The following is a 144,179-nucleotide window of genomic DNA, read 5'->3' on the forward strand; positions in this document are numbered from 1 at the left end:
TATTGAATGACCTCTGAGTCTAGAACTCAATGTCTCTGTGTTTCTGTTCCCTCATCTGTAGAATGGGGATGAGAAAGAAAAGTTCTGCTCTAAGTCCTTTGAAATTAAACCTTTACTAGTTTTATGTCCATAAACAAATCACTTGGAGAGATTGACTTATTTTCTTCCTTTATATAAAAAGGTATAAGAATAATGTCACTCACAGTTGTGAATATCAGATGAGATAAGGCATGGCAGTACTTCACAACCCTTAAGATGCTATCTAAATATCAACTGTTATTTTTATATAGTGAGGATCATGGTGAACTAGAGAAGGCAGATCTTGGGGTCAGGGATCCAGTTCTGGGAGTCATGTCCTAGCTTCTCTCTCTCTCTCTCTCTCTCTCTCTCTCTCTCTCTCTCTCTCTCTCTCTCTCTCTCTGTCTGTCTCACACACACACACACACACACACACACACACTCTCAGAATTCCTGGTTTCCTCTCTGGGCTCCTTTGAAGACTAAATTAAAATCCCATCTTTTGCTGGAGACCTTTGTATGTCTACCCTTCTCCCCCTGACCCCATCCCCTCCATCCACCAATCCATCCATGCATCCATCTATAGCTTATGTATTGTCTTTCCCATTAGAATATGACCTCCATGAAGTCAGGGACAGCCTTCTTTCTCTGCAAAATTAGTAGTCTACATGGTGACTGGAGCCATGAAAGTATTTTCATAACTGCTTGACTAATATAAGCCTTTCCTGATACAAATCCCATCCAGCTTTTCCCCCTCTCTGCCCCCCTCTCCCCAAATCAGCTTGCATTTGCTTTGGATATTGCAAGTTCCTCCAGGCAGAGACTTATCTCATTTTTTGTCTCTGCGCCCCCCGCCCCGGTGGTTAGCACAGTCTCTGGTACTTGGCAGTTGTTTAATAATGCATGGAGACTATTGGGCTGTGTGAACATACACAAGTCACTTAACCTCTTGGAATACACCACGCAATTTGAAGACTATAAATTACAGACAAGTTGCGGATCAACACAGGCGGAGAAAGTTTCCACTGGGAGTTTCCCCAAAGGTCTGGATTCGACTGCCCTCCCGCCGCCGCCTCCCCCCCCCCCCATGTTAGGTTCAATGAGCAATGGGAGCAGGGAATGGGGGAAGGGTTAGAGGGCACTGGACAGCTCAGGGAGTTTCACAAAAGTGCTACCTGAGAGTAATCTGAGACTAAGGCTTGAAACTAAGCCGGAGTGGTGCTCTCTTCACACCCCGGAAGCTCCAGACTCCCCCACCCCGACTATTTTGCAAGGAAATCTGGAGAGGTTCTGGAGAGGATTCGTTTTGGTCCCTGGAGATCTGCCATTTCTCGAGACCCAGACAGCCCAGTCTTCCCTTCCTGGACCCTGGCTCAATGCAATACCGGAGATACACACATCTGGGAGCAGAGACTAGGGGGTGGTGAAGCCTGAATGGAAAGGAGGGTCAGGGGAAGAGGGACTCTGGGGCGCCCAGTTCAGACCCTAATAGGATTGGGGTCCTGGAGGAGAGGGTCGGTGTGGAGAAAATCTGTCGATTATCCAAAAACTGGCCACACACACACACACACACACACACACACACACATTTCCAGACACACCGTTTAGTGGGAGAGGGATCAGCACCTCTGGGATCTTAGTCGAGGTACAACTCGTCCTGCTGGACCACTACAGCCTGTCGCCAAGCGCCTCGCCACTGCTCGGAAATCGTGCCCAGACACCCAAAGCGCCGGTGTCCAAAGAAGCCTGCAGCCTTGCGATGGGTGATGAGTTGGAGGCTGAATTGGGTCCCTTCAGGGACTAATGGTGAGGGCCACCGATCAGCCTCCACCTCCACCCCCCACTCCCCTCTGCGCTCTTTTGTCAGAGACGCTGGACATTCATGCAGACAGAAACCCAGCTCGGGACACTTGCCGCTCCCGGGGAGCGAGATGCAGGTGTGATGGATGTGAGGATGATGGACGTGAGGACGGCCCCCGAGGGCCAGGGGAAAGCAAGCTCCCCTGAGCCACCAATTCCGGTAACCCGTCTCTAGGGATCCTCGTCCTTCACCACCCAGTCCCTCTGGGCAGGGGAAAAACTGGGATCTACTGGTCTCTATCGCTCCAGATCTCCCCGATCTCCGATCCGGTTCTAGGCTTACGGGCATCACTTAAGAGCCTACTATGAGTCAGAGAGCTAGGGCTACCAACAAAGGCAAAAATACTGTGATCTTTGCCTCCATGGAGCTCACATTCTGCTGCATGTTCTAACATGCAAATAACTATGTGCATACTAGATACTCACACACATCTATACCCACAATCTATAGTGCGTGTAGATAATAAAATAAATACAGTGTAAATGAAAGGTCACTTTAGAGAGAAGGCACTAACATTGCGTATAATGGAGGTTAGGGACCAGGAAAGGAATTCCAAGGAAGATGAAGGGAGCCAGGGAAGCTAGAACTGAGCAAATGCCGGGCATTGGCCGGCATTCAGGCTAGTACCAGGGCCAGGTGCCCGAGACCAAGAAGTCACTTTCTCCTCCAGAAGCCACTCTATCGTCTCAGGTACCCAGAGGCTGCCTCTTTTCTCTTCCTCTGGGAGAAGCCCTCAAGTTAATCCACATCTACTCCCTCACCTTCTTCCCCACCCTGTGGGGGTCTGGGGGGGGGGCAGGAAGAAATGTGGTCTTCCCTTTCAAACAAATGCTTCTTGCCTGCCTTCCCTCCTCTCCCGCCTTTCCCCCACCCAGTTTAAAATCCCGTGGAGAAAGGATGGAGGAGGGGCCAGGGCCAGGGCGGGGTGGGGTTGGGGGGGTAGAGGAGGGAGTGGAGGAGGGCTTCTCTCCTCTTGGCCCTCCATTGGCTCCGGCCCCTCCATGTGCCGCATTAGAATGAACAGACGCAAGCAGACCCGGGCACCACTCGGGGCCGGAACTCGCCGCGTCACAGCCCCAAGTGGGAGCCAAAAAAAAAAAAAGAGAGAGAGAGAGACGGAGACGGAGACGGAGACGGAGATGGAGATGGAGATGGGGGAGGGAAGAGACAAGAGGAAAGGGGAGGGGGCAGAGGGGAGGGGGGCCGCTAAGTGAGAGTTGAGAAACAAGAAGCATGCACCTGGGTCTGTGTCTGGGGCAACAGAAGCCGGCTCGGCGCTGCCTGGCGGAGGGCAGAGCGCACGGGTCTCGGGCCCCGCCGGAGATGCGCCCTCGGCGCTAGGGCGCGCAGCTCCCCCGGGCCCCGTGCGCCGCAGGGCTGCGGGGCAGGAGAGGGCCGCCCGGTCGGACCCGAGCATCCCTGCTCCGGGCGGCGCACGAGGAGGCTGCGGCCCGCGCGCTCTCTCCGGACCATCTGGACATCGCCCGCCTAGGCGCCCCGGGCGCCGGCTGAGCCCCGGAGGCTCCCGCTGACCCCCGGACGCCCGCGCCTTTGCTCCCGCCCATGCCCCGCGGGTCTCGGGCTCCTCCTCGGAGCTGAAGCATCCGCCGGGGAGGGGGGGGTGCCCTCGGAGCCGCGAGGGGAGGATGGCGGCGCCCGTGGGGCTGGCCAGAGCGGCCGCGGGGAAGCTGTCGGAGGCGGTGGGCGAGCGCACCCGGCGCCTGGGCTCGGCGCTGCGGGAGAGCCCCCGGCAGCGGCGGCTGGTCCTGGTCATCGTCTGCGTGGCGCTCTTCCTGGACAACATGCTCTACATGGTCATCGTGCCCATCGTGCCCGTCTACATCGCGGGCCTGCACGGGGGCGGCGGGGAGCGCCCGCCCGACCGCCCCCAGCCCGGGCCCACGCCGCCCGCGGCCGCCAACGGCAGCGGCGCCTCGCCGGCCCCGCCCGGGCCCCCCTCCGCCTCGGAGAGCGAGGACGTGAAGATCGGGGTGCTGTTCGCCTCCAAGGCCATCCTGCAGCTGCTGGTGAACCCCCTGAGCGGGCCCTTCATCGACCGCGTGGGCTACGACGCGCCGCTGCTCATCGGGCTGGCCGTCATGTTCGCCTCCACCGTGCTCTTCGCCTTCGCCGAGGACTACGCCGCGCTCTTCGCCGCCCGCAGCCTGCAGGGGCTGGGCTCGGCCTTCGCCGACACGTCGGGCATCGCCATGATCGCCGACAAGTACCCGGAGGAGCCGGAGCGCAGCCGCGCCCTGGGCGTGGCCTTGGCCTTCATCAGCTTCGGCAGCCTGGCCGCGCCCCCCTTCGGCGGCGTCCTCTACCAGTTCGCCGGGAAGCGCTACCCCTTCCTGGTGCTGGCCGCCGTCTCCCTGCTGGACGGCCTGCTGCTGCTGCTGGTGGCCAAGCCCTTCTCCGTGCGGGCGCGCGAGAACCTGCCCGTGGGCACCCCCATCCACCGGCTGATGCTGGACCCGTACGTGGCCGTGGTGGCCGGCGCCCTGACCACCTGCAACATCCCCCTGGCCTTTCTGGAGCCCACCATCGCCAACTGGATGCGGGAGCGCATGGGGGCGTCCGAGTGGGAGATGGGGCTCACCTGGCTGCCGGCCTTCTTCCCGCACGTGCTGGGGGTCTACCTCACGGTCAAGCTGGCCGCGCGCTACCCGCACCTGCAGTGGTTCTACGGCGCCCTGGGGCTGGTGGTCATCGGGGCCAGCTCCTGCACCGTGCCGGCCTGCCGCACCTTCGGCCAGCTGGTGGTGCCCCTGTGCGGCATCTGCTTCGGCATCGCGCTGGTGGACACGGCGCTGCTGCCCACGCTGGCCTTCCTGGTGGACGTGCGCCACGTCTCCGTCTACGGCAGCGTCTACGCCATCGCGGACATCTCCTACTCGGTGGCCTACGCCCTGGGGCCCATCGTGGCGGGCCAGATCGTGCACACCCTCGGCTTTCCGCAGCTCAACCTGGGCATGGGCCTGGCCAACCTGCTCTACGCGCCGGTGCTTCTGCTCCTCCGCAACGTCTGCTCCCTGACGCCGTCCCGCTCCGAGCAGGACGTCCTTCTGGACGAGCCGCCCAAGGGCCTCTACGACACCATCCGCCTGGAGGAGCGCTCCGGCGGAGCCCAGCCTCGCCACGGCCTGCCCCCCGCAGGGGAGGGCTCCCCGGGATGGGAGGGGGGAGGCTCCGGCCGGAGCCGGCCCGGGGCGCTGTCCGGGGAAGAGTCCTCCGACTACGAGGACAGTTAAAAAGATTCAGGAGCAGCGTCCCAGGGAAAGACCTGGAACCCCCCCCCCCCCTTGTCCCTCCGCCTCCTCCTTTGCTTCGAAACTTGATACGTGAAGGGTTAAGCTAAAGAAAACCAACTCCCGCGACCCTGCCTAGGCTGGGTGGGTGGTGCTCGGAGGGTCTCACAGCCCGGTCAGTGCGATGTGTCTCCCTCTCTCCTCCCAGGACGCCTCCCCAGCGTATGCAGTTTGTGATCCTCGATGTCTCCCTTCCCTTTAGCTCCGCTGCCTCACAGATGTGACCCAGGCCCACTTCTCCCCCCCCCCCCCCCGCCCCAACCCGGTCCCTTTACCGGCCAGGCCAAGAGTTCGGGACTGGCGCGGGGAACGATCTCCTCTGTAGTTTGGAGACGTGGTTCCTATTCGGTCTTCTGGATCCACGCTCCCGGACAAGACAACTCACCCTTTCCTCCTCAGCCCTGAAGCTTCCCGGCGGGAGTGGGTGGGGTGCTTCTCTGACCTCTGCCAATCCCACTTAGCTGGAGTCTATGTGTGCAAAAGTTTGTTCGAATTTGAAAAAAAAAACCCAACAACCCATAAACCGCGTGTGACATATTGTGTATCTCCGTGCAGGGGGGACCAAAACCCGTGTAATATCATTCGAGTTATATGTGCAGGGAGAGGAACTCAATAAATAGTGTATATACCGAGGCCGCCTTCATTGCTAGGTTTCTAATTCACAATGCAGCTTGTTAGGGTTGTCGTTTTTTCCAAACGGTTCGTGAAAGAGGACCAGGACCTCAGGCAGGTGATGCTCTATGAGGTGCAAGTCAATTGGAGCGACGTGAGGGAGGATTGCGCAAAGCGCACCAGCCTCGCTTCCTCCTCGGGAGCCCTCCGGGTTCCGAAGCAAGATAAAGCCTCAGGATGCCTGGGGGTGGCCGCGGATTCAGTGGAAGAGCTTGGCTTTTTAAACCAAGGTCTTTAACTGGTCTCAGCTGGCCCAACTCTGAGAGGCTTTCCTTCCCAGGTTCATTTTTTTTTTTTGACTACACAAAAGGGGTCGTTCCTTGCTTCATTTCCTTCTTTCTTACTGGCCTTAATCCTTGAATGGGCGTTGCCACCGTCCAGCAGACCAGCTAAAGACCTTAGCTTTAAAAGACTAAGGTCTCCCGCTGCATCCGCGGTCATCTCCAGCCGTCCTGCTCCGTTTCTGGACACGGGCCCCAGACGGTGCCGGGGGAGAAAGTGAAGCTGGTGACTTCGCACAGTCCCCCTGCGCTGCCATCACTTAAACTCAAAAGTTGGGAGGGAGGCCACGTTCTGGCTGCCTCTTGGAAGGGAACGGGTGGGAATGATTTCTACACACACACACACACACACACACACGCCGAACCCTATAAGATCGCAGGCAAAGAAGAATAAGGAGGTTTCGGTTAGTACTTAGAGACTCACAAGCCCAAAGTCTCTCCTGCGATCATTTCTGTCTACCCGAGACTGACTCCGGGAACAGTTTTTCTTTGGTTCCTCTACTGATCAGCCTCACTAGCGCCGCCCCCCATCCTACCCCCCAACACATACATCCTAGTGCCCACGTGCTGGCTTCTCGCATACTTGTCTTCACACCGACACCCCTTCTTTTTGCGTTCGCGCGGGGCGCGCGCGCACACCACACACACACATACACACACGCATACACACGCACACACACACACACACACACACACACACACACACACACACCACGGTCACATATATGCCCCGTACTCACTCCTCCTGCCCTGCCACGTATAACAAGCTACATTCAAGCCCAAGTCACCAAGGGCTTCCTCCTCGCCTGCAGCCTGTCCACATCTGTATCCCCCTTCCCTACCCTGCACCCCCGCTTCTCACAGCCACAACCTGCTCTCCACCTCGTGCCCACAAACCAGGCCCCGGAACCCATGCCCCTAAACTCCTCCATCCTCACCGGTTCCTAAGCTTTGCTTCCTGCAGTCCTTTCTGAAGCACCCACCGTAGCTCAGTGGCGTCTCCTGTTACGGGAGAAGACAGTTAGCATTGTGCAGAAGCGCCCCCCACCCCCGCCAGCCCAGCCCCTGCACACACACACACACACACACACACACACACACACACACACACACCCTTAAAACGCAAGTGTATTTAACACTTCTGAACTATCTCAGAGACATTAATGACCACACAATGTACACGGTCTAGTTTTCCTCCTAGGAAAAACTCTCTCACACCGGGATTTTCAGTCTCGATAGAGTATGTGGCATCTGAGCCCCTCGCTCCGAGTCGGTTGATGGTCTAAGACCTGGGATAAGCGGGGCAGGGTCCAGGGGGAGGCGCCACCCGCTCGGGCCGGGGCTCTGTTTCAGACTCAGACTCACAGCCTCTCCCCTAGATGACAGACGTCCAAATAAAGGAAAAGGCAGAAGGTAAAACCTCGTTACGGTCCAGCGAGGAGGCAAAGAAACCGACCCAAGACCTTTCAAAAGCAAATTTGTATGTGTGTTTCCAGGAGAGGTCTGTCTCTGCACATTTCTAGAGCCCCCTCGATAAGAGGGAGTAATATGTTATGTCCACGTATCAGGATGGGAGAGTATCTTAGTTGCTGTCTGTGTGTCGCGTGTCTTCCTGCGTCTTTGGGAACACCCTCAGGTAGGTGGGAATAGGGCTGAGATGCTTCTCTCTCTAGAGTGTGTGTGCGTGGTTGTGTAACAAGATATCTTTATAACTGCGGGTCTGTGTGCAAACTGAGAGTTGTGTAGTGAACGTGTCTCGGAGGGCTAAGAAATGGGAGGATAATGCTAATTGTCAGAAAAGAGACTCGCCTCTTGCCTGTGCAATGGCCTAAGAAGGTGAGCCGGGGACAGCTGACTAGGACTTTGGGCAGGTACGCAAGTACTGAGACAGCCAGAGAGCTCCCGCATCCAACATATCTCCCCCAGGACCTGTTGGGCTCATCCTGTTGGCCCAGGCTCTGATCACTGAGCCCCTAGTCCTCTGTCCTCAATCCCTCTTGGGAAAGAAAGGGCTCAGTAAATCTTAGGAATTTGGGAGGAAGGAGTATAAAAATCAATCCTTGGGTCCCAAGATTTAGAAGAACAGTGTGTGTGATTGTGCACAGGAAGAGCACCAACACTACATCATCGATGTGTACTAGGGTATCTTTGTGTGTGTCTATTTGTGCTCAGCTGTGTCTATGTATGAATCGATGTGTTTATATGAATGTATATCTATGTATCCATATGGTGTGAATCCCTGATTGGGTATATGCAGGAATTATATCTCTGCCTATGTTCCTGAGTGGTTGTCTATGCTAAGTGGCGTGTTTATGTTTGTGGTGTGGTGTGTGTGTGTGTGTGTGTATGAGAGAGAGATAGAGAAACAAAGACAGAAATAGAGGCAGAAATATAGAGAGACTGAGAAAGCTATTAATCATAAATAGGGGTAGGCATGGCTGTTTCAATCCAACATCCAGTCCTGGGACCAGGATTGGGTTCTCAGGATTTCTCCAAGATCAAGATTCCACCTCCCACCCTTGGCTTAGAACTCCCAACTTCCTTCCACTTTTCCCCTCTTGCAAATGTCCCTAAGAGAGCAAACACAGACTAAAATCCAAATTCAGGAAATACTATTTTTCTCCTTTGTCCTTCAACCCTCTTCCAATCCTGACCAAGTCTATGAAACTCGAGTTTATCTGTGTTAATGTGCAAATGTTACGTTTCCATATATCTGCATGTGATGCTTCCCCTTCGTACAACATGCTCAGCTACCCAATTAAGTTTTAAAAAGTTGATTATGGGGACCCTAAAAGATATCCTGGGAAGGTGCAGAGGCAGAGATTGTAAGAGACAATGGATTGAGCATAGGGTACCAGTCAGTGATCTCCCCTGAATGCCAATCTACCCATGCTCTGAGAGCCTTCTCCAGAACTGAAAGAGAAGATAGCAACAAGGGAGAGGAGATGAAGAGAGGGGATAAAAATATAGAGGGAAAGGGGAAAGAGAAGGAGAAAGAGAAAGAGAAGAAACTCGAGAATGTGGAAAGGTGGACACGGAAAAAGTGGAAAGAGGGAAGAGAGAAAGAATAGATGGAAGGAAAGAGAAAATAAATAGAAAAGGAAGGGAGAGGAGGAAAGAGTGAGGAGAAATGAAGGGACAGGAAAAAGGGGGAAAGTAGGTAGGGAGCAGGGAAGCAGGGTAGAGAAAAGAACGAGAAGAGGGGAAAGAAAGGGGAAGGTCCAAGAGGTATGTCTGGGAAGAAGGAGGGGAAAAGAAAAGGAGAGAAAGGAGGGGGAGGAGAAAGGAGGGTTTCTCTGAGGAGGGGAGGGAATAAGTGAGGAGAGACGCGCCCGGCTCGCTCCCAGCCAGTCCAGTGGCCGCGGGGAACTGGGCGGCGCGTCGGGCCAAGCTACCATGGACAGAGCCTGCCGCTCTTGGGAGCAAAGCTGATTCCTCTGGTTGCGGCGATTGACCAGACATCGGCATGCCAGTAACCCTGCACCCTGGCACCCTGGCACCCGCCTTCTGACACCCACGGTTGCAGTTGCTCCAGTTTACACCAGGTAAGGCGAGAATGTAGCAGATTGGAGTTGGGTGGGGTGGAAAGAAAGGACTATTAGTCCAATCTGAGAGCTTTCCTAGTAAAGGAGGAACTAAAGACAAGAGGAGAAAGTTTTAGGACTCTCCCTAGGTCCCCGTTGGTCCCACGTGGGGGTTTATTTAGGGGTGATCTCCAGTTCTGTACATGTTATGGAGGAAGTGCTTGCGGGACATTCACAGATTGCCCCAGGAGGATCTGGGTGTCAGCTCTTTGGGAAGTTCCAGCAGTCAGACACCTATCTTAAGATATTCTTGTGTCCATCCCCCTTCCTTTACCTATCCATTCCCTTCCTTCACCTGGACTCTACTGAACACGTAGGGATTTGACTTCTCTTCTAGCCACCAAGGAAAGCATTCGGCACCCAATCTGTGCCCTCGATATGGGTAGACTTGTAGAATGACTAGGGCAGCTCTCACTTGTATGTAGGGACAGGGAACGAGACTCAAGATGTCTGTGATACTGGGTGTTAGCTTATCAGGTATTAGGAGATGAATAGTCCAGGCAAAGAGGGGAAGTTGGTGTTAAAAAAAAAAACCCAACTATGTGATTCATGCCTGCCCCAGCCCCAGGATCTTTCCTGATTCCAGAAGATCTCGTTCCCTTCTTCTCTCTGGATAGATATTCTCTTCCTGAGTAGAGTGAGGACTGGGAAAAGACTACTTCAATAGCTAGAATCTGTTACAGTACTTTCTCTATTATTTCTTTGATCTTCACATAACCCTGTATGGTAGATTCTATTATTATGCTAATTTTACAGATGAGGAAATAAGGCTGAAAGAAGATGGGTTAAGAAGATGGAGGAGTCTTAAGTAGACTCCCCAGAAGGGAACGACAAAGTCAGAAGGGAGGAAGATAGGACCATTGGTCAGGATCAGTGTTGCAGACAAAAGGGAAAAGATTATGAGTATCAGAAGAGGGTTGGGGGGGGAACCCAAGAAGTGGGTGGGGAGAGTGGAACCCTGATTACAAATAAGGCATTGACTATATAATTGTGTTGGATAGCGATGTTTTCTTTTAGTATAATGGGGAAAGGGAAATGTCATAACAAAGGGAGGTCTAGCTTGGAGGTGGGAGAGAATCTTAAAGCCATGGGGATGCCAAAACTTGACTTTTAGGGACTTGGAAGATAAAACTTTCAGACCAAATTGCCTCTCCTTCTCCTTTCCTGATATATTCATCTCTCTACTCCTGATTTACCAGTGTTTAAAAGCATGAATCCAGTTTTCATGATTCATCCAGAATCCATGTTTTTAGATTGCCTCAGGAAAGTAATGTAGTAGTAGTAATAATAATATAGTATCAGCAATTATTCTTATATTATGAAAAGAAACCTAATGTCATGGATAGAGAACAAGTTTTGGAGTGAGGAAGGTCTAGTTTCAAGACTATCTCTCATACATAATAACTATATGGCTATGATCAAGTCACAATTTCTCAGAACCACAAACAACTCCCCATGGCAATAATAGAGATTAAAAATGATGGTCTGTATTGATGAAAAAGGTTTCCACCCAATAAAGTTTTCCTATCCTCATAAAATCACAAATCTAGATTATGTGTGTGTTATTGCCATAAATAGAAAGGGAGTAAAATCACTGATGGTGGTCCCATGGACCATAGGTATTGGAAAGGAAAACTGCTTGAGAGAAGTTATAGAATTGCAAAAAATCTTGGAGGTGATCTATGCCAATCCTTTCATTTTATGGATGAGGAAGCAAAGGATCAAAGAGATGAAATAATTGGCCTGAGGTCACAGAGGTAGTAAGCTGCAGTAAGCAGGTAGCAACTTGTGGCCCTTTGCCTCCAGGTTCAGCACTCCAAATTCATTATTCTTTCCATAACCATAGATAGTCAGTGTCCCTAAGGGCTCCATGCATTGAAAGGTGAAGAGAATCCAAGAGAAGTCTAGATGGTAGGAACAAATAACCCAAAGTCAGATTTTACCTAAAGGGAGAATCAGCCTTAACAAAGTTCCAAGAGATGTTCTCTAGGTTATTGAATAGATTTAAATAGGAGCTAGAGAAAGAAGATAACAACCAGGGTTGGAGTCATAGAGAATGGAAGAAGCTAACAGAGGAGTTTGTAAGGTCCTCTAAGTTCAGTCCATCTGAATCCAAGAAGAAAATCTTTTCCATTTTGAGAGTACCTATTCTGACTATAATTCTCCAGATAGGTTATTCACATGGGATCAGAAAGGGAGAGGGGCCATTCAGCTCTTAGAAACAGTACCAGTCAATCAGTCTGTCGCTAGATTACAGCAATTGCAGGAATCTTTTCTGGGGATATTGACCCTCCCACTGCACAAGATGCAGAATTATTTAACTCATACATTGCATTATTCCTCTTTATATTTCCCTTACATTCACCTAGTAAAGCACCTTAAAAACCAACTTTACTTTAGTTGTAATAAAAAAATTTTCCACAGTTTGACTAAGAGTTTGAGGAATATCTGAAGACTTGAGAAGGCAAAATAATATCAATGGCTATGAAAACACAGAGGCTGCATCATCCACAGATAGATATGGAATGCTGGGAGCAAACTCAGTATAATGAGGTAGATCATCTGATTTGGAGTCAGAAGATCTAGACTGAATCCTGGATGTTCTATTCAGATCTTGTATCACATTTGGACAGGACTTTTCTGGGCCTCTGTTACCTCATCATTAAAATGAGGGGTTTGGATTAGATGTCCTCAAAAGTCCCCTCCAGTTGAAAAATTATGTGCTTTGCAATGGAAAGTGAGGAAAACCTATGGGAAAATATACAGCCTATCCCTTTTCTGTCAGGGATACTTTCTTACAAGGGATCTTCAAAAAGACTTCTGTTGTCAAAGCACTAAAAAATTCTGAGTTGTCCAGCTTATCTAAAGGCAGTGCTCATGTGGTGTGATTTGGGTGACATCAGAAAATACTCAACCTGCTCAAAAAGTATCTCCTCCACCAGTCTACTATGGCAGCTTAAATCCCACCATTAGAATTTCCTTTCTTTGAGAGTTGGACTTTTTTTTGGTCATTTAACAAGCATTTGTTAAGTGTCCACTCTACACCAATACATTTCTTTCAAGGAAGCTTCCACTGACTTCTATTTTACAGGGAAAGAATTTATCAGGTTTTCTTCTATGATGGGAGAGATCCAGCATGAGGGTAATAAGGAGAGTGGAATGGGGAGGAAGATAACAAGATCAATCAGCAACTCTTTACTGAACTCCTCTGTGCAAGGCAAAAGGGAGGAAAAAGAACTGAAGGGGAAAGGGCAGCCCCAAGAAAAATATCCCTGCCTTCACAATCCTGCCTGATGCCACCTGCTTCCTCACCCTTGGACTAATGCTTAAGGGTGGTGCAGGGTAAGGGAGGAAAAGAGGGAGGGAATAGCTGGGCCTTCCTTGTCCAAGCTTTTCACAATTCAGGGGGAACAAAATGTAAACTCACAAGCATTGATGGACCTTATTTCAGAGTAACTTGAAATTTTTGAACAAGAAGAAAATTATTTTTTCCAAAGCTACCTTTGTCTCTGAATGTTATTTTGCATTCATTTCTAAGGCTTCTGGCCAAGACTTTCCTCCTCCTTTAGACACACTTGAACATATATCACTTTATCTATCAAGAATAATGCATTCTCCACTTAATCTCATGAAGCTCCTGATTTAGGTTTGACTGCCACAGGCTCTGTCCCCTCCCCATCTCCTTTCTGCCCCCTTTCTGTCCCTCTCCCTGGCTGCTGTCCAAGATCAGAGTCCGGTCTGTCTTTAGACAGAGTTTACCAGTCAGTTGTAGCTACTTGGGAGATTGAATTCACCAATGAGGCCTCTTTTAAGAAATATTTATCCCAAGTCAAAAGAGTAAGAAACTTAAAGGGGATAGAGAGGGCCAGGATTCAATAAGACAATGAACATTAGTGGCAGTCTGGAGAGAAGGAAAAAAAACTAAGGTAGAGAGAATAAAGCACTGGATCTGGGTCCAAATCCAACCTAAAACACTTACTAAAACTATGACCTAGGACAAGTCATCTAACCTCTATGTGCCTCAGTTTCTTCATCTGTAAAATATAGATGTTTGGCTTGTTTGACTTCTAAGGGCTCTCCTAGCTCCAAATCTAAGATTCTATGACCTATGCCCATTCACAGATATCCATAACTCCCCCTACAGAGCCCCAGGATAAAGAGCAAGGATAATAGAGATTCATTTGATTTGGTAATTCAAAGATAAATAGGATAGTCATCATATAATTCCATACATATATACTAATATACATCCATGGAATATACTAATATCCATATATGGAAAGTACCTTTAAGACAATCTGGTCTTCCTCTCCCATAAAAATCTAACTCAAGAGAGGCAAAATAATCTCCCCAAAGATATATAACAATTAGTGAAAAGATAAGAACTGAAATTTAAGTTTCTTGGATCCCAAGCTATAGAGTTAGGGATTATTAGAATTTAAAGCAAGCTTAGATATTTTGGTTCAACTTTCTCATTGGAAAGTTATCTTAAAACTGTAAAATAAAGAACCTCAACAAAAAAACAACCTTCATATAAACAAACAAAATTTTTAAATGAAATCATATGTGAAAATACAAGCACAAAACACATACATTTATGTTAATGAATATACCAAGATTATGTTCAAAGCAATGGCGTTTTGTTTGTTTCTATGTACCTTTTATCTTTTGCGCATTTTAATTTCATTATTATTTTGTCTATACTTTTAGTTCATCTGTTTTCTTTAGATGCCACCTCTTTTATGCAAATAAGGAGTTCCAGAAAGACATAGTGATTTATCCCAAATCATACAGCTAATTAGTGACAAAGCTGGGTGGTTCCCAAGTTATTGCTCTGGACTCATAGAATTTCAGAGCTAAATGGTCCATAAGAGCTCATCTAATCCAACCTCCAAATTCCCATCAAGATTGAGTCTCAGCAAAATCAAGACAAAATTAGAGGCAACCCTAGACCAGAAACCAGGTCTCCTCCCCTACATTATATTAGGTAAACTCAGGGCACACAAATATTTCTATCTAAGATACAGTCCCCCACATCATTTTAGAAGGGCAATGAGGTCCTTGGAATAGCAACCCAGTATGGGTTCTATGTTCATCCATATCTTCTGTAAGTACCCAAGGAAACCACAACATATCTTAGCTTTACTTTCTCCCTTTCTAATGCAGAAAAAAATTCCTGTTCCCACTTTCCTCATAGTGTTTATGGAGGAACAGTTAGGTTAGACTTAAGATTGAAGAGAAGGGAGTAAGGGGACTCAAGACTTTGAGGGTATTGTCAGGTCTGATTTGCAAATGAATACTGACTTCTCCCAATCTCTTTTGTTCCCTAGCATTGGGTGAGTATCCCCAACAAGCACTGACTGCTGAACTCAAGCCAGAAGGGGAGCAGCTAAAGCTCAAAGATGCCTGTTCTGGAGAAAAAATTCCACAAAATAACTGAAAAGGATGCCAGCAGCAAAGAGGAGGCTGTAAGTGATTATATACCTAACTCACTTGATCAAAGTAGAAGAGTACCAAGCTCTGAATGACTTGTGGGCTGTCTTGAAATAAGGACTCCAGATTTCCCAGAAATCATTTCCCATGGAGTTCTTCATCTCTTATTCAAAACAGTATTCATTTCTTGGGGGTGTAGAGAAGTAAGAAGCTTCCAATTTGATTGTATCCTCCTCTCATAAAAAGGGTTCAGCTATTATGGAGTTAGAAATGGAAAGATATGGGAGTATTTCACAGAAGCCATAATCCTGATTCCAAAGAGGTATCATGGTCTGTTCACTCAACTATAATTATGAAATTATGCATAAAGCTAAGGGGAAGTATCTAGAGGGCAGAGTCATGAAGCTATATGGAAGCCCTAGATTTTCCTTGCTGGTCTCTATCTTCTTGCTTGAAGGATATCTCTTTCTCTGAGAGTCAAGAAAGCTCAGACTATTTAACCCGCTCTATTGCCCCAAACTATCTCCAAATCCAGCACAGCAGAAGAAGAAGAGTCTTGAATCTGAGACCTGATGATGCAATTTCATTTCCTACACTTTCAGCCAGGCCTTCATAAGGGGGACTGTCTTAAGTATGTGGGCAGTACCAATCTCATTCTATGAATTCTTTTTTCTTTTTTAAAAAAGTATATATATTTATATATTTTATATGCATTTAAAATTTGTTCTTCCTTCTTCATCCCACCATTGAACAATAGCAACAAAAAGAAAACCCTCAATATACAAATGCATAGTCTAAAAAAGCCATTTCCCACATTGGCAATGTCCCAAATTGTAGGACTCTCACATATTTTTATCTTTAGTCTTGACTCTGGTTAGTTTTGATTCTGTTTCATCTTTAGACTTCTTGTCTTATGGTTTGCTATTCTATTCTAATTCTAAAATCTTTCAAAGTTGCTTTTCCTCTATAATTTTGTTATTTTTGTATAAATTGTTCTTTTAATTCTACTCTGTATTTAAAACTACTCTGTAGTTTTGTATTAGAGCATAAAGAACTTCCTAGCTTTCTCCAAAATTGCCCATTTCATCATTTCTAATGGCACAGTGATATTACAAATTTACATAGCATTGTTTTGCCATTCCTCAAAAGAATGACAGCTCCCCATTAAAATTTTTTTGTCCTTTCTTTGGTCTCTTTAGCTTGGGTCAAATGTGTATGTATACTTTTTGTGTACTTTGTGTAACATTTTGGTACTTTGTAAATTTTTGTTAAATTGTTTTCCTCTCTCCCTCTCCACTTGTCACTAGACAATGCCTCTATTTGGAACAGATAGATATGTATCTATGTAAATAGATATAAGTAGATTTATATACATATATATCTATATAAATATTTGTAAAACCACACAATACATAGTTCCACACATCAATTTTCTGTCCTCTCCAATCCACCCTTCCCCACAGTCAAAAGGTTTTGTAAAAAGAAATATATTTATCTTTCCTTCTTCCTGTCCCTATGAAATATTTTTTAAAACAAGAAATATAAAATTCTCATGGCAAATATGCATAATCCAGCAAAACAAAACTTCACATTTACCAAGTTCAAAAATATGTGTCTCATTCTGTATTTTAAGTCCATCAACAAGAGATGTGTAGACTGATAGTTTACCATTCACAAGATAAATCTTCCATAAACATGGCTTCCTACATATCACTCCTACCCCACACTCCCTCTCCCAATACTACCTTCAAAGCATTTTTCAAAATTCCTGAGAATAGCAGACCATATTTCCAGTCTCTGCTTTGACATTGTCTTGGATAAGTCACTATGTGACTCAGTTACCTTATCTATATTGAACTTAAAATTATCTAAGTCCCCTTCCAGTAAGTTCATTCTAACCATCTAGGATCCTGCTTCCCTTGCTTTTGAATACCTATCCAGAGTACAAAATAATGTCCCCTCATTATTCAGGGACTCTATATAGGGTACTCAAAGGACAAAAAAAATTACAGAACCTTAGATTGTTTGCACTGTAGGACCAGAAAGATGAGCTCATTTTCCTCTTGTTCTGTAATTAACCTCTCTTCTCCTTGATGACAAAGGGAGTCATTTCATAGAAGTGTGGATATCAGTATATCAAGATACTGGTTTTTACGTGTCTTACCATACCCCACTGCAGACATAAGTGCCAGATTTCAACTCTGAGAATTCTTCCAGGAACATGCTTATATACCGGCTAACAGTTTACATAAGATAATGTCACCATATTCTAAGTATTTAGCAATTGACTCCCCAGAATGGACAAGATTCCCAGAAGGTACCAGAATATCCAAATGTTTGATCAACCAACCAGTGGATTGCAAGGTTTCCCTAGACTCTTGCAAATTGGAAATAGTAGGGGCAGCTGGGTGGCACAGTGGGCCCTGGAGTCACGAGTACCTGGGTTCAAATCCGGTCTCAGACACTTAATAATTACCTAGCTGTGTGGCCTTGGGCAAGCCACTTAACCCCGTTTGCCTTGCAAAAACCTAAAAACAACAACAACAACAACAACAACAAACCAAAAAACAACCAACCCAACATTCCACTGGATGATAATCGGCATCTGACTTTAGGGAATTCACTGCCTTATGAAGTAGTCTATTCCATGAGGCAGCAGTAGAATAGAGCAAAGCACTGAATCTAGGACCAGAGAGATGCATTTAGATATGATCCCTGTCACTTTTTGTATGATGAAGAGCCCATTATTTCATGTCTCTGGGCCTCAGTTTACTCACTTATAAAATGAGGTTGAATTAGATGATCTCTCAGATTTCTTCCAGCTCTAAATCTATGATCACATAGGATAGCTAAAGTGCCTTCTAGTTTTAAATCCTCTTTTGGGGATGGCTCTATTTGTTAAGGTTTTTTTTTTTATATAATGGACCCAGAATCTATATCTTTCTAAATATAGACACTAGGACTCTCCTCTAAAACCTAGCAGAATAACCCCTTTAAATTATCAAATTCTATGATTATATGCCCAATCATAAATTTCTTTGGAGCCAATAAACTTTGAACCTGTCCTAATTTATTTGCTCACAAAAAGATTCTTTGCAGTTCACATCTCTTTCCTCCTAAATGAAGGGGCTCTGCTCCCAGGTCAGAGAAAATTCATTTCTATAGGCTCCCCATTTTTCCCCCCACTCACTGGGTAAACTGTACTCTGCTTCCATGGGGAAGAGGAGACAGGCTTTTTTATGCTTCATATACTAGCATATACCTACTGGTAGGATATACTCTAGGATTTGAACATTACAATTTGAAGGAACCTTGGAAATCATCAACATACCATTTCACAGGTGAAGAAACTGGGGTCCTTAGTGGTGAAGTAACTTGCCCCCAGGTTACATGGGATTGAAACCTAGATCTTCTGACTCTAAATTTGATGCTCTTTTTACTAAACCATACTTCTGATCTATACATCATCACAATATTCCTCCTCTAGGTATTCAAGAGAATAAGCAGACCAGAGTACATCCAACCTTGTTACTTCATTCCTGTCTCATTTATGAGTCTCATTTAATTTTTCTCATTGGGAAGATTCAGCCCAAAGATTCAGAATTGGAGTCCACTTGGTAGGGTGCCACCCAAAGTCACTGTTGCTGTTCCTAAGTCACTATCCCCCAAGAACTCCTTGCTTCCTCTCCCTTGCTTTCAAGGACATTTATTGCCCTTTAGTTGGGCAAAGGTGGGTGAATTTAAGGTTGGTTTGGTATTGGTTGGTAGAGACAGGATTAGGTAAATGAGGTTGAAATATAAATGGGAATGTTAAGGTATCTTGTTGCTACAAGTTCAAAGGTTGCAACTTATGCTTCCTTATGCTAGAGAATAACTGGAGATTTTTTTTTATCTCCAGTTTCCAGTTTTCAAAAGTAGATGAAAGATTTGATTCCAGTTAGTTTTTCCACTGACTGACAAAAGGACATACTACTAAGGGTAAATGCTTAGTCACTATCTGGAAATCCGTCTCCTTCATATCAGTGAGATCACAAATTCCTTTTGCTGCAGAACACAGTATGTTTTTTGTAAAACAGCTCATTTGGTTCCATGGCAATGGTGAGGAATCTTTGCTTTTTAAGAGTCAATAATTCTAAGAAATGGGGAATCTACTGAGGGACACATACAAATAAAAAAGCTTACTTTAGGGTTGAGAGGTTTTTTTTTCAGTGATCTATGCAATCTTCATTTCACATGTTTTAAAATTTTTAACAAAATAAAATTAAGTTCAAGGATTTTTTCCAATTTTCAATTTCATGTTATATCCTTTTAAGGGAAAGACAAGGGGAAAGGGAGCAAAAGACAAGGAAGGAAAAGAAAAAGAACTTATAGGAAGAGGAGGGAGAAATAAAGGCAGTTAAATAGAGGGACATATATAGCAATTATGTTGCAAGCAATTAAGCTTACAGAGAATGCAATTAAGACATATACAGAGCAAAAATAAAAGAAAAAAGTTAGGAAATAGACTCCTAACTGGCTACAACATGAAACTAAAAATTAAAAAAATATATCCAGTCCTAGTCTTTCCTGAGCTCCAGCCCCAAATCAACTACCTATTATACAATCAAGTTGAATGTCTTATAGGCTTCTCAAAATCAACATGCTTAAAACAGAACTCATTATCTTTTCCCAAAAAAACCACTCCTCTTTTGAACTCTCTGTTGCTATCAAATCATAAGTATTCTGACATTCATCTAGGCTTATAATCTCAATATCATCCTAAACTCCTAATTCTCTCTCATTCCACAAATCCCATCAGTTGTCAAATCTAAACATTTCCTTTTTTAATAGTATTTTATTTTTCTCTATTGTATGTTACAACAATTAACATTTTTTTAAAAGTTTGAATTCCAAATTCTCTCCCTCTCTCACCCTCCCCTCCCTGACACAGCAGACAATTTTAAATAAGTTATACATTTGGAATCATGCAAAACATATTTCATATTAGTCATTTTTTAAAGAAAACACAGACCAAAGGCGGGGCGGGGGGGAACCTTGAAAAACTCATCCTGAAATAGTAATTGGTAGTGGTATTGCTAGATCAAAACTATGCACAGCTTTATAGCTCTTTGAATACCGATTCAAATTGATCTCAAGAATGTTTGGATCAGTTCACAATTCTACCAACAATGCATTAGTGTCTCCCAAATTTTATTATTTCTATTCTCTCAACATTTCTCATAGCTGTCCCCTTCTTCAGACTCACATACTCTAGTTCAGGTCTTTATCATTTCTTGCCTGAACTAATTCAACAGCCTTCATTGGTCCCCTTAACTAGTTTCTTCCTTCTCTAATCCATTGTATCTTTCAAAGTGATTTTCATAAAGCAGTGGTTCTCAGACTGTTTTAACAGAACATTCCTTTGAACTCATAAAAATGATTGAGGATCTCCCAAAAGAACTTTCATTTATGCTAGATTGACATTTATTGTACTGAAAATAAAACATCTTAGTTTAATTATGAAAATATCAGGAGAGTCATGAGGATTTCAGGTATCCCCAGATACCTGTGTGCCCATGTCACAACCCCCCTAATGAACAAACTCTAGTAACTTACGTCTGGGACAAAAAACAAACTCTTCAATTCCTCTTAACCTGTCCCCCAACTTACTTTTCTGACTTTATATCTTCTTCCCTTTCTTGTACTATATTATCTTGTCAAATTGACTTTTTTGGTTTTCTTATACACAACAATCCATTTCCTAGCTCTGTCCCTTTGCTTTGACTATCTTTCAAGTTGGGGATTCTGACCCTCCTTACCTCCATCTCTTAGAATCCCTTATGCCTTTAAAGTTCTGCTCCAATTATCACCTTTTACACAAAGTCCTTCCAGTTCCCAGATTGTGCCATCCCCAACAACTATTTATCTGCTTTGCATGAATCTAATAAATATATATACATATAAATATACACATATGTATATTTGCAAATGTATATGTGTATATTATCTCCCCCATTGAACTATAAGCTCCTTGAGATCATAGACTGTTTTACCTTTTGTCTTTCTATCTCCAGCACTTAGAACAGTTTCTGGCATATAACAAGCACTTAATAAATGCTTGTTTATTAATTAATTGATGAAGAACCTGAGTTCCAAGAAGGTTTTGTCTTGCCTAATCACCTCTTGCTGGGAAGATCATGAAAAAAAGTAATGTTGGTGGCATAGATCTTGAAAGAAGAAAAGGATTTCCATGGAATATTGAGGAAAGAGTCTCTTCAAGGCATGTTTTAGAACAATTGAAAGTACACAGAATGAGATAAGACACATCAAGGAGCATAATAACCCAACGTGGCTAGAATGTATAGATTATAAAGAAAGAATAAAATGAAATTAAAATAATGTTTTTTTCAAGCTAAATTGTGAAGAATCTTAAGTGTTCAGCAAAGGATGTATTTTATATATGAGATAATGGTGTACCATTGGAGGTTTTTGAGTAGGGAAATGACATGATTAGGAAATTTATTTTGACATCACTCTATGAAGGATAGTATGGAGGAATGAAAGATTAGAGGAAGAAGACTAGTTATAAGGCTATTACAATAGACCAGATAGGAAGTATTGATGGTCTTAAATAAATTGATACAGTAGAAGCAGAAAGGAGAAGATAGATTTGGGAAATATTTCTTTGGTAGGAAAAAGAAGACTTGACAACTAGATAGATGTAAGAGATGAAAGAAAGGCAAGATGTACACATGAATCCATCTAGCCTGGATTAATAGGAAACTGGTAGAGCCAAGAGAAAAAAAAGGAAGTTAGGAAAAGGGGTAAAATTTCAAGGAAAATGGATGAGTTTTTGTTTTAGACAAGTGTGGAACTTGAGGTAATAATAGTCTATAAAGGTGGAAATGTTCAGCATATAATTAGAAACATGGGACTAAAGTTCAAAAGAGAGCATATATAATCGTTCATAGATATAGTCAGTCAAGAAACCATTCACATAGTGGAAATAAATGAAGTCACAGTAGTAGACAAAATTGCCAAAGAAAACAGTAAAGAGGAAGTAAAGAGGAATGTCAAGAACATTCATTCAGCCTTTGGGGTTGTTCATGCTTAATGGATGGGAGAAGGAAAGAGAACTAACCACAGAATCCAACATAGAACAGACAATAAGGTTGGATAAGAATCAGAAAAATGGCATGTCAAAGAAACCAGATGAGGATCTAGAAATTTCTGTGGTTGACAATAGCAACTTCTGCAGAAAGGTGATGGAAAATGGGGGCTAAGGAAGAATCATCAGATGTGGCAAAAAGGAATCATGAGTGATCTTGAAGAAAGATTAAATTTTGTGAGGGCAGAAGCTAGTTTTTGTGGGATTAAAGAGTAAATAGAAAATAAAGAAAAGATGTATATCCTACTCTTTCTGGAAATTTAGCTTTATATAGTAGAGTAAAGGGAAAGTGTTCTTTTTTCAAGATGCGGGGAAGAAAGAAATAGAGTAAAATGTGTTTAAGATAAGAGGCAAAAGAGATGGTGGATGAAATGAGGTATTAGAGAAGACAGAAGGTGATCATAGTTGTGGATAGAAAGTTTAGTTTTTCTCAAAGAGAACAATTTCATTCTCTGAGACTAGAGGAAGAGAGGATTTGAAAACACACCTTTTGAGTTAGTGAGAAGATCTAATGTAGCTCATGTTAGAGCAACTCAGTTTTTAATTTTCAGTTCTTTTGATGTCATCTAGAAAGAAAGAAGGATGGAATTGGAGGATTGAGAAAAGTGTAGAATTTTGGCAGTTGTTACCATGGGAAATATCATAGATAATAAAGGTTGTCATATATTGGTGAAAGTTCATTTGGAATTAGTGAGCAATTTTTTTTTGGCAAACTACATCAGCACAACTTTGTGGCTTATGTGAGCTCTTTCCATCAGGGGTCAAAGTGGATAAGACGGATCCACCAATCAGTAAATATTTATTACATACCTAATTTGTGCCAGACATTGTGCCAGGTGGTGAGAATACAAAAACAAAGTTGAAATAATTCCTGTCTTCAAGGAGCTTACATTCTAACAGAAGAAAACATATGTATGCAAATGAATATATATGTATATAAAATAAGTATTCACAAAAGAAATACAAAGTATTCTTGGGATGGCTAGAGTTAAAGTAAGGGACTTAGTAAGTCAGAGAGAGAGGAAAGCAAGAGTCACAGAAAGTATAGCTTTGAAATAGCTAATCATTGTGTCAGGATTATGAAGGGAGTTGAAGCCAAAACAGGGATTATAGACTGAGAAAACAGGAAGTGGTGGAGTCACTGGGGATTCCAGTGAAGGTGAATAACAGGCTCTGTAAAAATGAGGGAAGAAGTTTCTGGTATTTGTGAATGTTGAGGTGATACCTACATGGAGAACAAAAATGGGACCTGAAGAGGAGTATGAAGGAATGCTTAAGCCAAACTTTGAAGAGGTCACAGTCTCCAGTGTGTGTAGGGATAGGAAGTAGCAGAAGAAACAAGATACAGGTAGAGAGAGAAAGTAGTCTCTTATCCTCAAAAGATGAAGCCCTATGTTCTCCTAGTCCATACCTCAGAGGTTGGGCTCCCAGCCCAAACCTTCTTGATCTGTGCCATTGCTAACATTGCTCTCTGCCCATGCTCAGGTGCTGCCCAAACTCCCAGTGCCACCACTCCAGAAGACCCTGGCCATGTACCTCCGGTGTATGAAACATCTGGTTCCTGAGGGGCAGTACAAGAAGACTAAGGTGATTGTGGAGCAGTTCGGTGCCCCTGGGGGCCTTGGGGAAGTCTTACAGCAAAAACTCCTGGAGAGAAGGGAGAAGATGACAAACTGGGTAAGAAATAAACCCACAACAAAAGGCCATCTAGAACAAGTAGAAGGAATGGAAGAAAAGGACATGGGAAGTTCATTATTTCCCATAATTTGACTTACTTTTAAGTCTCTTTCTCTAGGAAAGTCACCTTCCACCCATAGAATTTTGTGGCACTGAACTTTACCCATACAAAAAAACCCCAGAATAATATAGTTTCCTTGCACATGTGGGGATTTCATATACTCCTCAAGGTTTTTCTAAACATATTCTTTTATATTTTTAAACTTGTGTTTAAAGTATCCTAGTGCAAGACATGTTGATGAATGTAGACAATCATAGAATTCTTAAGACAAGCGTAGAGAGCTGACTAGAAAAGTGACTCTGAAGTCAGGAAGACCTGGATCCAAGCTTTGTCTCTTACACAGACTGACTATGTGACCCTGGGCAAGTCACTTAAACTCTTAGTGTTCTACACAACTTTCCAAGACTATAAATGACAGAATTGTTGCTCTTTTGATAGTGGCCCTCTCATTCAAGGAAACTACTATGTCAGCTTCTGAGGAGAAAAGAGAACTGCAACAGACCCCACCCTTAGGAAATTTGCCACAGTAAGGTCATCAGAGATGTTATTAGTTTTCCATGAAAGTTAACTTTACAATGTAAAAAGTGAAGGGTAGAGAGGTTTAGTTAGAGAGCATTCAGTGAGTTAATAAAATAGTTGGGGCTAGCACCATACCTAGTCATCTGAGTGGAAATATTCATCAATTCAACCAACACTTTTTTCAGATTCTAATATGTTCAGAACATTTTTTCTAAACTCTGGGAAAGCTATTAAGTTTAGTCTCTCCTTATGGGACTTATAACCTAGTAGAAAATAAACACACACATACACACACACACAGATATACAAAAGAATATCTGATAAATTCATTATTAAAGTGAAAAAAACAAAATTCTATGCGAGGTAAAAGGGGTAAAGGTTATTGAGCATAGGGAGATCAAGAAAAGCTTCATGGCTTTTGATGGAAATACCCTTCCCTATACCTACCCATTCAGTAAATCCTAACTCAATTGGTTTGATTGAAATTTAAAATTTAAAAGAGGCATTTTTAGCACAAAGAACAAGGCAAAAAAATGCATCATAGTAGGAAAGCAAAAGCATGAACAAGGGGTAGAAATTGCAAAGAAGGGGCAGCTAGGTGGCTCAATGGATAGAGAGAGCACTGGCCCTGGAGTCAGGAGGACCTGAGTTCAAATTCAGCCTCAGACACTTAATAATTACCTAGATGTGTGATCTTGGGCAAGCCACTTAACCCCATTGCCTAGCAAAAAAAAAAAAGTTGCAAAGAAATAAATTTAAGCTTGATGTTGGAAAACTGTCCTAACAACTAGAATCTGTTCAGAAGTTGACTGCGTTGTCTCAGAGTTGAAGGAGTTTTCAAGCAGAGGTTGAACAGATCACTGGGCCAACTATTCAACCTGTCTTAGACTCAGTTTTCTCATTTGTCAAATGGAGTTGAGGGACAGCTAGGTGGCTCAGTGGATAGCACACTGACCCCTGATTTAGGAGGACCTCAGTTCAAATCCAACCTCAGACACTTAATAATTACCTAGCTGTGTGACCTTGAGTAAGTCACTTAACCCTATTGCCCTGTAAAAACAAAAAAACAAAAGCAATTTTAAAAAATGGAGTTGGACATGTTAGTCTTTAAGATGTCTTCTAGTTCTAAATCTACAATTTCATGATCCTTTGTTTTAGGGGGGATGGGAATGGATTCTATTCAGATGTACATAGATAGATAAGTCTCTCCTTAATTCAAAGTCTATTTTGAAAACTTTGAATCATAAATTGGGGAGAGAAGCAGCACAAATCAATGGAAGCTTAGAGTATCTAGAGGAAAATAATAAAAGATAGAGAATGGTAATAGATTTTGAAAGATTTAAATGTCAGACTTTTTTGAACTTCACACTTCTTCTGGGATAGGCTTTTTGTTTGTTTGTTTTAGGTTTTTTCAAGGCAAATGGGCTTAAGTGGCTTGCCCAAGGCCACAAAGCTAGGTAATTATTAAGTGTCTGAGGTCACATTTGAATTCAGCTACTTCTGACTCCAGGGCCAGTGTTCTATCCAAAGCGCCACCTAGCCACCCCCTGGGATATGTTTAAATCTGGCTTAGTCCACCCTGTCTGTCAGTCAATGAGCAATTATTAAACCCTTGTTATATAGGATGAACTAGTCAAGGTTTCTTCATCAAAAAAAAAAAAGCAACCAGAATTCATGAACTATAAAATCCACCCATGTAAGTGGAGTGTCTCATCTTAGTTCTCAAGTCTTAGGAAAGAACCTTGTACTCCAGAGGGGTCAAGTTTGAACAACTTCTTCCATGTAAAAGATAGATTGTTTGAGTCATATTCAGTTTCTAGAGACTTACAGATATTGCCAGTTCTTTGGGTTTCTTCTTTCTGAGACAATAATCAAATGGATAAACCATGTTATAGTAAGGATACTTCCTAATTCCCTTCAGCTTTGCACTTGTGCATTGTGGGAAAAAAGAGTCTCTTTAAAATGAGAGAACAATGACTAGAGTCTTTTTTTCTTTTTTCCTTTTTTTTCCTTCTTTCTCTTTTCCTTCCTTGCCCCTGAGGATGCCATTTATATTAGAATAGCCATTAGAATGTTAAACTCCTTGAGTGGAGTCAGTGATTGTTTTAATTTTTCAACAACTCACACACTGTAAGTATCTAATAAATGTGTATTTAATTAAACACTGGCATCAGCCGACCTTGTGTACCAATAGCAAAAACTCTTCTCATGATGATGATGAAATGATGCTGAAGATAACTACAATTTTGTATCACACTTTTCTATTTTTCAAACTACCCTCTCAAACATCATTTTATTCAACCTTCATAACCATCCTGTGAGTTAATCAGGACATGGATGATTCTCACCAAGTTAAAAATGAGGAAACAGACTTTGAGAGGTTCCATGATTCATCCTAGGTCAGATAGCTTATGGCAGGGGCAAGATGAGGAATCCTTGTCTGGTGCTCAAAAATGAAGTGAATTTGGGAGATGTGTCAAGACTAGGCAGACAAACAATAAATTGTCCCAATTTATCACCTGCTGAATGATTGAGGATCTAGGTCCAGACAAAGAAAGATAATCCATCTGTGTTCATTAAAACCAAGAATAGTGTGTCAGTTCATGCTTCTTCACCTGACTGAGTTACAGTGTTCCCCCACCACCACCTTTTTCCTATAGGTCTTTGAGTACTGGCTGGAAGACATGTATCTCAACAACCGTTTGGCTCTTCCAGTCAACTCCAGTCCAGCTCTGATCTTTGCTCGACAGAATTTCCAGGATGTGAATGATCAGTTACGGTAAGATTTCTTTTAAATTCTGTGTTAAATCTTTCACAAGGTCATTTCCCTCCCCACACCCATATACCCTTTTACTGTCATCTACCTATCATAGTGCACAGAGATGGGGAAAGGAGAAAGCGTCCCTCTCTGACTCCATAAGGCAGAAGTTGTCGAATATTTTGCTCTCTGGTGGCCTTCTGGCGTGGGGCCTAAATCACATTAAATTGTAATTGGGAGATATTAAACTAACTAACTAAATAAATAAAGACACAGCAAAAGATACTAAGAAAATGACTAAAATAAAATGACTAAAAATCTGTCAATATATAGCTCACAGGTTCCTTGGGCAGGGATTTGTTGTTGTCACTGGTGTCATCATCGCCATTGTTGTTCTTGAGTCATTTCAGTTGTGTCTGACTTGTAGTGATCTCATTTGGGCTTTTGTTGGAAAGAGACACATACTGAAGTGGTTTGTCATTTAGTGGCTGGCATTTCTGAATTTGACAGTACTGCTATAAGAGATATTTGAGAAGTGCTTCCTCTGTGAGTAAAACATAAGGAGACAGTCATCCAGGGTTGTCATGACCAGAATGAACTGAGAGTCTCACTCAAAAAAACCATTCCTTTGGGGAGTTTCATGTCTAGATCGGAATTCAGAGCTGGGGAAAAGCATTTGTGTGCTTAGACAAGATTGGAAAAATAACACTACTCCCCTCCTCCTAAAATCCCTCCATCATGCTTTAAAATTTGCTCCCATTGTGTTTTACTGTTCACTAAGGATTTTCAGATTTGACTTTAACACATGAAACTTGATTAATCACAAAATAAATACCCATATGCCACAAAGAGTAGAATTTTTTGGCATCAGGAACATGCTTTTATGAAAATTTCCCTCATTATACCCACATTTTGTGTTGATTCTTTAATTACCTACCTTGCCTAAGCCTAGTCTTGGCCCTGGGACCTTGACGATTCCTAGGTCATATTCTTTCCATGAAGGAAAATTGCCAAGCTTTAGACAAAACACCATTAAGATATACTCAAAACCATCCATCACAGACTGTCCCCAAACTAAAGCATTTTATAGGAGGGATAAAAACCATTCCTTCTTTTTTCACAGAATGTCTTCCATATGCTACAATTTCAGAGCTCACTGAGCTGTAATACAAACCTCTGTGCTAATTGCCCCTGTCTGAGGTATGATTTACAGGTAGGAGAAGTGAGGAAGAGGAGAAGGAGAGGGAAGAGAGAAAGAGAAGAAGAGGGAGGGGTAAAGGAAGAGAGGAAAAGGATAAGGACAAGGAAGAGATAGAGGAGAAAGGGGAAGAAGGGGAAGAGGAAGAGGGAGGGTGGGAGAGAGAGAATCCTTCAGGTACTTCAGAGAATGGGAAGCTTCCATTCATTCCCGGGTTGAGCCTCCATTGCTGTTAATATTCCTATGCATTGCTTTCCTGGGTGCGCGATTCTGAAGCTTCTCTTGTCTACTGTTACTTCGTCAGCAAGCTCTTTTGGTAGCACTTCACCTTCAATTCAATTCAACTAGAAGAGTAGGTTAGGATATGGGGTATTGCTAGTGATACAGGGACAAAACAAGCAACGAAAAGCAAATTGTCCAGGGTTCTGGTAATATATTGTTGCTGTTGTTGTTACTTGTTCTGAGTTCAAGAAGAAGACCTTGACTTCAAGGAGCTGATGCATCCGTACAAGTGAATTGAATTGAGAGTGGGGCTGTGCAAAGTCACCAGTCTCACTTTCACCTTCAGAGTCATCTGGGTCCAGTTGCCACATAGGGACCAGGATGACTGAAGTCTGGGTCCCACTAGGCAGATAAGACCAAGCCCTGGATGCAGTGGGAGACCTTGACCTTTTTTGAGGCAGATTTCAGTTTGACTGAGGACACCCATTCAGTGATAAAGACAGGTAAGAAAGAAATGAGGCAAAGAGGGCAAGAAGGACCACTAGCACCTAGTCCAAAAAAATAAAAATCAAACTGGGAGGACAAGACCCTCAGGGTTTTGTACTGATTTAGTCAAGTAAGAAAGAAATGAAGCAAAGAATAGCCTCTCTTGCACAGTCAAAAGAAAATCCACCTGGAACTTACATTCTGTCTTGGATAGTAATTATATTGAAAGGAATTGGGGATTTAAAACCTAAGGTTAGGAACTACTATGGGAAAATAAACTTTTATAAAATGATGCATGTGAATGTTATCTCCCCCTTTAAAATGTATACTCCTTGAGTTCAGGGACTATTTAATTTTTGTTTTTGCATCCTCCTTGCTTGGCACAGCATTCTTACTTAAGTGCTAAATATTTTGTCAGTCAAATAGGAATAAGGGATGAGATAAGTATAATTGTACAGGGAAAAGATGGTTTTTTTTTTGATCTGTGCAAAAGTCTCCTTAAAAAATTTTACAGAAGAAGGGGCAGCTAAATAACTCAGTAGATAGAATACCAGCCCTGGAGTCAGGAGGCCTGAACTCAAGTCCAGCCTCAGACACTTAATACTTACCTAGCAGTGTGACCTTGGGCAAGCCACTTAACTCCATTGCCTTGCAAAGTCAAAAAAATTTACAGGAGGCATCCCTTAGATCTGTGGCAGAAATTGTTCACAATACATTGATAGGTGCTTCTGCCAATCATAACTATCAACAATGCAGAGATGTGATAAAAATCAGTTTATTATGCTCAGAGCATAGACTCACTGTACATAAAAATCAGTGCACCCTGAGAAGCAGTTTTGGCTGCCTTATATGGGTTATAGTTATATAGGCAGGAGGAGCTACAATGGAATTTCACAGAAAAAAAACAGAAGGGTGAAATCTGATTGAGGCAAAACAGTATACTCGTATTTAAACACTGTCAGAAATCTCAAACTTAAAAATTAATTAGATAGATTAAGAAATAGAGGGGCAGCTAGGTGACATAGTGGATAAAGCACTGGCCTTGGAGTCAGGAGTACCTGGGTTCAAATCCGGTCTCAGATACTTAATAATTACCTAGCTGTGTGGCCTTGGGCAAGCCACTTAACCCCGTTTGCCTTACAAAAACTAAAAAAAAAAAAAAAAGAAATAGTAGCAGGACTATATTTGAGTGTCTCCCCTTGATTGTGCAGACTCTCCCTGGAGATCTGTTCTACTCATCTTAAACAAATGACAGTAAGAAGGTTAAACCAGAAATGCCTTTACCCCAGAATCAGCTAGAAGACTTAACTAGGCAAAGAATCAGGATGCATTCAGGAAGCTTCTTACTCCTTTTTCAAGGGAAAAAATAATAATTCACGTATCTAGAAAACTTTTAAAGTTATGGGGTTTCCAATAAAACAGGTTTTAATAAATTAATCAATCAAGTATTCATTAAGTATCTAGCACTTTGAAAGGTACTTAAGGGAATGTCACTCTGGCTCCCCACCTTCCACTGGAGTTCAGAAAAGCTTCTCTAAGTTCAATACAATGTGTGTCCAGAACTATTTAAAAAAACAACAACAGATCATGAGCTTCCATGGAAGTCATCCAGAGATCACATAGTTCAAATCAACTGTAATAGAACTTTTCTCCACCTAACCCTGAGTCACATTCTCCCTCTAAACATCATCAGTGGGAAGAATGCATGTCTCTAGGGAACACACAAGAATGACTGTGTACTTGGGGAGCACTTGAGGCCAAAGAACACACATAGGAAGCATGGATGTAGGGGAATATGTTGCCAGTCCACATGTGTAGAAGGAGGACTCACAGGTAGAGAACACATATGGACACTCATTTTTTTCTGGCTGAAGAATTTCTGATGTCACCACCACACTGCTCTCCTGGGCCTACTCCCCTGCTTCCATTAAATATGTTCTATGTAGTATCTGCTAGACATGACTTCACTGTGAAGCTTCTACTGGATAACTCTGCTAATATGCTAGCTTTTCCTTTTTTGTCTGCTATCTCCTTTTTTGCTTAGATCCCAGAGGCTTAAAAGTCTCCCTTGATTTCTGTCCATTCCTAATTTCTAGTCAGCACTCTTTCAAAAATCATATTTAAGGGATTCCTTTCAATAAATTGTGAAATGCTATCTAAATCTTAAGCCCTAAAAATTTTTCTCAACTCCCAAAGATTTTTCAGGTCTCCCATGCAGAAAGGGAGGAGAAGAAGGACAGACTAAAGAAGGCCAGGTGGGGGTAGGCACAGTCACCTCAGTGCTTTGTGCTTTAAATTTCAGCCACATGCATATTTTACCAAGAGCAAAATTCCCATGTTTTGCATTGCTTTCTTTCTATACATATAAGCAAGAACTCACTAGAGACAGAGGTTTGGATTGTTAATTAATAAGACCAGGGAGTCTTTGCTAAGAGTCAAATGACAGTAGAGAATGGAAATATTTTGGGAATTCAGAGGGAGAGAGATCACCAAAGCATGGAATAGCCAAGGAGAGGTTCATAAAGGAGCATCTTAGCCTGAGTCTCCTAGAGGTTGAGGAGAGGTGGGGGTGGAAGAAGTCTAAGAGGAGTTTTGGGACACTATATTGATTGGAGATTTGCAAAGCACTTTATATATATAATCTTCCTTGAGCATCACACTAACCCTGTTATATAGATAGTACAGGTATCATATTTTTCTTTTTACAAATAAGGAAACTAAGGTTCAGACAAATTAATAATAGTTTATTGAACTGAATATTATGCACAGGCAGCTAGGTGGAGAAGGATAGAGAACTGGGCTTGGAGTAAGAAAGATTCATCTTTTTGAATTCAAATCCAGACTCAGACACTTACTAGCTGCGTGACCCTGGACAACTCACTTTATTCTGTTTGCCTCAGTTTCCTCATCTGTAAAATGAGCTGTAGAAGAAAATGGTAAATCACTCCAGTATCTTTGCAAAGAAAGTCAAACAAACAAACTAATCCAAACGAGAGTTGGTCACAACTAAAATGACTGAACAGCAATACTATGTACAGAGCCTTGTAGGCCATAGGCAAAATTAATCCGAAACTGGTCCTTAAAAATAGAAGATGCTCTTCTTCTCCACTCCATTCTTTGTTTTTAATTTTCCTAGCCTCTGTGTTGTGGTAAGAGAAAACACTACATTTACTACAGCAGATGAGTGTCAGGTGATTGAATGAATAAATGAAAAGATTATTTATTAAGCATCATATGCTAAGTAGAATTTAAGTATAAAGCTTGATGGGAATGCAAATATAAAAGTAAAGACAATCCCTGCCCTCAATGGCCATACATTCCTATAGGGAAAGACCATATACATAGGGGAGTGACCAGAGGTACACTTTGGATAGGAAAGCTACATGAAGGGTGAGTAAAGTCATAAGGGAGAAGCAGATTGACAGCTCCCTTCCAGAAATGATGGCAGAGCTGATTTGAATGGTTCCAGGTTCCAGACCTGAAGGGAGTCTAAAGGAAAAGGTTCATATGCAATAATGGCAAGGTGACTGGCTATCATAGTGCCCAAAATGGGCAGTTCATAGATATGTGTCGTATGAGTAAAGGGAGCAGGGAGAGGCAGCAGTTACTTGGATGTTGGCAGAAGAAGAAAAACCAAGGAAAAAATTGACAAATAATAAAAAATATTTGGCAGAATGATTTTTAAACTAGTCTCACAATTGCATCTGATAAGATATTTTTCTCAATATACCATCAAGTCACTGTTTCATACACTAAAGAAAATAAAGACAACAAAAAAATTTCTTGACATATGTTCTCTGGCTCTATTTTTCATATTCCCTCTTTAAAAAATGTGGGTCAATTAGCAGATTTTTTTGTGTTTTCTTTCTGTTGTTGACTTCCCAGATTCATAAAGACAGGGTAATGCAAAAACCACATCATCATCACTTTTTTGAAAGGATTCAAAACAAAAACCTTTTTTAAAAAAATGTAAAATGTAAATGTTTTGCATGTGTTTTGCAAGCTAAGGTTCTGTTAGCCTTCTCTGGTTTCCCATTATTATGCCCCTGGTCCTATCAGAAAGACTGTTTTGCATTCACATTGAAGGCTCTTCCAGAATCTAAGTAGCAGTCTCCCTTGAGCACTGGCCTAACATTTGCCTAGTCCCTAGTGGTAATGAGGGGTTGGGCAGACATTAACAGACTTGTTATGACCCCAACCCTGATCTCTCCAATCCCTTTTAGTTTCCAACCATATAGCCTACTTTAATATATCCCTAGGAATTAAATAAACATTGAAGTTTACAGATAAAAAGGACTTTAGAAGTTACCTAGTTCAACATTCCACACTATGACAATAGTCCAACATCTTTTTTTGGAAGTCATCTCCATGCTGACAGAATACCAAGATTAATGGTCTGAAATGCTATTACATTTCATATCTATATTTCTATTGCTATGCCCACATATATATACACAGACATAGATATATAATACACACATGCATACATATAAGCATATTCACATTGGTGGTTCTTAATCTTTTTTGCTTGTATTCTAGAGCCTTTTAGAAGACTGAAAAAGCCTATGGATCCTGTAGAATAATTTTTCTTTTTGAAAATTCATAATTGAAGGAAATGCTTAGTTTCATTTAGATGCTAGTGAAACTAAAGGTAAATATTTATTATGAGGTTTTGTTTTTCTTCTATAACAAAGGAGGAATTGGGAGAGAGAAAATAGATTTTTGTTAATTGAAATAATTAAACTTTTAAAGATCCAGAAAATAAAAATGTAATTTTTTTTCCTGTCCAAGTTCACAGAAGCCTGAAATCTATTCACAGAGCCCTTATGAGTCTGCAGACCCCAGTTCAAGAAGCTCCGGCATAGATAATGAACATAAAATTGGAAATGTCAGGGAAGAAAAACTATTAAATTCCTATAGTAGATTTTTTATTTGCATGAAGAGGGGAATTCCAAGAAATAATGACACCTCCTTAGTAATATATCTTTCAGACAGAAAGTCTTTTGCCACCTCATAAGGGAGGAAAGTTGGCTGGGAAGTCTGAGTTTAATTCATTCCTCTATAGTTTTTTTTAAAGTTTTACAATTCATATATCCCAGGCAGAGTGTTCCTTTTCATTTCAGATTGCTTTTATAAATTATAAATTATTTAAAGAAAGAATTTCTTTGTCCCTGAATTGCAGTCTGAGAGAAATTCCCCACCAGGAGCAATGGTAGATTTGCTATTTGATTTACCCTGCCAGGCATCCATGTATCATAATGGAAAGAACACCAAGAATTAACCAACACATTTCATTAGATCATATCCTTAGTTTCATATTGGATTAATTATTTAAACTTTATTACCTGTTTTCTAACTGTAGAATGGGGCAGCACTTATAATAACTATTGTTTGTCTTCACTGTCCTTAGCCTTCCCTTTCTTTGTCATTTCCCACTTTATTCAACATGTGCTAAGGGAGTTCCTGAACATTTTTGAGTAGAGATGTGTTATTACCAAACCTATATGGAAGAAAGACTGTTCTGACAGTAGCATAAGGAATAGATTGGCAAAAAGAGAGAGTGGAGGCTGGGGAAAATGTCTCATTAGAAGGTATATGGCAAAATTTCAAGCAGCTAGTACTGAAAGCATATACTAAGGTGGTGGTATGGGAGCAAACAGTAAAGGACAGTTTTAAGAGCTGTGAAGCTAGTATCAATAAGATTTGATGATCGATTGAATATTATCAGTGAAGGAGAAATCAGAGTTTGAGACAATCCTAAGATTAAGAATACGAGAGAATGGAGAATGGTGGTTTCTAGACAGATATGGAGAAGTCAGAGAAAGAGGTTTAGAGAGAAAGACAATGAGTTCAATTTTTTAAATTTGTTAAGTTTGAGGTGTTGGTAAGAATTTCAGGTAGAGATTCCTGAAGGAAGTTGAAGATGCATGGCTGGAGTTTAGAAGACAAATAAGGTCTAAAGATATAAATTTGGAAGTCTTTTGCATAGGTGGCCATTGAAGCCACAAGTATGCATGAAATTGCCAAAGGAGAAATGTAAGGTAAAAATAGAAATCCAAGAAAGTCTCGAGGGATCATCTAAATGAAGAGGATGCAGAACCAGTGAAGAAGGAAGAGAAGCAGTAGAAGAAGGGTAGGACCAGGAGAGAGTAGGTGTTTCAGAATTAGAAGGAAGTTTATCGAGAAGAAAGAAGTGGTTAGAAGTACGAAATTCTTATGCCCAAAAGGCAATAAAACTGGACTTACCCTTAGCTCCACCAGTACCACTATTAGGTCTGTATCCTGAAGAGATCATGAAAAAGTAAAAAATTCCATATGTACAAAAATATTCATGACAGCTCTTTTTATAGTGGCAAAGAATTAGAAATTGAAGGGATGTCCATAATTGGGGATTAGCTGAACAAATTGTGGTATATGTATGTGATAGAACACTACGGTTCTATAAGAAATCATGAGGGACTGGAAAGCCTGGAAAGATTTGCATAAATTAATGCTGGGTGAAATGATCAGAACTAGAAGAACATCATACACATTAATGACAACATTGGGTGACGATCGACCCTGATGAATTCATTCATTTCAGTGGTACAATAATCAAAGACAATTTTAAAAAACTTGTGATGAAAAAATACCATTTATATCCAGAAAAGGAACTGTGAAGTTTCAATGAAGACCGAGGTTTATTATTTTCAATTTTTAAAAGTTGCCTTTTTGTATTATGTCATGTTTTCTCTAATGTTTTCTTTCTTTCATTTGTATCTGACTGTTCCCTCACAACCTGATCAATATGGACATATGGTTAGTATGGTTATAAATGTAGAGCCTATACTAGATTGCTTTCTATGCAGGGGAAAGGGGGAGGGAAGGCAGGGAGGGAGAAAAATTGCAAACCAAAAACTTTGCATGAAAAAGATTAGTTAAAAACTACCATATTATGTAGTTGGAAAAACAAATAAATAAAATATTTTTTAAAAAATTTTAAAGAAGTATTGGGGTGGCTAGGTGATGCAATGGATAGAGCACCAGCCCTGGAGTCAGGAGGACCTGAGTTCAAATCAGGTCTCAGACACTTAATAATTACCTAGCTGTGTCACCTTGGGCAAGCCACTTAACCCCATTGCCTTGCAAAAAAAAAAAAAAAAAACCTATAAGAATACCAAATTCTACAGAGAGGTCCAGAAAGATGGAAACTGAAAAAAAGATTAGTAGCTCTTTAAAGATCCTAAATAGAGGAGCAGTTAGGTGGTGCAGCGAATAGAGCACCAGCCCTGGAGTCAGGAGGACCTGAGTTCAAATTTGACCCCAGACATTTAATAATTACCTAACTGTGTGACCTTCAGCAAGTCACTTAACCCCACTGCCTTGCAAAAACTAAAAAAAAAAAAAAAGACACCAGAAAGAACACTTTGGTTAGAACAGGGGTGTGACAGAATTTTAATATTTTAAGAGGTTGATGAAGGAGTGGGTAGTAAGAATATGGCAGTATTATTAGGATTATTAGGTATAAAAGCCAGTTGAACACCTCAGGTTCAAAATTGGAACAAAATGAGGCAACTGTCCAACTACAGTTAACAAAAAGAGGTTTGCTTGGCTATAGCCGAGGAAGGAGAGAATTGAATATAGCTTCCCTGTGCCAGTGTTGGTATACTACTGGTCTGCTACTCAGAAATCTCAGGGAGAAATCACAGCTAGGAACTCCTGATGCTCTGATCCTTTTGTTCCTGAGCAACCTTTTTATTTTCATTTTTTTCTTTTCTTTCTTTTATTTTTTTCTGGTGAAATGTAAAGATTGTTTTAAGCATTCATTTTTTGTATGTCAAAAAAAACCCAAATATTTTGAGTTTCATATTTATCTCCCTCCTTCCCTTCCTTCTCCCCTCCCCTTGGCAGTGAGTATAAAGGTTACACATGCACAACTATGTTAAACATATTTCCAAATTAGTCATGTTGTGAAAGAAGAACCACAACAAAAGGGGGGAAAAAACATGAGATTTAAAAAGTGAAAATAGTATGCTTTGGTCTGCATTCAGACTCCATAGATCTTTCCTCATATACCAAGAGTGGATGGTATTTTCTATCATACCTTTTGAATTGTCTTTGATCAGTGTACTGCTAAAAAGATCTAAGTCTACCACAGTTGATTATTATACAATGTTGCTGTTAATGTGAACAATCTTCTCCTGGTTCTGCTCACTTCACTCAGCATCAGTTCATGTAAGTCTTTCCATGTTTTACTGAATTCCACCTTTGAGCAATTTAAAAGAGCTTTTCCATCCTACATGGTGAAGACTCTGATAGAGCCAGCTCTTACACTGACATAGACAACTTTTTCAATAAGTTCATCGGTGAAGAGAGGGGAGAAAAGAAACAATACAGTAGTTGGGATGGGCTAAGATTGAAAGAGAGTTGAGGATGTTTATAAACAGGAAGAGGCCAGTGGTGAGGAAGTCACTGAAGATACATTAGAAAGAAGGGGTAGTTACTGAAGTACAGTCATGAAGTGGGAATGAAAGAATACAATCAAGAACACAGGTAGAATAACTAGACCTAGTGATTAGTAAAGATTATCTCTTGATTGATTTAAAAAAAACTGGGATGATATTGCACGGGTCACAAAAGAAAGGTGTGAATATGGGAGCAGTTCTGTAAATTGTGAGGAGCAAAAGGAGCAGTCTTTAGTGGAGAGAGATGTCAGAATAGTATGTGTATGAGACTGCCAAGTGCATCATAATATTTCTTTCTCCTGCCCCCCCCACCAAAAAAGGACTTATGTTATAATTTAATTGCATGTTGTTCTTACTAGTTTATTTTATTTCTCTGAACTTAACAAATATAAAATTAAATAAATATTTCCATATAAATTGTTGAACAGAAAGAGAAAATTATACATTTAACTCCAAATATCTAACATGTAGAACTTATTTTATTTTAGAATATATAACAAATTCAACATGTAATTTTCAAAGCTGTTCTGATTGTGATTCTTTTTGTTCTTTCTTCTGTTCTCACTTGGGGGATAGAAAGGGGAACCCTATCCCTAACTTTTCTCTCTCTCTCTCTCTCTCTCTCTCTCTCTCTCTCTCTCTCTCTCTCTCATTCACCTCTATCTGTAAAAAGAAAAAAGAAAATCTTGGTGATAAATATACATAGTCCAGTAAAACAAATTCCCAGTTGTCAAAAAAAATGTACATATTACTCTGCATCTTGAGTCCATCATCCTCTGTCTGAAAATATATAGTATGCTTAATCAGTTCTCTGGAATCATGGTTTGCAATTGAATTAATAAGGTTCTTTTTTTCCCTTTTCTGAGGCAGCTTTATGGTGTGGTCATAGTATAAGATTTTATTTTCCCCAATTGCATTTAACATACATTAAAAAAATTTTTTGAGTTCTAAATTTTCTTGCTTTCTCCCTCACTTCTTCCTCTCCTTGACACAGTAAGCAATTTGATATAGGTCATACATATGTAATCATACAAAACATATTTCCAAATTGGTCATATTGTGAAAGAAGACACAGACCAAAGGAAAAGAAACATGAAAAAAATAAAGAAAATGAAAAGTAATATGTTTCTATCTACATTCAGATTCCATTTGTTCTTTCTCTGGATGTAGGTACTTTTTTATCATGAGTCATTTAGAATTGCCTTGAATATTGCTGAAATAGCTGTCATTCACACTTGATCATCCTATCATATTTCTTTTGCTGAGTACAATATTCTTCTGGTTCTGCTCACTTCACTCTGTGTTGTGTTAGTGAGTTTTTTCAAGATTTTCTGAAATCAGCCTGTTTGTCATTTTTTAATAGCACAGTAGTATTCCATTACAGTCAGAAACCACAATTTGTTCAGTCATTTGCCAATTGATGAACATTTCCTCTATTTCCAATTCTTTGTCACTTCAAAAAAGTTGCTATAAATATTTTTGCAAAAGTAGATCCTTTTCTCCATTTCCCCTTTTTTCTGAAATCTCTTTGGCATACAGATTAAGTAGTGAGTGGTATTGCTACATCAAAGAGTATGTCATATAGCTCTTTTTGGACATGGTCCAAAATTGCTCTCTAGAATTATTGTGATCAGAGTTCTTAAGTTTCAAAGTTACTCTTCTTTATAATGTTGTTATTGTATAAATTTTAGTGTACATTAATTCATACATCTTTCCAGTTTTCTCTGCAAGTATCATTTTCATCATTTCTTATGATAAAATAATATTCCATTATATGTGTAACCACTGAATTTGAGCATTTCCCAATTGATGGGTATACTTTAGATTCTAGTTCTTTATCATCACAAAAAGAGTTATTATAAATATTTTTGTAAATACAAGACCTTTTTCCCTTGAATATGTGCCTAGGAATAATATTACTGAGTCAAATTGCATATTTCAGTGATTCTGGGATCATAGGGCCAAACTGTTTTCCAGAATACTTGGATCAGTTTCACCCTCAGCAATGATGTATTAGCTGTTAATGTTTCCTTTTGTCACCTTTGTCAATTTGATTGATTTGAAGTAAAACATAAGAGTTGTTTTAATTTGAAAATCTCTAATTATCAGTGGTTTGGAGCATTTCTCATATGGTACTTAATAGCCTGAATTTCTTCCTTTGAAAATTGCTTGCTCATGACTTTTAACCATGTATCTATTGGGGAATGGCATGATATATACTCTTTTAATTTTAAAAAGTGAGTTATTGCATTATGCATAAATATTTTGATTGGACTCAATAAATGCTTGCCTTAAAGAAATAAAACAAGATTCTTTCTGTGAGAAGGTTGCCAAGGATGCAATGACTTTGGAACAGGGTCTCACTTATATTAAAGCAGAAAGGTAAAGGAATGAAGACTAAAAAGTTCAATAGCATAAAGTTGTGGACAATAGAATCAGAATTCCAATGTGTAAAATGGAGACTAGAGTCAGAATGGGAGCAGCAAGGAGCACAAATGATTAATAAGGGGTGGTTTCATCTGAGCATGTGGTAAAACTGGAGCTGGATTGTTGTGGCATGCTCCCTTAGAAGAACTAAAGAAAGTGAGACTCTGCAAAGTATCAATTGTTCTCATATTTGAGATGAAAGTTGAACTTTAGTATTTAGTGATGGTGTTCTCTTCCAGTTATACTTGTATTATTTGATTGAGGAAGCAAATCTTAAGAAATTTGTACACTAGGCTTCTGAAACCCCGGGGAAGGCAGTGTCAAAAGACTTCAAGACTTCTTCTAGGAGAACTATGAGTTGTCTATTCTAGGTGTAAGCAAGTAGGATGATGCAAGCAGGCAGAGGGCAAGAGCCCTTGAATATCAGTCCAAGGCATTTATATTGCAGGTATTAAGGTATGATTTCAGGATTTTTGAGCAAGAAAATGACATGGCAAAAATCTGGGAAGACTGACCTGGTGGTACTATGTAGAATGGATTGTAGACAAAGGTAAAGAAGCTAGCAAGAAGTTACGGTCATAGATCGTCCAAATGTGCATCCAAGCTGACTGGATATAAATCTTGGTTCCTCAAAATATTTGGTAATCTACTGGTCTTACTGCAGATGTCTGGAATTTATCTGTGATTTAAATATCATAAGATAAAAAATCCCTGACAGCAATTCCTAGAAGAATTCTCCTGATTTAGTACAAATTACCAGGATGTGATTTTTGAGTAATATGTGAGACAATTTGTAAATTATGTTTCTTTGATTTCTTGCTTCCTGTCACTTGAAAGGTCAGATGGTGAGGTTAGAAAGTCTATTGTTTAAAGAGGATGGCAATGGAGGCAAATGAATATAAAGCTGTTTGTTGAAGAAAAGAACAATGGGCCAGATCTGAGAAGATTCCAACAGTGGGTAGTGGAGAAAGCAAGTCTTTTTATAGGATATGAAATAAAGGAGGCAGGGTGGTATGGTTTCTGTAGGGACTGAGAGTCATTTGGGGTCTCTATGGAGGTTGTTTTGTTTGGGGCTCACCAAGGTGTGATTGGGAGTTGTTTGAAAGTTCTATGGAGGTTAGGATTTGAGACCTCAGGAAAGAATAATCAATGGGACTCTACTGGGGAATAATGAGACTCAGGCCTCCATCCAACATTCTAGCCTTTTTGTTTTAATTTTACTGAGGATCAGGGTTGGAGATCTGTTCTTCTGGAGCTGCTTCTAGCTGAATGGAGGCCATGATGTCAGCAAAGGGTAAAGGGTGGACCTAAAGGGTGGACCTAAAGTAGCATCATGGATTTGGCCACCTGAGATGTTGTAGTGTTCACTGTCTTTTATATGAAGGATGGAAGCATCCAGAGCAAAGGAGGACCTAAGAAGAGTACCAAAAAAACCCATGACAAATGGGGTTAATATGGGAAGGAGCCAAGGGAGTATATGGAAAGACTGAAACCAACTAGACCAGGTATCATTTGATTTTTTCCTATTACATGAGGCTATATCAATCAATTTTTAAGCAACATCCCAGATTTATTAATATAGAGACAGTATTCTTTGACCAGGAACAAACAGATCTCCCATCTTGGCAGTCAATAGGTCCAGGCCCCATCTGTTTTGCAAGGTTACAGAATCTTTGGAATCCATTTGATCTTGAATCTGTAGAAGGCTATAGCATCAAACCTTTCTTGAAGATATTGCTTTAGCTGCTAAAAGTAAGAAATTTTGATGCCTCCTACCCCTTTGGCCACTCCAGAAAGGATGCCAATAACCACTAAGAGAAGAATGAGAGTGGGGGGCCTTTAGTCCCTTGCATGTGTCTTGAGGATGACAGGAAAACATGGTTGTCAGAGGTTACCTCAATTTGGGGTGATAGGTAGACTAGGGAACAAATACTTTTCCACTTGGTTGGAAGACATAGATATGCAGCATTCCCAAAGAGGAAGAAGATCCTATCTCCTTCCAAGCATATACCAAAGTGGAGAGAGATGAGATGAGCAAACTCATTCCTCTCCCTATTTCAAAGCGAGAGAGAGCCTGTGAGGACTAGACCTGTCATGGGTTGTAGAGGGGAATGTTCTATCTCAGGTTCAGCCAAAAGGAGTTTGGTTCCAGTGTCCACTGGTATGCTGTGATTGTTGGGTGATCATGTTCCCTCAGAAAAAGCCTTGTGAACATGAGTGGAATATAGTCCCCAAAAGAAGGACCAGGTTCAGCTGGGAAGTTACCAAGGACGAAAGGACATCCATACATGAGTTCAAAGGGGTTCAAACCAAAGCGGTGAACTAATGGTGGTTCAAATCCTAGCCACTGCAAGAAAGAGAAGGGAAACTCAGTCTGATCATATTTCCAAGATAATTTAGTTAAATGTGTTATTAAGATGGAATTTGCATTCTTCCTTTGCCTGAGGACTATTTGTTATTTAAAGATGCCTGATGATGCCATGGAGAGGAGTTGAAGGCAGGGCCATTGTCTCATTGTAATGATGCTGGAAGGTCAAAATGAGGAATCAGATGGTGTAAAAATATTTTAGAGACTTCCTGACTAGGCATCCCCCTTGAGGTGATACAGATACAACAGTGTTTGATAAGTTTCAGGAGAGTATCAGAGACAGAAGGAGTACTAAATTGAGGGGGGTCTTATGTCCTACATAGAGAGAATCATGAAAGTGAGATAGAAAAGTACCTGCTTGCTTTTGGGGAAGGAGAATATGGCCATTCTATATTAGCCAGGGTTCTGCCATACGATCTCTTTAGAAAGATGTGCTTGTTTTTCATTAAGTGTATATTTTGGATTCAGAGAAGACAAGATAACTAACTGAAGATGTGTATAGGGTTGGCATGCATCCTGTTCGACTTCCTGGTCAAACTTCTCATTCCCAGTTGCCTCAGAGGTAGACATGCCCTGATGACCCTTACAAAGGCTCACCACCAAAGTACTATACTGACTAGGTCAGGGAGGGTGTCAGAGGGACATTAACTTTTTAAGTAGCCAGTATAGAGGAACATTAGTAGCTAGTTAAGATTGAGTGATGCTCTGAGCCTCTCCCTGTTCCTTCTTCCTGCATTGCCTGCCATTCTCTACCACCCTATTCCCATTCCTAGAGTCTGTCTCTGTACCCCATTTCACTATTTATCTCTATATTTTCCATGTTATTTTCCCCTCCATCCTTTGTTCCTTATTAAAGTATGATTGCAGCCTCACTTCCCTGCTGCTGTCAATCTTTCCGGCAAGTATCTAAAAAAAATTGGATGTACCTGTCCCATTTCATAATTTCATAAATTAATCTGACTAGAAGAGGTTGGTGATCAGAGGGACCAGAACAGTTCAAATACAGTTTCACACTTTATTATTATTTGGAGAAATATTCCCCCTCTTCACCAACAACCCCACCTTCCAAGTCCTCACTATAATATCTTTCCTTCATTGTCACAAAATGAATGCTGTAGCTTGTACGGAAACAATTAAGTAAACCAGCTTTGATGACCAAGCAGATTAATAGAGGTTCTAAGATGTTGCTATTATGAGAATTATTCATCAAGGTTGCATCTATTCTTATTGAATTAGCCAGATAACTGTGAAACTGAAATTTCATTTTGAGTCAAAATAGACATAACTTCTATCTTTCAGATATGATCAATAATAAATCACCTTTCAGAGTACAATTTTGAAGTCATCCTAGATGTTTCCTCTTCCCTCCTTTATTCAATCAGCTGCAAAGTCTCATCAATTCTACCTTCATAGCATCCCTTAGATCCATCCCTTCTCTCCATTCACACTATAATTACTCTCCAGGTCATCACCTCTTTCTTGAGTTGACTTCCTAATTGATTTCCCTAACTCATATCTCTCTCTCCAATCCACCTTCCTCATAGAATTGAAATCTATGCAAATCATTCACATAAGTAAATGGAAGACCTGCTCATATGAATTTGTCTTCCTAATATGTGGAAGGGAGAGAGGAAGGCCAAAAGGAGTCTAAGATACATGGAGAAAAGGGACAAACAATCATAATTCAATGGCATGTAGGGTTCAAGGACAGAGACATGAAAGCAGAAGGAGGAAAACAGCTGGGGCTAGCATTTGGGAGTCTGGTCAAAACTGAGAGAAAGAACATTTCAAGGACAGAAACATGGGGTTGGACACAGACACAGACTGGAGATGACAGAAGACAGACTGATGGAAGACTGATATGGATATGCAGGTGGGTGGGTGGAGTGTGGCAAAGGTCTCCTCTCTCAGTGCTAAAGAGCTGGTGCTAGGGGCAGTGGTGAAAGTCTCTTCATGGTCAGCTCTTCTGCTTTCACTTGGATGGTTTGTTTTTGGTTTGGTTTTTGGTTGGGTGGTAGGAGAGGAGGTCATTGAGCACCAAGCCAAGGGGCAGGAAGTGAGAGAGCACAGTAATGTACAATAATATAGGTGGCATCCAAGCTGACTGGATATAAATCTTGGTTCCACCAGACATTTAGTCTAACTAGATTTTGGAGCGTAATCTCATAAAAAAGCATCCTGTTTCCCCACCTGTGACTTTGCACAGATTGCCCCCCACCCCATGCCTGGAATATACTCATTCCTCATCTCTACCTTTTAGAATCACTAGTTTATTTTTTCTTAATTTTTTTCCCAATTATATGTGTAGATAACTTGGAACATTCATTTCTGTAAAATTTTGAGTTCCAAATTTTTCTGCTTTACTTCCCTACTCCCTCCCCAAGACAGCTACCACTTTGATACAGGTTACACATGCACAATCATGTTAAACATATTTCCATAGTAGTCATGTTGTGAAAGAAGAATCACAACAAAAGTAAAATCCACAAGAAAGAAAAAACAAAGGGGCAGCCAAGTGTCACAGTGGATAGAGTATTGGCCCTGGAGTCAGGAGGACCTGAGTTCACATCTGACCTCAGACATTTAATAATTAACTAACTGTGTGACCTTGGGCAAGTCATTTAATCTCATTGCCTTACAAAAAAGAAAAAGACAAAACAAAAGTTTTTCCTATGGGTATGGATGGCTCCTGACTCCAGGGCCAGTGCTCTATCCACTGTGCCACCTAGTTGCCCCACAGAATTTGTTTTTTAAACTACTCATTCTTTAGGACCAAATTATTTAGTTTCCAATTAATTTTTAGTCTATCTTTCCATGGCCTTTTATTACATATAATTTTTATTGCATCATGATGTGAAGAGAGTGCATTGATTATTTGTGCCTTTCTGCAATTGACTCTGAGATTTTTATTGTTGCGGTCCACTCTGGGCAGCCGGGTCTCAGTTTAATTCACACAACTCTTCGGGGAGCTCCGCTGGACATGTCCCACATGTTCAATAATGAAAGTCAGCCAGTGAGAGATAAGCAAGGAGTTTATTGCAGGTATATGCTACATCTCTGACTTACATAGTTGAAATAAGGGTATATATAAGCCTAGTCCCCTTGTATCAGCATCCCTCATCTCCAGGCTTGTGGAAGTATAAAGGGTATGCCACAAAAGGTCTGTATCCTGGAAAAATGTGGAATCTTCAACAAGATAAAGATGAAAGGTAGAGAGATAAGGACCAGAACTCCTTCCTGGGACACTTGAACAATATGAGGATGAAAGGCAGAGGGATAAGGACAAAAGGGCCTTCCTGAGAATATTCAACAAGATAAGGATGAAAGGCAGGAGAACAAAGAGAGAGAAGGGCCAGAGCTCCTTCCTGAGTTCAGAGCACTCTGGTATGGACATTCCTGTTGTCCCAGGTCTCAATGACTCTCAGGATGAACTCCTCATGGCCACACACTCTGTCTATTATCCCCTTACATTTTATGCCCTAATACATGATTAATTTTTCTATAGGTGCATCAATAACTTATTTCAAAGAACAATCTCAAGTGACATCTCTTACATGAGAGACCATAATACAGCTCCCTGGTATGAAAGGCTCTTATGACTTTTGGTGTCCTTCTCTTTTAGGTTTACAGCTAACCTTATCTCTGGAGTGCTTGACTATAAAACCTTACTGGACAGGTAAGTAGTCTGGGGATATCTGAAAAGGCTAAACCCAGCTATGTAGTGGTTGAGGTTTTCCCTACAGAGAAATGAGTTACAAGTCAGTAAAAGAACAGGAAAGAGTCAGATTTCACTGAAGTCTCCTTGTTTCCCCAAAATGGCAGGTTTAATAATAATAATAATAATAATAATAATAATAATAATAATAATAATAATAATAATGACTTATTTATCTATAACACTTGTAACTTTATGAAGGATATTCCTCCCAAAAATATGCACTGTTGGTAGTGTCAGGGTTTTAGTTAATATTTTTATTAAATTTCTCAGTCTTATAGCGGTTAAATGATATTCTCATGGCCACATAATTAAAGAATCTTAGAGAGGAAATTCAAATGCAGATGCAACACTTTCTCCACTGTACCACAGTCTTGCATCCTTTTACTTTGCTGGAAGACCATGAACAGATACTTGAGGAAAGAAAGTTCCCAGTCCAAAGAAAATTTTCTCCAGTTGTAATGACTTGTCATTATGTCTGAAATCTAACTTGATATGTTAAGCACTTGCTCCTATAATTTAAAATATAAATCTATTCCAAAAAAGGGAGACTGAAAATATTGCAAACTTCGAACACTTTAGCAACATTTCTTTAAGCAAGATTAGTGAGTTAATTATATGGCAAGCTGATAAGGTAATAGTACAATATGTGGAAAAAGAAAAGTTCAGGTGTAAACATATGGAGATGCAGATATGGAAATGGAAGGGCCAATAAGCACAAAAAGAGAATCATGAAGAGTCCAGACACCTTGGAGTTAGCAGCAAGTGGGTCCAGAAAGGGAAGATGAAAAGTCATAATTTCCCAGAAATTTCCCCTTCTTCACAATTTGGGGCTACCTTCCATATGATATACTCCTCCTTTCATTCTACAAGCATGGTATCTGGGGAAAATGCCAATAGACAGTCATAAGACTTGTAGAATTAAATGTCAAAAAGAGATGAGAAACCCTAGAGCTGGGTCCACAGTGGAAGAGGGCAAGAGAATGTAAGTTCTATCTGCAACAACATTTTATTCTCAATTAGAAATGAATATGAAAACTTATTTCAGTGGGGCTGTAATTTTTTTCTGAGGCACCAGGGCAAAAACTGGCTATATGGAGACCATAGACAGCAAATTGGTGACTATTGGGATAGGAGGTGCCAGGACAATATTCATTAACTCCTTCAGATCTGCTGTCTCACTCCTTCCAACCTACTAGAGTAAAAGAAAGGAAAGAGAAAGTAACTCTAAGGTCAATCTTGAATACAAAGACAGATTCCACCTAGACCATTATAGCATTCTAAGTGTGACCCCACTCTACTTATTAGACTGACACGCCTACATATACCCTCATTCCCCCAGCACTTCTAAAATCTGTATCAGGGCCTTTTTATCCTATCTACTCTATTATCAGATACATGGGTGTATACACATGCACACACACACACTCACACACACACACACACACACACACACACACACACACACATATTCATCTATTTATATGAAGATTTCCATGTCATTCATTTGTGTAGATGACTGTTGTAGCCTCCTCCAGAGATCATTTCTACTGTTTGATAAACTCAGGAATGAACCAAAACTTGGGGTAAGGGAATTAAGCTATCCATCTGACACTCTAAAGAAGCTATGATTCTTAATTTACTTTGTCTCATTAGTGCAATGATACATACTCAAGATTGATTCTTTTTCTCCTTGATTTACTCTTCTTCTTTCCTTTCCCCCTGTCTAGCCATTCTATCCCTGTTGACTGTGCCAGAGGACAGCTATCTGGTCAGCCTCTCTGTATGAAGCAATACCATGGGCTCTTTTCTTCCTACCGTCTTCCAGGACATACCAAAGATACTCTTGTGGCCCAGACAAGCAGTATCATGCCTGAACCAGAGCATATCATTGTGGCTTGTAACAATCAGGTAGGTTGGTTTCATTTTACAGTTTCTTTAGCCAGCCCAAAGAGGTTATAATTTGAGAATTACTTAGACTAAAAGAGTATCTACTATTAATACTCTGAATTTATAGCATTTTTTCCAAAGCATTTTCACATATATGATCTCGTCTGATCTTCACAACATCCCAATGATATAGGCACATCCAAGATCACTTAGTGATGATTCAAATCCAGATCTCCTCTGACTTTAAATCCTATGGTTCTCTTGCCATTAAGCTATGTTGCTTCCCATAATTTAAAAACTATTTTCATGTTTCTAGAGAGTGAGGAGGTAGAGAATGTCTGCCCATTTGTTCTTCTGCAGCTTCACTAAGGACAGAATAAGAGGATATGGGACAGTTTGAGAACGAGAGTGTTGGGTAATGTCCTGTTAGTGAGGATTGTTAATTTTGGAATCTCCATGGCTCAAAAAGATACATCCCATTTCTAATCAGAAACTGGCAACAAAGCCTTATGTGTTGCCCCATTGAGTAACTTTATAATATGGCTAAGTGTTCTTTAGAGCATGTTTCACAAATTCATTTTGATTCATCTGTGTAGGGAAAGAATGCCCCAGTGCTTATCTGATTATGAGAAATGGGAGTAACAAGTAAAGAAGAAAAGTTGATAAAGAAATTTGGAACCACACTATGAACTAAGAATTCCTCAATGTATAGAGGAAGTTAGTAGCTCATGAGTGTTCTCTGGAATGAGGTCTTACACAATTCAAAGAACTTCCAGTGTTCATTTCTGCATAAGAATAACACTAAAAGTTTTATAAGATCTGGATTAAAGAAAACAAGTTTACACATAAGCCAAACTCAGTCCGCCTGCCCTTTTCTGACTTGTTAGTAATTTGGAAACCAGCACACCCAACTACAGATTTTAGTGCTAGACTTAAACCGCATTCTATTGGGAATTACCAAAAGCCATAGCTAGAAGGCTTACAGAAAACTGAGTCCCAGAGATTTCTTCTCCTCTGGCTCCCTCCCACAGAATTAAGTGAGAGCCTGGTACCTTGGATTTCAGTCTAAGCTCAGTTTCCATGAGTTGAAATGTTTGACCTGTTTCCCCCCACAGTTCTTTGTCTTGGATGTGGTCATTAATTTCCGTCGCCTCAGTGAGGGGGATCTGTTCACTCAATTACGAAAGATAGTCAAAATGGCTGACAATGAGGAAGAAAGGTTACCACCGATTGGTCTGCTGACGTCAGATGGGAGAGCAGAATGGGCTAAGGCCAGGACCATCCTTGTCAAAGGTTAGCAGCAGCATCCCCAACTATCTCTTCATCCTCATCTTCATTGCCTTCCTTTCTTTGGTGATTGTGGTGCCTTCTCTTCTTCAGGGTTCCAGGGTAGAGAATCAGGATAGTGTCACTAAAAACATCTCCATCATTCATATCTCAAGCCTCCATTCTGCTCATGATGAACCTAAAAACAATACTCTCAATATTAGTGCAATCTCTGAATATGAAGAACAATGGCAAATCCATTTGGAGATATAGTGTTCAACCTATAATGTTCGGGGTGGGGGGGTTAATAGCATTTGGAGATGTAGAGGTATATAAGTCATATTTTTGTTCAACCTGAACTTTCTAGCCTTTTTTTTTGAGGACTGACAGGAATCGTTGAATACTTTAGCAGTGGGCAAAAAAATAACCCAACTATGGTGATTTAAAAAAAAAAACCAAACCTTCAAACTGAAATCCTACAAGTGCCCAAGGCCAATTTTTAGACATCTCAGTCTCTTCAATTTTTTCTTTAATGAGAGAGCAATTTTCCAGCTCCTTCAGGCTGTGCTCTGATCCTAGTACTTCAGATGGATAGTACCTAAGGTTTTTCTTGAACATTAGCCATTGTTCTTTGTCGATTAAATCCTTGAGACTTAAAAAGAAGAGAAAGTTGTTGTTCTTTTCAATAAACTTGAACCCTTCTAGAAACTACCTTTCTTATTCAAATCCCTGTCTAGTTGAATGGGAATGATTTGTAGTGATCTCTGGTTTTTGATTCCTGGATAAAAGAAGACTGATTCCTATGAAGACAGGGCAACAAAACTATAAAAGTACTATCTCCATCATATGCTATATTCAAAACAGTTTGACAAATGTCAAGTGTCTTTGTTTGTTTAACAAGGCAATGGGCTTAAGTGACTTGCCCAAAGTCACACAGCTAAGTAAGAATTAAGTGTCTGAGGCCACATTTGAACTCAGGTCCTCCTGACTCTAGGGCGGGTGCTCTATCCATTGCACTCCCTAGCTGCCCCCCAAATGACAAGTGTCTAAGGTAAGCAGGATGGTGGAGTGGAAAGATGGAAAGACCCAGGACACCTGGATTCTTACTCCAATTTGACCATCTATTACAATCCATTAGACTGTAAGCATCTAGGGGGCTTTTTGTATCTCTTTGTATCCCTAGCATTTAACAGAGTGTCTGAACATAAGAGATTTTATTAAATATTGATTGATTGACTAGTCGCTGACTAGTCATGTGATATCCAGCAAATCCCTTAATGATTCCCTGGTTCTCTATTTCCTTATCTGTAAAATGTTGAACTAAGTTGTGTCATAAGGTCTCTCTCAGCTTCAGAGTCTTAAATAACAAGTACTAGCCTAAGTGCTAGTCATTGTATAGGTCACAAGTATAAGTTATAGTTCCTTTCTGAAAGGAGTATACAAGCTTAAATCGGTACTCTATACAGGACATGTTAACTGATAGTACAATATTTGATTAAATAGCAAATAAGACTTCAAGTGTTATAGATATTCAGAAATAGAAAATATTGCTTCAGCCAAATTAGGAAAGTTTTGTTGGAAAACATGAGGAATTGATCCTTAAGTAATTTAGGATTTAGAGAAGAACAGAATCATGGTGAAAGTTGAGAATAGTAAGAACAAAGAGAGACAGCAATGTTTAAGCTTGTCCAGCTAAAGTGAAGAATTGTGGAAAACTGGATGAAAAGCCTGGGAAGTAATATTCAATCTTATTTCTTTATTTACAGGTCAGTATCATTGTTTTCAATTGATTCAATCTTATTTCTCTGGTATTATCAATTAGTAAATATGTATGAATTGAGTCCCAGTTCTGTCTTGGGAATACAAAGAAATATGACACACAGTCCCTGCCCTCAGTGAATTTAATGAATTACTAAGATCTTGAAAGTTAATTAACTGTCTCAAGGGGGTGTTATCTTCCTTCTCCATGAGAAAGAGAGGATCATCAAAATAAGGTGGTATTACCTTAAATTTTGCTTCTAATATATTGAGTGCTCAAACCTATACCATTTCTCTCTCCTGAATGGTCAAGATTTGGTATCAGGCTTAAGTTATTTATCTGCACTAAATGAAATTCATTAAATTTCATTTTCTAGAATCACAGATTTGAAAGGGATGAGGAAGCAGTGAAGAAAGTGAAGAGATCAAAGGCTTTGAAGTCAGCAATAGCTGACCTTTACTGCATGTATAAACTTGAGTAAGACATTTAATCTTTCTGGGTCTCAATTTCCACATTTGTCAAGTGAGTGTTTTCCTAAAACTATAAAAATCTCTCAAGTCCTTCTGTCTCCAAATCAATTATATTATTATCCTTCAGCCTCAGGGGCCACATAATTAATAATCAACCCCCTATGAAAATATGTATTCATCTACAACATCTTCAACAAATTGTCATATCACCTCTCCTGGAAAAGATAAAATAATGAGAAAGACTGTTCCCAAGAGAATCCATTTCATTTGTTCCAACATTTCTAAATTGACACATTCCTTCTGGTATGGAAAAAATAAAAAGGAATGCAAAACTTGGAATTCCCTCATATAATTAACCTTCAGATGATTATAGCCTGAGTATATGTATTGACTGTAAGAAGAAAATCAATAAGAAATTCATTACCAGTACTCTCTCATCTTCCTGACAGCTCTTTGCAATGGTCAGGGATCAGGATCCAAGCCACAGGCTCAACTTCTTTTAAAACTCGGGTACTTCTTTAACTCCCTATGATTGATCATCTCCCCTGCCTCTGTCTCCACCCTTCACAGATATATCATGGCTTCATGAATAAACAAGCTAGCAGTTTATATTCCAACTCAAAAGCCTATTCCCTTCTCCCTTTTCTTCACTTATTGCTATTGGTTTGCAGGAAACAAGAATTTATTAAACATCAATTATGATTTCTAGGAATGTGCTAAGCAATTTACAAATTTATCTCATTTTGGTTCTCTAAACACCCTAGGAGGAAGATGCTATTATCATCCCTATTCTATAACCGAGAAAACACAGGTTAAGTGACTAACATGAAATTTGAACCCAGGTCTCCCTAAGTCTAAGGCTAGTTTTCTATATACTATGCCATGTGATTAAAAAAAAATACTTTTCTCAGAAGATAAATAAATGTTCTCTGCAATTGTATTTTTCCCCAACTCTAATGTATTGGTCTGATATAGCAACCTTCTAAGTCAGTGATTTCTCAATCTTTGCAAAGCTTTAATGCCTTAAAGTTAAATGACAAATTTTGTGACCCAAACTGTAAAATATTCCAGAAAAAAGGACTATATAGCATGGATCTATGAACATATATGAATTTCAGTAAAATTATTTAAAATTTCAGGGGCAGCCAAGTGTCACAGTGGATAGAGTATTGGCCCTGGAGTCAGGAGGACCTGAGTTCAAATCCAACCTCAGACATTTAATAATTATCTAACTGTGTGACCTTAAGCAAGTCATTTAACCCCACTGCTTTGCAAAAAAAATTATTTAAAATTTCCCTAGAAATGATCATAGACACTTTGAAGCTACAAAATCTAGAACTGCAAATCACTGTGTTTAGTTATAGGAAGATATGTACTAGACTATACTGCCTGATCCACCCACTGACTCTCTTGTATTTTTAATTCCATGAAATCATTCATTTCAATTTATCATTTATTTTAATGTGTTTTGTGGTCCAAACCAGTTTAGATGCTTCTCTGAGGTGATGACATATCAATATGGTGGGTAAATCCAAAGGAAGCAAAAAACACTTGCTAAATTGAATTACACCATAGGAGTCAATCGGGGGACTCTCTTCTATCATATCCTTTCCTTAGCTACAGGTCATTCAATTCATATTGTAGTATTTATTAGACACCTACTATGGACTTATCTAAGGTTTCACAGTCAGTGGCAGAGCTAGCACACCTGATTCCAAGTCAGTGTTCTTTCCAGTAGGCAATATTGCCTCCCCAATGAGCCCATTTGATCAAAATAAGTTCTTAACATTTAAAGACAGCAGTGAAATATGAAGGAGAAACTGATTCAAAGAGTACCATTCATTGTGAGAAATAGGTATATATCTATTGCCTACACATGGGACTTTTGATTATGTCTTATATGCAGACTTTGCCAGAAAATAGTTTGCCAGAAAATATTGGTTGGGTTTCTATTTTTATTATCTCAAGGAACCCAATCCAATAAATAGCATTAATAGCTTCACATGGGAAAAAAACCCCAAGACTCTAAGCATACAAAAAAATCAAGATGAAACCTTCTCTGCCTTGAAAAAGTTAGACTGTACCAGAAGCTCTGACATAACAGTTCTTTCTCAAACATAAATAGGGTACTCTCAATAGTTTTCTTCCTGAAATCCTTGTTAACCTATTTAAGTAGTGGAGGAAAATAAAATATTGAATGTTATATAACATAAAGACATTTGAGGAGAAAGGCAGTTGAAGATTTCTTCCAGTGAAAGTTATATTCCAATTGGTGTGTGTGTGTGTGTGTGTGTGTGTGTGTGTGTGTGTTTAAGTGTGTGAATTCAAGTATGATACCATTGCTGAAATAGAAGTAACATAAAATCTTAGAGCTGACAGGTACTTTGAGATCATATAACCAGTTCATGATTATGTTAGAAATAAAGATCCTGGAATTCAGAGAAGTTAAAAGATTTGACTACACTCACACGTGATGGTGGTACCAGAACTAAAACTCAAATCCACAGATTTCCAAACCTTTCCTCTTTCCTCTATATCACATTTCCTCTATATCATCTGGTAGAGCCACTTTATTATTTCAAATAACAACAAAAAGAATTTCCATTTTTTTAAACTTCTTGTCATACAGTTCTTCATTTCTAAAGCAGAATTTGAGAAAATTTGAGTAAATACTCAAATAGAGCCATAATCTCATTGATTTAGAAATCTACTCCAACAGGACAGATTGTCACTCATGCAAGCCTTCCTATCCTCTTTAAACTCTTAACCAGATTCTCTTCATAAGTATTTCATTAGAAGGTTTACTCAACTTACTGGAGCCTTGCCTAATTTCCGACATCACAGAAGTGCCTATGGAGTGCTTTGTTCATCCAACCATTATTCCTCACAACCAGTCCAATGATACTTTATATTTCTGTTCTTCTTTGAAAGTGTTCATTGGTCAAATGTTGCAGCCTGCCCAAACACATTGCCTTCTGTATGATATTCATTCTAATTCTTAGTAAGCTGTTGTATTCCATGTTGGATCATGAAGAAGAAACATCAATTGAGAACCTATTATGTCTAGGATACTCTGGTAGGTGCCAAGGACATTAAAAAGTACTTTCTGTAAGGCAGGTAAAGAACAACAAAAACTTGTTACTCCTTGCCAAATCACCTTACTTGATGCCTTCATCTCTCTCCAATAGTCTACCAACGTCTCATGTGATAATATGAGTCTGCATAGAGAACATTCAGAGCTGACAATTCTGTGGGTGACAACAATTCTTAGACCTATTTTACAGATATAGAAATCAGGGATCAGGAAAATTAAATAACCTGCTTACTATCTTACAATTAAGGACATATTTAGGATTCTAAACCAAGTGTTCTGCATTCAAAGTCAAAGATTTTTTCTACTATACCAGGGGTTTTAAAGCTGGGATCCTAAAACTTGGGGGAAGAGGAGGTTAAATCATTATTTTTGATGACATGATATAACTGACTTCCTTTGTAATCTTATATATTTTATTTGTGAGGAGGTTAAATCATTATTTTTGATGACATGATATAACTGACTTCCTTTGTAATCTTATATATTTTATTTGTACATTTAAATGCATTATTCTAAGAAGGGGTTTGTAGACTTCACCATATGACCAAAGAGGTCTATGACACAGAAAAGGTTAAGATTAACCCTAGACGATGTGCTTCAGGTATTACCTTATTACAACTGCTACTTGTTAGATTCTCCTCAACTATATTACACTGGTATAGATAATACATTCTTCCCTTGCTAAACTCAGATGAGGGTCAGATAATTTTTAAAAAGGGATTTACTAAGTAGAGGAAAGTAAGATAAAGTAAAATAAAATAATATGCCTTGATTTCAGGAAGCTATTTAACAAAATCTTTCATGACATCTTTATGAACAAGATAAAGACAAGGCAACTTTATGATAATAACCAAATAGATTAGTAACTAGATGAACAATAAGTATTGAATAATTGATTGATGAGAAACAGAAAAGAGATCTCCAGTTGATTTCCCCAGGAGTCTATCCTAGATTCATTTCTGTTCAAGATTTTCATTCAAGACATAGATGAAGACATCAAAGCTGTGGACAACATGAAGCTAAAAGGTAACTCGGAGTTAGATGTCATAATCAGAATAAAAATATCTCAGACTGGGCCTAATACTGTGATATTTAGTTTGGAAAAATAATATAAAGTTTTATACATAAGTTTTAAAATATAAAATATAGAATGGGATTGATGTGGATGGACAGCAATTTCTTTGAAAAAGACCTCAAAGTGTAAATTCAATGCCAGGTCAAATACTCCCAGTTCCTTCCATCAATCCTCATAAGGCAATTTTAAGTTCCTCATCTTCCTATTCATAGTCTTTTGGATTCCAGATTGTCAATATCCCTTCTAAGATATGGTACCCAAAATTTAACATAATAGTCCATATCTGGAAAAAAGACAAAGAATAATAGAAGTTTTTCCCTTGTTCTAGACACTATTATTAATATAGTCTAAAATTGCATTAGAATTTGTTCCAAAATAGTTCTTGGTACATAGTAAATGCCTAACATTCATTTGTTGACTTGACCTCAGTTGAGGGTAGGGGAAAAAACACTGTATGTTTGGACCAGCTGGGAAAGCCTCATGGACAATGTGAGATTTGAACTGAGCAAAGAACCAAAATAAGTACACAGAGAGAAGAAGGGATGTGGGGGAGAAAGATGCAATGATGCTGTAAACAAAGGCACCAATGTAAGAAAATGCATGCCATGTTTATCATAGAGTTAGTAGACTAGTCTCACTGAAGCATACCATGTGTGAGGGAGTATTTGGAGAAGACATTGGAGGGGAAACTGGCCCAGATTCTAGAGGACTGCTAATCTGTCATGCCATTATCTCATATCTGCTCCTCTCTATTTCCATTGCTTTGAAGTCTTTTTCCTAATTCTGTTATGTTTTTGGGCTTTTTTACCATCTTAATTGTGCTATCTGCTATCTGCCATTCTATCTTCTATTGTTTTAGTATTGCATTCCTTCTTCTCTTGTATTCAGTCCTACTTTTGTGTGCCTTGATATTTTCAAATTTTTTTGTTTTGTTTTATTTTGTTTTTGTTTTTACAAGGCAATAAGGTTAAGTGACTTACCCAAGGTAACACAACTACATGATTATGGTGTGTCTGAGCCAAATTTGAACTCAGATCCTCCTGACTCCAGGGCCCATGCTCTATCCACTGCACCACCTAATAGCCCCTCAAATATTTTCTATTTTCCATTTTGCTGAACATCAAAATTTCCTCTAGAGTTTTATTAGTTGCACACATCTTTCCTTTTAATTCCTCTCATTACTCCCTGCCATTCCTTCCTCTTATTCTTTAACTGTATCTATTATATATTTGACAGTATTTGGGGGAAATTTCATGAATTCTTTCTGATGCTACTCCTGATTCTGTATAGTATTGTTTTCTTTAAATGTTCTTCTTCCCCTTTCCCTGGCTTCTCTTGCTCCTTATTGTTTATTTATTGCACGGGATTTCTTCAATTTGAGCATTGCCTTTTTTATGAATATAAATTCTTTTTATAATTTCTAGAAATTTGCTTCTTTTTGTCATCTCAATTGATATTTTTGAAAAAAATCATGAAGGATGAGGTTAACCTCTGTCCTATCATTCTTTCATCTTCCTGGTGGTCTCCCTTAAATCTCTGGTGATTCAGAAATCTTGTTCTGTCTTCAGGAGGAAGGGGAAAGCTCCTGTGCCACTATCATAGAGCTAAACCTCATCCTATAGGGTGCAAAATCCAACACAACAAATGCTTTTGCCATCATGACCAATTCTATTTTCACTTTCTTTGCTGAATCCTGTAACTCACTTTCCCATTGAGGATTTATAATTTCAGGAAAACCAATATGGATGCATCCCCAGACTCTAGGAAGATTCCCTTGCCCCTTAATTTATTCCAGATATCTCCATTTCTATTTTCATTATTGAAGTGAAGGTTTTGATCAGGATGGAGCTAAATCAACTTGATATTCAGTCAAGGTCTTAGCAAAATAGTTGCACTTCAATGCATATTTCAACCAATCTGTAGATCTCTTCTTTGTGAGTACTCTCCCCATCCATGGTATAATTCAGAACACTTCTATGCCTTCTCATCCTGTGCACCTGCAAATCCTCTTGTAAATCCTTTATTAATATGTTTGGAGGGTTTCCTCTAGACCTCTTAATATGTTGAAGGTACTTATGCAATACATGTTTATCTCTTATAACAGTAAAATAACAATAATAATGATAATGATAAAAATTTGTGTAGGACTTTAAGATTTGTAAAATTCTTTCACAAATATTATTCTCAAAACAACTCTTAGAGATGAGTGCTAATATTATTTACATTTGACAGTTGAAAAAATTAAGACAGTCAAAGATAAGACAGACTTGCCAAAATCACACAGTTAGTATCACAGGCAAGATTCAAGCTCAGATCTTCTTAACTCCACATCTAGAGCTCTCTAGACCTCACTACTCTGTAATTTTTCTCAGGTCATAAATCTCTTTGATGATATCTTTATGTGACTTCTTTGCATCACTGGTAATATTCTGCAGTCTAGGTTTACCCACTATGCTTCTCTCTATTGCCCTTTGGGTGAACCACAACTTTGATTCTTCAGAGATTGTGGTATTTTTATGATTTGTAACCATTTAACATCAACAGAACCATATTGGTGTTTGAAAAGATGAGTTTTTGTTCCAGAGAGAAGCTTGCAGTCATTAAAAGCACTACACAATTTCCCTAATGCAGTCCAGTCCACTCTTTCCTTCTATTCAATTCTGGACCAGATTCATTGTCCATCTGCAGTGTCCATCCTGTTAGAATAAAATTAAGTAGATGAAATTTGGCATCCTTTCTCCTCCCTGTCTGCAATTAGAAGTAAAATTGATATTAAGGTATTAATGGTTGATAACAGCTTAAAATAAGAATAAGTTAGTAATTATATAGTACTTTATGGTTTATAAAGTGATTTTACATGATTTTTAACATATTTTCACAACTATTCTGTGAAGTGTCATTATTGACCTCATCTTATAGATGAGGAAACTGAAGTTGAGAAAAGGAAGGTGCTTTGTTTAGTCACACAAGTACCTAGGATGGGTACTTTACTCCAAGTCTAATGCTCTGTCCACTATACTACTTCCCTTAACTAATCTCCCTCTTACTACCATCCCCTTTTCTCTTAGTCCCTTCCCCCTCCTACTTCCCTTTTGGGTGTGATGAATTTCTATGCCCAACTTGTTTTTATATGTGTGTGTGTGTGTGTGTGTGTGTGTGCATGTATGTATGTGTGCATTCTTCTCTCTTGAAACCAGTTCAGATAAGAGTGACATTCAAATGTTGCCCCATTCCTCCATTATAAAAACTATCCTTTGAACACTTCCTTTACGAGATAATTTTCTCCATTCTTTCTTTTCCTTTTTCCCTTTTCCCCATGTGTTCTTTTTTCTCACCCTTCCATTTTTTAAAGATCATCCCAAAAAATAAACCTGCTCTTTGTCTAAGTAGTATGGGTAGCCAAGAAAGCTAAAGGAACTCCATTTGTCTATAGTTTCTCTGTCTTGCCTCTGGCAGTGTTTGTAATGCAGCCCCTACCCTGTCTGATGTTTCTTACAGCTGAAACAACAAAAGAAGTCCCATCTATTGGAGTGGGTCACAAGAGATAGCTAACTTGAAGAACCTTTCCAGTTACTAATCCAGCAAATATATCTGTCCAGTCAAAAGATTCCAACTCCCTTTTCCTATCCTATAAGCCCCTCCAGCAATAGCCTTGTTCAATTCTAAAGTACCCCACACCAATTCATCTTTTGCCTAAATTGAAAACTATGTAAGCTTTGTCCTTTCTGTTCCTTTGGAGAGTCTTTGCCCATGCATGTGGAGTCCCCTTGCTGTCAAACTCAATAAAGCCTTATTGGTTCCTAAATTTATGCATTTGGTTATAGTTTTAGGTTTGAGATTTTGGTTCTGATTCTGGTTGCAGTGGTACAACAATTTTAGTCAAAAAAGATACTTTCTGAGCCCTAATAATGATAATGTTCTTCCAAGATATATGTTATCATCTTCCCATTTAGGAATGTAAGCAGTTTAACTTTATTGAGTCCTTCATGATTCACATCTCATCTTTTTATATTTCTCTTGAATCTTGTATTGGAAGGTCAAATTTTTTATCTAACTCAGGTCTTTTTCATCAGCAATACTTGAAAACCTTCTATTTCATTAAATGTTCATTTTGCCCATAGGATTATACTCAGTTTTGCTGAAGATGTTTTTCTTGGTTGAGATACTAGCTCCTTTTCCTTCTGGAATATCATATTCCAAGCCTTCTGAATCTTTATAGTAATAGCTGCTAAATCTTGTGTGATCCTGACTTTGGTTCCACAAATTTAAATTATTTCTTTCTGGCTGCTTATAATGTTTGATTCTTGATCTGAAAGCTCAAATTTGGCATAATATACCTGGGAGTTTTCATATTGGGATCCCTTTCAAAAGGTATTCATTGGACTCTTTCAATTTCTACTTTACCTTCTGCTTCTATGATATCTGAGCAATTTCCCTTTATAATTTTTTGAGGTATAATGTATAGGTTATTTTTCTGATTTTACCTTTCTGGTGACTGAATAATTCTTAAATTATCTCTATTCAATATATTTTCCGGATCAATTATTCTCCTGATGAGATATTTTACTTTTTTCTGTTTTTCATTTTTTTGTTGCTGTTGATGTCTCATTGAGTCATTAGCTTCAACATGCTCAATCTAATTTTTTTTTAATTTTTGTAAGGCAATGGGGTTTAGTAGCTTGCCCGAGGCTACACAGCTAGGTAATTATTAAGTGTCTGAGGCTAGATTTGAACTCAGGTACTTCTGACTCCAGGGCCAGTGCTCTATCTACTTCGCCACCTAGCTTCCCCTGATCAATCTAATTTTTAAGGAGTTATTTTTCTTTTAATAACCTGTTAATTCTCTTCTAGTAATTTCCTTTCATTGCTCTTGTTTCTTTCCCTTTTTCCCCCCCTCTACCATTCTTATTTTATTAAAAACATGTTCTCTGCTCCTTTTTTCCCTTTCTTCAGAAATTCTTGTTGGACTTGTGTTCAATCTGCATTTTTTCTGAGGTTTTGCTCACAGATGCTCAGCTTCTCCTGAGTTTATGCTTTGAGTTTCCCTATCATAAGAAAAGCTTTTTATGATCAAATTCTTTTCTTGTTGTTGTTTGCTTATTTACCAGTTTATTTCTTGATTTTTGGACTGGATACTAGAGTTATACTCTGGTCTGGGAGGATAGCCCATCTAAGCTTCTGTAACTCAGTCTAGGGGCTTGCATGTTTTCAATTCTTCCAGTGTGGTTGGTCCTTCCTTACCTGGGTTGAGCTCTTCTCCCTGGTGACTGTGATTGTTCTGCTCTGCCCTGGAATTATGATCTGGACCTGGGTAATAGGTTATGGAGAGCTGCCAAATGGCTCTGGATACTATGCCCAGTGCTCACATTGGAGTTCCCTGAAATCTTTTTCTAACCAGTTGTTTAGTTGCTTCACTATCATTTTTTTTAGGCTTTTGCAAGGCAAATGGGGTTAAGTGGCCAAGGCCACACAGCTAGGTAATTATTAAGTGTCTGAGACGAGATTTGAACCTAGGTACTCCTGACTCCAAGGCTGGTGTTTTATCCACTGCTCCACCTAGCCACCCCACTTTACTATCCTTTTGCAATATACCTAGAAGGCCCACAATCAGTGCCACTTCCACCTCAACCAGTGTGCTGTGCTCTTGGCTAGCCCTCACCACAGTGTTCATGGATCTGTCTAAGCTGTCCTGTGCTGGAACACTGGATCACCCTGACTTTTGTTGGCTCTCCAGAAATCAATTTGGTATTTCCTGTTTGGGGGTTTTTTTGGTAGGAGAGATTTTGGGGGAAATTTGTAGTTGTGATCCTTCAGTTTGCCATATTGACTCCATACCTGCTGTAATGTATTCATAGGAGAGTCTTGAAGAGTTAAAAAAAAAAAACTAAATCCAAAAGAGGCCAAGGGTGGTGGTACATGCCTATAATCTCTGTTACTAGGAAGATTGAGGCTAATAAATTTTTTGGGTTGGAGATTTCTGAGATACTGAAGAGATAAAATCAATTACTTGCCTATTTTGAGTCAAATATCAATATGGTAAGTCTCCAGGACCAGAGGAGCCACCAAAATGCTTAAGAAGGAATGAATTTTTCCAGGTCACAAATGAGCAAATCAAAGCTTCTGTGCCAATCAGGTGAGATAGGAAAATCTCATCTAGGAAGAAAGAGGAAAAAATGGAAGAAGGGAAGGAAGAAAGGTAGAAAAGAAGGAAAGGAAAAAATAAATAAGAAAGTAAACAAAAGGAAAGGAGGTCTAAAAAACAAAACAAAATGAAACAAAACAAAAAGACAGGGTGGCTAGGTGGCGTAGTAGATAAAGCACCGGCCCTGGAGTCAACAGTACCTGGGTTCAAATCCAGTCTCATACACTTAATAATTACCTAGCTGTGGCCTTGGCAAGCCACTTAACCCCTTTTGCCTTGCAAAAAAAACCTAAAAATAAAAAAAGGAAAGGAGGGAAGGGGAAAGGGAGAGAGAGAGAGAGAGAGAGAAAAGAAGAACAAGAACAAGAAGAAGAAGAAGAAGAAAAAGGAGGAGGAGGGGGGGAGGGAACAAGAGGGAAACAGAGAGTTTAAAGGAAGGATTCTCAAATTTAGCAGTTCTGGGAAAGTTAATGATGATACCACCATACCATCTAAATTGTCACCTTTTTATAAGATTAGCTCTAATTAGACTGTCTCAAATCACCATTATTTCTTTTAATCTATAGCCCAAAATTTCATGTGAACCAGGAGATATAAAATTATAGGTAGTTAGACTTTTTTGGAAGGAAAAAAGAAAGAATATCTCACTCCATACAGGGAATTGATATAAAATTGACATAGCTGAAAATGTGGGGGGTAGACAGAGCTTTATTTCCCTGCTAGGCTTCTCTGGCCATAAGTGAAGTCCTTAGTTCTTATCATACAGATCAGTTTAGAGTTGGAGACTCACCATTTCTGCTTTTAATGGTGAGTACTGAAGTTTAGGAAAAGGAGAAAGGAAGCACCATAGAGTAGTTGGTAAATCTCATGCAGGCTCCATTGACATCTAACCATGAATGCCAGGCTGCTTCTGGACCCAGGATGAGTTGATAACATTTATCCTGGTTTGGATATTTAATAAAGCAATTGTTCCCTGAGTCTGGAAGATAGCAGTGTCAATTTGCAGGAGAAGGATGAAAGAAACAGAAAACCCTTACAGAATACACCAGTATTTCCTGGAAACCTGCCATGGTGATCCCTATAAAACACATATTTTTGAAGCAGATGTTCTCTGGGTTACATGATGTCCCGTAAATATTTACATCAACAGGAGCCAATTATAACCGAGCCATTGCTGGAAAAGGTCCGTTAAAAAGCAAAGAAAGAGAGCTGAAAGTGAGGCATACATACCTTTAGTAGACTGCAACATCCTGGAATGGAAACTAATCAAGATGAAGCCATTATTAGCTTTGTGAATTTAATTCAGAGACATGGATGACAACTGCCTTTACTGTAAAATCCTTGGATGGAATAAATGGAATATTTTATGGAATCAGTCCAGTATACAATCCTCTGGCTATTGTGATTGAATGTACAATTCTTCATGTCATTAGGAAACCAGGGTCTGAATGTCTACTCTTCCTGATGAGGGAATGGAATTATGATTGTATGTGTACTAGAAAATGAGCATCCTAACCAAATCTCGGTAAATCTGCATTTATTCGGTCTTGACGTTTTATAAGGAATAAAACCCTCATTTGGAAGGTCTGACTTCCTGAACTAGATAAGGATAGATGAAACCAAGCTAAGATGATAAGTGAAGCAAGATCATGAACTTCTCAGGATTTCTTGCTTTCTAAAGTTAGCATCCTTAGTTTACATAGAAGCTGTTTTATAGTCCATCTTCTAGATCTTCAATACTAACCTCTCCTTTTTCCTCTGTGAACTTGCTCCATCAGTTATCCCCTTTTGCATCTCTAATTTCCCCTTCTCTACTACTGTTCCTTCCCCTTGGTCCACAACCATGTTTATGGCCCTAAGCTATAACAACAACAAACAAACTTTCCCTTAACCTCCAAATCTTTTCAATCCATTCGATCTGCCATTTCTAAAAAAAAAAAAAAATAGTCTATATTCACTGACTTTACTTCCTCACCACTTAGTTCTGAACCTTATGCAATCTGGCTTCCTTCCCCATCACTCCATTGAAACATTTCTCTCCAGTGTTCCTAAGGACATCCTTATGACTAAATTCAATGGCCTTTTTTTCTGGTTCTGGTCCTTGACTTCTTCCCTGAATGATGCTAGTGACCATGTCGTTCTTGATTTCAGTTGGTTTCCATGGCACTACAATGCCAGGCTCTCTGTTTGACTGTTCTTTTGCCTCCTTTGCTACCTCCTCGATGCCTTTCTGTGAGTGTTCCTAAGAATCTGTTCTTGGCCCTCTTCTCTCTCTCTCTCTCTCTCTCTCTCTCTCTCTCTCTCTCTCTCTCTCTCTCTCTCTCTCTCTCTCCATTTCCTCCCTTGGAAATTTCATTCATATCTTTGACTTTTATTATTATGTCTGCTATAATAATATTCACATGTGTACTGTCATTCTAAATCTCTCACCTTGATCACTAGAGTCCTATGTTTCCTTTTACTTTCTGGATAAATCTACCAAGAAGTTTCAATAGAAACCCATATTAAATTCCTGTTCAAAACTGAACTTGAATCCCGAGACTTCTCTATTTCTTTGGATGGTATGATCTTCCTCTCTACCATCTAGAAGGCTAAAAACTTGAGAGCCTTCTTTGACTGTTCCTTTTCTCTGTTCAGACACATCTGTTCCCTCTGGTTCAATATTTTCTCTTCTTTTCCCCTGAAACCAACTGATTTTAGGCTTTCATCTGCCTCATCATTCATTAAGTAGTATATTGATTAGAACACTGGGTCTGGAGTTAGGAAGATTTGAGTTCAAATTCAGCCTCCAGACATTCACTAACTGAGTGACCCTTCATGACTCTGTCTGCTTCAGATTGCTTATCTATCAGGGTTGGTATAAGAATAAAAAGAAATAATATTTGAAAAGCCCCTTTCAGGGCGGCTAGATGGCACAGTGGAAAGAGCACTGGCCCTGGGGTCAGGAGTACCTGAGTTCAGATCCTGCCTCAGACACTTAATAATTAGCTAGCTATATGGCCTTGGGCAAGCCACTTAACCCTATTTGCCTTGCAAAAAAATGCCTTTAAAAAAAAAGAAAAGTCCCTTTCTACTCAAGAATTGTCGGAGATTTCTATGGTCTGCCAAATAAAGTAAAAATTCCTTATAGTCAAAGTCTTTTACGATCTGATTCCTTTATTTCCTGTACCTTTCTTCACATAGTTTAGATCCCAGCCAAACTGAGTCACTCATTGCTCCTTAATCTTGTCCAGTCCTTTCCCATCTCTGGGTTTTTACTCACACTATCCTCCATGGGAGAGGCAGCATAGTGGAAGTGGGAATAGTCAGGATCTTATATTAAAATGAAGGATCTGTTCTTTTTAACCCATGTGACTCTAGTTAAATTTCATGATATGTAAAATTAAGGGGTTCAACTTGTAACCATCTTTGATATACCATCATTGTCTGTTCAAGCTCCCCTATTGTTTCAAGACCTCCTCCAAAAAACTTCCCAAACATCCTCAAATTGTAAATAATAGTTTTCTCTTCAGCATATTGTCTGAACCTACTTCAAATCACGCACACTTTCTTGATCATAGTCATTCATGTATCTGTCTTCCTCTCAATACCCTCATTAAATTATAAGCTCTTTGAAGGCAAGTTGCATGTTGTGTCTAGCTTTGTGTCCCAAGGACATAGGATAGTGCTTACATATAATTAATATATCAAAGATTTGTAATTTCATCATTGTAAATGCTCCCTTCACTAGTGCAGATTACCCTTAGTAAGATTGATTTAAAAAAATGCTTCATTCTATGGGCAAACCTGGGGCTGAGTCTTTTCAGCCTCAACTAGGTTATTCCTCAGATGCCAGACCTGAAATCAAAGTCTTTTCTGCTTTGTGAGACTTCAAAATTCTGGCTTTTTGAGACTCTGATGTCACCTTCATGACAATGGACAAAAATTTTAAAGGATGATATCCATGATAGATTTTTGACAAATGTTTTTCTAATTGAATTAAGTAAACACGGTCATTCCCATTGCCCTTTCGCTTCCATTGTCATCCCAATACCCCCTTCTCAATCAAGCCCTCCTCTTATAGTTATTCCCAAATTTAATTTACATTGCTTAACTCTGGAGAGGCCTCAGTCTTTCTGACTTCTCTTCTCTTGGAATAATCATATTAAATCACATGACTTTGCATCTCTGTCCAGAAGGACAATTTCCTTAAAACAGAAAGCACTGCCAGCCCACATTGTGGCCATCACGGTTGCATCAACCCCTAAATCACCCTTTGCCCCACTCCAGGTTATAGAAACCCATGTACTCCTTGTACCTTTTGACATGCTGATACTTGGAAGATCAAGATGCTGGTTTAACGACACTTAAAAGATTTCCTGTGAATTGAATGTCATCCCCAAAGGCAGGCTAACAATATAGCAGGGGAATTGCTGTATTCCTACTTATCCTATGTTTTTCTATCTTCACTTCCATACAGAAGCAGAGAAAAACATCTTGCTTTCTAATTCTCCACTTTTGTAGTCTGGAAAGCCTTTACCTTCCATTTGAAGTGGAGTCCTTAAATAATAGTCTCTGCTCGGAAATGAACTGGGATCATGAAACCCTTGTGGTGGCTGAAATCTTTGTATTGAAAGGATCATTTTTCCCCTTGTCACTTAATCTGGGCTCTGATGGCAGAGCCGATAAGCCTGATATTACTCAACGCCCACCTCTTCCTATTAAGCAGTGGTTCTTTGGGAGAAGATTGATTTACCATATTAAATGGGATTCAATATGCCAGATGAGGGTGTAACAAGACAAACGGTTCTTGCTGCATTTTCCCCTTTGCCTGCCCCTTGTTTTCATTACGCCTGGATATTTTTTTTTCCTCTGGCCCAAGTCACGGTGGGTGAGTTTGGGTGCAGCTCATTTTCTTCTTTACATGATAAACTTGTCAGCATTTGACTGATCTGCTCCCTGTGCATGTTTGGGTTCATTTGCAAGGCCATTTTGCTTTTCCATTTCAGGCTCAGAATTCTGATTTTTATTCCTTCTGATTAAATTGAGGCTCTGTCAAGCCTTCATCCACATTACCAAAATTTGTGTAACACTGCTTTCTGCCTATTAGGGATGGAACGTTAGGGACACCCATAAGTCAATCACATCCCAAGGGGAAGGAAGAAAGAAAGGGAGCCTCTACCTTATTCCCAAAAATACCCACAGGATACCCTTCTTAAGTTGATATGCTTTTTTGTCCTTCCTAAGAGTGAGGGGTTGGCCAGAACCCAACATCTGTCTTGTGTAGAAATGACCCTGCATTAATGAGTGTTCTTGATTGGAGGGTTTGCATTGACCAAGAAAAGTGAGTTTAGCTCTCCAATGCCTGGAAGGTTTAGTTTTCTCTTCAGCATATTGCCTGAACCCACTTCAAATTTGCACACACTTCCTTGATCATAATCATTCATGTATCTGTCTTCCTTTGTCCACCCTTTGGACATGGTTTTGAAGCTCAAGTATTCATGTAGCCAGGATGCATAGATGCACCCCTGGACCACTGCAGAAGCCTCTTAACTGGTCTCCCTGCCACCAGTTTGTTCCGTAGCTCACACCAGGTTAAACTTTCTCATATTTTTGCCAGGATTTCTAGCTCAGAATAAATTCTAAGTGCCTTAGCCTGTATTTAAAGACTTCTGCAATCTGGCACCAGTCTATATTTCCAGTTTTATTCCCTACTAATTCTTAGCAGAGACCCTTGACTTTGTCTATCACCTTCAAAAACACATTGCATTTCCTCAGTTTCTATATCTCATGCTGTCTCTTCCTAGGATGATTTAGCCTACTCCGCCACATCTCCACCTACCTCCACTTAATTCGTTGCAAATGCTACTGCCACTCAGATAGGTGGAGATGTGGCGGAGTAGGCTAAGTCCTTATCCAATCCCTATAATTTTGGTTATGAATTCTACATGGGGAGGTACAGCACAGGAGAAAGAGCTCTGAAGTCAGATCAACTGGGATTAAGTTTCCTCTCCAAAGCCAACCATATGGATGATACTGCCCAAGTAGTGGCTCCCCCTCTAAGAGGCTTGATGGTGAAAGGTTGGACTGGATGGCCTTGGAGGTCCTCCAACCCTAAATTTTAGGAACCTTTAAGATCCAACTCCAGGGAGGCTAGGTGGTGCAGTGGATAAAGCACCTACCCTGGAGTCAGGAGTACCTGGGTTCAAATCTGGTCTCAGACATTTAATAATTACCTGGCTGTGTGGCCTTGGGCAAGCCACTTAACCCCATTTGCCTTGCAAAAACCTAAAAAAAAAAAGGAAAAAAGATCCAACTCCAGCCTTCTCTTTGGTGAAATTTTCTGCCTGTTCTAGTTCATTGATCCATCCTTCCTAGGAACCCCTAATGCACCTATCACCTGTACCTGAGAGTTTAATGCTCAGTCTTATTCTTTTTTATCAAAATTATCAAAGAATATTAAAGCTATAATGTGCCTTAGAGATCATATCATCCAATGGCCCCATTTTACAGATAAGCAAACTAATACTTAAAGATGTAAATGGGCTTATAAACTCAATGTCATAGAGTTAATAAGAGGCAGATCTTCTGATTCCAAGTCCAGTGCTCTTTATTTTATAACAGGAAAAAATAACATTAATAATAAATAATAAATAACAATCAATTTTTAAACAATCAATTAATAATTGCCATCATTTATATGTTTTAAGATTTATAAAATACTTTAGAAATATTATTTAATTTAATCTTAACAATAATCCTGGGAAGTCGGTGCTATTATTATTCCCATTTTACAAATTAGAAAACCGAGGCTTTCAACAGTCAATTCATCAATGCTCTTTAGGAGTCTCCAATCAAGGAGATAAAGATGAAATATGGCACAGTAGGTATAATTGCTCAAAGCCTATATAGAAGGAATAAACCATCTACAGAAATAAGTATAATACAAGGTTGGATTGCTAAGGGTAAGCGAGAGATCCAAATAAAATATTATAAGAAATTTGAGGCAAGAGAGATCACTTTTAACTGGAAAGATAAGAAGAGTCTCTATTGATATGGGAAGTGGAAGCTTTCAGTGGGAAGAAATGTGGAAGAAGTACAGTTAAGTCATGGGGGGCAGCCCAAATAAATGAATGTAGGCAGAAGAATGAGGGTTGGGCAATATCTAGGAACAGTTAGTCATCTGCTGTCAATAGAATGGAGAATCTAGGAAGGGTAGAGTGAAATTTGGTAGAGAAAAGGTAGTTTAGAATCATCCTGTGGAAGTCTTGAATGCCAGGCTAAATCATTTATACTTTTTCCTATAGACAAAGGAAAAGAACTGAAGATTTTCAAGTAAAAGAACAACACAACTAGATTTTTGCATTAGAAAGATTAATTTAGGATTGTTTGGAGAAAAGAAAGCCTGAAGGAAAGAAAATGTTAAGTAACTAATACAACAGTCTAGACAAGAACTAAACTAGCTAATATGGTGACCACATGAGCATTGAAGATGGGAAAAATATTGTGAAGGCTGAATCAATAGACCTGGAAACTGATGAAAGGAGAGGAAAGGAGAAGAGAGGAGAGGAGGGGAGAGGAGGGGAAGGGAAGGGAGGGGAGGGGAAAGGGAAGAGAGAAAACTAAAGCAGCTCTGACTCTGTCAGCTTTCTTAATAGATAGAGGGATAGATGGATGGATGGATGGATAGATAGATAGATAGATAGATAGATAGATAGATAGATAGATAGATAGATAGACAGATAGATGGATGATAGAATGTTTCAACATGGGTCCTTTGTTTCTGTGCTTCAACATTGGGTTAATCCGAATAATGAGTTTATAATCTAATGGTATAAGACAGCATATCAAAGGAAGTTCAAAAAATTTGGAAATATATTGGAACATTAGTGTGCATACATAACCAATATCAGGTTGTTTGTTGTCTTGGGGAGGAGGGGAGAAGGGAAGGAGGGAGAAAATTTTACAAAAATGAACATAGAAAATTATCTCTACACATAATGGAGAAATTTTGTTTTGTTTTGTTTTTAATTTTTTGGAAATTTTTTTATTAAACTATAAAAAGAAAGGGGAAAGAGCAAAGTATTTATTGGTGAAAGGATAGCTTACCATCAACATCTAGAGTCAAAAGCAAAATCATAAGAGGAATGAAGGATGGTTGGCCTGACTCTTTCCCCTAAATGGAGGTACTGGGAGAAAAGGACTACAGGGGCAGAAGGATCCTCCCAGGTAAGAAAACCACAGAAGCTAAAGAAATGTCAAGGGGAGGAAGGCAATTGAGGTATGATGGCAACATCCAGAGTCAGAAGAAGAGTCAGGGGTTGTTATCCTCTATTTACAAATCCAATATTTTGGTAAATCAGGAAAACCTGATTCTATCACACTGCTTCAGACACTGGCATGCTGAAGCATGTCCATTCTTCCTTGCAGATTCAACTAACCGTGACTCCCTGGACATGATTGAACGTTGTATTTGCTTGGTGTGTCTGGATGCGCCAGGAGGCATGGAACTCAATGACACCAACATGGCTCTTCAACTCCTACATGGAGGAGGTCATGGCAAAAATGGAGCAAACCGCTGGTATGATAAGTCCATGCAGGTAAGAATGCAAATGGGCTTGCTGGTAGCCCAAGGAGGTAGCTTGATACATTTAAAAGAGAACTGAAATCAGGGGACTTGGGCTCAAATCCTGTCTCAGGAGTTAATTACCTATACAAATACATACTCATATGTATATATACACATATATGACATATATGTATGTGTGCATATATATATAAATACATGCATATCTATATGCTTCTTCCTAGTATGCTTTAGCCTACTCCATCATATCTCCACCTACCTTCACTTAATTCATTGCAAATGCTACTGCCACTCAGATAGGTGAAGATGTGGCGGAGTAGGCTAAGTCCTTATCCAATCCCTGTAATTTTGGTTATGAATTCTACATGGAGAGGTACAGCACAGAAGAAAGAGTTCTGAAGTCAGATCAATGTATGCAAATTCTTCTCCTAGGTGAGTCCTGTGAGACTCTGGGCTCAAGGAATAGGAGAATCACAGTGCCCATGGCTAGTTTGTAAGAAGTCTAGGTTCCCTTTTTTAATTGTCAGATTCAAAGCCTAGAAATGTGGCACTCAGTTCCCTTAATAATATCTTCTGGATCTATCCCACAAAAATTTATCTAAACTTTTGTGGAAATTATTTCAATAAATAAATATTAAGTCTTTATTATGTGCCAAGCATTTTGTAGATATTAGGGATACAAAAGTCAAAATAAGCAAGTTTCTACCCTCAAGGAGTGGAATATCTATATTTATACTGGCCTCTAAGATTCAATTTCTTCATCTGTAAAATTAGAATTTGTTCTACCTACCACAAAAGAACATTGGCAAGGAAGAAGCTTGAAGACATTAATACAAAAATTCCAAAGATTTGTTATTTCATCAATAGGAGCTTTCTTCACCAATACAATGGTTTATTAGGTAAGTTATTAGGGAACTCCTTGAGGCAATAGCACTACAATAATTTGCAGTTTCACAACAAATACATTTTAGAGGGGAGGCTAGGTGGTGCAGTGGATAGAGCACTGGCCTTGGAGTCAGGAGTACCTGAGTTCAAATCCAGTCTCAGACACTTAATAATTACCTAGCTGTGTGACCTTGGGCAAGCCACTTAACCCCATTGCCTTGCAAAAGAAACTAAAAAAAGATAAAATAAAAATTTTTTTTTTAAAATACATTTTAGAGTTGGGCTACAAACATAGGTCTTCCTGACTTCAAGCCTGGGACTGTCTACTATTCCACAATGCCTCTCTATGAATCTTAATGTAGCACATATAAATATATTGTTGTTGTTATTATTGCATGCCAAGGTTTCTACTATTAATTTTCTGGTTTGTTGTTCAAGTTCATATTTACTCTATTTACCCGTGTCTTTTTTATAATTTTACAGATCATGATTATTTTTTTCTCTTTAAAATTAGATTTTTGAGAGGAGCTTCCTGGTGATTTGGGTCCAGGAAGGATACAAATGCTTTGAGGACCATTAGCAATAGCCATCATGATCCTTGTTTGACTGGACTTCAAGTCTGGCTGACAAAAGGGAATTCGGATCTGAAACATTTTCTTGTTGGATTTCAGGAGAAAGACTCAAAGATCACTGGAGAAAGACAATTTTCTTTTTAACCATTAAAGCCTACTAAAGGACTTTTGACACATGGGCATTCTCATTACTGAGATAGCCCAGTTAGAGAAAATTATCATCATCATCATCATCATCATCATCATCATCATCATGAGAATCAGGAGAACCTGGGTTCATATCTCACCTCAGATATTTAACACTTATCAGCTGTGTGACCTTGGGCAAGTCACTTAACTCTGATTACTTTATCCAGGAAAATCTCCAGTTGTCTTGATCCAGACCTGGCCACTGGACCTAAATGACTCCGGAGGAGAAAATGAGGCTAGTGACTTAGTACAGCGCCCCCTATCTCAAATCCAATTCATGCTCATGTCATGGCATCACTTCCCTGATATCATGGTCATCTTCTAGAATGATCATAATCAGAGAAACTTATTAATCAATTCATGACAGCCTTGGAGAGTAGAAAATCTGCTCTTTCTCACCTCCAGGAAATTCTTCCAACCTTTTTGTGCCTTTAACCAATGGAGTTGGGGAGTGGGGTGGTGGTTGGAGGAGAGAATAAAGATTGACCCAGTAAGTTCGCTGTCATAGGGAATGCACAGATAGAAAAATTTTCTATACCAACCCATACCTTCTGATACCTTTTTTTGTAGCCTTCAGTCATGGAAAGATGCCTAGATCATTGATAAATGAAGTGATTTGCTCAGAAACACACAGCCAGTAGGTGTCAGAGATGGGACTTGCATCTAGGTCTTCCTGATTTCAATGCTTTCTCTCTAACCATTCCATTATACTGACTATACCAATAGGCACTTTTATTCAGTTGCCTCACATTCAAAAGAGTAATGAAATTTGACTATCAGAAAGTTAGCTTCCTGAAAGTTTTAGTGATTATTATTTTTGTTTCTAATCACATTATCACATTAGAGTAGAAATAATTCAATATCTATAGTAATGGGTGTAATAGAAAGTATTAGGGTGAATATCTCCCCTTTTAAAATAATATATGGATATATGTATATATTCCATTTAAATCATCATAAAACATATCCACAAAGCAACAATTCCAAATAGTTATATGGATTTGAAGAAAAATGACAATGTTAAAAGATATATATAGGGCAGCTAGGTGACATAGTGGATAAAGCACCGGCTTTGGAGTCAGGAGTACCTGGGTTCAAATCCGGTCTCAGACACTTAATAATTACCTAGCTGTGTGGCCTTGGGCAAGCCACTCAACCCCATTTGCCTTGCAAAAAACTAAAAAAAAGATATATAGAGAGAGATATATCTATCTCTCATCTATCCATCTAGCTATCTGCCTTTTTATTTTATAGTTTAGGCACAAACTTTCAAAGTCAAAGACAATTTTCATTTATAGTTGGAAGTCCCCAAATGGAGTATTGGCTCTGCTACCTACTATGGGTGAGCCTAAGCTACTTCTTCTCCCTGAGCCCCAATTTTCATATGTATAACAGCCTTGGACTTAGAGTCAGAAAGACCTGAACTTCAATCCTTTCTCAGATATTAGGTGTGTGACTCTATGTAAATTGGATAAACTCCCTGAACTTCAATTTCCTCATCTATAAAATAGAGATAAAAATAGGACCAGCTTCTTAGACAAGAGAATCAAATTAGATAATTTATGCAAAACACTTTGCAAATCTTGAACTTCTCTAAAAATATAATTTATTATTATTCCTGGTATTGTTGGTAGACTTGTGCTATCTACCTATCATTCAGAGTTGGTATGACAAGTGATTTGCTGGAAGGGTTTTTAAAGGTCATAGAATCCAACAGTTTCATTTGGGGGAGATAGGGAGGAGGCAGTGGGGTTAAGTGACTTGCCCAAGGTCACCCAGCTAGTGTCTGAAAGGTCAAATTTGAACTCAGGTCCTCCTGACTCCGGTGATGGTCCTGAATTCACTGTATCACCTAAGCGCCCCCAGTTTTATTTTAGAAATGAGAAAACTAAGGCTGACCCTTAAAGATAGAAAACAATTTGAACAACTATTATTGTTGCTGTTTTTGTTGCGATTGTTATTATTGTTGTTAGTTGTTGATGTTGAGTATAGAAACACAATTATTGCTTTGAGGAGGATTTTTTTCCTTTTGACAATATGCTCAGAAACATATGGGAAAGAGTTACACCCCAAAGGTCAGTGGTGCTTGTTGGCATCCTAACCCAGCCAGCCCAAATAGTGATTCGATCATGCTATGGAGTCTAAAACAGCAAGCACCCTCTGGACACCTTGTGACTTTGCATATTTCCCCTTCCAGTTTGTGGTGGGTCGAGATGGAGTCTGTGGCACGGTCTGTGAACATTCCCCATTTGATGGAATCGTCCTGGTACAGTGCATCGAACATCTGCTCAGACACATGTGAGTTTTCTTTTCTTAATAGGATATTGTACCTTAATGGTTCTGCACTAATTTTCCAAAACTCAGCCACGAGCAGACTCTGGGGGCAAAAGAAAAATCAGCTGATCACAAAACCCTTCTATACCATCGAATCTCTGGTATGCAGAGAAAAAAGATAACCAAGATGAACTCTAGTGATGAAAAACCAATAATGGCCCTGGAGAACCCACTGGGAAATCCACTGTGAATCTCCCTCCCTACTCAAGGTAAAAGGTAGAGGCTGTCTGGGCAAAATACTTCATAGACAGATGTGGTCACTGTATACACTGGTGGAAAATTGCCTTTCTTTGTTACCAGGGAGGGTTCAATTGAGGGAAAGAAGGGAAGCTCATTATGTCAAAAATGATCATACAGAAAAGTAAGGCATTCATAAAACTCATTTTTTTAAAATAAAAGAACAAGATCCTCCTGCAGCCTAGTCTGGAACACAAGAAGTCGGTGCTGTAGACAATCTAGAAAGTATTTTAGCCACTTAATCTCTCTGGATTCCCTTCTTCCCCCACCAAATGACAGATGTTGTTGATTGGTATTAATATATCAGTGCAAAGAATTTCTACCCTTGTTATTTCCTAGAGTGATGAAATCCTCCTAAATATACACACATAAATACATATAATCCATTTTTTTAAAAGTTTTTGCAAGGCAGTGGGGTTAAGTGGCTTGCCCAAGGTCACACAGCTAGGTAATTATTAAGTGTCTGAGGCTGGATTTGAACTCAGGGGGACTCCTGAGCCACCACCATATAATCCATTTTAATGGAATAACAGATAGTGGACACCTATTACACACTGAAACAATTTAAAAACAATGGGAAATTATGGTAGGTTTCTAATTCTATGCCTATTAAGAGTAGGATTGGAAAAAAGAAACCAGTTAAGTGAAATGTTTGTATTTCATAGCCTCATTAATTATCCTATTCACCTCCCTCCCTAAATGAAGATACAGTCTGAGAAATCTCTTCCCTTTAACCACAATAAAAATAATCCTAAACTGTGCCTTATTCTTCTCTTATCTCTTTATGCCACTCAATCCCCAAGAAACAAACAATACAGCCTAGCCTAGGGCTGAATATATAGCAGGTATTGGCTGATTTACTAAATTATCTTTCCCTTAACCTCTTTAAATTCAGAGTGATTCTCTCTGGTTCATGCCTTCTTGCTCTAGAGTCTGTAGACTATCTGAAGTAAGAGCAGCAACTAGGTTGGGGTAGGTGGGGTTTTGTTCCAAGGTACCAATATTTAGACAGAATTGAAAGTACCTGCAAAATCGATTAAGCTTTGTACCTAGTTAGAGGCACAAGTGATTAAAATGAGCATCTCCCAGATGGATCAAACTCTAAGTAAGTTCTGTGAGTAGTCTCTGTCTTGCTAAAAAAAAAAAAATGATTTGAGGTGAATTTTGTGTACCATTTATACAAATCCCAAAAACTATAAGTTGCAGCAATTTCTATTTAAGATCCTCAGTTTTTATCATACCGATCTATCTAATGGTTAAAATTGAAATAGCCATAGCCTCCCTTTTTCCTTGGATATTTAAGATCCTATTTTGCTGTACAGGCATCTTCAGACCTTTCATTTTCCCTTTCCTTTTGACTGTTTATGCTCTGCCCTCACTCCCAAAATGAGAAGCAGTCATAAACTTTGCATTCTTAATCATTTAGCCTATCTGCCTCTCAGTTTCTTTCCTAATTAAATGAATGAGAATAATCTCATTAGGACACAAGAAAGATAATATAGTATTATTCTCCCAAGCCATACTTCCACACAAGCTCTTCCTGTTTCCCTAGACTATATTGTTACATAGATACTATGTTTATGTATTTATCTTCGGGCCACAACTCATGATCCTGACCTTCCCTTTCTCTTTGCCATCCATAAGGCAGGGGAGTGGGATGGTGGACAGAATCCTGGGGCTGGACTCAGAAAAAAAAATCTGAGGTCAAATTTAGCCTCAGATGCTTGCTGTGTAACTTCAGAAAAGTCTGTCTGAGTTGCCTCAACAGTAACACATACCTCATAATGTTGTTATGAGGATCAAATAAAAAATATTTGTAATGTACTTAACCTGGCACATGGTAGGAACTTAATAAATGTTTGTTCTCCACAAAACTTCCTTTTCCTCTGGTGTCAACTATTCTTAGGAACATCCAAAGAAAGTAGTTCTTACCTCAAAAACAATTTTGCCCTAAAATGTTATGGTCGATAACAAAGTATCTCTTCCAGGGATATTTGAATTCTAAAAGGGGCTTTCTGAAGATATAATTCCTTAACTCAAAGGAATGAATCTTTAGTGGTTGAATTTTAGAAATTTGGCATAGCAAATTCAGGAGATTACTTTGGACAAGAGTATTGGAGCATGGCAAGATTATCTAGTTAGCATGATTGAAACTGGAAGTGGGGCTTTAGAGATCATCTCTGCCAAACTCTTCATTTAACAGATGAAAAAACAGCAGCCCAGAGAGTTGCCTAAAATCATATAGATAGTGGTGGAGTTGGGATTCTGTCTCAGGCCTTCTGTGTTCCTATCTAGTGCCCTTCCCTATAAATCACACTGCCTCTTTGGAATGAGAACTGGACCACTGCCACTCTAGTCACCAGTCATCCCTCCTTCTCCAGTCTTTTAGCATAGTGACATTTCAGCTGTTCCTGAAGAGACCTTCTCCCTTTGGGGAAAGTTCTTCCCAGAACTCCAGACCAGTCATCCTGCATTCTCTGGATCTGGTCACCATCCTCTCAATCACCTTTTTTATCATCATCACCTCCTCCTCCTCCTCCTCCTCCTCCTCCTCCTCCTCCTCCTCCTCCTCTTCCTCCTCCTCCTCCTCCTCCTCTTCCTCCTCCTCCTCCTCCTCCTCCTTTTCCTCCACCTCCACTCCGAGATTTTGGGCCTCCTTTTTAAGTATTGCCTTCCTGCACTAAAATAGCAACTTCTTGAGGCTGGGACTATCTTTCCCTATAAGCTTGCAAAGCTCTACTTTCTTATATAACAGAGTTTTGATAGGTTTTTCTTCAGGGTTACTTTTAACAATCTAATTTGGAGAAACCAAAGACTTGTTTCTAAAATTCCTAAGCAGCATCTTTGAGATTTTCCTTTTTGTTGACTTACTCAAAGATTCAGACCCCACATTAAAGTTCTCTGTGCTAAAAATGCCACATTTCACCAATCACCCAGACTGGCACTATTGGTGTCATCCTCCAGTCCTCACCCCTTATATCTAATTAATTTATCTACAACAGGGGCGGCTAGGTGGCGTAGTGGATAAAGCACTGGCCCTGGAGTCAGGAGTACCTGGGTTCAAATCTGGTCTCAGACACTTAATAATTACCTCGCTGTGTGGCCTTGGGCAAGCCACTTAACCCCGTTTGCCTTGCAAAAACCTAAAAAAAAAATTTACCTACAACACGTCTTACATGTAGGCCCAACTCACATAGTTTCCATGTTAATCCAGGCCTCTATTCTTTCTCTCCTGGCCCATTGCAATGGTTTTCTTATTGGATTCCCTGCCTCAAGTCTCTATGTCAAGCTACCCTCTGACTAACTCTCCAAGTTATCTTTCTAATCATAGGTTTGACCACAACACCCCTTCCTCTAGAAACTCCAAGGGTTTCCTATGATCTTGAAGAGGAAATATAAAGCCTTCTGTTCCATATTTAAAGGATCTGTCAGTCAGGAAGTTCTACTCTACACTCTTACACTGGCTGTAAGATCCTGGGCCAATAACTTAACCTGTGTGCCAGGTCCCTAGACTATAAATTGCAGAGAAGCTCCTAATTGGAGAATTTCCTCATAGAATCCCTATACTTATTTCCTATGACATCATAGGTCTTGTTCCTTCCCTCCTAGCTGATCTCTAAACCATACAGTTGCCAAGATAAGTTCTCCAAATTGTAGATCTATTCTATTTTCACTATTCTACTCAAGAAGTTTTAGTGGCTCCCTATTTCCTCTATTAAAAAAAACCAAACTTCTATGCTTAGTATTTAAATCTTCAACTCTAATCTAACTTTCCAGTCTTATCTTCATGTCATCTATGGCCCTGCCAACTGGGCCTACATCCATTTCCCATTTATGACATTCTAGCAGCTTGGGTACCAATTCCTTTATGAGCTCTTCCTTGATCCTCAGGGTTGTTCATTCTCTCCCTATCTTGAAATTCCTTTTTATTTCCTTATCTAAGTGCATATTATATCCCCCAGTAGAATGAAAACTTCTCGAAGGCAAAGACTGTTTTTGTATTCCTAGTATCTAGTATGGAATTTGGATCTTTTAGGACCTTAATAAATATTTGTCTTGCTAAAGTGAAGTCAAGTATTTGAAAGACCTATGGAGGAAAAAGGATTGGATTTGTTTTCCTTAGCCCCAATAGACTTAGCTAGGAGTGGTTCAATTCAATTTAATGAATAATAGATATCTTAGCATATACATAGTACTAAGCTAGACTCTGAAAATGGGTGTAAAATTATAATTAGTATATAGGGAAACTTCCTAACAATTATACCTATCAAAAATTGAATGGCCTTACATAGGAGACTGGTTTCCCTTTAGTAGAGATTTTATAGCAAAAACTAGAAGGCCCTTGGTTTGGAACATTGTACAGTGGAGACCTATTCAGGAATAGGTTGGATTGGATGGTCCCTGAGGTCCCTTCCAATTGTGAGAATCAGTGATTCTATTCTCTTACATAGAGTTGACCCAGAATTCCTAAATTTGATAACTTAATTGCATCCTTCCTAATAAAATAAAAACCTGGAGATAAATATTGAAGTGGAGAGAGGGGTGATTTTAAATTGTTTAGCATTTGTTAAATATAAACAATATATTAGACATATTAGGCACAGAATACATCAAATGTATCAAGCAGGTTAGTACACTGGAGAAAATGGGCTAGATGCAGCCTGGATCTGGAGTTATAAAACTTGGGTTTGAATTATTTGACAATGATTAGGTGATGTGGTCTAAAAGGAAAGGGTTGTACAAACTATTTTTAAGGTGCTTTACAGCTCTGCATATTCTATGATCATGAGAGCGATGAAAAATAAGATGAAAGGTAAAGGTAAAATAAATTGAGAAACTTGTAGAAAATAATACTCCTCCTTTAAAGGACTAATGTTATGTCTCTAGGGGAAAAAAAGCAGACAAAACATCACTGAAGCCACTGGAGTGATTTCAGTTACTTTGTTAAAACATAGGACAAATAAATTTTAATATAATTACCACTGTGACTTGAGAAGCAAACAGTGGTTTGTTTTAATTTCTATTATTATTTCAAAATTCTGCATTGCCTTAATATTTTTTTAGTACCAGGAAGTTGGATCTGTGTGCCTCTTCAACACTGGTTTAACAGTTATTTATTACATCTTTGCCAAGAAGTTTTGCTAGAAACAAGTCATTTTGCTGTTCTGAGTACTGAAACTCAATACATCTGACTAACTCTTGGACTCTGATGAATCATCTGGGCTCTCTGAACCTCTGTTTTTAATCTGTAAAATAGGAAAATTAGACTTTGAATAATCATAAAGAATGGAAGAGGTGCTGTAGGACCAGAGATGGTCAAATGTCCCAATTTTCAAAAAAGGAGAGGAAAGTTTATTCTGCAAATTCTAGACTAGTAAGTTTGACTGTCCTTCCTAGAAAAAAAAACACTCTCCAATGGATTATTAAAGATACAGTTTATGGGCACTTAAAAAAGTGAAATGGTAACCATTATAAGCCATCAAAGGATAATTATGAGCCAACTGGACTGGACTGTAATGTCATCTAGTATTTTGACAGGATCATTAGATGATAGATCAAAAAAATGATACAGACCATATAACTGAATTTCTTCAAGGATTTTAACAAAAACCATTTCTGACATCCTTGTAGAGAAGATGGAGACAGGTGAACTGGATTAGAATTTAAAAGTTGGGTAGATTTGGAACTGATTGAACAACTGACACAAATAAGGCTAATTAATGGATTACTATCAACCTCATCACAAGTTAGAGCTCTGTTCTAAACATTATTTTTATTAGGAGCTTATGATGAAGGCAAAGATGAAAAACATTCAAATTTCATTAAGCAATGTAATATGAAAACGCCATAGCTACAAAAATTAGGGCCTCAAAAGATCTGAATGGGCTAGAATGCTAAATAGGAACTAATGTTTAAATTTAATAGGATGAATTTAGTTTCTGCTTTTGAGGTCAACTGGACTGACATAGCTAGACATAGATTTATGAAAAAAATCAATCAGCATACATTTATTCAGCACCTACCACATTTCAAGATTCTGAGCATAACAAGATGTAAATGAGACAGTCCCTACTCTCAAAGAGTTTACATTGAATCAGAGGAGATATCACAAATATATTTATGATTCATAAATATATAAGCATATGTATACAGACATATACATATATACATATGCAGATACATGTGTGACATGTATACACATATTCCAACTTTTGGACCTCACTCATAGTGGAACGATCATGAATTGGTAGAGATGAGAATCAGTTTGCTGCCAGCTGGTTGGTTAATAGGTTTTCCCCAGTATTCCCCAAGTTCCAGTGGTCTTGGATTTGACCTGAGATAAACTCCCTTAAACTTTAAAGAGTTTGTGGGGAAAAGAAGGCAGAAACCATAGCAAGTCACTGGGAGCCATTGCAAGCAGCTGCTAAGAGGATCAGTGATCTGCAGGATGAATAATGAGGACATTCTAAGAATGCCCTGGACTGACTCTGCCTTGCTCATCCAAGTTGTGATAGGAGGATAGGCAGATAATCCAACCCTCTTCCTTCTTTTCTTTTCTGCTAAATTTTAAGCTATATCAGTGATAAAACTGTTGATGAGCAACAAAATGGACAAGACTGTTTTGGTAGTTTCCTTAATTCACAGATTTCACATAGATAGAAGAGAGGACTGGCTCTTTCAGAGATGTGCAACACTTGTTGATTGAGCTGACTTAGAGGTTGAGCCAAGTAGGGCAATGTGGGAAGAGAGGTCAGTGTTTGACTTTTGAAAGCTTTGTAAAATTCTTGAGATATCCTTTGATGCCTTTCCTTTGGAAAAAAAAAGGAGATAGCAACCCAAAAGCATTGTTTCATGGTGAAATAAACATTGCTTTTGTGGGAATGGCTTAGAATTTTTCTTCATGTTTCAAAAATCTTATCTCAGGGGAGATGGGAGGCAGTGAAGATGCCACACAAGCACAGCAGCCTAACAATGAAGGTGAGGCAGTCTAGGTTGGAAGTAGAGCTCTTTTTTCCAAATGTTTATTTCCTGCCTTGAGCCATTTACCTGTGATAAAAAAAACTGTTGGTTTACAACAAAATGACCCCAATTTACTTAATGTGTAGATCTATAGATGAAAGTAAGGAGTGGGCAGAGGGGAGGGTATCTTTTCAGAGATTATACATATTTGTTCAGCTGCACTGAATTGGGGTTTGAGCCAAGAGAGGTAAAAGGTGAGAATGTTTAGCTTTCCAAGTCATACAAAAGTATCTGAAATATACCCTTGATTTCTTTATTTTGGGTTAAATAATGAAGCAAGTCAGAAACACTATGTTATGGGGAAGTAAAAACTGACATTTCAATGAGAATGACTTAAGGCTTTCTTGCCATGCTGCAAAACTTAACCTCTAAGGAGGGAGGATAGTGGGGATGCTGTCCATTGAGCAGTAAAGACAGTTGAACTGTGAATGTGCAGTTGGCAAAATGACTCCACCATAACAATCAAGTGATGCTTCTAGGGCTTAAACTCATTCACAAGCTCCCCCAAGTGGTTTGATATACAACATAAATAAAAGGTAAGTTAGGGGGATGAAAATACCAGCTGGGGAGAATCAGGGAACATCTCATGCAATAGATGACATAAGTTTAACTCTGAAACAAACCTGGAATTATAAGACACAGAGGTGAAGTGAGAATGCACAGTTTCTATAGGAAAAGGAATCTTACCTACACCTTTCCCCTTTTGGGAAGGGGAAAATGTGTCCTTGAAGCTACCTTTCCTAAAAACTTAAGCCCTGAGAAGTTGGGAGCTCCGTGGTCTGTACCATAATCTCATCCCAACCCTAGAACCCTGAAATAGCTTTCAGTTCTTTCTTAATGTCCTCCCTTTAATACCTGTTTCTCTTCTCTATTCCTTTGTTGTATATTCTAGCATCCAACTGAGTTTTTCAAGGGTTTATATACAAGAAAAGAATTAATCCATAGATAATATTATGATACAAAGAATCTTGTAATGTCCACCAAGTCTCCCCAGTGCAAAGTTGGGTGACTCATAGTCTTCAAAATTCTATTCTAGTCTAACTGGCCATCAAAACTTCTCACCAGGTTCAATCCCACAGCTTGCACCTCATGACCAGAGCCTGTAGTTACTTTCCTCTTCATCCCTTTCCTGGAGAATCATGTCTTTTTTTCCCCTTCTAGTTCTATGGCTTATTTTGACTTCTTGCACTTTTGACTTCTTGGGCTTTAGTCTTTTGGTCTAATTTAAAATTCACTACACATGCTCAACCACTTGGGCCACTACCCACTTAGTACTCTGCTCATAGATTCCCAGAAGATTATTGCCTGCTTCCTTACCTATGTCATCTTCCTATCCTTTACTCAAGAGGGCAGGAACAAACATAGAACAAACATATATTATTCCATACTCCAAAACTCTCCAAAATAAATAAAAGAAATATATTTATTTTAAGAAGTTAATTCCAACACTAAGAACCTAGAATTTTCTAAAGATCTATAGTTCTAAGCTTGTCACTACTGCATCTAAGTCCTATCTGAAATCCATCCCCCTAACCAATGCTGACAGAAAAATATTTCTCTCCTTCTTCTAAACCCTAAAATCATAAAATATGTTTATCTAGATATTTTATTTCTATAATATAAATTTTAACTTATATTCAGATGCCCCCAAAAGGGTTATCAGAATGCTCAAAAATTATCTGATCAGTAAAATAAGTGGCCAGATGTCCCTAAATAAAAAGCACCTTGCAAATCTTCAGAATTTCCTTTAGAACTTTTGTGCAGAATAGCACAAGTTCTAGCAAACATCATGGTTAGAGTATGGCATCCTCTCCTTCCCCAATCTCCCATCAGAATCCTTTCTTCCTTCTACTTTTGTCCCCAGCTCCAAACCTCCCCCATGCCTTGGTTATACTGTTCTCTCCAGAGAAGTAATGATAAACTACTTGCTTCTTAACATGCTTCAGATGTCCATCCATAAATCTTTAAGAATTTATTGAGCATGCACTTGAAGGAAATAAAAATTATATCTGTGGTCCTATAATTACTCCACCCAAAATAAACTAGAAATGATACTTTATTACACAGTATCTCAAAACAAAGGTCCTGTTGAAATACAAGGTCTATTTTTTCATTATTATCTTTTGGAATAACTAATGGTGGTCACCTCAGAGAAAAGAGGGTTAAAGATTCCTTCCCTAGAATTTGTACCATTTAAAAAAAATTATTTCTCAAGCTTCCGAAGAAAACAAAATATTAAAGGTAATTTTATTTTATTTTTCAATCAATAAGCATTTATTTTATTTCACCTCTCCTTACCCCTTCAGAAAAGAAACATAATGTATATAATTGTAACATAATGTATATAATCATAATATTATATGTGTCACAAAGGTTTTGTTTATATATGTATACAATACACATTTGTATAAATGCATTATGCATACACACACACACACAAAACTCCACTAAATTTCTATATTTGCTATATCCACAAAAGCACATCTCATTCTACATATGGAATCCATCACCTTCTTTGTTACTTCCTTGGAATAAGCTGCTCATTATACTAATCAGAAAAAGTCTTTCAAAGTTGTCCATTTTTATACTTTTTAATAGTTTATTTTATTTTTAATTTATGGAATAAAACATGCATTTCTATAATAAATATAATAAAAAAGATTGCACATGAAACTGAAAATCTACTTTGTACAACTTGCTATTCCTTTTAAATTTATAAAAAAATTATCATTATAATTTCCTCCCCATCCTACCCTACAGATGGTCACATTAGATAAAATAGGTATAATATTCTTTTAGATATATTTTTATTTATCACTTCTTTTTCTAGATGCAGATAACATCTTTCTTCATGTGTCTCTTATTGTTAATTTGGGCATTTATAATAGTCAAAATAACTTATTTGCTCAAAGTCATTCTTAAAACAATTTATTGTTACTGTATACATGGGGGGGGTTGCTCATAAATCAAGTACTAGTGAAACAAATAGTAGTAAATTAAGGTAATGGAATACTGTAGTGCTGTAAGAAATGACAAAATGAATGGTTTCAGAGAAACACAGGAAGAACTTGTAAAGTGTATCAAGTACCTTTATGAAATGCATGTCAGTTAGTCTTTGAGAGAGAGTTTGTTTCCTACCCCAGAATGTTTTCTAAAAATCAGACTTTAGTGCTCCAAGGACTTACAATGTAAGTTACTTGGAGACTGAAGCAATTTGTTATGTGGCTGTGTTCTCAGTACCTTTTCACATTGTAAATGCATACAAAATGTTTACTGAATTGGACAGAACTGAAAGTTAGAAGGTTTAAGATCCCTCCCTCCAGAATATTTCAAAACGAGGCAATTGTGGATGACAACAATCCTTTGTGGATCTATCTTTCTTCCTGGCCATGAGACAAGACTACATTACCTTTTGGAAAAACTAGAACATAGAGGCCAATTGAACAGCACTTTTGTTCTCTTTTCTCCCTCTTTTTCTATTAGTATGACCCAGGAGGCTCCTTTTAAAAACCTAAAAGTGTGGGAGGAATAGAGGCGGGTAGAAGAACACAGTTCAGGAAGTCAACAAAGTAGTCTCTGGTTCTGTCTTTAAAATTCTTGGTTTATTTTACTCCTTGTGTGGCTTTACATTTGTCTTTCTCTGAGGAATATTTTTCATTTGTTTCAGTTTCTACATCTCCCTACCCATTCTCATTATTGTCACATTTCCACTTCTGTTTCTCTCTCTTAAGTGGCCAGGATGCTGGATATAAAAAGTCAGAACACCTTGGTTAAAATTCTGACTCAAAAATTGGCAAGCTGTGTGATCATAGGAAAATCATTAATCACTCAATTTCCTAAACTGTAAAATGTGATGATAAAACTCATGCTATTTACTTCACAGAATGCTGTAAGGAGAGTATTTAATAAACCTTAAGATGATATACAAAATATAAATTATAATTAGTAATTCTCCCATGAATTAATGACATGAATGAATGAAAACATATTTATTAAATCAATAACTGAACTAAGCAAACACAAGCAAGAAAGATAGTTCCTGCCCTCACATAGCTTACATTATAATAGGAAAAAATTACAAATATAGAGGATTGATAGTTAGGGAGGAGTTTCTTGGACAGGGAAGTCTTAAGACATATTCTTTTTTAATAGACTGGGTGTAATCGCAGGAAATGATTATAGTAATCTGCAGCTTGATAAACCCAAAGAGTACAGCTTTGGGGATAAAAACTCTGTCTTCAATAAAAACTGTTGGGAAAATTGGAAGTTAGTATGGCAGAAACTGGGATTAGACCAACACCTCACACCCTAAACCAAGATAAGGGCAAAATGGATACAGGATTTAGACATTAAAAAAAAAAACAATATTATAAGCAAACCAGGAGATCAAGGAATGGTTTACCTGTCAGATCTATGGAAAGGGAAGCAATTTATGACCAAGGAGGAAATGGAGAACATTATTAAAAATGAACTGATAATTTCAATTACATTAAATTAAAAAGCTTTTGCACAGATAAAACCACTGTAACCAAGATCAAAAGAAATTTAGTCAATTGTGAAACAATTTTTACAACTAATGTTTCTGACAAAGGACTCATTTCTAAAATATACAGAGAACTGAGTCAAATTTTCAAAAAAAAAATAGCCATTCCCCAATTGACAAATGGTCAAAGGATATGCAAAGGCAATTTATAGATGAGGAAATCAAAGCAATCAATAGTCATATGAAAAATTGTTCTAAAACACTACTTATTAGAGAAATGCAAATTAAAGCATCTCTGAGGTGCCACTTCACACCTCTTAGACTGGCCAATATGACCAGAAAGGACAATGATCAATGTTGGAATGGATGTGGGAAATCTGGGACACTAATACATTGTTGGTGGAGCTGTGAACTCATCCAACCTTTCTGGAGAGCAATTTTGAATTATGCCCAAAGGGCAACAAAAATGTGCATACCCTTTGATCCAGCAATACCACTACTGGGTCTGTACCCTGAAGAGATGATGAAAAAGGGTAAAAACATCACTTGTACAAAAATATTCATAGCAGCACTGTTTGTGGTGGCAAAGAATTGGAAATCAAGTAAATGTCCATCAAATGGCTGAACAAATTGTGGTTTATGTCTGTTATGGAACACTATTGTTTTATTAGAAACCAGGAGGGTTGGGAATTCAGGCAAACCTGGAAGGATTTGCATGAACTGAGGCTGAGAGATATGAGCAGAACCAGAAGAACACTGTAAACCCTAACAACAACATGGGGGTGATGATCAACCTTAATGGACTTGATCATTCCATCAGTGCAACATTGAGGCACAATTTGGGGATATCTGCATTGGAGAATACCATCTGTATCCAGAGAGAATTGTGCAGTTTAAACAAAGACCAAAGACCTTTAATTTAAAAAAAAAGCCATTATCTTTTTATGTAATTTTTGCTATCTCTTATACTTTATTTTTTTCCCTTAAGGATATGAGTTCTCTCTCATCACACTCAATTTAGATCAGTGTATACTATGGAAACAACGTAAAGACTAATAGACTGCCTTTTGTTGGGGGGGGGGGATGAGATTAGGGGGAAAATCGTAAAATTCAAAATAAATAAATAATTTTTTAAAAAGACATATTCTTTTCAGGAATGGCAATGTTGATTTGGTAACTGTTCCCAGAACTAGAACTGGGAAAAAATAGAGGAAGAGAAATGATTAGGAAGTGGTGAATCAGGCCTGAAATGGGTAGCAGCAAGTATATTTTCACCAATCAAAGCCCAAGTAGACTCACAGTGGTGGAAGCTGGAGTTACAAATAGATTGGATATCATGGCTGCAGCAGCGGTAGTGTGGCTTGGTTGACTGAGCAGAAACAAGTGGACTGGACACAGTTAGATAAAATGAATTTCAAGTCTATTAACAAATCAATTGAAAGAGCTTTATTAATCACCTTCTATAGTCAGGCACTGGGCTAGGTAAACAACAAATGCATGAATGAAGAATGAATGGATGAAAAAAGCTGTTATTAAATATTGTCAAACACTGCTAAATTTCAGGATGCAAATATAAATTAGAATGTACGCTCCTTGAGAATAGGGATTGTCTCATGAAAAGACTTCACATTCTACTGGTGGATGATAACACATTCAGCTGCAAGTCAGATGAAAAAGTCCCATAGTCCTTGAGGTACAGCAGCTTTTTCTTTAATATCATTTCCACTGATAAAATCACATCAGTTTCTAAACTATTTGACAAGTCTAAGAACTCTGGAGACAGGAACTTTCCTTTCTGGGAGCAGTGCCCAGGCTGCATCACCACTGGGGTAGTGACTGCCTAGGATGGTATCTGAGGACATTACACTGGAAGCAGTACTCTTCCCAGGACCCTGGTTTTCAAGACTGGGGTGGAGGGTCCTGTTAAGGTCTAAGGCGAAACAGCATTCATGTTGGTGGTGATTTGATTTGTCTGGAACATGTCTTCTGTCTCTCCTTTAGAGAGCCATTGTACTTCAGTTAGGCTGGTTTTGCTTCCCTGTATGTAGCATCTAGTTGGCAGATGAAGGAGATGTCTGGTGTTTTATCTATGTGAGTTGCTTCCCCAGATGATGGTAGGGCTGGTGGTCTGGGAAGTGATGCCATTCCTATTGGTGTCAGTTGGTGAGCAGAAACTGCTGATGATGTTAAGGAAGGTGCACCCAATCTTGCTAGAAGTATGCCCCTTCTTTCCTCCAAGATGGCTTCAGGGGACTGGTCTAGAAACTAGAGCTGGTGGTTTAGAGGCATGGCCATTCTCAAGGCTTCTAGACTCAGGGTCCTGAGCTTTCTCCATCATATTCAAGGGGAAATGGAGATCATGGTGTAGGTATAGATAGGTGATTTGACTTGCCAGTTATGGTTGGCCTCCTGTCTCTCTCAGGTTACCCAATTGATAGATAACTGACCCTTTCCTGCCTATTTTTCTAGATAATGATTTGGAGGGCTGGGCTAGAAGAAAAACCAGTGGGCTTCTGGTACTGCCATTTCTAGGATTTTGGGGAACCCAAAGACAAAAATTCAGCAATCCCATCTGTCAAGGAGTTTATATTCTCTCTAAAAAAGTATATGTGCGTGTGTGTGTGTGTGTGTGTGTGTGTGTGTGTGTGTACATGATGTGTGTATGCATGGATATATATATGTATATATATACATATTTGTATATATGCATGCATGTATGCCACAAATTGTGGAGAAAAAAATAGATATAAGGTAAATTGGAAGGTGAAAATTATCAGCTGTGGAGATCAAGAGAAGCTTTATGTAGAAGGTAGCCCTTAAGCAAATTTTGAAGGAAACTAGGGCTGCCAAGATGCAGAGGTGAAGAGGAAGTATGGAGAATAGGGGACAAGAGACAAGAAAAAGAAGCTGGATTACTATACATGAGCAACAGACAAAATGCCAGTATCCCTGGAATATAAATTGTGGGAAGGAGCACAGTATATGATTGGAATAGAAGGTAGATTGGGTCCATCTTTTAAAGGGCTTTGAAAGTCAAATAGGAGAGCTTGGTTTGAGATAGAAGGAAACCATTGGAGTTTATTGAGTAGAGGAGTGGCAAAGTTAAACCTATAATTTAGGAAAATTATTTTGTCAGCTGATTGAGGGACCTCAGCTTCTGTATGCCAGCATGCCATGGAAGTGGCCCAAATGGCTCTGTGAAGGGAGTATAAACCAAACTCTAGAGATTGTTTGTGAATAGAGAGGAGGGGTTATTCATGAGTTTTGACCTTAAAAAATAATTATCAGATTAAATATGTGTTAACCCTCAGAGTTTGTACTATTAAAGGACAAACATTAACCTTTAAGGTTTGGCTATAAGAAAGAGCAAAACAGATCGGATTAACATACACAACTGTAACATTTTTATAAATTCACTGACTGTGCAGGCATATGTTATAGGGTGTCTGACTAGAGAGCTAAAACCCCCCAAGGATGAAGCTTTGAAAGATTTTTTTTAAAATACCATTTCACTATCAGGTAGGATCTGAAAAGCTACTTCTGATTTGTCCATCAAAGGAAGGGAGTGGCCTTCAACTTAGAATGGGTTTGGATATCAGACCCACCTACTAAAAGGTATGTCCAGGAGGACATCCCAGGAAGGATGGATCCTCCCAAAAGGATGACTCCTCCCAAATCTAGAATCTCTGTGCCTTATCAGTTTTTCCAAGACCTCCATAAATATGAATCTTATCCTTCAAGATGTCCAAATACCCAATGATCTTTGTAGGAATGAGCAATAGTCTGAGGATCAGTCAAGAAAAACTCAGATTAATTCATTCTCAGTTTTGCCACATAGCATTGAATTGTCAAGTCATAACTCTTCCTGAAGATTATCTGCTAGGTGGTAGAGAGACTGGCATCTTTGAAGTATTATTAGTAGTACAAAAGAGTACAACAGATCTCTATTTTATTTTTTTTTGTTGTATCTGCTAAATGGTCATGTGTTAGAAGGAGGTATATTTAAGTTCATCAGAAATGAAGAACTTCCTAAAAATTTAAAAAAATCTGAAAATGGACTAGGTCTCTTGCGAGGTAGTGACATTTTGGTCAGTGTTATTGAAGAAAACCTCTTGCATTATTTGAGGCATTGGGTGAGATGACATTCTAAGTTGCCTTAAAACCCAAAATTCTGTGACTTTGTCAATATTTATGCATAATGTTTTATATTTTTTCTAGAACATTAACTCCAAAGCTCTATTTGTGTATGTGTGTGTGTGTGTGTGTGTGTGTGTGTGTGTGTGTGTGTGTGTGTGTTTCTGCAGGGCTCTTAGGTTTCCCTAGGAGTCAGTGATCTTCACTTGAATAAAGATTCTCTAATATGGTTATAGGTTTTTTCAAACTATGAGGTAGTGCTCTATCTACAAATCTTATGATAAAAAATTAAGCCAAGTTTATTATGTTTAAACTGACATGAGTAATTTGGACACAATTTTATGATTAAAAATGTCACTATTTATATATGTCTTATGATATGGAAGGAAAAGTTTGCAACTTTTAGAAACAAAACCACTGTGAGTTTGCAAATAAATATTTGCAAGATAAAAACAATTCCAGAAAGGAAAGAAATAAAAGGGAGTTATTATTAACCAATTCATTAAAGATTAGAAGTCATGATACCTTTCTCTTTGTGCCTACAGGAAAGAGAGCTCAAAGAAGTTAGTTAGAGCTGATTCTGTCAGTGAGCTTCCTGCTCCCAGAAGACTGAGATGGAAATGCTCCCCAGAAATTCAGGGACATCTGGCATCATCAGCAGATAAACTTCAACGGTGAGAAGAATCTTTGGATTTCCTTAGAGTGATTGTTCTGTATCCTCATTGATTTTTTTTTTTGCCTCTTAGTTTGAGGCATTTTGGAAGTCCCCAAATATTACTGTTACAATCCTTCTTATTACTGTGTTCCCTTCATGTTAATGCAGTCAAATCAAAGGTGAATTATAACACCTGAGGAAATAAGTAGTCACTATTTACATAAAATACAAAAGATGATGGTGATGGTAGGGGTGTTGTAGTTTGGGTTTTTTTAAAAGCAAGTTTCATGTGAGGGAACATAGGAAAGCCCAGGGAACATGATTCACTGAATTCAGAGAGTTATAAGCAACTAGTTTGAATAGGTTATTTGAATCTAAGCTATTCCAATTTGCTTAAATTAAGTTCCAGAGTAATTTAACACCCCAGGAAAAGGAATGAACCTTGATCAGACTTTAACGGGACTTCAACACAGGCTTGTGTCTGTCTACAATTCCTTTCAGTTCTAAAATTCTGTGACTTTATGGCTCAATGGAAAATTTGTAAAATATGTTCCCCCTCCATGGGGAATTCTGAGTTGTGCCATTCTTCCACAATATAGCAAAGATAGTGTGTATGATTGGTTTTGGCTAAAATTGATTCATTTGATAAATCTTTACTGAGTGGCTACTGTGTTTCTAATCTTGAGTCTATCATTACAAAAACTATAATAAAAAAACTTATTTTCTATTTGAAGAGACAAAATGAAAACACATGCAATAATTGAGTAACAATACAGTACAGAATATGAACAAAATATGTTTTTATGATGTGGGAAAAAATAAATGGCACAGAAAATGAAAATTAAAGGAATTCAGAGAAACAAAATAGGATTGTTAAGGAAAATTTAAACAAGGCTTTGAGATAATTAATAGCTTCAGCAAAGTTGCAAGCTACAAGATAAACCCTCAGAAATCAAAAAGCATTTCTATATAATAATAAGAAGAAGAAGATCCAAGAACTAAAAATAGAAAGAAAAATATCATTCCAAATAAGTACAAAATGTCTACTGTAACTAGGGACCAATCTACCAAAGCATACAAAATACTTGTTTGGATTCGATCACAATGTGCTCCTTAAAGAAATAAAGAACAACTTATATACCTAGAGGAATATCCAGTGCTCATAATTGGGATATGTCAATATAACTACCAAAGTAAATTTACACTTTTTAATACCATACCAATCAAATTACCAAAGAAATACTTTACAAAATTTGATAAACTACTACTATCGAAATTCTTTTTGGAAAGATATGAAGATCTAAATTCTAGAATATTAAATAAATTAATAAAAAGGTAGGAATTAAAAGGGAATAGCATTTCTAGACTACAAATTAAATTATAATCCAATAGTCATCAAAAACCACCAGTATTAGTTTAAAAATAGAACTCAGAATAATGGATTAGACTAGACAAGGAAGAATGAGAAACAAATAGCCCAGAATTCAAAACCCAGAAAATATAAATTGCTTAGGACAAAACTCTCCAATTTAAAAAAACTTATTTGCAAAACTGGAAAGGGAGAAATTAAGCTTAGGCCAACACCTTATACTGTATTTCAAAATACATTCTAAGTAGATGTATATGAACTTAATATTAAAACTCATACTATAAAAAATTACAAAAAGAAGTCTATCATATCATTTTCACAGATATATATATATATGTATATGTATATACATATATATATAATATGTATTCCTAACCAAAGGATACAATTACAAAAGATAAATTAGATAACTTCAATTACATAAAACTGAAAAGCTTCTGAAAAGACAAAACTAATATAGTTAAAATTAAAAAGGAAATGGTTAAATGGGGGAAAATCTTTGTACCAAATTTTCTTGATAGGGGTTTGAATCCAAGAGATATAAATAATTAGTACATATACACACATAAACATAAATACATATATATGTTATTTATATACATACTTATGAATAAAATCTATTCCCCAGTTGATAAGTGGCCCAAAGATGTGAAGAAACAGTTCTCAAAAGACTTGCAAACTCTTAACAACCATATGAAAGAATGCTCCAAATAACTAATAACAAGAAAAATGAACATTGAAACAACTGGGAAGTGTCACTACAACAAAGAACAATAATGCAGAAGGAATTGTGAGAAAATATGCACTAGTATCATGATGCAACCATGAATCAAAACAACCATTTTGGAAATCATTTTATAAAGTGACTAAAATGTCCATGCCCTTTAACCCAGAGACCACTGATATCAATAAATTCCCCTATATATATCAAAATATTCATAGCCCCATTTTTTGTGAAGAATAGAAAACAAATCAGATACCCATTAATTGTGAGATGGCTAAACAAATTGTGATACATAGACGTAATGGAATAGTGTATTGTGCTATATGAAATAATGCAAGTGAGGAATACAGAGAAGCATGGAAAAGATTTATATGAATTGATGCAGAAAGAAGCCAACAAGGCCTTGAAAACAATACACACATGACTATAGCAATGTAAATGGGAAGAACAAAAAAATCAAAATTTAATGCTATAAAAATATAAAGAATAATCATGACTTGAAAGGATAGTTAAAAGAAGACAATTCTATTCCCCTAACTCCTCATCCCTTAGCAGAGGTGGGAGGTCCATAAGTGTTATACATTTCATATATTTTCAGACTTCTTCAATGTATTGATTAATTCTACTGATTTCTTTCTTTTTTTGTCTTTAAAAATACTATTTGTTTTATGAGAGACCTCTTATGGAGGGGGACAGAATTTTGGGAAAAACTATGGTGATATAAAATATATGTCAATGACAAACATTTTTAAAATATTAAATGTAGATAAGTGAAAATTCTAAATATGATTATAAAAAGCAGCTTTACAAAAAGTTGTACACTTAATCATGGAAAGGTTGCTGACTGAAAATTCTCAAAGGGAACAGAACACCAGACTTGGAATGAGGAAGATTCATCTTCATGAGTTCAAATACAACCTCTTCCACTTATTAGCCGTATGACCCCTTGGGCAAGTCACAACCCTATTTGCCTTAGTTCCTCATCTGTAAAATTAGCTGGAGAAGGAAATGGCAAACTATCCTAGTATCTTTGCCAAGAATACCCCAAAAGGAGGATCATAAAGAGTTGCAGTTGATTGAAACAGCTCAACAAAAAGCAGAAAGATAAATACAAAGTAATTTTAAAAGGGAGACAACGTGATCATTTAGCAGGATCATTGAAAGGCAGAATCTGAGCTATATTTTAAAAGAAGCTAGATGTTTGCCAAGACAGAGTTGAGAACCATAAGTATTTTGGGGTGAGGGGTTTAGGGAGGGAGAAGCAAACCATCTGTAGTTAAAACAGAAGATAGAATGTTGCACGTGTGTACATGTTGTCTCCCTTACAGATATGTCAATTCCTGTAAGTATAGAAATTATATCATCTACCATCCTACACAAAGTTAAGTAGTCTTATAACATGTATTCAATATTAATACTCACTGAATTCAGCCATTCATCAAGCATTATTAAATACTTGCTATGTACCAAGCTCTATGCTAAACTTTGAGAATGCAACAAGGAAAAACACATTCCCTGGGGGCAGCTAGGTGGCACAGTGTGGGGAGCAGCTAGGTGGTGCAGTGGATAGAGCATTGACCCTGGAATCGGGAGGACCTGAATTCAAATACTTAATAATTGCCTAGCTGTGTGACCTTGAGCAAGTCACTTAACCCTATTGCCTTAAATAAATACAATTTTAAAAACACACACATTCCCTGATCTCAATAATCTTCCATTCAAGATACACAAAAATTACTTGATGAAGTGAGACTGGAATTTAGGAGAGAGAACGGATCTATTTATCATCTGAGTAGAGATGATAATTGAACTCATGGGAATTCCTAACATCACCAAGCAAGGTAACCTAAAGGGAAAAGAGAGGTAGACCAAAACAGAACTTTGAGGAATACCCCAAAGTTAGTGGGTATGACCTTGACAGAGATCCAGCAGAGGAGACTGGGGAGGTGGATTTAGAAAAGAAGAACCAGGAGAGAACATGTCACTAGAGAGGTCTAGAGAGACAAGAAAATACAAGAGAAAAAAGGTGATCAATGGTGTCAAAAGATAAGGAAGTCATGAAGGATGAGCCTGAGAAAAGGTCATTAGACAGAGCAATTATGAGATCATTAGTAACTTTGGGGAGAGCAGTTTTACCTGAAATATATTCAGAAGCCAGACTATAGAGGAGTTAAAATCAAATGAGAGGAATAAAAGTGGAGACAGTTTTCCTAAAAAATTAGCCACAGAAATGAGATATAGGATGACAGCTAGCAAGTATGGTTGGATCAAATGAGAGATTTTTTTAAAGATGGAGAAGAAATGGGTATGTCTGTAGGCTATAGATAAGTAGCCAGTAGGTAGGGAGAAATTAATTGTGAAAAAGCAGATCTAATAGAGGGGGGTGTCTAATAGAGGGAAGGACAGAGGAATGGTATAACTTGGAAAAGTAGAATGGTTTACCTTGGCAAAAAGGACTACCTTTTCGTGAGAAAGGGATAAAGGAAGAGATAGTGAGAGAAGTCATTTGAGAGATGTAAGCTGAAGAGGAGGGGGAAAAGAGGGAGCTCTTAGAATAATATTTCATTTTTTTCATTTATTTATGAAGTAAGACTCTCAGCCAAAATGGTGAGGGAAAGGAGAGTGATGGGAGGCTTTGAGGAAGGTAGAAAAGCTTTGGAATGGTCACTGCTACAAGTGGAATAGTGAATCAATTAGGGAAGTGAGATATCATTGCCTTGATACAGTGAAATCCCAGTTGAGACTATGTAATATAAATTTAAAATGGATCAATTCAGCACAGTTTTTTCTATTTTCTCTATCTTTGAAAAGTATTTTCCAACAAGTGAATAGGGTTGGAAGTAGTGAACAGTGGGAATAAATCATGATTCAGGTTTAGTAAAACAAGGGGACAGGGGATTTTAGTGTAGAGGATAGTACAGAGTAGAATTGTTTCACCAATGACTAGGGCTGATGACCTGGGAAAAATTGACCAGTGAAGTCATTGAAGATCTTGTTGAGAATGATAGAATTAGGGTTAAGGGATGTAAGGCAGAGAAAAAGATGAAATATTAAAAGATTATGATTGCATAAAGCAAGGATCCTTAATCTTTTCTCGGTAATGAACCCATAGCAATATGGTGAAGCCTATGGAATTCTTCTCAAAATATTGTTTTCAAATACATATAATAAATGAGATTACAAAGGAAACCAATTATATCTAAGTATACTTATCAAAACAATATAAGTTCATGTACAGCAGTTTAAGAACTTTTGAGATAAAGGAATTTTGAAGTTCATTAACATGGAAGTAGAACATTTATGCATGAGGCATCTCTGTCTGCAGATATGTATAGATGAAATAGAATGAAGGAGTAGACCATGAGAACTGAGAAGATTGAGGTAGTATTGATATGTATGTTGAAGAATTGAAAATATAACTCATATTGCATTTATAAAATCATTTTCTTTTTATTCTCAGGATAGTGAAGAATCTTGACTTCATTGTTTATAAGTTTGAAAACTATGGGAAAGAATTCATTAAGAAACAAAGGACTAGTCCAGATGCTTATATTCAGGTGGCACTCCAGTTGGCCTTTTATCGGTGAGTAAAACTTAAAAGTAAGGACTGAGTCCTCTTGGTTCTAAACAAATACATCTTTGCTTTTCCTGGTACATACAATAAACTGATGTCCCTGAAAGGATGTATAGTTCCTACCTAGAATGGGGCATATATCCCTAGTGCTCATAAAATGACACTAATTAAAAAAAACTCTAAAGTAAAAAGAGAAGTGCTTATACAAACAGAGGCTATATTATTCGGGTTTCTTGTTAAAGATTCAACTATGTGTCAAATCACAACAAAATTAATTGAGTCTGGTTTCTGAAACCTTTTGACAAGATATCTTTGGGAGGGCAGGCATTTTTTAAAGGCTTACCATAGTTATATCCACACTAGGCTCATAAAAATATGTCTGTGTGTATGTGGACAGAGAGAGAGAGACAGAGAGACAGAGAAAGAGACAGAGAGACAGAGAGTCAGAGATGATATTTGATGACAGTAGAGTTCAGCAGGAACTGGTAGAGGTATTTCTGGGTCAAAGGGTATGCACAGTTTTATAAGTTTGGGCCTAGTTCTAAATATTACTTCAAAATAGCTGGACCAGTTCACTACCCTACCAACAGTGTATTAGTGTATCCAATTTCTCCTCATCCTCTAGCATTTGCCATTTCTGATAGCTATGGGATGTCAGAATTGTTTTAATTTGACTTTCTCTAATCAATAGTGATTTAGAACATTTTTTCCCTAAATGCCTTTGGTTTTTTCTTCTGAAAACAGATCATTTATATTTTTGCTCATATTCTGTGCATATCAACTGGGAAATGATTCTTATTTTAATAAATTTTACTAAGGTCTACACTTAGTATATATTTGAGAAAAGAGAAACTTGCTGTAAACATTTTTGATATTATTCAAAATGTAGTTTCCCTGATTATCCCTATTAACTAGGTCTATTTTTGCTTTTGCTTTCTCTGAGATCATGATTGCCACCTCTGTCTTTTATTCATTTCAACTGAAGCATAGTAGATTCGGTTCCAGACTTTTATTTTAATTCTGCATGCCATATTTCTGTTTCCAGAATATCTTGTTAAAAACAAACAAAAAAGCCCTACATATTGTTGGATTCTGGTTTCTAATTCATTCTGCTCTCTGCTTCTGCTTTATGGGTGAGCTCATCTCATTCACATTCACAGTTATGATTACTGTGTATTTCCTTCCATTCTATTTTCTTCGGTTTCTTTTTTTCTCTTTTTATCCTGTCCCTCTTCAAAAGTCTATTTTGTTTCTAACCACCACCTCCCTTAATCTGTCTTCCCTTCTATCATCTCCCCCCTTTCTCTTATCCCTTCACCTTCCTATTTTCCTATTAATTTACATTTCTATATACAACTGTGTGTATGTAGATATATATTCTTCCCTCTTTGAATCAATTCTTATGAAAGTGAGGTTCAAATACTGCCTGCTATCCCATTTTCCCCTTCTCTATAAAAGCTTTTCCTTACCACTTTTATGTGAGAAAATTTTCCCATTCTAGTTCTCCCTTCCCCCTTCTCCCAGTGTATCTCTCTAATTCACCCTCTAATTTTTTTGGAAATTATTCTAATATAACTAACTCACATCCATGCCCTCTGTCTGTGAAAATTCCTTTTTGACTCCCCTAGGAATGATAAAGTTCCTAGGAATTACATGGATCATCTTCTCATGTAAGAATGTAAGTAGTTTAATTTTATTGAGACCCTTATGATAACTCTTTTGTATTTACCTTTTTATGCTTCTCTTGAGTCTTGTTTTTGAATATCAAATTTTCTATTCAGCTCTGGTCTTTTCATAAGGAATCTTAAAATTCCTCTATTTCATTAAATATTCTTTTCTCCCTTTAGGAATATAATTAGTTTTGTTGGGTTATAATTGTAACTCCTTTGTCTTCTGGAATATCATATTCTAAGTCTTCGACTTCTTTAATATAGAAGCTGCTAAGTCTTGTGTGAACCTAACTTTGGCTCTACAATATTTCAATTATTTCTAGCTGCTTGAAGTCTTTTCTCTTTGACCTGGGAGCTCTGGAATTTAGCTATACTATTCCTGGTAGTTTTCATTTTGGGATCTCTTTCAAGACATGAACAGTAGATTCTTTCCATTTCTGTTTTACCTCTGAATCTAAGATATTGGGCAATTTTCCTTGATAATTTATTGAAATCTTATATCTAGGTTCTTTCTTTGATCTTGGCTTTCTGGTAATTAAATAATTCTTAAATTTCTCTTCCCAATATATTTTCCAGGTCAGTTGTTTTGTTTTTTGCTTTTTTCTGATGGGATAGTTCACATTTTCTTCTATTTTTTCTATTATTTTGAATTTGCTTTATTTTTTCTTGATGTCTCTTGGACTCATTAACTTCTACTTGTCTAATTTTAATTTTTAAGGAATTATTTTCTTAAGTAAATTTTTGTGCTTTCTTTTTCATCTGGCTAAGTCTTTTTTAAGTTCTTTTCTTCCTTCTGCTTCTTAAGTTCTCCCTTTCAACTCCCAGTATCCCCTTTTCAAATGAGTCAATTCTGCTTTTTAGGGAGGTCTTTTCTTCAGTGAATTTTCAGGTCAATTCTATTTTTTAAGGTTTATTTTCTTTAGTATTTTTACCAAGTTGTTGATACTCATCCTAATTTTCTTGCATTTCTTGCATTTCTTCTTCCAATTTGTCCCCTATCACCCTTATCAATTTAATTCTTTCAGGAATTTTTATTGGAGCTTGGTCCAATTATCATTTTTTCTTTGATACTTTGGTTGTAGCTGTTTTTATATTGTTGTCTTCTGCTGAGTTTATGCCTTGTTCTTCCCTCCTACCATAAAAATACCCAGATTTTTTTCAGAACTAGTATCTAACTATACCTCTTCTACCTTATTCTTGTGAAGCTGATTTTTGTACCCAAGTGTAAGAATTTCCATTTATCCCTAATAAATTTCATCCTGTCACATTCGGTCAAATGTTCCATCTAGTCACCCAAGATCCTTTTAGGTACTAACTCTCATACAATGTGTTAGCTATCCCTCCCAGGTTGATATTATCTGCAAATTTGATATGTATGTCATCTATGCTTTTTATCCAAGTCACTGATATAAATGTTAAACTGCACAGGTCAAGCATAAATATTTGAAATAGTTTACTGAAGACCCCCCCCTGCCAAGTTAACATTGACTAATTAATTATTCTTTTAAGTCTGATTATCCAACTAGTTCTGATTTTATGATTAAATTTCATATAATCTATTATTCCCCATTTTCTCCAAAAGAATAGCAGGAGATATTTTATTTAAAACTTTACTAAAAATCTAAGTAAACTATATGCACAGCATTCTTATCTATTAATTTAGAAATCCTGTCCAAAAAAAAAGGAAATAAGTTTAATTTGATATAACCTATTCTTGATGGAGTAATATTGACTCTTTGTAATTATTGCTTCCTTATCTAGATGTTTATCAACTATTTCTTTAATGATCTATTCTGGACTTTTCCTATGAAATAATGTATATGTACATTGTAAAGTATATGAGTCAAGTTCAATGGCCTAAAGTTTGGACACTCCCTCTTTTTCTTTTTTTGAAAAACAGAACATCCCTTCTTCTCCAATCTTGTGGCATCTCTCTTGTTTTCCAGTGGTCTTTCAGATTATCATTAATATTGACTCAACAATTATACCTTCCAGTTCCTTCAGGATAAGTATATATTTAATTTGGACTAGGTGACTTGAATTCATCAAGGGAAATTAGGTGCTGTCTTATTATCTCTTATCTTGGCTATCCACTCCCTGTTGATCATTTCTGTTCTGTCATTTCTAATGTAAAGGTAATTCTTTTCACAGAGAAATCGGAAACACAAGAATTGAGCAGTTTTATCTTGTCTCAGTTGCCATTTATCATCTCAAAACCACCCCCCAAGCAAAGATTCCATCCTCTATTTGATCTAATTTTTTTCTACTCACATGGCTAAAAAAAAAACCATCTTTTTGTCATCCTTGGATTCCTGTACCAACCTCAGCTCATTCCAAGTATTAACATTTCTATTATTTTTACAGGTTTGTGTCACACTAATGTTTATGTTATCTGGTCTTGCCTCCACATATTCATACTGATATCTTCAAACAAATTGCATTTTTCCTCCTTGTTAAAAGTTTCCCTTTTTGTCTTTGGAATTTTATTCTTTAATACCTTTGATCCTCCCTGGGTTGACTTTCTCTAAAATATTTTACTTCATAAAATCCTATCTTTGCTCTGTCCTCTAGTCCTAAGATGCTCATGTTAAAGCTTTTAACTATATAGTCTCAAAAAAAGAGATGTTCCTACTATTTTCTAAAGCTAATTTGATCTTAACTGCTATCATATCCTTCAGAATCTTATTTCAAAGTAATTTTGTCATACATCTTTAATTTTTTTATTTTTAATTTATATTTTCACTTTGTTTTGTTTTATTTTTGCATTACAAATATTTAGAGATTGCTCCCACTTCAAAGAGGTTTTTTAAATAACTAAATCATTATTTTATGAGTAATATTTTTAGTTCTGATCACTTTATTCTGTCAGTTCATATAATTTTCTATGTCTTTTTGAAATCATCTTTTTTATTTTCTACAGCACACATTTCTTCTTCATGGTTCCATACCATTTGTCTACCAATGTGCCTTGTTTCTTCAATACATACATACATACATACATATATATATATATATACATATAAAACATGTACATATATAATATATATACTATGTGAACATATACATATACATGCATGTACATATATATAATATGCATGGATGTGTACATGTGTGTATACATCCTTCCCTCTACTCTTTTACCCCATTTGGCTATCATCACATTCTCTTTTCTCTTCTTCATGGCCAGACATCTTGAAAAAGTTGTCTATACATGATGCCTATGTCTCTGATTAATCCCTTCTATTTGGGTCCTATCCCTTCACTATATTAAAACTGCCATTTTGAAAGTCATCATAAGCTCCTAATTGTCAAATCAATGAATATTTTTTTAGTTCTCTGAGCTCTCTGCAACCTTTGAGATTACTGACTGCCCCCCTTTTTTAGGTAATTATTATTTTTTTAAAAGAAAGATTTTATTTTGAGTTTTACTATTTTCCCCCTATTCTTGCTTCTCTCTCTCCACACCCCCCACAGAAGGCAGTCTATTAGTCTTTACATTGTTTCCATGGTATATTTTGATCCAAATGGAGTGTGATGTAGAAACCAGGAGGGATGGGAATTCAGGGAAGCCTGGATTTGCATGACTGCCCCTTCTTAACGAATACTCTTTTTTATGTTGATTTTGAAGATACCACAGTTTTCAAGTTTCCTATTTCTAAATGCTCTTTGACTTTATTCACTAACTGCCTTTTTTCTGACTCCTTTTAGTGGTTGCTCCTCGAGGTTCTGTCCTTAGTCATCTTCTATTCTTCTTTATTCTATTCATTAATATATCTTTAAAATGATATCAGCGTGTGACTGGCACATAATAGGTATTTTATACATATTTGTTGATGGATTTCTGTCACTTGAGTGAGAAAAATGTCACCATGTCGGGTGTGCAATGCCTACTAAATAGAATGCCTCCCCAGGGCCCTGGCCTACCATTGCTTACTACATAGATCTAGGTGTAGAAATAATTTTTCTTCTGTTTTGTTGAGGCCTTGAGAACAGTGGTCACTCTAGCAGAGATCAATAGAGTCATCAGATCCTGATATATATTCAAAACCCAGCTGCCTCCAGGAAAAGAACTAGGTAGCTTTCCTTTTCCATCTTTGCCTAAGGTCTCTCTCTGCCTAGAACAAAAGTAAGGTTATGCTCATGAGGTTTTAAATAAAACAGATTTCCAGTAAGGGCAAATGATTAATTACACAATTATTTCATTCTTTACTAGTAATCATTCTTCAGATATTTCAGTAAATTCTAGGTTTTGCAATGGATTTTTTTTAGACATCAACCAATGTTTTTCTCTTTTACCAGCAATGCATAACAAATACATGTTACTATATTCAATCCTTCATATTAGAAGAGCTTTAACATTCATCTTTAGGGGATCTCTTATAGAACTCTACTAACATTAAAATGAAATATTATGCCAAATAAAATCAGGACTATAAAATTGAAGCCTACTGAGGCTACTTTTCTTTCAACATTTATGATTCCTTGCAAATAAATTATTTGCCATTCATACTTCATTCTGTGCAGATATCACCAGAGACTTGTCCCTACATATGAAAGTGCTTCCATTCGCCGATTTGAAGAAGGACGAGTTGACAACATTAGGTCGGCAACTCCTGAAGCATTGGCTTTTGTGAAAGCAATGATTGATGAAAAATCATCTGTCCTGGTAGGTATAGCTATTTTAGTTGGACTTTAAAAATAATCCATGCTGCTTCATCTCCAGGGAGAAACTGTATGGCAATTTCATGCAGCCCAGTCATTTGGTTCCTTCCTGATAGACCTCTCTGTGCTGTGCTTTACAGAATAATGCTTTAAACCTCTTATATTTCATATAATTCTGATCTATTGGCAGGACTCAGAGAAGATGTTTCTTTTAAAAGAAGCCATCAGGGCTCAGACAGAATACACTGTTTTGGTGAGTGAGATCTCTTGGGTTTTTTTTAACAGCTGGAATTGGAACCAGTGTTTATTAAAAACAGTATGACAGCTTAACAACTAAAGGACATCATCAAGGCCTAGAAAATATTGGTGCTAATAGAATAGACTCTGCTTTCATTTTTTATTGTATCAGATAATCTATATATGTACAAATACAGAGAGATATGCATATGAACTATATGTATATAATGCAAAAGACATTTTAAATCAAATTAAGAGAGTAAACAAGATTTAACAAGAAAGGTTTTCTGCTTCAGAGATCAGAGTATTTTGCAGTACTTTCAAAGAATTCATTTTATATACAAAGTATAATTGAAGCCCACTGTTTAAATTATTTCTTTATTAGGAATTCTTTAAAGAACAATTCCAACCAGGAGGCATATTATTGACCTAATTCAAGACTATATATATGTAAGAAAATAAAAAAAACCTTAACTTCTATTTTTAGTCTTTAATTCATACTTTTCACACTAATTCAGATACAATAAATTCTTCTTCCAATTCAATCAAATTAGTAAAGTTTTACAAGACTTGTAGAGATCAAAATAAATTTTCCTTTATTAATTGTCATTAATGAACTAGGCAACCAATTATCAGCGAGTATTTATTAAGTACCTGCTATGTACCAGGTATCACTCTAGGTATGGGTGATACTAGTTCAAAGAGTGAAATAATCCCTACTGACATGGAGCTAACATTCTAAGATAAAGATAAACAACATATATATATATATGAACATATAAATAGCATAAAGATAAACAATATATATAAACATAAATAGCATAAATATAAAGTGAATACATATAAGCCTACACAAAGAAGATATAAGGTAGTTTGAAAAGAGCAGGCACTTGCAGTTGGGAGATCAGGAAAGGCCTCAAAAAACAAGAAAGATTCTTTTATTTAAAATAAAGAAAAAAATCTTTACTATAGAAATTTAAACAGAAATAATCTCCCAAAACATCTTAGGGCAGTTTTAAGCCCTATAAACCTTCTATAATTGATGACTTTATTAATTGTCCTTTCTGCTACTCTATTAGGGTTAAATTTATAAATTAAAAGTAGTAGAAGTTGCATGCCATTCCATTCTTCAGTATGGAATTGAGGAACTTTTGGAATGATGAGAATCTCAAATTCAGTTCTATTTCAGTCAGTCAAATCTAGAACAAGAGGAAATCCCAATAGGCAAACTGTTAACCTCATAAAAATAAATGCAGTTTGAGAACTCCTTGGATGCCCATTCAAATGTTGCTATTTTCTTGATATTTCCCTTAAGATATTTAGTTAAGAAATATAAATCTTATATAATTAAAATGACTTTTAAAAAAAATTAAATTAATTTCTCCCTCTGGAAATAGTCAAGTTAGAACTAAGAACTTAATTCTACAACTAAGAACTTAGTCCTAGTTTTAACCACATGGATTTCAAGGTACAAAAAATAATTGCCAGAAGTTCACTCAAAAAACTAAACTGCCAACTATTCAAACACTATATTTCTCACCGTTTGGATCATCATTAGAGAATGGAGGCTTCAGCTTTGTGATAAGTAGTCTGATACCATAGTCTTTTCTCTAATTCCTGTAGTACAATCTCAATATTGCTAGATGCAGGCCCTAACTAACTCCATTTGAGCCAATGGCAACATCAACTTTCAACAGCCTGATTAAGTTTTTCTCCTTGCCTATAACCTGGTCTCACACTATGTAAGAATTCCAAGAACCCATTCATGAAGTCTTTAGATGTTCCCCTTCCAGTCCTTTAAAGAGAATTGCAACTTCCCAGGCAATTTGTCCTAGAAGTTAAGTGGGGACATAGCTGCAATCCTTCCAAGTACCTGCTTGTTTTGTTACCATTAATGTGTAGACCAAGCAAAGATAATTAGACTAACTTGAAATTATTAGCATCAGAATTATACAGTAGGATTTCAATCCCTAGTCATTAAAAACAAAAATATCCTAAGTATCATGGAAGGGAAGGGGCTGGTTCAAGGAGCAAAAACAATTTTGTAAACTAGTAAATCCTGAGTTCTGCAGAATGGAATGGAATGGGATGAAATAGGAAAAGAAGGGGAATGGAACACATTAGGAGTACAGAGCATAATGGAGTGGAATATAGCAGAATGGACTCATCACCAACTTTCTGCTCTGCCTCCTACTCTACCCAGGCCATCACTGGCATGGCAATTGACAATCATTTACTGGGGCTGAGAGAAGTAGCCCGAGGACTGTGCAAAGAGCTGCCGGAGATGTTCACGGATGAAACATACTTGACAAGCAATCGATTTGTCCTTTCAACCAGCCAGGTAGGGTTTTGGAATCACCTGATCACTCAAGAAATCAAACAGCTTTAGTATGGATACCTTTCGTGTGAAATGTTATGCAACAACCCAATTTTGAGCTATTATCATACTGATTTGAAGTAAACCTACAGTTGAGATTTAAGAAATGATGACATCCATTCAACAACAACCTACTGAAAATAATATTGTACCAGAAGTCGCAAGATCTACAATCCAGTTTAGGCTCTATTACTGATGTTAAGCCTTTCTTCAAATTCTTAATTCCTCTGTACCTCAGTCACACTCCCTATAGAACAGTCCTAGTGTACTATCCTGCTAAGTCTCTTATAGGGATATTATTGGACTAAATGAAATTTGAGCTCCTCCATTATAATTAATAGAATTCCATAGTCAAAAGGGTCTTCAAGAGAGCTTCTAGTCAATACCCCTACCTTCAAGAAATCTTATACCTAAATGAACCCAGAAATATGAGCTTTCAATTTGATGTCCATACTGAGTTCCTATAAATTGAATTGAATAGTAATGACTCATTATAAAAATTATCATTATGTTCATATTTCTAACAATTTTTATAAACCATACATGGACAGAAGAAAAAACTGAATAAGAAAGAGAAAATAAAACTTCGTTCTAATATTTCCCTATTTAGCCTGCTGTGATGCTGTTTGAGGAGTATCATTCACAACTAAAAAATGCAATGTTTCCCCAGGGAATCAGCTCTAATGAGAGAGGGAATACCCACAGTAATCAATTTATTGAAACCCTGCCTCATCTACGTAAGGATGGGCATATGCAATAAAAGGGCCTGATAATATTGTATTGAACATAAAAACCTACTAAGTAATTTGATCTTGTCATAATGTCTGTGGGTTTGCAGACATGAGTAAATGCAACAAGAATACCGTGACATAAATTCTCTGGGAAACCATCCATGGGCAAAAAGTGCTATTGAATGGCTTTATGGCCTTGGGCTGTTGCACAGCACATTTATCTGACAATTCTATGACTCTATTAGCAAGACTAATGGTTTGTTCTACTCCATTTAAAAGCCAAGTGTCACTTCTGAAGGCCCAAGTACACAACTCCTGAAATTTACAGATTTAAAACAAACCCTAAACTCCATCATGGCAGAAATTCTTATTTCTAGTGCAGCTAATAAATGTAATTTGGGTGTGGCTTTTTTGAAACAATAAAACATTTGCTTTGTTTTGAATGTCTTAAGAAACACATCTCTTTACTTGCTGATTTCTAGATCACAAAATATTATCAGTTTCCAAATAGATCTTTTGGCATATTATTAGGATAACTAATGCTCTAATCCTTGGAAATATTTGAGCTTAGAGCTGTGTTCAGAATCAAGCCTGTCCTAGGGAAAACGACATATCCAGACAGTGCTAATGATAATTAAGTGTATAGCAAACAACCAACAACTCTTAACATCATATTTTTTAATTGACAAGGAGTTATATTGGGTTGAGTTTTTAGTACTGGTAGTGGTGGTGGTGGTGGTGGTGAGTGTAGTCATGATATTGTACAAAAACTGGTACTCTTGAACTTTAATTCTTAGTGAACATAGTCATTATATTGGATAGTTCAATAACTGGTTTTCTTGAACCAGATTTTTTGCTGTTTTCTACAAATTACTCCCTTTTAAAAATGTCATTAACTCTAAGACAACCAAAGTGCCTCTTAGTAAATTACTATAGTGTCTGCAATAGTGAATTACAATACAGCTCCCACTAGGTCCTGCTCATTCTGAATCAGTAGTTTACACATTGGGAGCATCTGACTCAATAAATAAAACATTTCACAGAAGTCAGTGATTCTGTTGTCTTTTCTATTGATGGCATTGATTTTAGTGACTATAACTATGTCTATGTGATTCATTTTTATACATATATATAGATATATATATATATATATAATATAGATCAGTAAAAGTTAGTGTAGAATACAACTATATAGAGAGAGTTAGCATGAGAATGGGTTTAAACCTGGGTTTAAGTCTCATCTCTGATCTACAATGTCTGTGTGACTCTGGACAAGAAACAACTTCCCAGTGCCCAAGTCAGATAAAACTGTAAAATTGCAGAGGTGAAGACATGCAAAATCATCCATATGGTAATTTTAAAAAATTAATCATTAAATGCTCTCATTAACATTTTTTACTCCCCTCCACTATGGTGCAGTTTTTAACCTGTGTGATTGTAATCCTAAGTGAATCTTGCCTATTTCCTCCTTTGAATCAGCTTTATATCCCAAGAGCCTGAACCACAGGGTCTATAATAGATTTCAGGGGAGTCTATGAACTTGAATGAAAAAAATACTTCCTTATTTTCACTAACTTTTGGTTCCCCTTATAATACTATGTGTTTTATTTCATGCATTTAAAAAACTCAGAAAAGATGTCCATGAGCACTAACAGTTTGTCTAAAGGGTTGTGACAAAAAAAGTTAAAAATCTCTGACCTAGGATATAGTAGGTGCTTAAAAATGCTTATTAAATTGAATCAAATCATACACACTATTAATTACTTCCCTTTCAGAATCATCTCATTCTCAAATATTTTTCTTCTCCCAGGTGCCAACGACAATGGAGATGTTTTGCTGTTATGGTCCTGTAGTTCCAAATGGTTATGGTGCTTGTTATAATCCTCAGGCAGAGCACATATTGTTTTGCATCTCCAGCTTCCACGACTGTAGAGACACTTCTTCTGTCAAGTTTGCTACAGCCATAGAAGAAAGCCTCATTGAAATGAGAGATCTATGTAGCAAACACAACACTGTGATAGCAAAGCCACCAACCCAGCAGGAAAAAGCCCCCAAACCCCAAGAGGCAAAGAAGCTCTAATTCTTTTCTCTGCATCGCTATGCAGGGCCTCCAAACCCTTAAACTTATAGTCTACCCCAGCTTTCTGCAACTTCCAAATTCTTAGGACACACTACTAGAATTATGCTGAGGCATCAAGAAAAGCTATAACATTAAAAAAGTGATAATGCCATTAATTATAGAGTAGAAGTACAAATATCCATTCAAAGTTCAAACCAGTCTGTGTTCTGTGAAATGCTTCAAGTCTTTGCTCTGTGGTCAGCAATAAGGGGTAGCCTTGGTTAAGTTGAAAGTAGTTCTGCTGAGGATGTAGAACATCTAGATACAGAGCCTCAAGAGATTGGATTTTTTTATTACTTATTTCAGTACAGAATCCACCCAAGTAATGTTTTACATGGCATAAAGTGAGCCATTCTATTCTAAGTAAATCCATAGCTAAATGAATAGAATTGATATTAGGTTTGTTATTTTTTTAGGGTGGAGATTCAAATTTCAAATCATTAATTTATAGTTTGAGGGGAGAGAGAATGCCATTAGTAAGTCATATGATTCAGTGATTCCCCAGAAAATCCAGGTCTATTAAGAATATGATGGAAATCAATTCTCCCTTTCTAGTCTTAAGAATAGTTTGTGGTAGAATACTGAAAATCTAGATCTGTTTCTCATAAAAAAAAAAAAAGGAAGACTTCTCACAATGGCTCTCACATCATTGCCTTTTCACTCCCACCTGTGGAGAGAGATGGAAACCTCAAAGACATTAAAGTCAGATAGAGATGAATGAAATGCAGAGGCAGGGAGTAAAGTGTCCTTTTAATGGGATACTGTCCATTTCCCCAGAGTAGAGGGTGGGGGAGAAGGGTAATGACCATTACTGCTTCTTCAGAACACTCCTTTCCTAAATTTTACCCATATTTATCCTAAAATGCACAAACCATACACAGAACCCATTATGGCTAGTTCTGTTTTAGTGAGGGGTTTGTTTGCTTTGGGGTTTGGTCCCAAACTTTCAAATCAAAACTTAGTTTAGAGATAGGGCATCAATCACACAAATGGGATTGCTGCCATGCAGGATTCCACTGTAATATATATAATGAATCATTATCTACATTCTGCTTTTTAAATCAAGACAAACTGTTATCTATCTTTGAAGGATGGTTTTCTCTTAATCTTTCCCCACCTGAAACTGTAGTTTTCTTTGTATCCCCAGAACAGGCCTGGCACATATTAGGCCCTTAATAAATTCTTATTGACTTTAAAGGATTAAATCGTTTGAGCTATATCAGGATAGATTAGGTAATTCTTTCTAGTATGATTTACAGGTAATGATTCACTATATTTCAAAGGCATGGATCTATTGAAAGCAACAAAGACTCAGTTATTTTCTAGGCTACCATGATGTTAACAGAAAGGTTACTTCTTGGAAGGTCACTCTGATTCTGATTTTGAGTTTTTTAAGATAGTTAATTAACACCAGGCTGGCTGAACCAAAATTCACTTCTACCTATATATGATAGAATGTAAACACATATTACTTGTGCAAAGCTGTTAACAAGATAATATATTATATGTTTTGAAGCTAGATACATATTTTTATGCACTTAGAGAGTATTAAGAATAGGTCTTTGGCAGAAAATAAGAGCTTTCTGTTAGAGAAAGGGGACAGAAAGAGACCTGTCCAGTCAAAGAAAGGTAAAAAAATATCAAATATATTTATGCAAAGGCAAAACTGAGCCATAACCATGGGAATATTTTAGGTGGTATCTTACACATGTGTATACAAAGAGAATAGGTAATTTAACCTGGAGATTCATTCTGAAATGGTGAAGCAAATTAAAAATGTATATGATTTTCCCATATTCTCTATAATTTGCCAAAATATAGAGAGTTGATATTTTAGTCCTATTTTTATAAAATAGTATAGATTTATGGCAATGTGTAAATTGTATTTATAGCAGCTCAATTTTAATTTACAGTTTTGTGCTTTAAAAATATGTGAATATGTATGATGAAAAAACTGTATATTGGTAAACATGACAAAGTATTTAAGAAATATATATCTGTATTCAATAAAAAGCAAAGAAAGAAAATCATCACTTGTTTTCATTTTAGTTTATAGTAGCTGCACTGTGCTTTGTTCAGTGTTATCCCTAATAAGTTATGTCAGAATCCAGACATTTCTCTAGTGGCCAATCAGTATATGTCCTATAGATATAGACAAGTGGAAAAATGAAAGGAGGAAAAATGTATTTGTCTCCCTATTATATTGCCAGACAACAAGGATGGATGTATACCTTAAGATAATAGTGTTATCCTATATTAGCATTGGTAGGCTTGAATGATAAGGCAATTGATAGTATAAGGCTCCAAGAACTTTAATTGTTTAAAATGAGAGAACCAGATAGAGACAGAAACAGAGTCAGAGACAGAGAACTGATATACAAATAGATATCCCAGTATGATGTAGTGGGGAATGTATGGGGTAAGAGTAAGAAAGCCTTTCTTTTTCAACTCTGCCACTGATTTGCTGTAACCATGGGCAAGTAAATTAATCTTAGTCCTTCTTTCTGTAAAATATGGATAATTACAGTACCTTTCTCATCAATCTTGTAGGAGTATTGTGATAATCAAATGAGATGACATATTAATGAGGGAATGAATGAAAAAGCACTGTCTCAGGCATTGTGGTAGGACATAGTAAGTTTTCACACATACATGTGACATAGTATTAAATGTATTATGAAATAGTATGAATACATTACTTTAATATGTACACATTCACAACAGTAACCACAGATTCATTCCCTTTTCTCATGTATCATTCCTCAACTCCCTCCCCAAAATAGAAGGAACCAGTTTAAAGAATTCCTTTAAATTTAAGGCCATGGCTCCCCTAGAATGCAGATGTGATATGAATTTTCTTCAATTTCTTTTTTTTTTTTTAGTCATCCCTGTGGTTCCATCAAGACAGAGAGCTCCTAGTGCAGATCTGCCAGTGCAGATCACCACTATAGTCAAGGGTCTTAGAGGATTCCATGGGGACACTGAGAGAGTTATAGAGCCAGAATCTATTTCTGAATTTCCTTCCAGATCTCTCTGAGCCTGATGGAATCTTTTTCCTATTATGTCATTTCTTCTCAAGAAATTTTTTTAAAAAGCAACATTTAATTCCAAATTTAAAAAAAGCAAGCTCACAAAGAATTCCCCCCCCCTTATTTGTCATATTTTTCCCAAATAACTGGGAATCAAGAGACAATAAAAGAATTTGTAGGTGAAAGATAAACACTAAACTTTCTCGATCTTGAAGAAATATGCCATCGTCTATTATTCTTTTATTTTTTTTTTTAGTTTAATATTGTTTTTGTGTTCGGTTCAGAAGATAAAAATACTGCACAAAGAAGAGTGCTCCGGGTGACTGCCAAAGCAGTCTGAAAGAACTAATAACTTCTCTAAATTAATCCTAAGTTTCTCCCCCTGGGGAAGAAGACTATCGATCTGTGTTGCATTTGAAAAGTCAAGACTTCCTCCCTTCTCACTTTTCAGTCATTCCCAGTAAGGATCCCTGCAGTGGGATGTAAATATCCAAATCAAAAAGAAAAACATATTTACTTCTGCTGCTCATCATTTCTTATAGCACAATAATATTCCATTACATTCATATCCCCCAACTTATTCAGCCACTCCCCAACTAATGGGCAGACCTTTGATTTCCAGTTCTTTGCCACCACAAAAAGAGCTGCTACAAATAATATTGTGTGTGTAGGATCTTTTCCCATTTTTAATGATCTCTTTGGAATACAGACCTACCAAGTGGTATTGTTGGATCAAAGGTAACATTTACTTCTGGGAGAAATTTCTGCCAATTTTCCATCTCCTCTCCAAATGCTACTCATACAAACTTTAGCTCCTGGATTTTCTAGGAAGCCTTCCCTGACCTCCCCATTCCACAATGATTTCTCCTCATCCCCCCCCCTTTCCCTATAGCATTTCCTATAGCCCTTACTTAACACTTTTTCTTCTTTCTATGCTATATTGTTAGCTTGTTGACAATTATATTTCTTGTCCTTCCTTCCAGGATTTAAATTCCATGAGTCAAAGACATGAATACATCTCTCTCTTTTGCAACAGCAAACACAATGTCTTACACAAATCAATTCATCAACACCTATTTGTCAAGTGCCTCCTATATTCTAGGGACTGGGAGTAAAAAGACAAAAAATGAACCAGTCCTGCTCTCAAGTTAGTTATATTGTCAAAGGGCTTAAAACTGTAGCTAGATGGAAGGATTTGCATGAACTGATGCTGAGCCAGATGAGCAGAACCAGAAAAACACTGTATACCCTGACAGCAACATGAGGGTGATGATCAACCTTGATGGACTCGCTCATTCCATCAGTGCAACAATGAGGGACAATTTGGTGTATCTGCACTGGAGAATACCATCTGTATCCAGAGAAACAACTGTGGAGTTTGAACAAAGGCCAAAGACCATTAATTAAAAAAAAAACAAAAAACATTATCTTATGTAATTTTGCTATCTCTTATACTTTATTTTTTCCCTTAAGGATATGATTTCTCTCTCCTCACATTCAGCTTAGATTAATGTATACCAAGGAAACACTGTAAAGAACAACAGACTGCCTTCTGTGGGAGGGGTGGAGGGGAAGGAAGTGAGATTAGGGGAAAAATTGTAAATTCAAATTAAATAAATATAAAGTGGGAAAAAATACTGCACCTGGATTCTAGGGAGATTGTTCCCCTAAATCAATTTTTTTTAAAAAAATCTTGATTTTAGGTTTTTGCAAGGCCACCCTAAAAAAATAACTAAATCTTGAGGAGCAGCTAGGCAGTAGATAGGGCAGCAGCCCTGGAGTCAGGAAGTTCTGAGTTCCAATGTGAACAAGACGTTTAATAATCACCTAGCTGTGTGACCTTGGGCAGGTCACTTAACCCCACCGCTTTGCCCCCAAAACAAACTTGAGTCCCGGGCATTAGCAGCGGGGGAGGGAAGGAGGGGGCCGTCGTCTCTAAGCAGTTTTAAATGGCACGAGGAGTTGGAGGAGCCAAGAGGTGCGTGAGGGCCTTCCAGGTGTGGCGCATCACCGCAGAGGGACAGCAACCAGGGGCCGTGGCTGCGGCCGGGCGAGGGGTGCAAGCGGGGCCGGGGGGCGCGGGCCTGCCGGAGAACACCGGCCCGGGGTGCAGGCGGCCTGCGAGGGGCCGCGCAGGGCGGCGACTCGCCCAGTTCTTTGTGTTCATCGGGGAGGAGCTCCTGGAAGTCTGAGGTCGGATTTGAACTCCGCGCTGTCCGACCCCGGCGGCCCCCCGCCCTCGCCCCAGGCCGCCAAGGCCGCAGCCGCCTCCCGGGCCCCCGCCCCGCCCCCGCTTCTATGACGTCACTCACCATGCCGCCACGCGGGCCCCGCTCCCGCCCAATCCGGTTCCCCGCCCGCGTGCACGTGGGGCCCCGCCCGAGGGCCCTGATTCGTCCTCGGACGTCTCCCTGCCCGCCCCCGCCACGTGACCGGAAAGACTCCGCCCCTAGCAACCCAAGAAGCTCCCGAAAGCCCGCCCAGCGGCGGCCCGCGCCGAGCCTGCGCCTGCGCCTGCGCCGGGACCCGCGCCTGCGCTTTCCGAGATGCCGGCCCAAGCTCACGTCTTCTTGCGCTACGGGCCCTACCGCTCCTTGAACCTGACCTTGGAGCACCGCACCCACCGCCTGCAGGGCCTGCTAGGTGAGCGCCGCGGGGGCGGGGCAGCACCACCACGTGCTCTGGGGAGCCCAGGGCGCCCGCGGGGCCGCGAGGCCCAGGGACAGTGGCCGGGCCACCGCCGCTCCTGCCCTCGGCGTTCCTGCCTGCATCCCCCTGCTCCGAGGCCCCGCCTGCCCGCCCCCCGGCCCCGCCCTGGCCCCGCCCCCGGCCTCCCGCTTCCCCCGGCCCCGCCCCCGGCCTCCCGCTTCCCCCGGCCCCGCCCCGGGCCCCGCCCCCGGCCTCCCGCTTCCCTCTTCCCTTCCTTCCTCCCTCCCTGCCTCCATCCTCCCACTTCCTTCTTCCCCTCCTTCCTTCCTCTCTCCCTCCCTTCATCCATCTTTTCGTCTTCTTTCTTTCCTTCTTCCCTTCCTTCCTAACTTCTCCCCCCCCACCCTCTCTCCTTCCTCCCTCCTTCCCTGCCTTCATCCTCCTTCCCCCTTCCTTCTTTCCTTCTTCCCTTCCTCCCTCCCTTCCTGTCTTCATCTTCTTTCCCCTCTTCCTTCTTTTCTTCTTCCCCTTCTTCCTAAACTTCTTCCCTTTCTGCCTCTTTTTCTTTCTTCTCTCCCTTCATCCTTCTCTTCCTCTTCTTTCTTTCCTCCTTTCCTTTTTCCCTTCAATCTTAACTTCTGTCCTTCCTTCCTCCCTCCCTCCCTTCCTTCCTCCTGCTTTTCTTCTTCCCTCCTTCCTCCTCTCCATTCCTCCTTCCTTCCTTTCTCCCTCCATACTTTCCTTCCTTCACCATCGGGCAGAATAAAAAGAAATGGGTTAAAGGTGCAAAAAGACCAATTAGTGACATGAGAGGGAAACCTTCCCAACAATTATAGCTGCCCCAGAGTACAAAGAATTGTGGGATGACACTCATTCAACGTCTTCAAGCAGAGGCTAGATGACTAGTCTGGTGGATCACGATATGGTTTGGGTTGGATTAACTGCCCACAGAGATCTCTTCCAACTCCATCATTCGGGAATTAATATAGCAACAAATCCATGCCTTTTCCACCTGTGGGATTCTTCCCTATATCCTTCCAAAATTCCTTCATGAAAGACCCTTTCAAACAAATAGAGTCTCCCAGGGTTTAATAAAGTCCCAAGCTAAATATAGGTTTAATAAAAACCTTCAGTTTAGCCTTCAGTTGGACAACAGAAATTTAGTAAGCACTTCAAGTGCCTACTAACCACTATCCTGAGTACTCAGATTACAAAGAAAGATAAAAGACAGCTTCTATTTTCAAAGAGCTCACAGTCTTAATAGATTCGTCTTAAAATGATTTATTTAGTAATAAATAACTAACTCATTTCTGTAAATCATATGAAGTGATTTTCCTAAGTCATATCGGATCATGTCAGCAAACTTGAAGGGTCTATCTGTTACCTTTAAGATCAAATTTAACCTCCATTTAGTTTCTACATTAGCTTTACAAGCTATCCATAACCTATATCGACATTCCACACTGTGGTCTAACCACTTATTTGCTGTTGCTCACAAAGGACATTCCTTCTCCCATCTTTACATACCTTGAAGTGGTGGTTCCCTCATACCTGGAAGGTACTCTGACCTAACTTCCACCGCTGGAATCCCTAACTTCTTCCATACCTATCTCAAGTGCTTTTTGAATTGATTAGTATGCAAGCACCCCTTTCTAAGCTCATTCTTCCAATTTATGGTGACACTGAGTTATTGGATCCCCAGGAGTCACTGCTGCCTTGGAATCTTTGTGGATGGCTAGCTTAAAAGTTACTTACAACTCACAAGCCCCCACCAATGTGCTTCCCATTAATAATCAGCCAGGAGATTTAATTAGCTCTTTAGAAAAGATACTTACTTAAATGATAGTGAGAACAAAACTGACAAAACTTCCCCTCTCCCCCTAAAAAAACTTGAAGAGGGGTTCAGTCTCTTACAGATATACACAGAGTCCTTGGGGAGGAAAATGAGCACAGATTTAAAGCACAATGGTAATGAAGTGCAGGTCAAACAGCATAGATAATATAATCCACAACTCTGAAATAAAGAGAACTCAGTGTCCTTTCTTTCTCCAGGGTCCTCCCAAAATTCAGGTGAGACTGAACAGTCACATGGTGTCCATGTTGGATGATGTGTTCTGTGGAACATCAAATTTGAGCTGGAGAGCAGAGTCAGCTGGACTCTTTCATTGAAGGCCATAGTGTCCTTAACAGATGGTCAGTCCACTGTTTGGGTGGTTCCTCCTAGGAGAGAAGCAGACCATGACTTCGTTGCTCAAGGGGTACTGCCTTTCTGATACTGGGCATAGCCAGGCTGGACCAGGAAGTTAATAGAACCTGAGCTCTTCTCAAGGCTGTGCTAGTGAAGTCAATCTGCTAGATTCCATCAGCTCATTCCATAAAGAGCAGCTTCAGTCTCCCCCACTCCCAGCCTCGATACTTGGCTGAGTGTCACTGTTCTTTTTCAACTGAAGTGTTACAGTAATTCCATAAAGCAAGGACAACATCTTAGGTTTTACAAAAATCACCAAGATTTGTCACCCCCAGACAGGAGTCAGAAGTCTCCCTTCCCCTGTTCCACATTATTTCTGGCTCTGATCAGAATCCCCCTATTGAAGAGCCCCATTTTCACTTCTGATGATCACATTTGTACACTTCCTGTTAAAGTCTTGTGCAGATTAAGTGGTAGGGACAAAGGCAGAGAGAAAGTATCTGTCTAGGGATGAGTTGCTGATGGCATTTTCATATGAGGTTAAACTATTCAGGTCTCAGTTTTCCAAGGGGTGGAGAGATTTTTTTTTTAACTCCATAAAGGACTTTCCCTTACCATTTTTATTCCTGTGGCTTTTGCTCCTTCCAACTTTTCAGCTGTGTAGAAATCCAGAGGCTATCTTCTTAATAACATCAAGGTTAAATTAATTTTCAGAACTTTGAATATATACAATTTAGATCTAAAAACAAGGTATTTGTACAAAAGTGCTTATCTTACTCATTTTCAGTCATTTTATATTGACTTTAAAAGTATGCCTAATCTTTCCTGAACTTATATTTGCTGTAAGCATTTTAAGAATTCATTTTTCATTATTGCATGTAAATAAAATTGTTTAACAAAAAATTATCCCAATTATGACTCTACACTCATTTAATTCAATAAACATTTATTAAATGTCTACTATATGCACCACATTATGCTAGGATTGGGATACTAAGATGAAATAAGAAGCTACCCCTTCAAGGTGTTTATCATCTTGTAATAAAAATAAATTACACAAATATTTATTAAATATTATGTGTCAAAATATTAAAAAACATTATAATAATTCAGTTCAGTCACCTTTAAGCATCTACTGGGTAAAAAACACAACACTAGGTATTGGGCAAAGACAAAAACAATTCCCCATCCCCAAGAATCTTAAGATTCTTTTGAGAGATAAATATATAGTGAATTTGCAAATCAGAATAACAAAAATAGGGGTTCAAAACTTCTCCAAAGAAGGAATCCTAGAGGGGGTTATCAGCTGAACTGAGAAGAGGAGATTTTACCAAATGGAAATGGAAGTAGGCTATTCAAGGAACAGGAGCCAGTGTGTGCAAAGATAGATTGGGTGACCAGTTAGCCCTCTTAGAAAATACAGTGTATGAAAGATAGTTACATGTGATATTTCATGAAAAAATGGAACCAGATCTTGGAAGTTCCTTAATGTCAGCTAAGGAGTTTATATTATAAACAATAAGTAATGAGGATACAATGAAAATTTTTTAACAGAAGAATAACAGATAAGACTACATTAAGAGTATTACTCTGGAGGTGCCTAGGTGGCGCAGTGGATAGAGCACCAGCCCTGGAGTCAGGAGTACCTGAATTCAAATCCAGCCTCAGACACTTAATAATTACCTAGCAGTGTGGCCTTGGGCAAGTATTACTCTGGCAATGAAGTGTGAATAGATTGGAGAGAGTAGAGATGATATAGGAAGGATCAGTAGGAGGCTATTAGGATAACCTAGGTAAGAGGCCCTGAGTTTGGGTGGTCTTAGTAGAAGTATCAAGGAGGAGGTATATGAGATAGATTTATGTAATGATACACATAGAACCCAGGAACTGAGGAGATGTGGCAGATGAGGGGAAAGAAACAGACCATAAGTGATTCTTAAGATTATTTAGCTTATATGAGTCAGAGTGGCAGTGCCATTATAAGAAGTAAATAAATTAGCCAAAGTCTTATAAGGTAAGATGGAAAAGATAGGATAGCAAAGTAGCAATGTCCAAGGGGGGAGTTTAAATTCAAAACTAGAAAATTCTGTCCAAGATGGTTGCTAGAAGGAAAGAAGGCTGACCAACTCCCCTATACCCACTCCACCAAAACCTGAAATTTCTCCCAGAGCAAATAATGATTAAGAAATTCAGTCAAGAAACTAAAGAAAGTGACTTCTTCCATCCCAAAACTGTTCATAAATGGAATCAGTAGCCCATGGATGATTGTAAAGGGAACCTCTAAAAAAGACAGCACCTAAACAGATACCATAGAAAGCCCTAAAAATTCAGCACTCTGGCCTTCAAAAAAACCAGGAGAGGGAGTGCTATCCCTGGGAAATGGGAATCATTTTAGGAACCTAAAGGACCTAGGATAAGACCAAGCAGGGGCCAACCTTCCCACCCAAAAGTTCAGCAAGGGTTGGAGCCTGGCCCTGGCACTAGGAACTAAAGAGATGAGTATAACAAAGGGAGAGCTAGATGGATAGAGCACTGGTCCTGGAATCAGAAAGTTGTTCAGTCATTTTTCAGTTGCACCTGACTGTGGTTTACCATTTCCTTTTCTGTTCATTTTACAGATGAGCAAACTGAGGCAAGCAGGGGCAAGTGATTTGCCCAGGATCACACAACAAGTAAATTTCTGAGGCTGGTTTTGAACTCAGTTTACTTTAGTTTCTTCAGGAACTATATGAATATAATTACAAAACATTTTTCACACAAAAGTCAAATCTAGACAATTGAAAAAATGTCAGTTGTTCTTGAATAGGCCACACCAATATAATAAAAATGACTCTTCTGCCTAAAGTAATTTACTTATCAATAATAAATACTGAATTCTACCAAAACCCTTTTTAGAGCTAGAAAAAAATGACAGCAAAATTCATCTAGAATGTCAAGGAAAGGGGCAGCTAGGTGGCACAGTGGATTGAGCACTGCCCTAGGGTCAGGAGGACCTGAGTTCAAATATGATCTCAGACACTTAATAATTGCCTGGCTATGTGACTTAGGACAAGTCACTTAACCCCATTGCCTTAATTAAATAAAAACCAAAAAAAAAAAGATAAACTGTCAAGGGAATTATAAAAAAATGCAAAGGAAGAGGGTCTAGCAGATCTCAAACTATATTATGAAGTGGCTTCTACTATAAATGAGTGGAGATATTGTAAAAAAAAAAATAGTTCAGAACTCAGAAGAGATAGACACAACCTAGAATAACTTAACCAAGAAAGCTGAATATAGTTAGATGGTGGAGAGAATGGGAATTGATTTTTTTAATTTTAGAATAATTCCAAACACTAATGATGAAAAGATCAGATCTGAATAATAACTTTGAATACAAACAAGAATGAAGAGAGATTTGGAAAGGTAAATTTATTTAGGCAATTAGAGGGGGCTGTATAATGATGTCCTAATGTTTTGATAGAGGGAAAAGAAGCAAGAGTTCTTTCTGAAATTTAATGTCTTCAAAAAAGTATTAAGGGAGTTAAATAAAAATGGAATCTGTGAGTAAATTGATTCTATTCTGAAAATTTGAAGAAGGGAAATAGAAGGGAGGATAAAAGGAAAAGATTACTGTAGAATGAAGTAAAAAAGGTGAAACTTTCTATTATCATAATTGGGGGCCATGAAAAGAGTATACAAATGTGAATAGAGAAGTAAGAGAGTGAACATCAGTTGAACACTCTTTTTTTGAAATGGACAAAAGCACACACATATACACACAGTTTGTTGTAGAAATATATCAAATTCAAGAGGAAAACAAGAATAATAGGAATAGGGGTAGGAATGGGGATTAGGAGAGTTAAGAAGAATTGATAATCCCAGGGAGAGAAATGTTGAATGAAATAAAAACTTCCTGGTCTTGAAGGGAAATTTTAAAAAATTAAACTAAGGTATACTCATACATGCTTAACTAATTGTGGTAGATGAATGCAATAGAATATTGCATTAGAAGAACCATAAGACAATTTCAGAGAATCCCAGGTGGTATGAACTGATCTAGAGTAAAACAAACAGAATCAGGAGAAAAATTTTTCCAAAGACCACACTGAAGAAAAACAACTTTGGAACTAACCATGTAGACATCTCCCACTACAGGCCTATGTTGCATAACCTTATAATGGCCCCACTCAACAGTCCTTTGACTTCCCCACCTCAGTCTCCATTGCATGCATTCCAGTCCAGTTCTTTTTTTTTTCTCTCTATACTGTCTCTCTTGACAATCACATTCATTCCCCCACATGGTTTCTCCCTTTGTAACATCCTCTTTGCTTATGATTCATTCTCTCTCTCTCTCTCTCTCTCTCTCTCTCTCTCTCTCTCTCTCTCTCTCTCTCTCTCTCTCTCTCTCTCCCCCCTAAGCTTCAGATCTACATCTTCAGCTGCATAGAATAAGTACATACTTGCACACCCAATCAACACCCTAAACTCAGTCCAACTCAATGCCTTAAACTCATTTCAGTTAAAATTTGAGCTCATTATCTCATCCCTAAAATATTTCCTCTATCCCACTTCATTATTTTTTATCTGTTATGCCAATATTCATTTACCCACTGCACCCCATTCACAATTTAGGGATCATTTTTTAATTTATCCTTATCTTTGGCTTCTCATAAGCCATCAACCAGTTAGCAAGTCTTACTACTTCTGTTTATGCCACCTTTATCACATTCCATTTCTCTGTTCTCATTTCCATCATCTTGTTACAGGTCCTTATTGCCAAATTATCACTTACACAGAATATTGCACATTAGTCTCTTAACAGTCTGCCTCCCTCCACTCTTTTCCTTCTCCAGTCCATCCTTCATACAGATGCCAGAATAGCTGAGTTAGCAGAGATGGCATAGGACAAGTAACAGGAAGAGGGATTCAAGGTTGGATTAAAGAGCAATGCTGAAATAATTAACTAATGGGTCAAGATTGAATCAAGTGAAGATAGAAAGTGGATGATGGATTCATCAAGAAATCAGACATCACAATAAACAAGGAGTGATCAAGAGAGAGAGAGAGATGGTAGAAGGGGAGATTATGATGAAATAGGAAATGGATCTTTAACAAGAAATATTTGCTAGTTTCCTTGCCCCTGCAGCTTTTCTTTGCCTAGTTCACTTATGTCCATCAACTAAACTGCCATGTTGCCAATGAGAACCAACTCCTGAAAACAAAATACATTCTCATTCAACTGACAAAGCAAATCACTCATCAGCAATGACCATTAATGACAGCAGTGGTTATATCTCCCAGGGAAAGAAGAGAAATCCCTGTGTCTACCTCTTAACAATGACATGTAAATCACTGGCAGAGGCTATGAAGTAACTTTTACAAGATGCTCCAAAGAATTTTTCTATTTTTGTTTAGTTAACACAAATCTTACTTAAAGAATGAAGTGTCAGGCCTCAGAGGCCTTCCTTCTGTAGGGCTTAATAGCTTTAGATTGCTTTATCCAGAAGTTTAGCCAGTTTTTACAAATATCCATTTCAGGGAAGAAACTTATCCGGCCTTCCTTTTTCTACCCAACCAGTGACAACTATGAAGAACTTAAAAGATTTGTCCTCAGTGGATAGCCAGGATATTTAAAGAACAATGGCACTCTATTTAATACTTAATAACTTGTTATCTCAAATTCCCATTATTTTGCCAAACCTATGCCCTTTCATTCCTAAGCAGATATAAAGATAGTAGACCTTTACTGTTGTTTAGTTGTGTCTGCCCCCATTTTGAGGTTTTCTTGGTACTGAAGTAGTTTTCTGTTTTCTTCCCTGGCTAATTTTATAAATGAGGCAGAGTTAAGTGACTTGCTCAGGGTCACACAGCTAGTGTCTGAGGCCAGTTTTGAACTCAGGAAGATTAGTTTGACTAGCTAAAGCCTAGAACTCTACCCACTACCCCACTTAGCATCCATGACAGACCTTATAAAAATTAAAAATTTATTCTCTTCCATGATACTGGATTTGTTGTTTTGTTTTTTTTGGTGGTGGGGTAGGGGAGATAGGAGGGGGAAGGTTTGGTAGCTGATCAGCTTTTTATTGAATGTTCCCCAGCAACAGATTTATAGGATCAGAGATTTTTCACTCTCTTTCTCTCTTGAAGATACCTTTTATTGCTTTGTGTAAATATTGTATCTACCTAGTTGTATACATATTTGCTGCCCTAGCCCAAGGTAAATGCTCTATTAGCTGAACTGAATTAGAGCAGATTATTTAGTCTAGAGATTCTCTTTTTTTTAGGTTTTTTTTTTTTTTGCAAAGCAAATGGGGTTAAGTGGCTTGCCCAAGGCCACACAGCTAGGTAATTATTAAGTGTCTGAGGCTGGATTTGAACCCAGGTACTCCTGACTCCAGGGCAGGTGCTTTATCCACTGCGCCACCTAGCTGCCCTAGTCTAGAGATTCTTAATGTGTAATCTATGGATTGATTTCAAGGAGGAATCAGTGAATTTGAATGTGAAAAAGATTACATCTTCATTTCTTTTATTATTATTATTATTATTATTATTATTATTATTATTATTATTATTATTATTGTAATTCTATGTATTTCATTTTAAAATACTCTGAGATGGGTTTCACTAGACTGCTGAAGAACCCTTAGCAAAAAGGTTAATAGGTCTGATCTGTTCCAACCCTTTCCTTTATAGATCAAAGAAGGGACCTGAGTCTCAGAGAAATTAAATACATATAGTATATACAGTAAATAAAAGAGCTAGAATTTGAATTTATCTGTCACCAACCTTTCCTATTACATTATAGTTGTCTTTCAGCATCTGCTTCCCCACCTCCTCCCCCCCAAAAAAATAATCAACCCAAATACTTGGGAATTGTATGACTCTCTGACACAAAAAAAAAGTGTTTGGAATTGTTCAGAGTTTTTATTATGTCTTGAGATTCTCTGATATATGATTTTATAGAAGATAGGGTAAGGAATAGAGAAGATACTTATAAATATTTTTCCATACTGTGATCTAATTTAATTTCTTTTTAATAAATTCCAAACCCTCCAGGCTTGGTTTTGATTATTCTACAGGTTAAATCATGTTTCCATGTACAGAATGCTCTTTTGCTTCAACTTGAAAAGCTTATAATGATGCTGATGTGATCATTATCCCCCCACCCCCTAACAATAATCAGAGGGTGGTCCACTCTGTTTTTTTTAATTCTTTCAGACCCTCATTATTGCACATCAAATGAGAGTACATTTCCAAAGGAATGACTCCAGTCACTGCAGGAAGCCAAAAGGGGTCATGGAGACAAAAGTGTAGACCACCCGCTTGTTATTTCCAGGTATAATTGTACCTCTTCTAGACCTCTGCTGTTGACACTGTTGGAACTAAGGGTATGTAAGCCTACATGAACCTGTGCCTACATAATCACAGTAACTATAGCAGGCCTTGTTTGTGTTTAAGGAAGTTTAATTCAGCAAACACTTGTTAAGCAATTACTTTGTGCAAAGTACTGTACTGTATACTTAGGAGACAAAGATAGATCTGCCAGACAAAGTAGCTTATGGTAAAATATGGGATAAAAGAGGGAAGAATGACATATATAATACCATCTCTGATGCCAGGAGAGAGTGTTAAGCACAAAGGAAAGTTTCAATCAATGTACTGTGACCAGTTTGAATCATAAATGATAAGATAATGACCAACTGGTGAGAAATCAAGAAGGGCTTCATGGAAGAAGTGGCATTTAAATTGAAACTTAAAGAGTTACAGAGGTGGGGGTGAGGTGGGGGTGCTGGGGAGAAGATACAGCATTCCTTCTAGCATGATAATCAGTACAAACAAAGCATGGAGATTTGGGAACAAGACAGAACAAGAATGGAGGATATAGAATAGTGCAATTTTGAAGAAATGTAGAATTAATAATAATTATTATCATCTATAATATATATATGTATATCTTTCAGATTTGCAAAGAGATTTACAGACAACAACTCATTTTATCTTTACAACAACCCTGAGAGTTAGGTGCTTTTAATATGTTTATTTAACAAAAAAGTAAATTGAGGCAAATAGGGTTATATTACTCACCCAGAGTTACAATTAGTAAATTGCCTGAGGCTGGATTTGAACTCAGGTCTTCTTAACAACAGGTCCATTGCCAAAAAGGGTTGGTAGACATTAAGTTGTGGTTCTTGACAGCCAAGATTATTACTTTATTCTCTTAAGTGTTACAGAATAGGAAGGGGAGCTATTAAATGTTTTTAAATAGAAGAGTGGTGTAATTAGAGTAATACATTTAGTAATACATTTATTTGAACTGTGATGTGAAGAGCAGTTTTGAGAGAAGAGAAACTAGAGGTAGAAAAGAGATGATGATCTGAACTAGGAGAATTTCCATAAAAATAGAGAGAACAAACATGAGGGAAATCCCTCAGATAGAAACATAATCAATAGAACTTGGCAATTGGTTGTATGTTGGAGATGAAGGAAAGGAAAGATTCAAATAGGATAGTGGTAATAATAACAGCAGCAGTAGTAGCAGTAGTAGCAGCAGTAAGAGAAGTAGTTGTTCGTAATAGAGGTAGTAGCAGCAGAAGCAGCACCAAAGCAGCAACAATAGCAATAGTGGCAGGAGGAGAACGAACAGCAATAGTAAAAGTAGTCGTAGCAAAGTAGTGACAATAGTAGAGGTCGTAGCAGCAATAGTAGTAGAGGTAGTTATTTGTAGTAGTAGTGGAGGTAGTAGCTGTAGAAGCAGCAGCAATAATAGCAGTAGTAGCAGCAGGAGCAGCAGTAGAAGTAGTTGTTAGCAATAGTAGGGCCAGTAGCAATAGTAGTAGCAGGAGGAAGAGGAACAGCAGCAGTTGAAGTAGCAGCAGGGGCAGAGAAGTAGTAGTAGTAGTAGCAGCAGCAGCAGCAGCAGTAGTAGTAGTAGTAGTAGTAGTAGTAGCAGTAGCAATAATAGTAGTAGTAACAGAGAAGAAGTAGGAGGAACAGCAGATGTAGAAGTAGTAGTAGCATGGAAGCAGCAGTAGTAGAAGTAGTAGCAGTAGTAAAAGTAGTAGCAACAGTAGCATCAGTAATAGCAGTAGGAATGACAGTAGTAGCAGCAGCAGCCGTAAGAGCAGTGGCAGTAGTAGAGTTAGCAGTAGTTGTAATAATAGTGGTAACAATAGCAGCAGTGGCAATAATAGTAGTAGAACTAGTAGGACTAATAGCAACAGCAGCAAAGTACTAGAAGTGCTGGTACTTGTATTCTTGGGAGCAGCAGTGTAACCCACTGAAAAAGATGGCTTTGAGGTTCCAAACCCAGGTAAATGGGAGAATGGTAAGCTCACCAACATATAATATAAAGAAATTAGAATCAAGGAATAGGTTTTGGGTGGAAGAGATCCAGAGATGTTAACTTAGAGGTACCAATGAAAAATCCATGAAAAACTGTTTAATGGTCAGTTGGAAATATGGGATCAATACATTATGATTAGAGGTTTTATGACAATAATATAGCTGACATTTCTTTAGTGTTTTCAGGCTTGCAAACTTTTATTTTCATTTTTATCTTTACAATGAGCCTGTGGGACAGGTGCTATTATGATCTCTGTTTTAAGGTGAGGAAACTGAGGCTGAAGAATGTCTTACTCAGGATCACAAAGCTAGTTTCTGAAAAAAAAAGTTCTATTGGTTAGCTGTTCCATAGAGATTTTATAGTCATTGTAGCAAGAGTGTAGAAAGAAGAGTACAAAGGACAAAATCTTGGGGGATACTTACATTTAAAGTATAGGTGGGGAATAAAGAGACTATAATAATGTTTGTTCTTCATTTCTGAAGAAGACAACATCATCTGGGAGGTAATGCCATGACAAGCATGTGAACTAGAGTAGAATGAGGGGTGCTGTGCTAAGTCACCAGCTTCACTTTCGTCTCTGGAGCCATCTAGGTCCAGTGACCAGATATGAAGTAGGATGACTGGAGAGATGACCCTGGATGCCAGGCATTTAGGGTAAAGTGACTTGCCCAAGGTCACATAGCTAGTAAGTTAAGTGTCTGAGGTCAGAATTTGAACTCCCATCCTCTTGAATCAAGGCCACTGCTCTATCTACTGCACTGCCAGCTGTTGAGACTACAAAGATTATACATGGAGTGATCCTAGAGTTTGGAGGAAAAAAGAGGAAAGGTTGGTGTCAAGGAAATGAGAGTATTTGAGAAGGGAGAGAGTGGTCAACTGTGTCACTGCTTCAAAGAGACCAAGTAGGGTGGAAATACAAAAAACAGCAACATTGCCCTTAGTGACCTTGGAGAGATTTCTCTATCTTGGTGGATTCTAAAGTCAATTGGGAAAAGGATTAAGGAGTAAATAGGATCATGATGAATTGGAGGCTGTGAGTCACTGGTTAGATCGAATTGTAGTAGAAATCTATCTTTGCCAACCAGAATTAGATGGCCTAGCTTTACAATTTTCCTAAGCTGTTACAACTAGAAGAGACTTTAAAGATCCAGTTCACCATTTCTTAACCTTTTTTGTGTTATGGACCTACTGCAACCTAGTGAAGCCTATTCCCCCTTTCTCAGAATATTTTTAAATGCATAAAGTAAAATATACAGCATTACAAAGGAAGCCAATAATATTGAAATTCAGATGGCAAAATATTTTTTAAAAAGTTTACAGACACCTGGTTAAAAACTCCATCATTTTGCATATGAGGATATTGATGTCTAGAGAGATTAAGTGACTCACATTGTATATGTGAAATGTTCTCCAAAATGAGGAAGAATCTTCATGGAGTTTTGACCTATTGGAAATAAATATGTGTTAACTATTCCAGAATTTGACTCAAACAAAGACAAATGTTATCAGAAGTTTTGACCTTAAAAAAAGAGTAAAACAGAATTAAGTTAGCAAGTATATTCATTAATATTTCTCTAAGGGGAGGCATGTGTATGTTGGGGGAGTCTAGTGAGAGTCAGACTCCCTAAAATGGAGGCCTACTGTCAGCTTTAAATGGTCTTGATCTGAAACATCACCAGGGGCAAGGTGAGAAGTGGGAGAAAGAACTAAAGAAAGGGAAGAGGGACTCAGAATGGGGCAGGGGAAACAGACATCAGACATTCCAGTAAAAGGAGTGACTTGTCCTAAAAGACCTTCAAAGCAGTGTAGATAATAGTAGGGACTTTTGATGGGATTAAGAAGGAAAACCTTTGTTATATTTACAATTGAAGGAGTTCTCTCTAAGCACAGTGAACTGCTAAATTGACTTGATTAAAGTTGACCTTACCCAAACTCTGCTCACTCAATTTTGTTCTAACAGATCCAGAAGAATAAGTCAAATATAAAAGGGCAAAATTCACTGTTGACACATACAGGTGGCCAAGTTGGAAGCAGAGCCAATTCTTCTGACTTCTATTCTAGCTCTCATTTTATACTGTGTCAATGGATTGTTATTGTTGTTTAATAATCACACACATAGCCCATCATAGACCTGTACCAGAAATCTTTCCATCTTGGTAGGACCTGCCAAGAACCTGCAATGTGCTGACATAGGCTTCACAAATATAGTCACCTCCATCCCATGGTAGACATCAGAGGAAGACTTTAGGGGAGCATTGAACTGAATAGTCCAATGAAAATAAATACACATTTGGGAACATGTCACATATATGCCAAGAAAAAGGCTTTGAGTTCTTTCAAAAAATATTTTAAAACAGATTTTTTGATATCTTTTAATTTTTCATTGCCCATACCTCCTCCCTCTATTCTTCTTTTCTTTCCTCCCAGAGTGATATCCCTTATCATAAAGTTTTTTTTAAGTTTTTAGACAAACAGAATTGAGACTCATTAACACAGAGATGATCATTAAATACAGGGGAGTTAATGAGATCATGAAGTAAAGTGAAATGGAAGGAGAAGAGAAAAGAGCCCAGGACTGAAACCTAATGGACACCTCTCATTAGAAGGAGAGTTTAGATAAGCAGGAGAAGAGATTGGGGTTCCAAAACCTGAAACAAAGGACCGGGGCATACCTGAACTATCTTCTTGGCACTGTCCTCTTTCACAGTATTATCTCAACACTCCCTCATTTATAGATTCCACCCTATTTCATTCACCGAACCTGTCAGATCAGTCTATTCTCCTGGCCCTCCACTTCCAGGAACAAAGGCTGGTTCCATAACTCTCTGTCCAGATGATTCTCATCTTTGTTTTTGCTGGTATTCATCTCTCTGAGCATTTTGCCATGGAGATATTCTTAACCTACCCTCAGCCTAGTCAGGTAAGTTATTTCACATAAAAAAGGCAAGAAAAAGCTTTTACAGTGAAGTGGTAGAGAAGAGGATGGGGGGGGGGAGGTGAGTGAGCCTTACTTTCATCAGAAATGGCTCAGAGAAGTAATAAAACACACACTCAATTGGGTATAGAAATCTATCTTATCCTAGAGGAAAGCTCATCAACACTGGACTATTACCGTAGCCTCTGATTGTTCTTCCTGCCTCAAGCCCCTCCCCAGCTCCAGACCATCCTCTTCTTAACTGATAAATTGATCTTAAAGCTCAAGTTTGAACATGTCACCTGAAATTCAATAAATTCCAATGTCTCCCACTACCTCCAATGATTAAATATAAAATCTTCTGTTTAGTTTTTAAAGTCCTTCATAGTTTGGCTCCTTCCTTCTGGCTCCTTTCCAATCTTTTAAACAACTAGAAATACTATGTTTCAATGACACTGACCTCCTTGCTCTCCCCCGCCCCGCCCCGCCCCATGCCTTGAACTTTCTCCTTCCCCTAGCTTCCCTGGTTTTCTTAAAGTCCTAGGTAAAATCTCACCTTCTACAAGTAGCCTTCCCCAATCCCCCTTAACTTGAATTCCATCTTTCTGTGATTATTCCTAATTTATATATACATATACATATATATCCATTATATATATATATAGTTATATATATAGTTTTATATATATAGATACATAGTTACATGTAACAGTCTAGTAGGCACTTAATAAATGCTTAGTGACTTGACTTGTGTATCTGTATATTGCTTTCGAGACGATTTACTTCATTTTGCATCTATTTATCTAAGTCTTTTCATGCATCTCTGTATTCATCATATTTTCCATTTCTTACAGCATAATATTTGAGTGTTATTTACCACAGTATGTGTAGCCATTCTCTAAAACATGGGCATCTTTCTTTTTCGTTCAGTCATTTTTCAGCCAACTCTTTGTTACCCCATTTGGGATTTTCCTTTCAAGAATACTGGAGTGGTTTGCCATTTCCTTCTCTAGTTCATTTTACAGATGGAGAAGCAAAGGCAAATAGAGTTTTAAAATGATGCTATAAATATTTTGGTTTATGGAGCCTTTATTTTTGAAATGTTCCTCCTTGGAGTATATGCCTAACTTTGGAATCTCAGGGTCAAAGGAAATGGAACCATTGCTTCTTTTTAAAATTACCTACAATTTTCAGAATTCACTGTTGCTGCCTATTCTTGATCACACAGCCCCAGGGTGCTCCAGAAAAGCTCTCTCACTAATTGGAATCTTTGCTGTGTCATTTTCTGAAGTTTCTCTCTTCAAAATGAAATTAAAATTCCGCAATTAAATATTTCACAGTTGGAAATTGGTTGTGCTGAACTGATCGAAAGATGAAGTGGACACATGCCAACATTTAAACAGAGCACTTGTCACAGTAATTAAATACAATTAATTGGCACATTTGTCTACTTTTCTGAAAGCAAGATCAAATGAATTATGAAGGTTTAAAAATATAGATAAAAACAGTTGCCTCTTTTCAACTTGCCTTTCCAGTTTAATTATTTAGAGTATCTTCTTAGTGAAACCTTAGTGAATCATCATCATTTAGTTGAGCAAAAAGCATCAATTTATAAGGCACAAAGCCCAGTAGAGTACATTGTATCTATGAGGACTCAGTGAATGTCATTTGAGGACTGTCATTCCATTTCAGAGATGAAAAAATCTGAATTAGAGAAATAGAATACCTTGAATCACCCTGGTCCACTCCTGCAGTGTGGTACAGTGTAGAGTATTGGATTTGAATTCAGAGGACCAGAATTCAAATTCTGACTCTGCTCCTTACTACCTATGTAACCTTGTACAACTGAACCTCAGTTTCCTCAATCTGTTAAATGAGAGAGTTAGAATAAATGGCTATGTAGGGAACCTACATAGCCTGGCTCTGAACCTGTGATCATGCAGTTTTCTTAGTTGGTGATAGAATCAGAACTAGCAATGCAATTCTCCTGACTCTCTTAGTTCTATTTAATTTCTTGAAATTAAATTACTGAGTCCCCTGTTACTGGAAGTATGTATGGTCATTTGTTAAGGATGTTGTAGAACAAATTCTTCATGATTTGGCATGAGTTAAAGTGATCTCCATTTCTTTTCTGCTTTAAGATCTCATGACTGCTACCATGCTGCTTTGTCCATAAGAATGTGCTGTCCCACTGTTAGTGGAGTTATGAACTGATTATTTTTCAATTTTTCTTCTCTTTTTTTGGTTTTTAAAATCCTTTTTCAGTTCCTCCAAGAGGACATTTTTTTGTACTTGAGACCAATTCATAATTTCCTTTAACACTTCACATGTAGGCATTCTGTCCCTCTTTCCTGTTCTGAGATGACATCTTGGCCTTCCCTCTTGTCATAGTAACTTTCTTTGGTTAGGGTTTTTTTTTTGCTCATTTTAAAATTGAACTCTGCTCCTAGGGTATAGGGGGCACAGGTCCAGGATTTTTGTGCTGGGGACCAAGGGTCACTGGCTTTCCACACTGGGGCCTCAGGTTCTAGAGGCTTGTTCCCTGCATTAGGGTAGCTTAACACAGTCCCACCTGTTACTCTGGCATACCAGGCCTCACAGAATGACTTCTTCCCTGGAGTTGGAGCCCTCACTGCTGACCTGTTGTACCACTGGCTCATTAAGCCAGGACACAGTGGCCTCAGCTACTGATCTGCTCTGTGGCTGAGAGATTCCCACTGGTTTCCCCCATCCCCTGCCTAGACTGTGCTCCCCTTGCCCAAGTGAAGTACCTCCAAGATATCTTGAGCTGAAAAGTTCTTTTTCATGATTGTCCCCTTTTGTTCTGATTCTCTCACTACATGACTAATATAAAAATGTGTTTAATTTGATTGTACATGAATAACTATATCAGCTTTCTCATTGTATCATGTACCAAGTATTAAGGGTCTAAAGGGTAGCATGGCAAGTTCTGCCCCATCCCTGATATAAGACCCCATCACCTCATGCCTAGACCACTGTAAGAGCTGCTAGTGCATCTCCATGCTACTCCATTCTCCACTCAGCTGCCAAAATAACCCTCCTAAACATGGTGAGCCATACCACTTCCCTATTCTGTAAATTTCAGTGGTGCCTCTTACATCCAGGATCCAATATAAAATCCTGTTTTTCATAATGTAACCCACCACTCACACACACACACACACACACACACACACACACACACACACCCCTTTCCTTCCTCTCACATCATGACCCTGTTTCCATATTGTTCCTCCATCTCCTGATGCCAGTCATTCTCTCTGATTTCCCATCATGCTTGGAATGTTCTCCTCCTCTCTACCTCCTGGCTTCCCTAGCTTCTTTGAAGTCTCAACTTCTCCAGGAAGCCTTTCCCAACCTCTCTCAATTCAAATATCATTCCTTTGCTAATTATTTCCAGTTTACTTTCTGCATTTCTTGTTTGTACATAGTTGTTTGCATGTTGTCGTCTCCATTAGTCTGTGAGCTCCTTGCAGGTAGGGAATATCTTTCTTTTTTAACATTCAGTTTTTAAAAAATGTTGAGTTCCAATTTTTCTCTCTCCTTCCCTTTCCTCCCCCCTCCCTAAAGCAATTTAACATAGGTTATATATGTGCAATCATATAGAAATCATTTTCATATCAGTCATGTTGTAAAAGGAGAAACAGTTTGCAAAAGGAAAAGAATGCACAAAAAAGTAAAATGAAAATAGGATACTTCCATCTGCATTCAGACTCCTTAGCTCTTCCTCTGGATGTAGATAGCATTTTCCATCATGAGTCTTTTGGAATTGTCTTGGATCATTATATTGCTGAGAAGAGCTAAGTCATTCCTAGTTGATCATTGTACTATTGCTGTTACTATTCCTGTTCTCCTTGTTCTTCAACTCATTTCACTTTGCTTCAGTTCATTTTAGTCTTTCCAGGTTTTTCTGCAATCCGCCAAGCAGGGATTTACTTTATATGTCTGATGCATAGAACAGCACTCTTAATAAATCCTTATTGACCAACTGGATAAAGAGCTGATTTTGACTCTAGGAAGACCTGGGTACAAGCCTTGACTCCAACACCTATAAGCTAATCAAATCACAGCCTCTCAGTACTCCAGGCAAGTACAAGACTTTATGTTGCTGAGAAGGTGCTAGCCTTTCTACCATAATAACAGAGATTACCATATTAATTCCTCACTTGGAAGTTCACTATACCAAAGATATCCCAATTAAGCATCCACAAGGAACAGATCACTATTCTAAGAACTTGGAGTCAGGAAGACTCATCTTCATAACCTCAAATCTCACCTCAGAAAGTTTCTAGCTGTGTGACCCTGGACAAGTCATTTGACCCTGTTTGCCTCAATTCTTTAGTCTGTAATTAACTGGAAAAGGAAAGTGACAAAATCTGACATGACTGAAATGATTGAACAATATTTTTTATATAAAAAAGAAAGCATACCATTAATTTTATAACTAATGTAGTTTATCTAATCGCACCTACACACATACAATTTAAAAAGAAAATAAAAACAAATGTCACTTCCCTTTCCCAAGGGAAGTGTCTTTTCAACTGTAAAATGATAGGTTTAGACTAGATTGTCTCTAAAATTCCTTCCAGCTCAACAAATTATGGTATATCATTGTGATGGAATATTATTTCTGTAAGAAATCATGAGCAGAGGGGCAGCTAGGTGGCACAGTGGATAGAGCACCAGCCCTGGAGTCAGGATTACCTGAGTTCAAATCCAGCCTCAGACACTTAATAATTACCTAGCTGTGTAGCCTTGGGCAAGCCACTTAACCCCATTGCCTTGCAAAAAAACAACAACAAAAAAAAAGAAATCATGAGCAAGTAGATTTCAGAAAAACCTGAAAAACTTAAGTGAACTGATGTTGAGTGAAGTGAGCAGAACCTGAAGAACAATATTATGTGATGCTCAACTAGGATAGACTTAGCTTTTCTCAGCAGCACAATGATCAAAGACAATTCTAAAATACTTGTGATGGAAAATACCATCCACATCCAGAGAAGGAACTATAGAATCTGAATGTAGGGCAAAGCATACTGTTTTCACTTTAATTTTATTTTTTTTCCCTTTCTCATGGTTTTTTCCCCTTTTGTTATGATTCTTCTTTTACAACATAACTAATATGGAAATATGTTTAACATAGTTTTATAGGTATAACCTATATCAGATTACTCACTGTCAAGGGGAAGCAAAATAAAGGAAAAGAGGGAGAAAAAATGTGGAACTCAAAATCTTACCAAAAAATGAATGTTGAAAATCATTATTATTACATGTAACTGGGGAAAAGAGAAAAGAAAAAGATAACAAAAATTAAAAAAATAAAATAAAATTCCTTCCAGCTTTAATATTCTGAGTTTTTCTTGAATAATCTATCCCTTTACCTAAGTAAAATTAAATAAAATAAAAACACTTTGAGATAATTATCCTGCTTTAAAAGTTTTATCTCAACCAAGTAGAATGTAAGAATAAATTAGAAACTGATACCAATTTACCATTGATTAAAAAAGGGAAAAGGGAGAGCAAGTAAACACTGATTCCCTTATTTCTGCCTAGGTTACTATAATCTCATTTCTTACTACTTTCCACCTGTCACTATCCTCAGAGGGAATCCCAACCTTGTCAGGTAATTCAAGCAGTTTTTTAATCAGCTGCAGAAGCTTCCTGGGTCCTTTTTCCATAGACTAAAGGGAAATTCCAAATTTCCAAAACTGAGACTGGAAAACATAAATGCAAATCCTTTAAAAACACTTTTAAAACAAGTCACAAATCATTTTCCATTCCTTTTCCCTCTCTTACAAACAATCAACATTTCTATAGCCTCCTTCAAAGTAGTCTTTTGCTTTAATGTCCTCCAGTGGAGAAATATCAAAATAATGAGATTCTAGATAATTTTACCACTGACTATTGTGTAACTTTGAGTGACTCACTGTTTATTGGTTAAGGGGGCTGAAAATTTCAAATACAAATGAAAGTTGTCTTATATATTATACTATTTTGTTATCTCTAATCCCTTTTGGATCCTATTCTTCTCATTAATGTCAATCTATGTTTAGCTTGGTAACAAATATAGAGCCTAGATTGGACTACTTTCTGTTGGGGGGAGGGAAGGAGAGAGGGAGAAAAACTGTAAAACTCAAAAGCTTGCAAAAAATGATTTGTAAAAACTACCCTTGTATATGTAGTTGAAAAAACAAATAAAATGTTTATATAAAATTAAAGAAAAAGAAAGAAAGTTACTGATGGTGGTACTGATGGCATTTACTTCCTCAACATACCTATTCCTATTTCAGAGTGAAAATATCAGGAAAAGAGGGATAATTAAAAGAAAACATATATTACTGAAAAATCTAAAGAAAAAAATTTATATCCTGGAAGTTTTTCCTGGGTGAGTAAAATATAAATTGATTATAAAGGACATCTCAACTCTAAAGTCTGAAGGTGAGAGTGAAAAATCTGGTTTGAAAGCCTTCACAGGAAAGACCCAACAGGCCCTTAGCTGTCAAAGCATTCATAAAAGCTCATTTTTCAACAGTTATTATGAAGCTGCTTGGTATTAACCTGGAGAAAAAGCTAATCTCAATCTAAAGCTGGGTTCATAGCCTTTTCAGTCAGGTTTTTGTTTGGTGCTCTTAGGATTCAATAAGGATTCAAGCTAAGTCTTTATTGATTTTTGGCACTAGGAACTAGGTGTTCCGTATTTGTGTTGGATTAAAAGAGAGGAGGTGGATAGTAGAACCTACTCTCAATTTGAAGAGTCAATCACAGGCAATACCATCATTTAAAAAAATGTTCATTATCATATTAGATATGAACCTAACAGAGTGAATTCAGTAGCCTTGAATATGATGAATTGAATTGAAAGTTAATCCGAAATGATTTTTATTGTTTTGTTTTCAACACAAATATATTAGCTTATTTTCATAGAATGCCAGAACTGGGAAAACCTTCAAGATCTTTTACACCAACTGTCATAGTTTAGAGATAAGCAACTTTGAACCCTCTAAGGGTGGTGATTCACTTAAGGTCATATGGACAGTGTTGAAGAAGAACTAAAAAACATGGTTTCCTGGCCCTTCCATCTTTCAACTCAATAGTTTGTCATTCATAATAATTTGGAATGATTGCATTTCACCTGGTGCAATTTTCCTCTTTTTCAGCTGTCTTACACAAAGCCGGACACAGTGTCACTCTACAGAAGATAGAGGACTGGGATACCCTAGAGCTCATAGTGAATGGCGAACTTGTTTTCCAGTGCAAAATTAGTGACTTGGATTTTAGTAAGTCCCCAATTAATGGCTGAGAGCCATTTTCCCCTCTTGAAGGAGATCGCCTTTATATTTATTAAGATGACAATAATGAGCATAAGTGAAGGGTCAATCAGTGTATCTTAAAATCAGTACTAAATCCAAGTGCTTTTGTCATATCGCCAGCATGTCACAGTCATAATGCTCTAAAAGCATCCAAAATAGGATGATGGAAGCTGGGCAGTATCTTAGAATTCCACCTTCTGAGAAGGGAAGCCCAGGGTCACACACTGAGTTAATATTGGCAGAACTGGGACTCCTAATCTGTGTGTTGTATTAATTTCTTCCAGAATAATAGAAATTTAAGAGTTTTTTAATCTTTCTTAAAAAAATGAGTTTCTGCCTGAAATTTTCAGATATTATTATTGTATTCTTATTCCTATCCTCTCAGATATCCCTCAGTTAAAGTCTTCATCATATCCTCAAAGCTAGCAATAAGATAGCATGGCCTTGTACTATCTAAATATTTATAAATATTATCTCATTTGATTCTCACAACAACCCTGGGAGGTAGGTTTTATATATCCCAGAGGCTAGGCCTTTAGTATTCATTCATTCACTTCAGCTCAGTTTCTTGAACATAATAGGAACTCAATAAACATTTGTTAAACTCTCTCTGACCTCCAAAGGTATAGGTTCTTTTAAAAAGCATAACAAGGTTTGCTACCATAATTAAAGGCAGTATTATAAGGAATATTCCATTATAAACTTGATTTAAGGGCATACTCTAGCATCAGGGATTACTTCTAAAGAAATTCTGTCCCTAAACTACATGTGGCACAGTTACTCATTGCTTAGTTTTTCATGAGCTGAATTTAAAACATTGGCAGTCTCACTGTTGGCCCTGCTAAAGATTAATGTTACATTTCATTCTTCTAATCATTTTTTAGAAATCCCTAAGAGAAGTTGGTTTTTTTAAAAAATAAAATAATAACATAATACTGGACTGTGGGGAAAGCTAACCATCTGAAACATTTTCTCCCCTAGAAGGTGATGGCGGATTAGATCCACTGTGTGAAGAGGCTAAGGAAGCAGTACTAAAAGCCTACTAATGAAATAGCCATATTTCCTTATCCTTGAGGCATCCCTCTTGGCTTGGAGTGATTCCTAAACTCTGGAATGGCAGGCAACAAGTAGTTTGATTCTGGAGATGAAAACAACCTTCTTGGCACTGCTCAAGTTATAGAATATGGCTTATCTCTGGATGGTGCAAGGTTGTGCCAAAGATCACCAGGAACTTGGTGTGACAGCAAAGGTTTTCTACCCTGGCTCCTGGAGAACACAATGCATCCATTCAACACCAAAAAGAATGAAAATAATGATAACAATTATAACAACATCTTGTCTCTTGCAGTAGCTCTCAACTCTGACTTGTAGGGAGAATGGCTACAATTATGGATTGCCATGTCTATCAACTGTAGCATTAAGCTAAAGGCAAATAAATATTGTCTAATAACAATAATATATTCTTGTTTAGTTGCCTGCAGTTGTGAAGGATCCAATCTGTAGTAAGGAGGGAAGTGGGCAAGTATAAAAATTAAAGATTTTTGAAGCTAGAATTTAGTTCTTTGAAAGTTTTAAACCTAAAACTCAAAATTCTGAGATGCTCCTTTTGTTCCCTCAGATTTAATTTGAGGCCTTAAATACCAGGCTAGGTACTTTGGAATTTATTTGCTAGGTTAGAAGGATGTTTTAAGCAAAAAAACCTGATCAAAGGAGTTCCATAGGAAGATTTGGTGAGACCTAGAATGTACCCCAGATTTAGTGTCAGTAGTATATAAATATATTAGAGACAAGTCCATCTAGATGGCTATTATAATTGTCTAAGCATGAAGTAATAAGGGCAAGAACTAGGGCAGTGCTAGTAGCAATAGAAGGGAAGGACAGATAGATGGGAGAGAAATTGTGAAGGAAGAATTCACAAGACTTGGTATCTAATAGGCCAACATACAAGAAAATTCAGGGAAAATTTTTTATGACCAGGACTCAGGATTCTCTAGGATTGATCAGACCCCACAGATTAAAAGATTAGGTCTGAAGATGGTATATATAATATATATATATTATATATTATATATAATATCTAATATAATAATCATTATAAGTTTATCATTAATATCCACTCCCTGAGTCATGGTGACCAGTCTGCTCCAGAAAGACATTAGCCAGAGGAATTATCTTCATCCTGTAATACATTTAGCATATATTCATATTGCAAAAAAAGCCAAACCCCTGCTCTCATTGGTCTTCTCCCAATGCTGAATTCCTCCATTGATCTAGGCCACCTTTGGTTGGGAGCCTCAGCCATTATCTTTGTACCCCAAGTCTTCACTTCTCCAAGATAACCACTTTATATTTGGAAGATATGATTGAGATTTCAAGTTTCTGAAGGATTATTTTGTGGAAGAAAGGATCAGATTTGTTCTCTTCCTAGAAGAGAAGTGGGTACAAGTTCCCAAAAGGCATATTTAGACTTCATGTTAGGGAAAGCTTCCTAACAATTAAAACTCTCCAAAAGCAGAATTGTGGCCTCAAGAAATCAAAGGTCTCTATCATTAAGAGAAGGGAAGGGGAATGACTTACTTAGAATGCTTTGGATTTGATGATCTCTGATGTCTTTCCCTTCCTATTCTGTGATTCTGGGATAGTTGAATTAATAATATCAAATTATCTAAAATTATTCTATCAGCTAAAACAAGAAAATTACCTGCTTTGGGCATTACTATGAGTAAAACAGGTGTCCTAGAAGGAGAAAACTGAAAAAATCCTTATGGGAAAGAATTAAAAGCAGTATAATCTTTATTCTTTCTTTAGGGAAAATAACTAAAATGTGGCAACAAATGTTAAATGAACAAAGATTTACTATATAGTCAATGTAGGAAATAATTATGCCAAAAATGTTCTTTTTGGTTCTGTTACCATTTTGGGACATGGCACTCATTCCGAAATTAATGTTTATAAGCATTTAATCAAATAGTTTTACACATGGACTATTTTACCCATGGACTTCAAAAATTGAACCCAGAAAAAATGCAGTATTCTTTAGTTCCTATTTCCAGTTTTGTGTAATCTGCAAATTTGACAAGCCTACAACTTATCTTCATCTCTGACCTATTAAAACTATTTATTTGAACAGGGCCAACAACAGAGTCCTGCAGGATCCCACTAGAAACCTCCCTTCAGGCATAATCAATAATCAGTTAATCCTTTCATTTAACCAGCTCTAAATCTACCTCATTAAACCATTGTTTATCTGATATCTTGATGGGTTTTATTAAATGCTTCACTCACATTCAGGCATAGTTTGTGGCACTTTTCTTATTTGTTGTCTGCATAAGGTCTTTTGTTTCCCCTCAAAATTACTTTGTACATTGTATATAGTTTGTATTTGCTTATTTGTGGACATGTCATTTCTCTTCCCATCTCCCTGAATAGAATACAGACTCCTTGAGAGCAGAAATTATTTTGGTTTTGTATATCTGGAGCATTGTAAGTTCATCATAAATGTGGGAGGAAGGAAGGGAGTCTGTGGTGGTCAATAGTGCTGGTCACTTCCCTTTCTTGCTGGTCCCCATCCAGCCCTTTGATAATTCCTTCTCCTGTGCTGTTGGTGGAGCTGTGAACTGATCCAACCATGCTGGAGAGAGCAATTTAGGTATGGCAAAAGGGCTATGAAACTGTGTGACCTTTGATCCAACAATACCACTACTGGGTCTGTGACCCAAAAAGATCATCAAAAAGGGAAAAATGACCTACATGCACAAAGATATTCACAGCAGGGACTTCTGGCCAAGATGGCAGAGAGAAGCCAGGCCCTGTGCTAAGGTCTCCTGATCTTCCCTCATGTGTAATATGAAACAAATCTCTTAACAGAATACTATCGAGAAAATCCAGAAAAAGGAGCTAGGAAAACATTCACCAAAAGGTCTGTCTCCTGGGATCATGGGTGAGCCGGGGCAGAGAGGAGAGAGTCAGTGGGGTGGGGGGGCAGAACTGAACTAGCCTAGGATCAGCTGCAGAGGCATTGGCTGTGGGACTGATGGTCTGAGGTGCTACCTTTATTTCAGCTGAACCCTCTTCCCAAAACAAACATGGTAACAACCCCCCCACCCCCTGCCCCAGTTCAGGCTTGGGCAGCAGAGCTCCCTCAGCTGTGAATAGGGAGAGTAATTACCTCCCCCAGAGCCCAGCCCAAGTTGTTCAAGGATAACTGTATCCAACAGCCCTGCCCACTTCTTCCAGGCCTAGGGAAAGGGCCTCAAATCAAGGTCATAGACATTCCGGAGAAAACAACCAGTGCCCCCTACTGGCTGTTCCATGTGGAATTATTAAACTCAGTGAGTAAAGCCTCTAGGGATCTCAACACCAAACTCCCCTGAACCAGCCCTTCCCCCAGCACAAGATCTCAGGAAAATGAAGAAAGGCCAGTGAGTGGGGGGGTCATAGAAAAATACCTAGAAGGTAAAGACCCTAACTCAAAGAGATCTAGAACCTCAGAGGAGAATGTGATTTGCTCTCCAGCCCAGAAAGACTTCCTTGAAGAAATCAGGAAGGAGTTTAAAAAATCAATTGGAAAATTTGGGAGAGAAAATTAACACTTTACAACAAGAAAACAAATCCTTGGAAAATACAATTGGACAAATGCAAAAAGAAAATGATTTTCTCAAAACTTCAATTGGTCAACTGGAAAACTCTTTCAAAAATAGAATTGACCAATTGGAAAGAGAGTTGCAAAATAAATGAAGAAAATTCTTCTCTTAAAAAAAAGAGTCTGTGGAAACCAATGACTTAATGAGACAACAAGAATCTGTTAAAACCAAAAAAATCAAAAAAAGAAGAAAATGTAAAATACCTCATCAGCAGGACCACTGACCTTGAGAACAGAACAAGGAAAGACTACCTAAGAATCATTGGGCTTCCTAAAATTATTGAAGAGAAAAGAAGCCTGGACTTAATATTACAGGATTTAGTGATGGAAAATTGCTCTGACATCACAGAACCAAGGGGCAAAATAGTCATTGAAAGAATACATCGGGGGCAGCTAGGTGGCACAGTGGATAGAGCACCGGCCCTGGAGTCAGGAGTACCTGAGTTCAAATCCGGCCTTAGACACTTAGTAATTACCTAGCTGTGTGGCCTTAGGCAAGCCACTTAACCCCATTGCCTAGCAAAAACCTAAAAAAAAAAAAAATACATCGATCTCCTCTAGAAAGGGATCCCAAAATGAAAACACCAAGGAATATTGTGGTCAAATACCAGATCTATCAGATAAAAGAGAAAATCCTGCAAGCAGTCAAAAAGAAACAATTTAGATACCAAGGAACCATAGTAAGGATTACACAGGACCTGGCTGCATCAGTGTTAAGGGATTGAAGGGCCTGGAATGCAATGTTCCAAAAAGCAAGGGACCTTGAAATGCAGTCAGGAATTCACTATCTGGCAAAACTGAGTCTTCTCTTCTGGGGGAAAAGATGGACATTTAATGAAATAGGAGACTTCCAACTTTTCCTGATGAAAAGACCAGAGCTTAATAGAAAATTTGAACTTCAAATAGGAGACCCAAGAGACACATGAAAAGATTAAAAAAAAGGTAAAGAAAAATGAAAACTACTATCCAGTAAGATGAAACTGGCTATATCCCTACTTGGGAGAAAGATTCTAATAACTCTCAAGAATTGTAACTCTATTAGAGAGAATATACTTAGCCAGAAGTGATAGACACTCATGACTTTCCTGTGACTCAGATAGAATGGTTAATAAACAATACCTCTTTTAAAAAGGGAGATATTAAAGAGATGAGAAGATGGAGGAGATTGAATGGGGTAAATCTCATTACATTAAGAGGTACAAAGGACCTATTGTAATAGAGGGGAAGAAGGGAGGAGGTGAGAACTGCCTGAATCTTATTCTCATCAGATTTGGTTTAAAGTTAACATACACACATACATACATACACTCAGTTAAGAAACTTATCTTTCCTTTCAAGTATAAAAGAGGAAAAGGGGAGGGAGGGAGGAAAAGGGGAACTAACAGAAGGAAGGGAAGGAAAAAGGGGCAAATAGAAAGGGGAAAGAAAGGGGGAGGGGGTTGGATATAGGAAGGCAAACACACTGAAGGTGGTGTTTTGTTCAGAAACAAAATACTGGGGAATATAGATAAAGTAAAAAAGGGGAAAAATACAAACAGGGAAAAGCAGGGTGAGCAATCTTTATCTCAGACAAAACAGCTGCAAAAATAGATAACATTAAAAAAGATAAGGAAGGAAACTATATCCTCATAAAAGATACCATCAACAATAAAGTAATTTCAATACTAAATATATATGGACCAAATGGTATAGTATCCAAATTCTTAGAGGAGAAGTTGAAGGAGTTACAGGAAGACAAGCAAAATTCTACTGGTGGGAGACCTCAACCTCCCACGCTCGGATTTGGTTAGATCTAATCATAAAATAAACAAGAAGGAAGTTGAGGTAAATAGATTGTTAGAAAACTTAGACATGATAGACCTGTGGAGGAAATTGAATGGAGATAGAAAGGACTATACTTTTTATCTTCAGTACATGGCACTTACACAAAAATTGGCCATGTATTAGGGCATAAAAACCTAATAATCAATTGCAGAAAGATAGAAATAGTGAATACAACTTTCTCAGATCATGATGCAATAAAAATCACATGCAATATTGGGCCAGGGAGATTTAGACCCAAAACTAATTGGAAATTAAATAACCTCATTTTAAAGAATGAACAGATCAAACAACAAATTATAGAAAGAATTATTTCATCCTAGATAATGACAATATTGAAATAACATACCAAAATTTATGGGATATAGCCAAGGTAGCTGTCAGGGGATACATTATATCTTTACATGAATAAATTAGAGAAAGAGGAAATCAATGAACTAAACATGTAACTAAAAAAATTAGAGAAAGAACAAATTAAAAACCCTCAATTAAATACCAAATTAGAAATTCTAAAAATTAAAGGAGAAATTAATAAAATTGAAAACAAAAAAACTATTAACTAAAAAATAAAGCAAGAGTGGGCAGGGCTGCTGGTTTTATGAAAAAAATGAATAAAATTGATAAACCTCTGGTTAATTTGATTTTAAAAAAAGAAGAAAACCAAATTGCTAGTATCATAAATGAAAAAAGGTGAACTCACCACCAATGAGGAGGAAATTAAAGTAATAATTCAGAATTATTTTGCCCAACTCTATGCCAATAAATTTGATGATCTAAGTGAAATGGACAAATATTTACAAAAATATAAGTTGCCCAGATTAAATGAAGAGGAAATTAAATACCTAAATGACCCTATCTCAGAAAAAGAAATTCAACAAGCCATTATTGAACTCCCTAAGAAAAGATCTCCAGGGCCAGATGGATTCACAAGTGAATTCTATCAAACATTTAAGGAACAATTGGTTCCAATTCTATGTAAACTCTTTGGAAAAAGAGGTGAAGATGGAATTCTGCCTAACTCTTTCTATGACACCAATATGGTGCTGATACTTAAACCAGGAAGAGTTAAGATAGAGAAAGAAAATAATAGACACATCTCCCTGATGAATATAGATACAAAAATCTTAAATAAAATCTTAGCAAAATGATTACAAGTTATCACTAGGATAATATATTATGACCAAAGTAGGATTTATCCCAGGAATGCAGGGTTGGTTCAATATTAGTAAAACTGTCAGTATAATTAATTATATCATAACAAACCTACCAGAAATCATATGATTATATCAACAGATGCTGGAAAAGCTTTAAACAAAATATAGTACCCATTCCTACTAAAAACACTAGTGAGTGTAGGAACAAATGGATTGTTCTTTAGAATAATAAGCAGTATCTATCTGAAACCACCATCAAGCATTATGAGCAATGGGGATAGGCCAGAGGCATTCCCAGGAAGATTAAGGTGAAACAAGGATGTCCATTATCACCACTACTGTTCAACATTGTATTAGAAATGTTACCTTTAGCAATAAGAAAAAAATTGAAGGAATTTGAATTGGGAAGGAAGAGACAAAACCCTCACTCTTTGCAGATGACATCATGATATACCTAGAGAATCCCAAGAAATCATCTAAAAACCTACTAGAAATAATTAACAACTTTAGCAAAGTCTCAGGATATAAAATAAACCTTCATAAATTCTCCATATTTCTACATATGACTAGCAAGATGCAGCAAAAAGAGCTAGAAAAAGAAATTCCATTCAAAGTAACTTCAAATAGTATAAAATACTTGGGAGTCTACTTGCCAAGGCAGACTCAGAAACTTTTTGAAAATAATTACAAAATACTTCTCACACAAATAAAAT

The 144,179-nt window shown here is 38.2% G+C and overlaps 3 protein-coding genes across 3 annotated transcripts; all 3 read left to right on the forward strand.

Annotated features, from left to right (window-relative positions):
- Positions 1-3,525: 3,525 nt before the first annotated feature.
- LOC141522673 (putative vesicular acetylcholine transporter-B) lies at positions 3,526-5,130 on the forward strand. Its single transcript, XM_074236191.1, has one exon. The coding sequence runs from the start codon at positions 3,526-3,528 to the stop codon at positions 5,128-5,130; it is 1,605 nt and encodes a 534-aa protein (XP_074092292.1).
- Positions 5,131-15,126: 9,996 nt separating this feature from the next.
- Positions 15,127-108,374, forward strand: CHAT (choline O-acetyltransferase). The gene is made up of 14 exons (XM_074231873.1): positions 15,127-15,192; positions 23,790-23,981; positions 27,222-27,340; positions 46,087-46,140; positions 47,910-48,090; positions 49,185-49,362; positions 70,285-70,454; positions 74,285-74,385; positions 90,841-90,969; positions 96,504-96,626; positions 102,812-102,953; positions 103,140-103,202; positions 105,390-105,527; positions 108,105-108,374. The coding sequence occupies exons 1-14, from the start codon at positions 15,127-15,129 to the stop codon at positions 108,372-108,374; spliced, it is 1,926 nt and encodes a 641-aa protein (XP_074087974.1).
- Positions 108,375-113,889: 5,515 nt separating this feature from the next.
- Positions 113,890-137,390, forward strand: C4H10orf53 (chromosome 4 C10orf53 homolog). The gene is made up of 3 exons (XM_074233138.1): positions 113,890-114,085; positions 135,697-135,816; positions 136,831-137,390. Exons 1-3 carry the CDS (start codon positions 113,989-113,991, stop codon positions 136,893-136,895), a joined length of 282 nt encoding a protein of 93 aa, XP_074089239.1. The 5' UTR covers positions 113,890-113,988; the 3' UTR covers positions 136,896-137,390.
- Positions 137,391-144,179: the final 6,789 nt, after the last annotated feature.

The sequence above is a fragment of the Macrotis lagotis genome, chromosome 4, assembly GCF_037893015.1.
Source record: "Macrotis lagotis isolate mMagLag1 chromosome 4, bilby.v1.9.chrom.fasta, whole genome shotgun sequence".
Classification (NCBI taxonomy): domain Eukaryota; kingdom Metazoa; phylum Chordata; class Mammalia; order Peramelemorphia; family Peramelidae; genus Macrotis; species Macrotis lagotis.

Excerpts from the sequence above, each read along its gene's own strand:
- LOC141522673 (XM_074236191.1), top strand. The coding sequence starts at position 3,526 with ATGGCGGCGCCCGTGGGGCTGGCCAGAGCGGCCGCGGGGAAGCTGTCG.
- CHAT (XM_074231873.1), top strand. The coding sequence starts at position 15,127 with ATGCCTGTTCTGGAGAAAAAATTCCACAAAATAACTGAAAAGGATGCC. Across the intron at positions 27,341-46,086 it reads GATGTGAATGATCAGTTACG|GTTTACAGCTAACCTTATCT; the intron begins GTAAGATTTCTT and ends CTTCTCTTTTAG. Across the intron at positions 90,970-96,503 it reads TCAGCAGATAAACTTCAACG|GATAGTGAAGAATCTTGACT; the intron begins GTGAGAAGAATC and ends TTTTATTCTCAG.
- C4H10orf53 (XM_074233138.1), top strand. The coding sequence starts at position 113,989 with ATGCCGGCCCAAGCTCACGTCTTCTTGCGCTACGGGCCCTACCGCTCC. Across the intron at positions 114,086-135,696 it reads CCGCCTGCAGGGCCTGCTAG|CTGTCTTACACAAAGCCGGA; the intron begins GTGAGCGCCGCG and ends CCTCTTTTTCAG. Across the intron at positions 135,817-136,830 it reads AATTAGTGACTTGGATTTTA|AAGGTGATGGCGGATTAGAT; the intron begins GTAAGTCCCCAA and ends TTTCTCCCCTAG.